At 37.9% G+C, this 144179-nt stretch overlaps 1 protein-coding gene across 3 annotated transcripts; it reads right to left on the reverse strand.

Annotated features, from left to right (window-relative positions):
* Positions 1-20331: 20331 nt before the first annotated feature.
* LOC149190192 (UDP-glucuronic acid decarboxylase 5-like) lies at positions 20332-86352 on the reverse strand. 3 transcript variants are annotated; one of them, XM_089412063.1, is made up of 14 exons: positions 85843-86352; positions 83430-83550; positions 73617-73703; positions 52038-52125; positions 51741-51832; positions 51038-51102; positions 50813-50901; positions 47608-47685; positions 47378-47471; positions 22429-22495; positions 22122-22185; positions 21910-21950; positions 20708-20818; positions 20332-20609 (listed from the first exon to the last, which is right to left on the reverse strand). In XM_089412063.1, the coding sequence occupies exons 2-14, from the start codon at positions 83529-83531 to the stop codon at positions 20538-20540; spliced, it is 1050 nt and encodes a 349-aa protein (XP_089268189.1). In that variant the 5' UTR covers positions 83532-83550; positions 85843-86352; the 3' UTR covers positions 20332-20537. The 3 variants fall into 3 exon arrangements, with proteins under 3 accessions (XP_089268189.1, XP_089268191.1, XP_089268190.1); XM_089412065.1 differs by lacking the exon at positions 85843-86352 and adding an exon at positions 85611-85736; XM_089412064.1 differs by lacking the exon at positions 85843-86352 and adding an exon at positions 85586-85713.
* Positions 86353-144179: the final 57827 nt, after the last annotated feature.

A 144179-nucleotide genomic window follows, 5' to 3' on the forward strand; every position in this document is an offset into this window, starting at 1 on the left:
GATGACTTATTTAGAGATATAGTGATCTTCGTCATGCCTTTTGTCAACCTTAGATCTAATACCATGTTGAGAAATCAATAGGGCTATAATTAGGGTCATTACTCTTCTACTTGATAATTGTTTGTGATGTATTTTTATTTTTTCTTAATTATTAGCTTCTTCACTTATTGTTATGTTTTTCTTTTCATCAAATGACTACCAAAACATGAAGATCAATAGTACACAAGAACAGAGGATGTAGGTTGCAAACCAGGGCTAAAACCTCTCCTCTTGAGAGGAAAACCCACAAATCTCTTCTCTTCCTATAGAATCTTCAAATGACGAATTCCAAGACCTCTAGACCAAGACCTTATTTGGTTCTTCTATCCAAGTCAAACCCAATCAAACCTCTTCCAGTTGCACAATTTCGACCCCCAACTACAAAATTCCAGCCTCCACTGCAGGTCTGAAATTTTAGGCCCATGTAACAGTTGTTGCTCCCTTATGTGTGAGGGAAACGGGAATTGATACAATTAGCCGTTTTTTTGAGGTAGCAAAAAAATCTTCTGATTTTGAAAAACATTGATTCAGAATACACCTTTTTTCGGGAGCATATTTTTGACACTTTAAATTTTCTTATGTATCAAATATAAATATTTGTTTTTAAATGTTAGTGATTCTCATGTTGGTTTTGAAACATGTTGATGCAGTGTCAACCCATTTTTTTAGAGGGTTTATTTTTTACACTTCAAAATTTCTAATGTATTAAGTGGATTTTTATTAAATGTTACATTTTTTGACACTTTAAAACTTTTTATGTCTAATTGTTTTTTAAATGTTGATTACTTAACAAATTTTCTATCTTATTTCTCCTTTTTTAAATGTTGATTACTTAATATATATATATATATAACAAAAAAAACCATAAAAAATGTAAATAAAAAAAAAAAAAAAAAGCAGTTATCTTGTAAACATTAAAAAATTTAAAGAACTATAGAAATACAGAATTTTTTAAAAAATATTAAAATATATATATATATATATATATATATATTAAACATTACAAAAAAAAACAAAACAAAAAAACATAATTAGTTAAAACTAACCACATTAAAATTAAAATTAAAAAAAAAAAAAAAAAATAGTAATTTATTAACAAAACATATATATATATATATATATATATTAAAAAAACACACACACAACAACAACAAAACAACAACTCCGCCCGCCTAGGGCTGCGCTGCCCACGCTACTTGGCGGGAGCTGCCATCCAAATTTATTTATTTTTTTGATAAGTTTTGATTATAATTTTTTTAAATGTTGTTATTTTTAATTAATTTTTTTTTTAATTTGATTTTTTTATGTTAAAAAAATAAAAATAAAAAATAAAAAATTATGTTTTTTTTATTTTTTTTGTTTGTTTTTTATTTTGTTTTTAAATTATTTAAAATGGTTTTAATTTTTGTTTTTGGTTAATTTTTTAGTTTTCTTCAATCAAGTTTGTTTTTAATTTATTTTTGTACGTTTTTAGTTTTTTTAATAATTTTTAAAACAAATTGTATTTTTATTTATTTATTTTTATAGTTTTTTTTTAATTTGTATTTTTTTCTTTCAATTTTTTATCATTTACAAGATAATAAAAAAAAATTAAAAAAATGCACATTAATATATTTTCAAAAAAATGTTTTTGTTGTTATTTATTTCTTTATATTTTTTTTATTTTTTTAACTCTGAATTTTTATGGGTTAATTTTGTTTTTATTTTTTATCATTTTTATGATTGATTTTTTTGTCTTTTTAGGTTAATTTTGTTTTTGTTTTTGTTTTTATTTTCATTTTTATTTTTATGTTTGATTTTTTTTTGTCCTTTTTTTTCAATTATATGTTTTTTTTGTAAATATATATTTTTATTTACTTTTTGTTATTTTATTTATTTTGTTTTTATTTTTATATTTATGTTTTCATTATTCTTTTGAAATTTTAATGTTTTCTGGAGTCGTGATAAAATCTTTCATTATTTCAAAATGTTGAAAATTTATTGTGAAAATAAAAAATAGACGTTATTCCAGCATCAACACTTTTCATTTTCTCATATTTTAAGGAATCTCAATTCTCAAGTTGATCTGGAAGCCAATCTTGGCTCCCTCTGTACTCGGAGATCCCTGGTGGTCAACTCGATTGAATCTTCTTGCCCCATCCCTTAATGTACCTGCTGATCGGTCCTCCCATCCTATTTGATCTAAGGGCTTCCTATCTTCTCCTCATTTCCTGTTCTAAGGGACCTCTTCTCAAATCAAACCAAGTAAATCGACGATCTCAGGCCTGATCTCAGTTTCCTTTTCATTAACCTCTGCTTCCTGTCGACTTCCTGCTTTTCAAGTGTCCACAAAGGATTCCCATGGGGGCAACTCAGTTTCAAATTTGATCTTCACTTTAATCTCAATCCTGAAGGTCGTGATCAGCATAAACAGAGCCTCTCATTCCCGGAAAGCAGCATCCTCTGAGCTATGCAAAATTGCGATGGAGTTCCCCGCCGCAGAAGCAATCTCTCTGAAGCGTGGTCAATCAGGTTCCTCCGCCAATCAACAGCATCAATGCTCTTAGGCACAGCAAGATCAGGATCCATCCAAGGAAGTCCTCTGGCACTGTGTGATGTTCCACCTTGTCCAACAGCCAGCACTGAGAGAAATAATGTCAAAGCCGACGAAGCTCAATTCTCTAACTCCGAACATCGGATGGACTGGCAAATCTCCAGTTTAGAAGCGAACAAATCCAATTCCAATCAGATTTTCTCAGAACTCTGTCTCTGAATTCGCAGCATTGTAAAAGCACGCGGTAGCTTGTTTGCCGCCCCAAATAAAAATTAACCGTTACTGTCGCAAAAACAAAAAAAAAAAACACTTTTCATTTTCGAGTTGATTTTTCATGTTTTTGGGGGATTTTTTGTCTAGAGTTCCTATTTTGAGTTTATAGTTCATGTTTCAAAGTTTACATTGTTTTTCCTTGCTCCTTCACTTGGGTTATTTCTCCTTCTGTGGCTAGTAGGTGACCTAAAAGTCCTTTTCTTCCATCAGTTTCGACCTTCTTTCTGCAACTTGGCAATTGCGACCTTATAGCTGCAAAACCCTAGCCTTATCTTTGCACGTGAGAAAGAGAGAAGATCAGCCCAAAACTGTCCTTCTTCCTTTTATCCTTCTTCAGTTTCCTTTCTTCTGCCTCTTCTTCACTTGGATGAGGAGGAATGAGTGAATGACCATAGGAGGTCAAGTTATGTCCTATATATAGGCTTCCAAGGAGGACGACATGCCATAATGAGGCTACCTCTTAGTTGTCAGGTCGACTTGGTCTTGGAGGGGTATTTTTACACTTTATACATAAAAATAATTCTTTTGACATGTTACAAAATTCCCAATGGGGTCTTCTTCATATGACAATGACTCTATTGACTTCTTGACTCTATGAAAAACCCTAGAAGCACTCAATGGGTGCTTGACCTTTAAATAAAATGACATTGAGCATGAAACCCATGCTACAAAAATAACAATAATATCTTTTCTTTCTTTTCACAATATATAAGAATCAAGAGTACATTTCATATTTATGAACACCAAACCTAGTTACCTATTTCAACAGCAACACCCTGAAGTGTTTTTCCTATCCACTATAGTGCCTACCCAATTTGCATTAGTATATCCCACCAACCCGATACCATCACCTCGAGCATATCTGATCCCATACTCGATTTTACCATGCAAATACTGCAAGACATTCTTTTCCATTGTCCAATGCATTCTCTTTAGTTCAGCCATGAATTGATTAAGAGAGTTTATTGCAAGGGTTTAGCCAGCCTCATGTTGACCAAATACATGAGAGAGTCAATAACCTATCTGTATAAGATGGGTGTAGACATGGCTCAACAATCCTCCATCCCAAACCTCCTCAGAAGCTCGATGCAGTATTTTCCTTGCCCAAGGAAAATCTCCTCGTTTGTCTGCCACACCTCCATGCCTAGAAGGTAGTGCATAAGCCCCAATTCTTTCATCTCAAACTCAGCTACAAGGTCCCTCTTGCACTTCTCTATGAGCCTGTTAGAAACAAGTCATCCACATATAGAAAAAGAATGAGAATCTCACCCTCAATCACCAAGCAATAGAGGTTTTCATCTGTGTCACTCTTCATGAAGCCCATTCCCTGCAAGTATATTCAATTGGCTCATACCACACCCTGGGAACCTGGTTGAGACTGTATAAAGCTTTCTTCAATCTGCACACATGGGTCTCTTTGTTGTGTGCTACAAATCCCTCTAGTTGTTCTATCAATACCTCCTATTCCAACTCACCATTAAGGAACATTGTCTTGACATCCATCTTATGGATTTGCCATCTCATATGTGTTGCAAGTGAGATCATGGATTGTATAGAAGTATACCTAGCCATAGGAGAAAATGTAACCTCATAGTCTATTCCCTCCTTCTAAGAGAACCCCTTAGGCACGAACCTTGCATTTTTTTATGTTTCCACCTGCACCATGTTATATCCTAAATATCCAACGTGATCCACCCACTTCCCTTTCTATCGATCTAGGAAAAACCTCCCACACGTCGTTATGCATGATAGAGATATACTCCTCAACCAACGCATCTCACCACACTTGTTTTTGTGCGGCCTCATAATAATTGGAAGGATCACTATCTACCCACTGATTGAGTAGTGTCATGTAACCATTGTACTTGTCTAATTGTTTTCGTTATCTACTACCCGTCTTAGGAGCTCCCACAAACTCCCGAGCATCCTGAAGTGTTTGTTCCACTTCTTGGTTCCTCTCGCCAATTGTAGAGGATGGAATATCAACCTCCATGTCCTTAGGCATCTCTCAGATTTGATGCATCTATTGGTCCATACTCTATGAACTCTTATGAACACCTACACCTAAGCATGTGCTCATACTAGTAATTGTACTCATGCTTTGTTGCCCCTATTCCTACTGCTCAATCCTTGGAGCTTTTGCTAGCTGCTCACTTTGATCATCTAGTAGTAAATCTCTCAACCCCCTATATGCCTTTTCGTCCATGAAATTGACATCACGCCTGACAATAGTCCTCCTAGTCTCTGGAATAAATATCTGATATGCCTTTGAGGTCTAGTTGTACCCCACAAAGTACCCCCTCTCTATAGTCTGATCCAACTTGGAATATTATCTCCTGGAATGTGACAATACACCAAACTCCCAAATATCTTGAAGTGACTAACATTTGTCTTCTTCCCTATGAAAGCCTCCTATAATTTCATTTTTCCCAATGCCTTATGTGGAAATTGTTTTGTATATAAACTATTGTATTGCATGCCTCTTCCCATAAGTATCGTGTCATATCCTAGTCATACAGCATAACCCTCGTTGCCTCCAATATAGAATGATTCTTCCTCTCAACAAGCTCATTCTATTGCAGGTTATAAGTAGGCTCCATTCACTCTCTTGATTCCTGCCCTGATATAGAACTCTTTCCCAGTGTACTCGCCTCCATTTGTTAACCAAAGAACCTTCAATTTCTTGCCTACTAAATTCTTGACAAGAGCTTTTAACTCTTGAAAGTGACTAAAGACCTCATCCTTGGTCTTCAAGATGTATATTCGGGCATCCTGGAGAAATCATCAATAAAAGTAACAAAGTAATTGTATCCACTAAGAGACTTTGTCGACATCGGTCCACATATATGTGAATGTACTAGATCAAGAACTCCCTTAGATATAGTGTCACTCCTCGGAAAATTTGCTTTCGTAAATTTCCGCAGCACATCCCCTACATACATCATCATGTTTTGTGCTCATCTATGGAACACTCGTCATTGTTTCATGAAGCAATTTGAGTGCTCCATGATGAATATGGCCCATACTCATTTGCCATAGCTCTCCCTAATCTCTAGGATCACTATTGCTCACTAGCACCTGAGGAGTATCAAACTGCAACCTGTAAATCCAGTCACTCCTAACTCCAATAGCTATGAGTTATTTCCAATCCTTGTGCTTGATCAACATGTGTGCCCCTCTAAAGAGTACGTTGTACCCTTTATCCTAAAGGATATATATGGAAATCATGTCCATGCCCAAGCTTGACACATGCAACACATCATGAATCAAAATCGACTCGCCAAACTCCCTCTGAAATAGAATAATCCCTCTCCCAACTAGATTGCACTTGGACTTGTTCCCCATCTGAATATGGAATCTGATGTCCGCGTCCTTGTAACAAGAGAAGTACTCCCTAAGTCCTATCATATGAAATGATGCCCCATTATCTATATACCAAGCACCTTGTGAGGTTGAGCTCGTCAGGAAAGTTATGAGTGCGCACTATTGTTCCATCCTGCTAGAGAGCTCATTTGTACTTATTGAAGTCGTCGTCTTCTTCTTTCTCTTATTTTTACTTTTCTTCCTTTGTGGGAAATTATTGACATAGTGGCCAAACTCATTACAGACATAACATTTAACCTTAGAAAGTTCCTTCTTCTTCTTCTCACCTTTTGGGTTAGGTCCTTTGCTAGACCACTTCTTCACTTTCCCTTTTCCTACTAGGGCCATGTTTTCTTGTTGCTCCTCACTTTTTCGTGCCTTATTGTTGTTCCCACTAACAAGACTAAGTATAATCTCCTCCTAAGTGAAATCGCTTCACAGTGGATCCCAACTCGATAATGTGTCTTGTCCATTGATGACTTGAACAAAGGCATCCCACTGCTTAGTAAACCTATTTAGGGCTATTCGCACTAGCTCTTCATCATTTGGTTTAACTCCAACAACTGCTAACTCGTCCTTAACCAGTCTGAGTCTAGTGAGGTAGCTAACATCTTCACCCTTATTCATTTAGGTGTTACTCAACTTCTCTCTAAAAATAGGCTTCATTTTAGTGGTAGCATTCTGGTACAAATTTAGGATGGCATCTTACATATTCTTTGTTGTATCTAGCTCTGTGATATGAGGAATAATGTGATCCTAAACATTAAGGATTATTCTCCTTAGTTTGGAATCCTCTTTATTAAATGTAAGAAGTTGTGTTGGATCTGTAGGTACTACTACAAAAATGGTCACATACTCCTTGAGACCATTTTCTTCCAGCAACAATAAATTTTGGCTTTCCAAACACCAAAATTAAACCCACCATCCAATCTATCTTGATCTCTCAATCCTACTAAAGCCATTTCAGAAAAACCATTAGAAAATAAAGCAAGGCCCAAATAAATCTGAAGAAGTCAAACTAGGTTTTATAAACCCTCAATTTTATCTTCTTGTGTCTGCGTAGAGCCTCTTTTGCCCTCAGATTTGTTGTGATACCATGTGAAATTTTTAATATTGCTGTAGTTAATCTGGTTTATATATTCACCTATCTTCAAAAAGATTATTTATCTTCTGTAAATTATATATGACAAATACTGAATAAAACAATACTACAACTTCATCAAAATTAAATCACATGAATTGAGAAAATATCACACACAAAAAAATAGACACTGATATTTTTGGACAAATTGTCCTTGGAAAAACCCCAAAGGGAAAACCAGTTCTGTAGATGAGGGACTTTTTATTATTTTTCAACAAATCAAGGGTTACGCAAACAACTTGCCTCTTACTAGAAAATCTCTAGGCAACATTTTTATTCACTTCTACTGGTCAAATCAAACTAGAAATCCATGATTTCCTTCTACAAACCAACTCGTCCCTCTATGTGCAACTTGCACTTCCTCCAACAACTCACACTGGACACTGGAAATGTGCATTGGCTCTTCCTGAAGCTCGCACTATCTCAGCAAATTTATGTGCCTCCAGCAACTCCAGAAACCCACTCGCACTGTCTACAAGAAATTGATTTGGAAACCGGAAATTAAATCAAGCCTCCAACAACTCGCATTGAATAAACTGGCAATTCGCATTTGCTGAATCGGCCTCCCTCTTGCAAAATGATTTGTCCTCCTTCCTTCTCTTGGAAAACTAACTAAAATCTCTTTGAAGAATCTCTCCAGAAATTCTCTCCTCAATTTCTCCTGCTGAAATCCCATTGTTGATGTCTCCCATGCTATCATTGTGCCCTTATTATCAGTGCAGATATGTCTCATGAATGTGTTCTCTAAATAACCATTGATCTCCTCTTATAGTCTCTCGTTGAGCAATAAACAACCATGATCTATTCCCAATCACGGCTAGAGCAGCTTCACTTCTAAAAATAACTTTTCTAGAAGTCACAAAAGAAAAATCGAATTTTCTCAATTAATTTTGATTAATTAACCACTTTTCCCAAGTTAACCTTCGAAAAATAATTAAACTCGCTAAATAAATCCAATTAACTCCATTTTCCTTGGAAAGTTTTATGGGTATTGGAGATAATTAATTCACAGTGTTCCTTAGTCTCATAGACACCGCTTGAGACTAGAACACCTATCTGAGCTACACAAACCAACAAGGTGAAGTATTTTCAAGGTACGACATGTTGCACCCAAACCTTGTTTTAGCACAATATATCACAAGCCTTGAAAACTCCATAGGTTTTCATAAAGGGGACTAAGGAAGAGAAGAAAAGGGGAAGGAAAGAGGATGAGGAAAGACAAAAGAGGGAGACATGGAAGAGGACAATCAAGAAGGATCGTCATGACTAGGAAAATTTTCAAAGAACGCAAGATATGACAAGAAAAAGGAGTTTCATGCAGTACGTTGTGAGAAAGGAAACTTTCTCAAGACATGACAAATAGAAAGGGAAACTCGTCGTGAGAAACTAAGTTTTCTTAGATGCAATAAAGAGGGGAAAAGATCCTTTCTCATGATAAAGAACACCTCAAATTTGACATGTCTCATGGCAAGATTCTTCTAGCGCAATATGTCACGCAAGTATTATTCAATATGCAACATGTCACATGATTCAAAATTTCAAGGTGCAATAAGGAAGCTTGAAAGAGGTGATATGGTGCAATGGAGAAGTTCATCGATGATGTGAAAAGTCAATGAGGAAGAAAATGACTCATTAATCCTAAAAACAAAGGTGTTATCTATACAAGGGGCAAGGTGATAGCATTTGATGCCACATAGGCTAGAGAGCCTCATCAATTGGCATGTATGATGCCACACAACCATGAGTATTCGAGAGATTGAAAGTTGCTATGAGATTTCAAAAGGCCATAATTTGGTGCTTGGGGCTCAAAATTAAGCAAGACTATGGTTATTGGAAATATTTCAACAAGTAGAATGTGTTAGTAAGCACAAGAATGGCTTTAGGAAGTGTTTAAAAGGAAGAAAATCCAATACTCCACCTTAATGACAGTTACGGGGTTGGGTATGTGAAAACAATCCAACCAACTCAAAGATCTTTTGAAGAATTATCCTATGAAGTTGTATACATGACCCCATAGCCCAAACAAAATAATGCATCGGTCTTCCCTTTCATCCACCACCAAAAATACAACATAACATTTTCAAAACTAATTGTGTTTTCTAAGCTGTCTTGCTCCCAAGTTAATTGTAGGGATTCCCCCTTAGAATAGAGTCCATGTAGCCTAATAAAGGTAAGATTACTAAGGTGATAATGAGTAGCGTAAATTTCCCTTGAGGTCTCACAACTTGTGCTTAGGGACTTTTACAAGTGAGGGCCTAGAATGTAATACATGGAAAATTAGACTAAAACAGGAGTAATAGGAAAACATTTAATTTCATAAATATGTCATCATGCATTATACAACAATGTTTGTATCTCTTTCAAAGGCAAAAGTTATATGGGATCCCTATGCAAAGTTTAAACCAAAATTTTATATCAATTATGCATATACATTTCTCCATTAGGCAAATACCAATATTTGGTTTTTATTTATAAAATCTAAGATTAATAAAGCAAGTTAATTCTTTCTATTGTGGAAGAAATGGTCACAGAGAAGTTAGCTCTGAAGGGCCTTCATCCAACATCCTTATTCATTTGTTACTTTATCATGTATGTTTGTTTTTTTAAGTCCAAAACCACAAACTTGAAATAGATGTTAATTCATAAGGCTTCTGCAATTAAGGCTTAGTGAGGCCCCATAAAAATTGTTTGAAGACATAGGTCATTATATTTATTTATTAATATTGATGAGTTGTTTAAATAGGTTATTAATGAGGGATTAATAACCAATTTATGATTAATATTTTTTAATTAAAACGAGAATTTCAAGAGAATCAATAATTTCGATATAATGATTGTCACTATTGCACCAAGTACACCTATTTCATTAATGCCACAAATGAGTCAATTACATGTCTTCAGAGACTTGATGACACACAACTAGTGAAACGAATTGTTCACCAAACCACTCGAACCAAGATCCTTTGACTAATTTGTGATTAATATTAAAAGTTGTATCTAGAATTTACAGTTTGTGTAATTGTTGTTTATGAAAGCAAATCAATGTATGTAATGAGTATGATAAAAGAAATTACATAATTGGCATTTTTTTAATTGAATTAGATAAGAATATTTATGATAAAATTGAATTAGTCTCTTGGAAAATTCACCAAAAAATTATTAAAAAACTATCTAATGACAACTATAAAAAGAGGCATTAAAACATCTCTCAACAATGATCATCATACAAAGAGTAGCATTAAGACATCTCTATACAATTAATTGTATCATATAAATCGTTACTAAATACACATAATAAATAAATATATAACGAATATTAAATTACTTATGTTATTTAAGTATTCAATAACTTTTTTAAAATGTCATTCAGTATATAATTAATGCCATTCTCTTAATGGTGATTGCATATATCACCCATGTAGTCCTCTATAAAACCCATCAACATTTTGCAAATATGCCATATAACCTTTGTTCATTTATATTAATTCCAAATTAATTGTTTTATATATATATATATATATATATTTTTATACCCCATGTATAAATACATCAAAAGTTAATTGGGTTTATATCTCGAGTGGTTAGAAGGAATCTTCACCCAAGTTCAATTATGACAAGTGACATGATAAACTTGTATTGAGTAATTTCAATTCAAAATCTTCAATTAATTTTTAATAATCAATAATTCATACTAAAAAAATTAGTTTTGAATTCTCATCTATATCGTATACAATCAAATTTTATTTTTCAATTATATAATAAAAATTAGATAAAGCAATCTAATTTCTATTCACTATTAACAACTCTCAATTTAATTCTTATTATTTTATTAAAAATTGGTTGGTCGTGTTGTTTAAAATTTATAATTGGTCAAATATAATCTATTTAGTTAAAATTTGACCGTTAATCCAACATTCAAAAATTTTCCTATAAAAAGGCTCTCCAGCACTTGTTTACTCTCAAGGCTCTATGTTGTCCCTGATGATGGATGGAGTCACCATCTGAAACATTGAACAGATCACACATATTACATGGTGTTATTCCAGAAATCTCTACAGTTGGATTAATCCATGCTACAGTACTTGGGCAGGAAAGAAGAAATAAAATATTTTAACGTCCAACGGGGTAAGATAGTCTATGGGACAGGTTGCTTCTTTATTTGTTTGATGTATGCGTCCTTTTTCTGTGAAGCTTCACAATAAATGCTCCCAACTTCTCGACAAACCCCTTGCTAAATAGATTGTCCCAAGAGCTAGATGCTAGCATATCTACATAACTTCCCCTGTTGTCTTTGAAGGGCTCACATTCTAAAATGAAATGCTTCTTTGTTTCCACTTTTCCAAAAGAACAAAAAATGCATACCCTTTTCTCCCACACTTCTTTTGGCATTTTCCAGCACCCTGTGTCACAACGAAGTTGATGAAAATTAGTCCCTAACTGAACAATAAGAATTTTGGCTCTCCAAGAGATATTGACCTCTATGCATGCTTTTGGTTGAGAATTTGAGTGGGATTAAACACTTCAATATAGTACTTTTTCTTTCTTCTTATCTCATTATCCCAAATACGTTTGTGGAACTTATCCATAACAAAAGCTTTTATCTCTTTGTTGTTTATGGGACACATATTGAAGAAAATACCCCATTTACTAAACCATTTGTTATTTTGTTACATCCAAGTTTTTTTTTGTTGCACAATCTATCATTAAAGACAACCTTAGGGCATCTACCCTCTTCCATTTGCTCAATTTTTTTAAATGCCTTATGACTTGCACCATAGCAATTGTTTCAATATGAGCAGTCCTTGTTTCACTTAATAATATAGCATAAGGAACTGCACTTTTAATCTTGAATTTGTTTGTAATCAAACGCTTTTGAATTTTCTCAATTTGTCTCCACTGCATGTCAAATGTATTGTTGGCCCATAGTTCACAACCATAGAGAATCATTGGAATCACTAGAAGCCCGAAAATAGTTTGAGTGGTTTTTCAGTCCCATAACTCTGCCTCTCTAAAGCCATTTTGAAAAGCATAAAATGCTTTCGAACCTCCCAAAGTTCTTTTCTTTCTACAACCATCCCAGCTTGGATTTTTGTTGAAGTCAATTCTAAGGTATTTGTAATCCGCAACTTCTTACAAAATGTTGCCTTCAAAGTAGAACTTATGCTGATTATGTTTTCTTTTTTTAGAGAAAAGCACTACTTTTGTTTTGTTGATATTGACTTGTATCCCCGCACTTCTACAAAAATGCTCAAGCGATAGTAAGTGCTATTGCAAACCAAGAGTCGATTTAGAAGTCAAAATAAGGTCATCTGCCTATAAAAGAAGCCTTATATAAAACTTGCCCAAATAGATACCATCACCCCCTTGCGACTTTAACCACTCCTCAAGCTTGTCGATGTATAAGCCAAAATGAGTAGGAGACAGTGGGCAACCTAGGAATCATGCATGTACCCGAATGAATCCAACGTGAATACTTACTTGGGGTATTCAGTTGAGGGTTGGTAGATAAAGTTAGTAAAAGAAAGTATATTGCGGACGAGCAGTAAATATTCAAGATTTTGATCGGTGTGGTACCCAAATTCGATAAAGCGAGTGGTTGTTTGATAATCTAAGTTAAGGTAAGCCGGTATTGAGTATATTTTTGTAATAGGTTTGAGCCTGTTGTTAAATAACCCTAAACCCTCAAAAATATCTCACTCTTCAAAAATAAAACACTTCGTTACATGGAAAATATAAATATATAATATTTTAAAAATTATAAACAAATGGTAATTAAGATATATATATCTATTGACAATGTCCACCATTAAATATATTGAATTTGAAAGTTAAAAAACAAAAAACTCTTCCATGATGCCTCTTCCCCTCCATCATTCCTCATAACTCACTCCTTCCTCACTCTTCAATTCTCATTAGAAACCTCTCTAGAATTCCTCACTATTTCCTCATTTCTCGAAAACCGCCAACATCGCACCAAAAGTGGGGATAAGTTGCACAATAAAGAGGAGATGCAAAATACAGAGATAAATATTCAATGGATGTGCCTCTGAAACCAACATCATCGCACCGAAAGTGAAAATGAGTTACACAAGAAAGAGTAGATATAAATCACGGAGAAAAATTATACTCTCCAACTAACAAAGAGTCCCTTTCTCTAAATTTGAACTTTAAATTCGACTAGGCACAAAGGGCCAAGGCTTGTGATAAAAAACAAAATATAACTTGAAAAATAAACCTACAATTGCAAACATTAAGATACGTATATCTTAATGTCGTTCTATCATTGGGATAATCTTAAGCAAACCTTGAGGATTTCCCTGTGTTGAGATAGAAGGGGATCCCAATCTTCTAATTGATATCTTGAACAAAAGGACTAGATATAGTGATTTGTTCATTAAAGGCAAGATACAATGAATCCTGCAATCAATAAAAAGAATGGAGGTTTATTTCTTTTACAAAAAGAGGTAAGGGAGTAGGTTGGATGATTGGTTGGCTAAAATCATCTATTAACCCTAATCATCTTAAGTCAGGGAATACGTTATCTAAAATCTTATAAAAAACAATGAGCAAGGTGAATGTTATTATTTCATTGTTAACTAGTTCACAAGAAGCCTAATGTTGTGGTAACACCTTTTAGAGACTAATTCTTTTTTTTCGTAATAAATGTTAGGAAACCCAAAACAATAATGGCAAGTCAATTTGACAACTTTGACATGTGACCATATTGCATTTAACACTTGCCAATCAAAGGGGTGTTGTGACCTCAAGGCTATGAGATATATCCAAATGTTACACTCTCATAATATTAGATTATGTAGAAAACGTTGGCCAATTGAACGACTTCTTGCCAATTAAGAATATCCTTCACCCCAATAAACTTGCTTTTGTTTACATCATGTAATAAGCAAGTCCTTAGAAGTGAAAACATCAAAGAGTCATTCATTTATCACTTAAAAGGAGCTCAACAAATAACACTCACAAGAACTTTTTTGCCTTCATGCTTTCTCAAAGCCACATCTACCACTAGTATTGTCTTGCATACCCACTGCTCTACAAAAATGCTCAAGGACATATATGTACATTTGCAATCCATGGGCCAATTTAAAAATCAATATAATATCATCAGCATATAAAATAAGCTTTATCACAAACTCCCCTAACCGAACACCATCTCCACCTTACAGATTTAGCCACTCTTCCAATTTATCAATATATAGATCAAAAAGAGTGGGGGATAGAGGGCAACCTTGCTTGACTCCAATGTCACTTCTAAAGCTTTCTGAATACCCGCTGAGGTTCTAATTTTGACTTTCACTTCTTCATAAAGTCTATCGACAGCAGCTCTATAATGCACAGGAATTTCAAGTTCTTCCATTCTATACCACAAATGCTTCTTTGTCTAAAATGGGGAATGAACGCTCTTGCACCATTTTAGATACTCTACTTGAAGTTCAACCAAGTCCTTTGCCTTTCCTGTTTTTAGCTTCTTAATTCCATTCTCCACCTCCTATAATGTGAAGAGCTTTGAATTTGTGTTGATCCTAGGGGGGACTCCGCCTCAGATTCTTTCTCATAGAGTTGCCTTGCATATTCAAACCATTGATTGGCTGTAATATTATTTTCAATTTGTTTCTTCCTTGGTTGCAGTTCCTGCCAGAAAAGTTTTGGATTATTCTTGCTTAAATATATTAACTCTTCTCTCCTTGTTTGCATGAACTCATCTTTTTTCCTTTTTAGTATATGTTTATATAACTTTACATTCATCTTCTCTTTTCCTACCTTTTTCAAGGTTCTTGCCATTTTGCATTCCTCATCAAACGAAGCATTTACAGTAAAGCATTTGATTCTGATTTCCTATTTTTTGCACTTCTCAAGTGCAATTTGGATTATATTTGTTAACTCATGGTTGTTAAAGCGTTTGAAACCAATTTTCTCCTTCTGAATTACTCTCTAACATTGTCTTAAAGATAGTACCATTTTCTTGTGTTGAGAAGAATCTTGCCCCTTGATAGTGATTGTCAAGAGCATTGGGTTTTCCTCCTATGTTGCCTTTCTTCTAACCATGATAACCTTATAAAAATTGGGTTATGGTCTGATTTTAAGTCCCAAATATGCTCTCCAATTCTAACTTCATCTATCTTTTCTATTAAGCTTTGTGAACATATCACATAGTCAACGACACTTGCCCCATTGTATGTGTTGCAAGTGAAGTTCCCAGACCTTTTCCATCTATCTAAACCATTGCAAATAATTAAGTTGAAAGCCCCACGCAGTGTAAGCAACTCATCTCCAAAATGATTGCTAACTTTGTCGTCTTCTGAACACCTCACCCATTGGGGATTTTCCTCTTCAGTGAGCCAAATAGGATTGTTATCCTCTTTGCAACAAAGGATGCTAGCTTGATTATTTTTTGTTCTAGCATTGAAATCTCCCACTAGAAGAACTTCTCCCTGCTGAGAGTAGGCAGCAATATCTTGTTTTAACACTGCATATGGATCCTTGTTGTCAAGCCCCTTATTCTTGTAAGTTTTTGAGACCTGAGGGGCAAAATATCATGCTGCAATTCTTATGTGATTCTCATTCTCTAATATTTACAACCATAGATATTGTTTATTTGCATCTTCTTTAATTTACTGAATGTGACGATCTTCTTTTTCTTTCACTAAAACTAGTATTCCCCCATACCCTTTGCCATTTTCTGCTACCTTATTCCAACCTGCCAACCTCAAATAACCATCAAACATAGGAGTTTTGCAACCATCATGTTCATGAGTTTCCGTGAGACAAATTATGTCTCTACCTTCTGTAATAGGCCCTAACCCAGGTCCCCTCCTCCAAGGGTAACCTCTACAATTCCAACAAACTAAACTTAGGTAGACCTGGGTAGGATTTGACTGCTACGCAGTTTGGTACATAAGACTCAAATTTGAGTCTTCACCCCTTTTTGTCCATGTTGCTCTTGTTGTTTTCATCTCTATTATTGAATTCTCTGTTTTTTCTTTATTGTCAGCTTGCTGCCCTGATTTGCCTAGAGGCCCAAGCATTGCAATAACGGCTTTCCCATTGTACAACCATGCCCTTTTCCCTTCACTTCTTGCTATTCTGATTTTCTCCACTTTATCCCTTCTCTCCTCTTGTTGTTTTTTTGGTTAAATCTTCATTGAGGAAGAAGTATGAGCCTTTCAAGAGTTTCTTTTTGTCCAAAAGTTGTCATTTTTCTTGTACGCTTGCCATGGTGACTTTTATGGGTCGCTTGCCATGGTGACTTTTATGGGTCGAGGCCTCTCTTCACATATCCTCCCAACCCTTCTTGCTTGGAAAATTTGCCCTTTCCAATGTAGTTTCTCTTTCAGAAAGTCTCTTGTCAAATTGAGAGTACTTTCATTCTTCCCATAAACTCTTATCCCCTGATAATAAAGTTTGTTTTTCTTTCATGTCTTTCTTTTTGTTCTATTTCATGTGCTCTGCGATCACTTGCATCTTCTTCTTCCTATGTCCTTAAGTAACCATTAGCGTCTTCAGCTCTAGCTTTGATTCTTTTGGACTATCTTTCCCACTGTTCATTTTTGCCTTATCTTTGGAAGTGTCTGTTTGCTGAGATACCTGTGTATCCACCTGAGTTTGTTTAGAACTTATCAGATCTCTATTTGTTGTTATTATTTCTTTCATGTTTTGCCATTCTTGTTTTCCTGTCTCTAGAGCCTCTTGTAACATTCTTACCTATTCTTTAAAATTCTATTACCTTCCATTAGACATTGGTTTGCAACTGTGATCTCTGAAATTTTGCGGTCTCTTTCCTGTTCCCTGGCTTCCAAAATCTCCAGCCTTGTTCTGACCTTCATCAGTGCTTGGACATATAGATCTAATGACCAAGTAAAAAGTGTAGATGTGGGACTGTAAATGATTAATTCTTCTTTATTTTTGTTTCTCTTATTTATTTTCATTTTCTTTTTCTTGATCTTGATCGGTTTTCTTCTCATTTGTCCCCATTTAAGGCGAGCAATCCTACGCCTTAAAATGCCCTCATATTGCTTTGCATTTACCCAAATCCACCTTCACGTTTTGTCTATTGAAGCAATTTTGACTTGACCCAAATGATTTGTTTCCACAAAATCTGAAATGTCCTTTCTCTTTACGCCTTGGCTCTTCTAAGCGTTTTCCATGTTCTGAATGTTTACTTATTTAGAAGTTAACTGCCTCTCTGCTCTGTGCTCACGAAACCCTGTTCACGTTTCCTCTCCACTCTGCTCACAAAACCCTATCCTTTGCTTGCCCACATGTTTACTCTCCCTGTTCGCACTGCCTGTTACCTGTTCACGCCTGCCTGAAATGTGATGCTTGGTCTCGATATCCCTGTTTCGGAGAGAAGAAATCTACATTGCAGCATTCTCGCAAATCATATCATATCCAGGATCAAATCCAATCCCGCCTTCAATGCTTTGCTCGCTTTCATACCTACAATCTGCGAGCGTTCATACCTCTGAACAATACTGAGACTCTGGGTGAGTTACCAATCAAAATTCACGTTGTTCTTATAAATTCCAATCAAATTATCTTAGGAGAAACCAAAAAAAAAAGAGTTTATCCGCTGGTTAACTCTTCTCAGTCCCAATCCGGCCATCATTTCCTTCATGCGTGGCTACAGCAGCACACTCTGTATGTCCTGGCTAAATCATGCATGCCTTCTCCTGGTGGTATTCACTGAGCACACAGGGAGAATTTTGTCATCAATTACTAAACACGCCATTAACAGGAGAGGGGAATGTCTGATGCCACTCACAAATATCCCAAGATAGGTGAGTATAAAAAAAGCAACACCAAATACTCTGAAAACAAACTCGGTAATCACCAAGAAGCCCCAAGAACCAACAGATTTTCGCATTCAAAATGCACTGTGAGGCCAGAAAATTACCATGACTTTTCACAAATTATTATTGCATTTATGTGAAGAATAAAGTGATAAGTGGATAAAAGTTTGGAGTGGATCAGTTTGGCAAGGTTTGGTGGGTCTTGATACTCTACAGGACAAGTGTCTTGTAGAGTTGGACACTAAAAATATCATAAGAATGCATGATCTTCTCGTACTCATGGGAAGAAATATCGCCCAACAAAAATCATTGCCGATCCGTATATGGTGTGGCACGTCCAAAGAAGTTCTCAAACTCTTGGTGCAATTGTTACATGTAAGTGCTTCAATCATTATAACCTTTGTTTCCGTGTAAACAACTTTCAATATTCTTTATTCAGTGAGTGTGTGGTGTACCATGTGATGAATCGTTATTGATTTTAAATAACTAACAGGAAACAATAGAAGTGCACGGAATTAGAATGGCCCCTGTGTCCATTCTTAGAGATACTTATGCTAAGTAATTTTCTGGTTAAAATTACAAGAGCTACTAATCAGTGGCAATGTGTTCCGAATCAAGAAGTTGCAAATTCTTGAAGGTGAAGGCGATTTTGTAGAAAGAATGTTGAAGCTGAAGTTGTTGTCAACCAACCACATATCGCTCCTTTGGGATGATTGTCGTTGCTCTCACATGCATTCATTTACAATGCAAGATTTAAGAGTTTTAGAAGTGAACGGGAGGGAATTGGGAAGATTGTGGGAAGACGAATATCAGGTACGTAGACGTAGATGCTGTAATTTGCAAATGAGAATCATTGTTATTTGATCAGTTTTTTAGTTATTGAAACATGAACATTGCAGGCACCTCAGCAGTTGCTGCAGTTGAATATTGATGCTCCACTATTAGAGTTTCCAAAATCATTAGGGAAGCTGCGGCATCTCGAAAAGATTATAATGAAAAATACTCATCTAACAAGGATGCCAGATTCATTGCAGGATTTGAAAAATCGCTAACACATCGCTTTGGTTGGGTGTGAAAATTTGGGGATGCTTCCAGATTCTTCGGTGAATTTGAAAAATATCAAACATGTGGACCTTAGTATGTGCAAAAGTTTGGAGATGCTTCCGGAACCTTTTGAGAATTTGAAAAATCTCCATAGCATCAATCTTAAGGGATGTAAAAATTTAAAGAGGCTTCCAGGTTCTTTGGGGAAGTCAACAGGTCTCGGATCTATCAATATTGAACAGTGCAAAAGTTTGGAGATGCTTCCAGACTCTCTTAAGAATTTGGAAAATCTCTATACCATCAATCTCATGGGATGTGAAAATTTAAAGAGGCTTCCAAGTTCTTTGGGGAAGCCAACAGGTCTCAAATCTATCAATCTAGTATTGTGCTAAAGTTTGGAGATGCTTCTGGAAACTTTTGAGAATTCAAAATTTCTCCATAACATCAATCTCAGGGGGTGTGAAAATTTAAACAGGCTCCCAAATTATTTGTGGAATTCAACAAGTCTCAAATATATCAATCTAGAACAATGCAAAAGTATGGAGATACTTTCAAACTCTTTGAGAATTTGAAATATTTACATACCATCAATCTCAGTGGATGTGAAAGTTTAAAGAGGCTTCCAGATTCTTTGGGGAAGTTAACATCTCTTGAATGTATCAATCTGAGATTGGGCAAAGGTTTGGACATGCTTCCTGAGGCTTTTGGGAATTTTACATCTCTCTATGCCATCAATCTCAGTTGATATGAAGGTTTGAATATCCTTCCACATTCATGGGGGAATCCACAACTTCGACATTTGCATTTGAAGGGTTGCTGCAGTTTGACCATCCAAATGCAACCCCACCCCCTTTAATAAGTTTACGTAACTACAATACAATACGGAAACGGGTTACTACTTTCAGACAGACACATACTCAGTGGCACACTCCCCACCCACACAAATCCTGCCTCCTCCATTTAAAAAAAAAACTATGAAAGTTGAATCCTGATCCTGATTACAAAACTTCCCCTCTAGACATCACTAGAAGCTTACACTATTTTCTGCCCAAATTTTCTTTTGAAAGGAATATAATTTTGCTGATTTATTTATTCATCAAATTATTGACTACCATAAGACAACACAAAAATGAAAGAAATGACTTTATTGTTTGTTCAAGAAATTTCAAAGCACGTGGCTAGGAACATACTACAGAAGACTAAAAAATGGAGCATTCAATTCAAGTCCAAAACTGCCATTAGCATGACCTCTTTGCTAGTTTTGAGAAACAATTTTGCTCTATGGGAACAAAAAATATTTCCTTTGTATCGGCTGTACTTTGGACTTCTAGAAAAGTCACTTTTTAGAAACTCCCAACCGCTCACGGAAGTCTTCTGCCATAAGTGGTAGCCCTTCCCGCAAAGTAACCTGTAAGCAGCAGAACTTGTTGAGATAAATTCCAGAAGCTATATTTCAAATATTCTTGTCTAAAAGAAAAATGTCAAAATTATCATGTAGGCATCAACCTTAGGCTCCCATCCAAGAAGTGTTGTTGCCTTTGTGATGTCTGGTTTCCTCTTGCGTGGATCATCTGGAGTGTTTTCAACCATCTCTACAGTTGTTGACGTTTCAATAAGCTGCACAATCAAATACAGAATCTGTTGTCATGCAGTAGCAAGAACAGGAATTGAACACATTTACCTCTTGGAATAAAACGAATAAGTTAAATACAGCAATTCATTACGAAAATTATACTACCATGTGAAAATTGGACAAAACATATAGCATAAAGTTTGTACATAGTATTCACTAATTATTTCTGCCAAACTACTGCGCCCTCCCATAAAGGTTGTCTTATGCTAGACTGAAAAAGGAATTTCCCTCATTCACAATTCAGGCATTTATATGAGGAGATTTCATAGAAGTTGAAGAGTCCAAATATTATACAATTTCCCTCTGAACAAAATTAGTCAAGGTTCAACCCCATCATTCATGAATCATTGCAGTCTACCATGGGATTAATGCCTTAAGGCTTTAACTATTTACATTATTTCTGTCTGTAAAGATTCAGAACTACATATCTATTATTTAATACCATATCCCCATTATATTCCTTTGAGTTTCAGCTTCCCACTTAGAGCATGTCCTTCCCTTTACATCAAACTCTAATTTCGATTTTCCTCTCCAGTCTGAGATTAGAATGACAGCATAGGTAATATGCTAAATGGCAACAGTTTTCCAGGGCGCTGAAATAGCTTGAAAAAAGTATAAACATATCAAGAAGAGATGCCAATAAACACTCAATAGGGTTGGCAAAGGAGCTAAAGTTACAACTTCCAAGTACAAACTATATCTATCAAGGCGTCTCAACTACCAGACCAGATAAACTTTAGCCTTTGTGAACGTTTTCTTTCTCTTCTGCTGTGAATCTCCTAACTGGGACCACAGGTTGCAAGTACATAGTAATGATTGACTGTTAATCAATTCAGGATTCAACAAGGAGCTATGGAGTGACATATATGCCAAAATGAGGTTTACATTGTACAATAAATTGCATGGGACCATGACTTGGTTTGGGAGGAATTCCATAGACGGTTTTGTAATGTAACTTCTATTTCTAATTTACTGCATTAGGTTCCATCATTTGCATTAATATAAAAAACATCAAAATATGGTTTCTAAGTTCCTAGGAATATCCAGAAGTATAGTCAGTAAAGCAAGTGTATACCTCCTTCACAGCTTCAGCAAGTTCCAGCATTGTAAACTCTCCTACATCATGCATTATACAAGATAAATCAGCAAAAGATTCAGAAACTGTAAGAGATGGCCCTCAATAAATTGAACTAATAAAGTAACCTGGATTTCCAAGATTGATAGGCCCAGTATTATCTCCTTAAACTGTAAGAGATGGCCCTCAATAAATTGAACTAATAAAGTAACCTGGATTTCCAAGATTGATAGGCCCAGTATTATCTCCTTCCATTAGCCGAATTAAACCATCAACCTGTATCGTCAAGAAGCACATGAGACAACTTCTAAAATTCAAACTTCTAAAACCGAAATTGATAAGAATATTTTAATAACTTCTTCATGAGAAGGAATACCGATTTGCTTGCAAAAAATATTATTACACATGAAATGAAAATATATAACTATCGGTTATCACTGACATAAAATATGTTGGCTATGTAAACCTTATATGTGTGTATGTGTGAGAATCAAAAAAAGAAGCATGAATCCATTTTACCATATCAGAAACATAGCAGAAGCTTCGGGTTTGTGTTCCTGGGGCTTGGACAGTCATTGGTTCACCTCTGCATGAACATAAAGACGTGAGCAATAATGCACAAGGATCTTGCTTATAATAGAAAGTTTTTCACACGGATTTATTAGTAAATTCTTCACAATATCCTATTTTTCAGTACATGGCTTACCACAGATTAGACTGTGTACTTAATACTAGGTTATGGGTTTGAATTAGTTTTTGATAGATCAGTCATTTCTCTTTCCTTTCTATTTATAGCTAACTGAAACAAGAACATATAGGATCTATTGACAATGACATAAAAATGAATTGTCTTCCTATATTTTAGGTGACCATATCTAGAATGACATAAAATTATTGATTCTCTACCAAATCTATATGAATCCATTTGTTTAATTCCAAGCATCAAAAGTTAAGGAATATAAACTGTGGGAAGAGATGGACAGGATGGATAGCAGCTGGAACCTAGGGGTTGATAGGTATGGTGAGCAGGTGGACTTCAAGAGGATGCTCTGACTGAGAATGACACATTTGTCAGGTACTCAGCCCACTATTCATTATCTATGGAGAAAGTTAGCTGAGAAAGGAGACTTTAATGGGTCTAGGCTAAAACATGCAGAGTTAGAGGTGTTTCAAACATTACCACCCTCGTTAGTAGGGGTGAATCAAGGATTGACAGCCCTTCCTTTTCTGCTATTAACCAAGGGTCACTTATTGGCGACGGAGGAATAGAGGTTAGGGCAAAATCAACCGGGGATTTGAATGGTACTCCTCAGAAGCCTAGAGTTATTGTGGGTTGTAAATTTGTAATGCAGGAGCAATTGATCCGGTGGTTGAAGTCATGGATAGCCATTTTGAACAGTGGATTGGGGACAATCTGTTTCTAGGGCTTATTGGCAATAACTTAAGTCTAGAAAATCTGAATGGTTGTGCTCGATACTAGTCCAAAGGTTGTTCTTGCAAGAAGATAAGGAAACTGCTTAAGGGAAGAAGTCACAATATTGAATTCACAATTGGCAAGGACATACACCTAGAAGAGGCAATGCAGTTTGACAGCAAAACGTGGGTCAGTAAATTTGTTGGGTAAAAGGTAGGACACTAGGGTGTGGGGCAATATACTTTGGAACATCGAACCCCGATTCTCCCATTCGCCAACTTTTCACCTTCTGAGCAAAGGATGGATAGGGTTTAGGTGGATATAGAATCCCAAAGAACCAATGGTTCTAGCACTCTTTGTTGATTTTATAGCATTGGATGCCCCATTTTATCTGTCTGAAGCTAGGGTTCAGTTAATCTAGGTGGTTCAAGTTACCCAATCTTCTACTCCAATGGTCTTCAAAGGGACTGAAAGCAATAGGAAACCATCGACGTGGAACCCTAGCAATTGACAACAATTACAAAGCCTTTTGTTGGAGAATAGTTGCTTGGGTGATGGCATACCTGTGGATAAAAGAGGGTTTGTTTGAATCTATTAACCTAGTAAGTCGGAATCAAAGGTTGTCTCAACCCCTAGATGATGTTAATGTTCCTTTTCAATGCACAACTGCAACGCAAGGTGTCACAAAATTGGCCATTTGTTGGAAGATTGTCCCTTAAAATCCTTTCTTCGTAAGTCAGTTCCGAATGGTTCAAATGAGGACTTATATTTAGGCAACAAAGGTTGGTGAAGGTGGTGGTCTTAAAAAAAGTAACTCCAATATGATTTTAGAGGACTCATTGCTCAAGTTGATAGCAGATTAGAGACAAAAGAGGGATGTCCTGATCCAAAAGGAAGAGGACCTAGGAGTAGCTAGGGATTTGAATGTGGTTAACAAACCATCAAAATCAACTCAAAGGTTCGATGCCCTTTATTCATAGGTATGTTTGTAGACACGTGTCAATCCTTTTCTTAAAATGATGTCAAGCAAAAATTCTTTGCTTGAATCTAAGGGACGTTCAATGGAAGGGATTCTTGTGAATCCACCCTTGGGAAATTCAACATCTTTGGAAGGGGGAGTGGTGATTTATGTGTTTCTATCGGTTCCCTTATCTCGATCGACCCTCCTTGGGTTGGTACACACCTTTCAACCAACTAATCCAATCTGGCTAGACAAAAATTAGTGCCTTTGCCTGTGGTATTTTGGAATCTCTAGTGCTAGGTTACATCACAGTGGTGCCACAATCCACCCATATCACACTCACCCTAAGCCATATGCTCACCTTCTCCTCAGCGCTCTAGAAGGTGCAAGCATGACAGATTTGAATCCAATCTAAATGAAAGCTACATGGAACAATAATAGGTCTGGTTTGACAATGTTTCCTAAATGACTTGATCACTTCCTTCTTCACAATCAAATTTTATTGGAGGTAGGCAAGATTCACACATGGGTGGATAAGGTTTGTCGATCGACCTTCAAAGGTTTATTGGAGGTAGGCAAGATTCGCACCTAGGTGGAATTTAAAATATCCTAGGCAGCCCTTCAAATTCAACTCAACCTGGATTTTGGAAGAGGAATTTGGAGAACAAATTTGGAAATCTAGTTAAGGATAGTTGGAAATCTTTCAATCATCAAACAAGGATCCTGGCAAGTAAACAATTTATGGACAAAGACTAGAAGAAAGAGGAGGCCTTAGCAAGTCTTTTCCTAGGAAATGAAGGAATGTTGGTTTCAGAGCAAGCTCAAAAAAAACCGAGTTAGAGATTTCCAAGGACTTCTCAAGGAGGAAATGGAATGGATAATGAAATGTAGGGAAGTTTGGGTGGTGAAGGGTGATAGGAACACTAAGTTTATCAATAATTTTGTGGCCCATCGAAAGCATAAAAAATACAATCTAGGAATTAAAATATGGAAAAAGGCAAGTTCAAAGTTGGAGGATTGGGTTGCCTTAGGAGTAGGGCATTTTAGAAGTTATTTAATTGTCGCACAGGGGTAATTTCACTGCAATAAAAATTGTGGTCAGAAAATTTTGTCAATTCATCAAAGAACAGCAGGATGAAGACTTATATAAGGAGATTTCGCAAGAGGAATTACTTTTAGGAAACATCAAAGCCTAAAGCCAGATGGATGGCCTATAGAATTCTTCTTAGCTTTCTGTGATCTCTTGGGTGAAGACTTCCTTCATGTTGCAAAAGATACCTAACGAGAAGGGAAGATGCTAGGGAATATGAACTCAACCTTCGTTGCACTCATTCCAAAAGAAGATCACATGGGAAATTTTGGGGATTTTGAACCAATATCCCTATATAACATGACCTACAAAATTGTTTCCAAAGTTATTGTTATGTGACTAAAACCTATCATTTCCAAAGGATCTCTGATGAGCAATTCAAGTTTTTGTAAAATAGGCATATTCATGAGGTAATTGGATCTGCCCATTTAGCTTTACACGGTATGAAAACTAGGAATCAATTGACCTTTGCTCTCAAGATAGACCATTAAAAGGCTTATGAAAAGACCTTGTGGAAATTTCTTTAGCTACTCCTTTTACATATTAGTTTTTCTTTCAAAGTGAAGTGGATTATGGGGTGCTTAACGAGTGCAAATTTCTCAATTTTTATAAATGGATCAACATCTAATTTCTGTAGTCCTACGAGAGGATTCAAACAAGGTTGTCCATAGTTGTTAGCTGTAGAAAGGTTGAGTAGAATGCTAAAAGAGGCCATTGAAGGTAATTGTCTAAGGAGTTTTGGTTGGAAATTCCTATCCATTTCCCATTTACTTTTTGCAGATGACGTATTAATTTTATGTTTTGGTGATGAGGGGGGCCTTTGGAGGATGCTATAAATTATTGACCGTATTTGTGCGGGTACAAGGATGGAGGTGAACTACCAAAAATCAGCCTCATATGCCCACAAAGTGGAGAGAAGCCTCATAAACATGTTGCACACTTTTGTCCTCTAGATAAAAGGAATTTACTAAAGGTTTTCAATATCTAGGATTTCGGTTAAACCAAATAGTTATGGGAAGTGGGATTTGCAATGGTTAATTGCAAAGGTAGATTCTAGAATCAACCTTTGGTGTAATTGGTGGGTATCCCAAGGAGGCAAGTTGCCTCTAGCCAAATCAATAATTGAAGTGTTAGTTTTTGAAGCATCATAGGTGTTTTAGTCTCGAAACTTTGTGGAGAGGCTAAAATACGAGAGTTCTCCATAAGCCAAAATTTGTTTATGGAAATTCCACCTAGAAGTGTCTCAATTAGATTATATGCCTATTTTTAAATATTTCCCAAGTCTAAGCTTAAGAAAAGGGGTTAATTCATCAAAATTAATTGAGAAAGGTGTGAATCATCTAGAAACTCACATGGATTGATCCATATATGATCTCAGCCATAGATTAAAGTTTAATCTTAGTTGATGGAGCTGAAGATTATAAGAATCGAACACACACTTGAGGTCGATTTGCTTAGGCAGTTCGAGCTAGGAAGCAACAAAGTTCAAGCCAAAGAAAGGAAACAGAGACAGAGAGGGGCAGGCACAATGATTCAGAGAAAGTTTTTCCAGTTCCAAGGAGGCAACAGCAAGAGGTCATGTTATTCCCAGTGAGGTTGCGCAGAGGATTGCGCAAGCAACTTTGGAGGGCAATTTGATTTAGCTATGGGGAAATCGATTCAGCATCCAGAGGCCGCAAAAGGCTTCTAGACGGTCGGAGAATCATTTCTAGCAGCAGAGGCAGGCAAAACGACTATATCAGAGGCAGTTTCGAGCTAGACATCAAAGGGTCTACGCAAGCACTGCGTAAAGGCCTACGTAAAGGGTTTAAGCGGATGAGTTTCTGAAGTCGAGTTGTGTCGGGGTTGCTTGTGGAGGGGAAAATCCCTCAGATAATTTTGGCCAAATTTTCTTGTTGTGGATAGCTAGTTTTTAGCATCCAGATTGTACTCAGATTATTTCGCTGCTGCTTAATAATGAAAACCCTCAGTTGTTGGTTTTCCCAAGTTGGGTTTTCTTGGGGACTTTTGTCCAAAAATAACTGTGTCAAATTTTTGTGTGTGTGCCAGTGTTTTCTCAGTGTCCAATTTATCTTCCATAATATTTTTATTTGTAAAGATTACAATATGATTAACTCGTTGTTGTCGTAGCAATAAATTGTTAATTTAATTTACAATTAGAAGAATTAATTCCAGTTGCTGCAATAGGATTTCAGTAGTGAAATTTTCACGAGGTATCAGAGAGATTTTGATCAAACGGGGAAGCCCAGAAGCGAAGGTAAAAATTCGTTGTTCAGAGGGAGCAACATGACAGAGTTTCGGGGGGGATGCGTAGAGTCTAAGCCAAGCAATTCTAATTGCTTAGCAGTTAGATTTTTCAGTGCAGGTTGGCAAAAATATTCGGCTTCCCAGTTCGAGTGATTCTAGCCAGTGTTGTGAAAATCGCGATCAAATTGCGATTTTTATTTTTTGGCGATCAAATCGCGATTTTTATACGAAAAAATCGCAGTAATTTTTTTTGCCGATTTTTCCTGAAAAAACACGATAAAAACGAAAAAAATTCGTGGGAGGTCGCGGCAGCGGGTTTTTATAACATATTTTTGGGTTTTCATGCGCTCATTTGCACAGTCGCGCGCGGAGGGAGGAGGAGTTGTTGGAGACCAAGCTGAATAGGATTTTCAGCCAAATCTAAGTGCTTAGAGGAGAAAATCAAGAGGAGAACACCGATTTCTCCATAGAAACGGAACGAGAATTAATTTTTTTTTGTTTTCATTGTTTAAAAACATTGTTTTTGTATGTTTTTCATTGTTTTTGGTTGGGAAACTTGGTATGGGCACCATTTTTCTTTTGTTTTCATTGTTTTTAAAGAATTTTTTGTATTTCTTCATTGTTTTGGGTTGGGTAACTTGGTATGACTATGAGAACCAATTTTTTTTTGTTTTCATTTTTTTTAAACATTGTTTATGTTTTTTAATTTTTCATTGTTTTTACCATTTGGTTGGGTAACTTGGGTTTGGAATGGTTGGGTAATTTGTGTTTGAAACTTTGAACTTTGGAATGGTTGTTTTAGGTTGGGTTATGGGTAACTTGAATTTTCATTCATTCATCAATGTAAAAATTAAAAATTAAAATACTAAATTGTAATTTGTAAATTTGTAACTTGTAATTTTGTAAATGCTAAATTGTAATCCTAATCCTTATTAAGTTATTTTCCCATAGGTTCACAACTGCACCAAAACACCATTGAACTTTGAAGTTTGCAACTTCAAAGTTCAAAAACAAACATGCCAAGGAAATTGGATCCTTTCTGGGAATATGCTATACCTCATGCTCCGAATGATAGACAAAACTTGAGTTGCAAGTTGTGTGGAAAGGAGATGTACGGAGGGGTGTATAGGTTGAAGTTTCACCTTGCACAAATCCCTGGACATGATGCGGAGCCTTGTATAAATACAAATGTTGAACTTATCCAAAAAGCCATGAGAGCATTGGAAGAATTAGAGCAGACTAGAGAGGCCAAAGAAGAACTCAAAAGGTAACTAAAAAGGTCAGGTGAAGGAAGTGGGCCAAGTGGCACTCGTTCTACTGCAGCATCAGTCAATCCGGTAGCTGCATCATCATTTTCTGTTCCTCGAACCACACCTGGCAAAATTTCTCCTCTGGAGTGATATTCCTTTCAGCATTGTAAGGAATAATCCATTTTTCCAACCTATTGTTGATGCTATTGCCAGTGTTGGCCCGGGGTACAAAATCCTTTCTTATCATGATTTCAGAGGCCGGATTCTTCAAAATGAAAAGCGTGACTGCACCCAAAGATTGGAGGATTTTAGGGTATCATGGGCACAAACAGGATGCACTGTTATGTCAAATGGTTGGACTGACCAAAAGGGGAGAACCCTTATAAACTTCTTGGTTAGTTGTCCCAAAGGGACTATGTTTATCAAATCTGTTGATGCATCTGCACAAATCAAAGATGCAAGAACTTTATGTGATTTGCTAGATGTGTTTATTTTGGAGGTGGGTGAACAACATGTTGTCCAAGTCATAACGGACAATGCTGCAAATTATGTTGTTGCTGGTAGAATGCTTATGGAGAGGCATCCTACTTCATTTTGGACACCTTGTGCTGCCCATTGTATTGATTTGTCAATGAGCCGCAAACCAGAAGGAGAGGTTGTATGCAGACTAGTTTCATACCAGGAAGACTTCTGGGTGGGAGTGCAGGAGGTGTGCGCCATTACTGAACCTTTGGTAAAGGTTCTTCGGTTGGTTGATGGTGAGAAGCCCGCAATGGGCTATTTGTATGAAGCCATGGACAGGGCCAAAGAAGCCATTCGGACCTACTATGATGATAAGGGAGATGATGGGTTTCAGAAACAACTCCTTCTATGGGGAGTGATTGATGAGCGATGGAACAACACACTCCATCGTCCCATTCATGCTGTTGGGCTTTTCCTGAACCCTGCATTTTCTTATGCATGTGGGTTTGATTTTGATGCTGAGATCATGGATGGATTCTTATCTTGTGTCCAGAAGATGGTGCGATCTCCAGAACAACGTATAGAGATCTCTAAACAAATTGAGACATATAAGATGGCAGGTGGCACATTTGGCTTTGAGATGGCTATCACTGATAGGATGATTAAAATGCCAGGTATTTTGTAGTTTGTAACTTTGTTTCAAATTTCATCGTCTCTTCAAATTCCATTTTTTTCTTATGTTTATTTAAAAATTTATTTGTAATTTTGTTGTAGATGCATGGTGGAAAATGTATGGTGGTAGGGTCCCTTCTGCAAAAGCTTGCCATTCGCATCCTCAGCCAAACATGCAGCTCCTCAGGATGTGAGCGCAACGGAGTGTATTTGAAAAAATACACAACAAGAAGCGCAACAGGTTAACACTTAAACATTTAAAATATTGCAAATTTCCAAATAAATTTTTGAATTCATTAAACAATATTTTTTTTATAATTATTAATTATTATTTCATGATCTTTGTACAGGTTGGAGTCCCAGCGACTTAATGACATGGTCTATGTCTACTACAATCTTCGATTGTGGGTGAGGCAACTTGAGAGGACACCTGATGTGGATGCCATCTCATTGGATGGGATTGACACCACTGCTGCATGGAGGGTTGAGGCTGAGAGGCCTCTCATGGATTCTGCTAATGATTGGTTAGTGCAGGATGTAGTGGAGGGGGAGGAGGAGGAGGAGCAGGTGGAGGAGGAACAGGAGGAGGAGGTGACACCGCCTACCCAGGCTACCACTGCCACCAGTAGAGGACGTGGTCTACCTCCTATATCTCCTACTTCTAGTTCTTCAGCTTCTAGAGCACATCAAACTCCACTGCCATTTCCCCAGCACGGGCACCAGCATCTACATCTAGAGGGAAAGGGAAAGTTGTGGCATTTTCTCGCAAGAGGGGCAGAGGAAATCAATAGGATTAGACTTTTATTTTATTGTATATGACATTATGACATGATGAGATACATTATCATATTTTTTGTTGATATTTTGAGACTGAGTTGGGACTCAGGAGTCAGGACTTACTATTCAAGACATGATTCAATGTTATGTGTGATTTTAGCGCTAGAAATGATATTAAACATCTTATATATTAGTTTTTTTATCATATTTATGTGTCAATGTATTTATTTTATGTTGTAGATGGTTTAGATATTAAAAAAATTGAAAAAAAAAAAGAAAAAAATGAATATTTTTGTATCAAACGATTTTTTCCCGATTTTTCCAATTTTTTCTGATTCGTTCCCCGCGCCGATTTAATCCCGATCGCGATTTTCACAACATTGATTCTAGCAGGCAGAGGGAGCAACAGTCCAATATTTTTGCTGAGCAAATTCCTTGTTTGAGCACAGAAGGGTTTTGCAACAACAAAATCAGCGTCAGGTGGAAGAGAAAGGCACACACAGAGAGAATTTCTCTTAGAGGGTTTCTAGCCTACAACTCTGATTTTCCCAGTTGCAGTGGGCAGTTGTTGCAGGCAGTTTTTCTCTCTAGAAGGAAGTGCGAATAGCAAATTCAGCAACCAAGCAGATATGGTTTGAAAACCTATGTAGATAATGTAGTGGCAGTTCCCCAGGATGTAGATCAGCTGAAGGAATACAAGAAAGAGATGGCGAAGGCGAAACAGTTGATCTTGGATGGTGTCTGAGACCATATAGTTTCACATATATCTGGCAAGAGTACTACTAAGGAGATGTGGCACGCTCTCGACCAGCTATATCTGAATACTTCCAAGTAGCAGAAGCATCAAGATGCAAAAGGGTGAAGGCATAGATCCCTTCCTCAACGGGATTCAGGAGGTCCGTGATCAGCTTGCAGTTGTTGGGGAGGCGCCTCAACCGACAAAGCTTGTACAATTGGCATTGAACAACGTCTCAAAGGAGTGGCAAGTCTTTGTCCAAAGTATCTTGGGCCAAAACAACTTGCCTAGATGGGACATGATGTGCTCAGACCTACAACAGGAGGAGTTGAGGCAAGCTCTATTAAAGAGCACCATTAGAAGAAGCAGCAACAAGGGTGTGAAGGGTGAGAAAGAAGAGGATAATGTGGCCCTAGCATCAAAGGGTCCCAATCAGGGACAAGGAGAGAAGAAGAAAAAGAACCCATCTAGGGTCAAGAGCTTCAAGTGTGGTGAGTATGGCCACTACAGTACCCAATGTCCTCTTAGGAAGAAGGACGCGCAGGAGAAGTAGGACCAAGCGGCAGCGTTTGCAAAGATAGACAAATTGTCCTCTAGGTTGGAGTTAGATTTTGCCATGTTTGTAGTTATACCTCCAGGAGTGAGGTGGGGCAATATGGAGCTATAATCCCAAAGTTGCAAATCTTGGGCATGGTCCATTGAGGCGTCCTCCTCATGGATCATTATTAATTACCTAGCTACAGGGGCCCACAGTATTCATTAGCAAGATGGATCAATGTCAATTGATGCAGTCAGATTCCCGAGTGACAATAGCAGACTAGTTGCAGTCAGGTGTTGAGGAGCACAGATGTGTTGAAATCAAAGCAGGTGGCTTAGCGCAGAGTCAGCAGCAACGCAGATTTTTTAGTGGACAATGCAGAGGCTAGTAGGATTCAGATACTCTGGAGACATATGTAGCATGAGATACAGTTGATTTAGTATTTAGGATGCTTCTCAGTTGTAGTTGTTGCAGTTGCAACAGCAATAGATGAGAGGGAGTTAGAGTAAAAATGTAGAGTTGGTAGCAATATAGCAGTGTCAGCAGTAGCACAGATGCAGCATCAGAGTTGCGCAGTGATTGGTGGGCAGTGGCAATCAATCACAATGGCCAGACACTAGCAGTGTGACAAAGGGTGATACAGAGACAGGGTATTCTAGTAGTAGTACAACACTAAAACACCATCATCGCTAAGAGAGAGTGTTAGTTTTTGTAGCATCAGAGGTGTTCTAGTCTCGAAAATTTGTGGAGAGGCTAAAACACAGGACTTCTCCTTTACACAGAAATCGTTTCTGGAAATTCCACCTAGAAGTCTCTCAATTAGATTATTACCTATTTTTAAATATTTCCCAAGTCTAAACTTAGGAAAAGGGTTTAATTAATCAGAATTAATTGAGAAACGTGTGAATCATCTAAAAACTCACACGGATCGATCCAGATATGACCTTAGTCATTGATTAAGGTTTAATATTGGTCATGGAGTCCCAACTGGAGATTGTAAGAGGTCGATGGGTAAATGGAGAACACACACTTGAGGTTGATTTCCTTGGGAAGTTCTAGCTAGCCAACAGTAGAGTTCGAGCAAGAGAAGCGAAGCAGAGACAAAGAGGGGCAAGGACAATGATCCAATTCCAGGAGGTAGCAGCAAGAAGCCAAATTATTCTCAGTGAGATTGCGCAGAGGACTATGCAGGCAACTTCAGAGGGCAATTTGATTTAACTGTGGGGAAATCGATTCAATGTCCATAGGTCGTGAAAGTCTTCCAGATGGCCAGAGAATAATTTCCAGCAATAGAGACAGGCAGAATGACTTGATCAGAGGTAGTTTTGGGCTAGAATTCAAAGGGTTTGTGCAAGCACTGCGCAGAGGCCTACGCACAAGGTCCATGAGGACGAGTTTCTAAAACCGACTTGTGCCGAGGTTGCTTATGGTGGAGGGGGAATTTTTTGAGATGATTTCGATCAAATTTTCCTTTTGTGGATAGCTAGTTTACGACATCCAGATTGTACTCAGATTATTTCACTGCAGCTTAATAATAAAAACCCTCACCGCTACGTCAATGTTCCCAAGTTGGGTTTTTCCAGGTACTTTTGTCCAAAAATAAATGTGTCAAATTTTTGTGTGTCAATATTCTCTCAGTTTCCATTTTATCTTCCACGTTATTTAAATTTGTGAAGATTGCAGTGTGATTAATTCGTTGTTGTCATAGCAATAATCTGTTAATTTAATTTACAGTTAGAAGAATTAATTCCAGTTGCTGCAATAGGACTTTAGTAGTGAAATTATCACAAGAAGCAATCCCAATTTCTTGGCACCTCCTAGCTTACATCCCAAAAGCAACCTTAGACAAATTTTGGAAGCTTTGTTACAATTATTTGAGCGCAGTCAGCTCTACAAAGGACTTCACCTTGTTAGTTGGACAAAATTAGCCTTACCAAAATTCCCTGGTCGTTGGGGACTAGCAAAACCCTTGCAGCCAAATCTCTGTGGCGTTGCATCACAAATAAAAATCTATGGAGTAGGCTTTTGGTTGATAAAGACATAGCTCCAGAGTCTTCCCTCGATTGGACAAGACACAGGAATGAAAGTATAACCAGCATAGATCCATCTTAAATACGGATCTAACATGAGCCGAGAGGGATCCAATTTCTTCACGTGCAAATTTTTTTATGAAATGACATTATTTAAATATTTTGTATAGTTATTTTTTTTTATTTGGGCCGACATGAGCAAAATTTCAACTTTGAATGGACTTGAAGGATTTCTTGTTTGAATTGTCTTACAATCACATAAGGTTGGTAGATAACAAAGATGAGTTGATTTGAGCTTTGAAAGACTCTAAGGGATCATATTTTAAAAAGCTTCGATATCAATGGTATCTCACTGGTGGCTCAGGCCCCCCCGAAAGGGGGCCTTCTTCGCCCTCTAAGCTAGTGAATAGACAAGAAGACCAATCTCAATTGACAAATTTCTGGAAAATTAGAGCCCCGTTTAAACGCATATTGTTGTTATGGTTGGCTCTACACAATAAATGATTAACATGGTATGGTTTGTTGAAAAGGGACTTCCAAGACCTAACTATGTGATAGTTTTGTTCGGCATTTATTTCTAAACTGTCCTAGTAACCGAGAAGTGTGGGCAACTTGCAAGCCAAGTTAACTTTGCAAGACATCTAGCATCGGGATATGCAAAGTGATTGTCTAAAGGCCTTCTTTAGACAGAAAGAACTAAAGATTTGGAGAAATATTCTTCCACTGGTTTGCCAAAGCATCTAGCTTCCCAACAATTCATCCATGTTTTAAGGTGAATATATTCATCCTTCAGTTACTATTGTTTTGTTGAACTTTCACAATTCACCTGCTTAAATTTTGTTCATAGCAATGCCAATGACTCAAGGCACTCTCCAACTCTCTTGTTGTAGAATAAATTCAATGTAAAAGGTATTTGACTTTGATACTGTAGTGGTCTAGGGTAATTTTGCCCTAGGCTTTCTAGGATACTAGGGTTTAGGAAGAATTTCTCTGTCCGAACAATAATTAAGTCAATACCAAATATTGAATTCTTCAACGAAGCAGTAACAGCTTCTCAATGATACAATCGACAGAACAGAGTAATGCAACATCCAATATATTCAAACTTCAATCAACAATTGCAATAAATCCCATAGTTCACTATATTGTTCATCAATTTCACCAACAATCTGGGATAGTATTAAAAATTTATTCACAACATGATTCACGTCCAGTGGTGATAGACAGAACCAGTTTGATAACAGAGATTTCCCAACAAGATCCAAAGTCTTGGGTCTGTGGATTGGGCCTCAGAAAATCTCTTTGATTTGCCACAGAGGTTGCAAATGGGATCATTCTACCCTTTGAGCAAGCCCGTGTACTGCAAGAACCCACAGAAATCATTTCCAAGAGGTCTTGCGTCAACTTCCGAACACTTTGTTTATCAACTCGAGTGGTATGGTTCCACAATTAGACTTGTATTCCAGTCAACTCACATCAAGAGCATGGAATCCCTTAAAAATTTCGTAATGTCACCAAAACTTTGAATTATACTAAATCTTCGCCTTGGCCATTGGGTCTTCAATCTAGCTCAAAATAGTACCAGCCACTTCAGAAATTTCGTAAGACCACTGGACCCACGAATTATGTTGGGATTGACATTCATTGGGGCTCAAAATCTTCAATCTGGCTCAAGATATTACAATTCACTTCGTAAAACCTCAAAATTTGCCCATAAAAAATATTTTGATCTGTCTAAGGAAAAAAACATGAATTTTCCTCCAACGTTAGCTTAATAATGACAATTTAGGCATTTGTTCATGCATCACAAGATTATTTGTCCATTGTTTGGCTTCCAAAAATTATAAAAAGGTTGACGTCATCTCCCAGAATTTGCTCCAACTTATTCCAGTTGAACTTCTCTTTGCTACAAGAAAGCTATACAAGGGCTTTCGATTTGAGCCAAGTCATTAACCTCAGCCAAAACTTCGCTTTGTCCTAAATTAGCTCAAAGAAAATTCATTAGCCTTAATGTGCTTTGAACTCTATGATTATCATTTGTTGTTGCGTGTATAGATAAATCCTTGCGCCAGAACAAGATAAAAGGACAAAGATAAAAATAAAATTTTAACAACTAGGATGGAATCTTTCACCACCAAAATAGATAGGAGAAAAGAGGTCTTAAAACCCTCACAGCCTCAGGCTCAAAAATACATAGAGATAATGATCCAGTCAATGATGCACAAATGAGTCCATCGCTCTTGTATTTATAGATTTCCCAAAGGGGTTTCTCCTCTTAATCAACTGAGTAAAATACCCTCCAAAGTTTCAGAAAAAACCACCGCCTATAAATAAATAGTATTTGATGTTTAATGCAGCTTCATATAGGGATAGATAAAGGCTTTTAAAAGTCTAAAAGGTATCACCACCTCCAAAGAATTTTTTAGCAAAACGATTTTTATTAATGACCTCATCCATTTTGCTTGTATCGTGCTAGAAATGTGGCATGAGTCCCATCACAACATTAACAAATATTGTCTTAGCTGAGTCCATTGCTTGTTTAACCTCATCTCTCTCAAATGAGACAGGGTCAACATCAACAACATACTTGTAAGTCTGGCCAGGAGCAAAGTCCTTGACATCAATCGCTCTAAATTTCCCTTCAAATCTACCATCCAGAGTATCAGTTTCAACCAGAACCTGCAACTCAAGAATTTTTTTGTGCACCTTATCCTGTTCTACCAGCTCTTTTGCAAGTTCAATATATGATTCCTCAACATCAGCAATTTTAACTACATATTTAGCACATAGATAAGTATTGTAAATGAGACCACCCAGAACCGAATTATCAACTTTCTTGTATATCTGTTTTAATGGACCAATCTTAGTATCATACTTTGCACCAACAACAATTGCAACAAATGGCTTGCTGGGATTCAAGACAGATTGCACATGATAAAGTTCACCCTGCATGCATAGTCCTGCATATGAGGGAAGGTATTTCACAATATGGTATGTGGAACCATGAGGCTGCCATGAGCCAAATGCATCATTAACATATACATCAGCTAGGGCAGAGAGCTGAATGACAAATTTGTTAAGCTTCTCTCCTTTGTCTTCCTTCCCTGCAAACCACCAAGTATTTGGCAGGTAGATTCTACCAATCTTCCAACTCCTAAGGTCATGGATCAACAAGTTGATGAAGGTGTCAATATCCAAAATTCCGTTTTTCTCCATTGTACTGAAGCGGGGAACTACAAATTTGATGGACAAAGGTGGCTTCACATCGCTGAGTAAATGTTCTTCTTCATAACATTGATTTACATAGTGTTGATTTGGGGTAGCATCGGATGTGCTCTAAGCCTCAAATTTTGCACGGAGGCTTGGGCACATGCATTCCAAAGAACCCAGAAGCCGTTTTGAGAAATTCCACCCAGAAACATTATATTAAAATAATTAATATTTTTAATGGGGTTCCTAAGTCTAAACTTAGGAAAATTAAAATATTAATGGGTATTAATCTAATTGTGGGTGAATCTTCTTGATAAAGACGGAGATCAAGTCAAAACGATTTGAGCCTTTGATTAGGAGTTAATCTAGGTCGTTGGTTGTCCAACAGAAAGATATAAGAAGGAGCTTGAGGGTCATTTGGAAAATACACCAAGAGAGATCAAGAAATCAATTTTCTGAAGTGAGAAGTTCTCAGGAGGAAAATTCAATTGAGGATATTTCTTGCAGTAGAGGGGCAGGGATAGCTTCCAGAGAGAGTGACTTTCTCAGCGAGAGAATCATCAGCAGAGAAAGGCTGAGAGTAATATAGCAGTGGTAGTGCTGAGCTAGAGGGGCTGACACAGAGCCACACAGAGGCAGCACAGAAGCCAATGAGGAATTTGAAATTTGCAGAGGGAATTCGAGTTTTAGAAGTTGAGATCCAGGGTGAGACCGGGAGGCAAAAATCGAATCTCCTGGGCAGCAAATCGACCAGCCAGAGGAGTGACGCAGTCCCCAAAGAGATTGAGGCTAGGCTGACGCAAATACTGCACAAAGGTAGCCAGAAAAGTCAGGGGTAATCAATCTAGGGCTAGAGCAGTCAAGATTTCCAATGATAGTGTGAGATAACCTCGCAATTCTTTCTGCCAGTATTTCTCTCTGTAACTGAATAAACCTGTGAGGTATTCGGAGGTGTATTCAAAATTTGGTACTTCTTAATAATAATAAACCCTCAAAGTTGTTGCACCAGTTTTCCCGAATTGGGTTTTTGCAGGGACATTTGTCCAAAAATAACAGTGGCCTATGTGTTTATATTTCCTTGCTCAGTTTCTATGTTTCAGAATCATATTTAATTTGGTGTAGGCTGCTTCAGTAATTTGCTTCAATATTTCAAGAAGAAATTTGAAATAAGTTTGTAATGTAATTTACGATCTAGGTGAAGTAGATTCAACTGGTTGCAGTATGATTCCCGAGATTGTTAGATCTAGGAATTTTCACATGGTATCAGACTCTCAGAGTGTTTGATGTGAAACAAAAAGAGCAGATCTAGCACTGAAGCAAGGGCCAACTTGTTGCAGCAAGCAACAGTTTGAATCCCCTGAGGGGTTGCACAGTTCTAGCCAAGAGGACTATATTTTCGAGGTTGTCTCTCTCTAAGTGAGTCGATAGAGAGGTAAGATTGCCAGATCGATAGTTTGCCAAGGCAGAGGGAGCCACACAGAGCCTCAGCGCGGAGCTAGAGGGACGCAGTTTTCTGCAAGTTGAGTGCTGGGAAGAAAAGTTGTTGGAAGAAGGAAGCAGATCGCATAGTGAGGGAATACTTCCTAAGTGGTTTCTTGTCGAGGAAATTAGTATTTCTCATTTGCTGGGCAACAAACGAGCAGCAAACTTACCAACTCCATCAGGGAGCATAAGCCAACCTAGAAGCTACGCTGTAGGGAGAAAGAGGGAGTTGTTCAACAATTTTCTAAGGATATGGCAACCAGTGGCTTGAGGGATCAGGACAAGTTGGACGGAGCATACAACTACGTCATCTGGAAGGCTAGAATGTCTTTCCTTCTAGATGAGCAAGCCCTCAAGACGTGCGTCGATAGTGTGGTAGCTGAACCTACGGATGCAGATCTGCTAAATAAGTACAAGGCTAAGATGGTGAAGGCCACAAGGATGATCATGGATGGAGTCAAGGATCATGTGGTGTGCCACGTTGCTAGCAGAGCAACTCCTAAGGAGATGTGGAATGCCTTGGCCATGTTATATCAAGGATCTTCCGAACAGCAGAAGATGTACTTGTAGCATGTTAATCTAGGTTGTCATTGATGTCAATATGGCAGTGGTCAAAATGGAAAATATTCTTGAAGATGCCAGAGGATGACTATAACTCTTGCTCAATCATGTATAAGACAAGAAGCGTCAATCATGCCCATGATGATCTAGAAGCCCTTGAAGACCTTGATGACATATGTGGACCACACTTGATGAACATGATTGGAAGACTACCTTGGAACCTATACATCACTATGACATACACTTGATAATGGAAGATTGTTCTAAGGTTATCACAAGTGGATAAATGGCTCAGGATTGCAGGCATACTTTTATGGTGTAAGCGTCGACTGTGGCCTATATTATGGTGGTCTGAGCTACGGTTTTCAAGTCTGGTACCTCTCCTAACATTGCAGACTGTATGGTGAAGTGGAGACCTTATACCTTGACTTCGATGACTCTCAAACAATGCAGTGACATCTAGTACAGTGAAGACAAGGAAGAGAAATAATGGGTGCCCTAAAGAAGATAAATTGTTGAGTTGGTACATTGAAGCAGTCTTGGAGAAATTTTAGAAGCGGTCATTGAGAAGTCTTCTTAAGCATTGCATGGAACATTTTGGCGAAGCATTGATTGAATACTTGTTCGAGCTTTCATTGGAGAATTGTTGAAGAACTATTGGAGCATTATTGAAGTTCTTGTTGAGCTTGTATAAGCCTCTTTGTTGAAGCAACCTTTCAAAGATTTGATTGAAGACCATGATGCATTGAAGACATCATGAGGTGATTTGGAGACTTTGCTTGGGTACAATGAAGTGCAATGGCAATACCTTCTAATTGACAAGGTTGTCATTGATGATGTAGCGTGGAGATTACAGTGAAGCTGAAGATTGACAGGGCTTGATGAAGAAGACTATGGGAGCCATGAAACCAAACATATCTTGACAAAGCGAAGCTATAGGATTGGTGTCCTTGGAGTTGGTGCTCCTAAACTCAAGGTTGGTGCCTTGGATAAGATAGGGTCGAAGCCCTAGAGGTCGGAGTCTCACTAAATTCCAAGTAGGTTCTTGGCACATCCTAGGTTGGAGCCTAGGTGTCTTCTTCTAGGGTTGGAACACTACCCATATTGTACTTAATTCATTGTAAAGATTATATTAGTAGAAGCATTTATTTCTATTGTTCATTTTGTGTTATAAATATAAGTGATCTAACTGGTAAAAGCAACAATCGAAAAGAAATATTGATTCACCCCCCTTCTCAGTATTTCCAACAGAGCAGAAGTTAAGATCTCCTCAAATGCAGAAGGGAGAACGTGTGGATCCATTCCTCATGAAGCTGAAGGAGACTGGCCCTCAATTTTGTCTCAGATGAGTGGCAAGTCTTTGTCCAGAGTATCCTGTTGGGCAGAGCGGCATTTCCTAATTAGGATGAGATGTGGGAAGCTCTAAAACAAAAGGAGCTGAGGAGAGCCCTGGTCAAGGTCAAACTTGAAAGAAGCAGCAGCAGCAGTGGGTTGAAGCCCAAGGAGGAGGAGGATCCAACACTTGTATTGAAGGGGCAACAGGGCAACAGAGACGAAAGAAGGATGTTTCCAAGGTGAAGTGTTTCAGATGTGGTGAGATGGGCCACTATGCATCCTAGTGTCCCTTGAAGAAAAAGGATAAGGATGAGAAGCATGATCCTAAGGTTGTAGCCGCAAAGATCAAACAAGCGGAGTTCACCATGACAACCAAGATACCTCCAAGAGGGAGGTGGGTTGATTTAGAACTGTAGTTCAATAGAGCTATAGATAGGCAAGATCCTTGAGAAGCCCACCTCTTGGATCATCACCTTGCTGCGAGAGCCCGTGATCAGTAGTAGCGGGATGGAGGATTTTTCAATTGGTGCCATGGAGTGGTCGATCGATAGATGCAATAGTTAACAGCAGCAGAACTTGAGCAGCGCAGAGCAGAGAGGCAGCAGTGCATGGAGGCACAGTGCAGAGCTTCAAAAGCGCAGTGGCTTCAGAAGACAGTGTGGGACTAGCAACAGTCAGGCTTTCAACACCAAGGTGTATCCACAGGATACTTATCCAATTTTGGGTGTTTTCAATTGCTTCTCTCAACAACTGAGTTGCAATACATATGCAATGTTCGCTATGGCAGTGCTAGCAACATAGCAAAAGCAGCATTTGAGAGGGAGTTGTAGTATAGATGTAGCATTGGCAGTGGCAGTGTCAAAGGCAGCATTACAGTAGCAACAAAAGCGCAGTAGTTGGTGAGCAGTATGTCAGACATCAGCAGCGCAATAGATGGTGCTTCAGAGTCAGAGCAGTATGCAGTAGCAGTATATTGCTAGAGCACATTCCTCGCTAAGAGGGATTGTTGATTTGGGGTAGCATCAGATGTGCTCTAAGCCTCAAATTTTGCAAGGAGGCTTGGGCACATGCATTCCAAAGAACCCAGACACCATTTTGGGAAATTCCACCCATAAACGATTATATTAAAATAACTAATATTTTTAATGGGGTTCCTAAGTCTAAACTTAGAAAAATTAAAATATTGATGGGTATTAATCTAATTGTGGGTGAATCTTCTAGATAAAGACAGAGATCAAGTCAAAACAATCTGAGCCTTTGATTAGGAGTTAATCTAGGTCATTGGTTGTCCAACAAAAAGATATAAGAAGGGGCTTGAGGGTCATTTGGAAAACACACCAAGAGAGATCAAGAAAACCGATTTTCGGAAGTGAGAAGTTCTCAAGAGTAAAATTCGATTGACGAGATTTCTTGCAGCAGAGGGGCAGGGATAGCTTTCGGAGAGAGAGTGATTTTCTTAGCTGGAGAATCATCAACAGAGAGAGGCAGAGAGTAATCCAGCAGTGGCAGTGTTGAGCTAGAGAGGTTGATGCAAAGCCACGCAGAGGCAACGCAAAATCCAATGAGTCGTCCGAAATTTACAAAGGGAATTCCAGTTTCAAAATCTGGGAGCCAAGGTGTGAGACGGGAGGCAAAAATCAAATCTCCTAGGTAGCAAATTGACCAGCCAAAGGAGTGACGCAGTCCCCGGAGAGCTTGATGCTGGGATGACGCAGATACTGCACAAAGGCAGGCAGAACAGTTAGGGGGTAATCTGTCTGGGGCTGGATCAATCATGATTTCCACTGATAGTGTGAGGTAACCTCACAATTCTTTCTGCTAGTATTTCTCTCTGTAATTGAACAACCCTGTGAGGTATTCAATGATGTATTCAAAATTTGTTATTGCTTAATAATAATAAACCCTCAAAGTTGCTGCAACGGTTTTCCCGCATTGGGTTTTTCCGAGGACATTTGTCCAAAAATAACGGTGTCCTACATTTTTCCAAAAATAACATTGTCCTATGTGTTTGTATTTCCTTGCTCAGTTTCTATGTTTCAAAATTGTGTTTAATTTGGTGTAGGATGCTTCATTAATTTGCTTCAAATTTCAAGAACAAAATATGAAATAAGTTTGTAATGTAATTTACGATCTAGGTGAAATAGATTCAACTGGTTGTAGTAAGATTCCCAAGATTGTTAGATCTAGGGAATTTCACATAGAGAACCAATTAAGGCAATGTCACATGGGTGCACAACCTTCATCCTTATGTATAACGCAACTTATCATACCAAAGCCTACAACTCAGAAGCTTGATCCCAGTTTTTCCTCCTTTTTGCCTTTGATTCATCATCTTCTTCATCTGCATTATCTGCCCTGCTGGCTTGATCATCATATTTAATTCCATCCACTTCATGATGACGAGAAGCATGAATAACATCAGCTAGACCTCTAGAGGCATCCTTCACTAGATCAACAAGCCATTGCATGTCATCATTTACTGTAACCCGCTTTTCAAGAGACAGTTGATTAGGACACAAATTCATTGCATTCTGTGGGAGAATGTTTGGCATTGAATTAATTTCATTGTGACTTATTTCTTGTATTGTAGATGTTAAAGCAATTCCAACAAGGAACCCGTAAATGGGAAAACATGCATCATTGCTTCATTGATTTTGCTTCTTGTAGCACTTTCAGTAATTTCAAATATTCCACCAAAGGAATTCTTTGAGAAGATTCACATTGGAATTCTTTGATGCATGTCTGGGATAGCTATCTATTCCATGACCCTCTACAGCAGCAACTGTTGTAGGAATTTCCAGCTCATCTAAACGATTTTTGTCCTTGGGACTTCAGTAACCCTCATGATTTGAATGCAAATCTACAAGTTGAGAATCATAATGTGAACTACATTGACATTCAGGAACCTTCAATGTGGCACTATCATCCCCTTTTTTAATATGCACACATAGTAGTACTTCACTTTCATCTTTTGACTTGTTATCTGATATCTTCACTCTCTGTTTCCATTCCTTCAATGCACCATCGTTACTGCGTAAAGGATTTGCATTCACTCTTTCTAATGATTGCAATTCTTCTTTAGTAGATGAAGAGGACAACTTAGGATCAGAAGTAGGATTAATTTCTATGCCATCATAAGCGACTCTCAGTGGCTCAGAAATACTTCCACACCCCTCTTTACAATCATCTCCAAGGATAATATCATTCTGCAGATCCGAAATAACACAATCTGCTAAGGCATGGTTCACTAGATTTAGATTTTCATAGCTTTTACCTGAATTTGGAGTATATTGAGGATTTAGTAGTGTATGATTAGTATCCACTTGTGAGGCAATATCATCAGATTCAATTGAGTGGTGATCTCCTCCACATGGATCTTCATCAATAGGTTCCTCTTGTTGTAGCTCTCCACCAGACTCTTGCTTGCCAGCATCCCTATCAAAATCTTCTAAAATTGAATGTTCCTTGTCCTTTCTGACAGTATCCTCAGTAGCCTTATCATTGCTTGTTCAGAGATTCTCGAACCCTCACCGACTTTTTCAGGTATCCCGATCAGAGATGTTTGGCCCTATTTATGCAGGAGGCTCTCAGGTTCCGAGCGCATATTCTTCAGCCTCCCATCAGACCAAACCCCACACAAAGGATCACGACGTTTTTCAGGGTACTACCTTCAGACGGGGGCACCAAGAGATCGATTGATACCAGTACATATCCAGACTCCAGGTCAGTGAGGATCTGTGGGACCTCACCCTGCCACATGAGATCTCAGCAGCAAGTCCTCCAGCATTCAACAGCGCACGAACCCCCACAGGAAATGATTTAGTGGACAGTCCGCACTTGCCACCAGCTCTTAATCGGGCCAACAGACTTTGTTGAGTTTCTTCAGTGTTATTCATTCAGCCTCGGATGTCAGGTGAGATGGGTCTGATCCTCAGACCTATTAGCTCCTAGATCTTCTCTGCTAGGGCCAGATGTTGATTTACTTCATGCATTGTATCTTTTATAGGAGATCGTTTGGTTCTCCCGCTTTGTATAGACATGATTGTTCTCAACAGTCACTTTGACCTACTTTGTGGTCATTAGTTGGACATAAATATAATTATCTTTATCTTTATCTTATCTTATCATCCATATTAGAGCCCAAGTTCAGAAATCCAACATCCAGATTTTCTTGATGTTTTTCTCCATTCAATGGTCCAGCCTCTGATCCAACAGAAGAGTCACTGTCAACTGTACCACTTTCACTGTCAAGATACTTTCCATTTTCACAATCAACGGGTGCACTAGCTGTGGCAGCTAAAGTTGGCATTCCAACTTCCAGTTGATGATTGGACAATCCATCACAACTACTATCTTCATTTATTTCAAATAATTCTGGTTGATCACTTACCTTCTCCTTAGGGGGATACAGCCATGTCCATGCTTTTGTCTTTGCTTCAACTTTTCTTACACTTTTTCTTTCATGCTTGGGCTTATGATCAGTATCGCTTGATTTGTTTTTCTTACCACTATTCCAAAAGACATTCCAATTTATTTTTCTTAGATGCTGCGCCATTTTGTTAAATTCTTGTAATCTTTTGTTCCATTCTTGCAGCCTGTTGATATTTTCTGCTTGCTGCTCTTCCATCTCCCTCCTCCAAAACTCTGCATAACCTTGCCAAAAATTTGCTTCTAGTGGTTTCATTTTCAAATACCATCCAGACTGGCAGGATTTCTGCTCTGATACCACTACAGCGGTCTAGGGTAATTTTGCCCTAGGGTTTCTACGATACTAGGATTTAGGAAGAATTTCTGTCCAAACAATAATTAACTCAATAACAAATACCACGTTCTCCAACAAAACAGTACAACTTCTCAATGATACAATCAATGGAACAGAGTAATGCAGCATCCAATAAATTCAAACTTCAATCAACAATTCCAATAAATCCCATAGTTCAGTATATTGTTCATCAATTTCACCAGCAATCTGGTACAATACTAAAAAATTATTCATTTAGTCATGGCAGATAGAACCAGTTTGATAAGAGAGGTTTCGCATCCAGATTCAGAGTCTCAGTCTGTGGATTGGGCCTCAGAAAATATCTTCCATTTGCCATAGAGGTTGCAAATGGGATCGTTCTACCCTTTGAGCAAGCCTGTCTATTGCAGGAAGCCATGGAAATCGTTTCCAGGAGGTCTTGCGTCAGCTTCTGAATACTTTGTTAATTGTTTATCAACCCGAGTGGTATTGTTCCACAATTAGACTTGTATTCCAATGGAACTCATCAAGAGCATGGAATCACTTCAAAATTTTGTGATGTCACCAAACCTTCGAATTATATTAAATTTGCACCCTTGCTTTGCCACTGGGTCTTCAGATCTAGCTCAAAACAGTACCAACCGCTTCAGAAATTTCATAAGACCACATGACCCACAAATTATGCTGGGAGGGATTGACCCTCGCTGGGGCTCAGAATCTTCGATCTGGCTCAGGAATCAGGATAATACAATTCACTTCAGAACTTTCGTAAAACCTCAGAATTTGCCCATAATTAGTGACGATTCAGGCTTTTGTTCATGCTCTGCGAGATTATTTGTCCATAGACTGGCTTCCAAAAATTATAAAAAGGTTGACTTCAACTCCCAGAATTTGCTCGGACCTATTGCGGTTGAACTTCACTCTGCTACAGGAAAGTTGTACAAGGGCTTTCAATCTGAACCAAGTGATTAACACCTCAGCCAAAACTTCGCTGTGTCCTAAATCAGCTCAGAGAAAATTTGTCAGCTTTAATATGCTTTGAACTATACAATTATCATTTGCTGCTCCTTGTATAGATAAATCCTTATGCCAGAACAAGATAAAAATGATGAAGATAAAAAGGGAATTTTATCAACTAGGGTGGAATCTTTCAACACCAAAATTGATAGGAGAAAAGGGATCTTAAAACCCTCAGAGCCTCATGCTCAAAGAAAACAGAGATAATGATCCAATCAATGATGCCCAAATGAGTCCAACCCTCTTGTATTTGTAGATTTTCTAGAAGGGTTTCTCCTCTTAATTGATTAAGTAAAATACACTCCAAACCCCAAGTTTGGGTTTCTCTGCCCAGCTGCCCCAAAACTTGCCCAGAAATTGGGACTTTTGGGGTTTTCACCTTTATCAACTATAGCCTCTATGGGGATTGATAGACTACTTAATCCCTTAGGCAATTAATTTCCCAGGAACATTACAGATATGCAAGATTTGCAGAGATGGAATGTTGGACATATCAAGTAGTGATATAGGATTTCATTTTGAAAATTTACTCTGACGAGAAAAGACATCTTTCCAGTTTACAATTTCCATAGATATTATTTAATCTATTGGAAATGGAAAAAGGAGGGCCTTGTTACTTTAAATTGAAATGAGTCAACGAGTCCAAATTCCTTTGGAGGATGTCCCCTGAACGAGAACCAATCTGTGCGCCAAATTAAGCAAATGAATCTAGTCGGTAGTAAAAGGAATAAAGCAGAAGATAAGATAATTATCTTAATGTCCAACAAATGACCAAAAGGTAGGACAGTTGCACTAGGAAGAACAATTAGTAGTACAAATCTCTAGGAGTTCCTTAGGCTGCCCCAAAAGCGTAAATCAAGACAATACTTGGAATACATAAACAAAGTACTACATCAGAGAAGGAGAAAGATGAAAGAGTCCGAAGATATCAACTAATGACAATACCTGAGGGCCTGAGCAATAAAATTGCTGACGACACGGCCATCGTCAATGTTCATTCGTGGCCCATAGGTATTAAATATTCGAGCAATACGGATTTCTGTAACAAGACAACAATGGTCAATAGTAATGAACTTAATGTTCTAGTAAGTTTCACAGACTAACAAAAGGTACAAGCTACAAGCAACTAGATGAAATTAGCAAAAGTATTGCCTGGTGACAGCCTTAAAAAATACCTAACCCATGCTGCCTATGGTAGTCAAACATTAGAGTCTCTGCAACACGCTTCCCCTCATCATAACAGCTTCTTACACCTGTATACAAAAAATAAAATGCAACGGTATAAGTAAAACAAAGAGGTCTACTTTGGTCACAATGATATAATTAACATTCCATGGACCCATTTGTCTAAAGCAATGCAATTAAAAGTGCTTTCCCTTCCTTTCCTGTCCCCTGTACTCAAGGCATAAAACCTTCAACAAAAGCATAGACAAAATAAGGACAACTGAAGTTAGTTGAACATCTATATAGATATCATTCTGTGCTCAGAATGAATATTGGAAATCAATTTTGAGCAAATCATGAGCCTGATTCCAGCTGTAGCTGAACAGAACCTAATCCACAAACTCTGGTTCCCTGGCTCTGAAACAGGGCATATCCTGCCAACCCTGCATGTCACATGTCCTAATGTCCAACACATGGACACACAAGACACACAATGCCAGAGATATTTACACATGTGACATATGTCACGTGCACGTGCATGTGTCCCATCATGTCAGACACTCAGGACACATGATGGGATACAAAAAATCAAAAAATGTACAGATGTGTCCCAACATGTCAATAAATGTGTCCTAGAATGTGATTGATGTAGTTCTATTCAATTTTGCTGACATCATGTCAGCGGAAATATCTGTCCACAAAAGCAAAATTAAAAAATATATAAAAATATTATTTTTTTTTTATAAATTCTTTCGGGTTAATCACATCATGAGCTTTTGGTCAACGTTTCGAACCATCTAATGTGGTTCATCCTCAAGACAAAGCTATATGATCATCATGAGTCATCTTCAATGAAATCAGGTAAATAAACTAGTGATTGCCTCTGCCCCTTTCACGAGCAAAGGTAATGACTCTAGAAATGGCTTTTCATCTAGAGGAAGAAGGCCCTGGGGCTGGCATTAGACTCTGTCATCCTCCAGAAGAAGAAGCAGGAGGTAGACTCTGACATCCTCTACTGGAGCTACTGCTAAGTCCAACTCACTCTGTAGGAGTCCCTGGTGGTGGTGCTGACTCACTCCCATTCTTAATAGTCACCTCCTCTCCCTCCTCCTCTACCTCTATCTCCCTTGCTACCTCCTCCAGTGCCTCCTCTAACAAATCAAAGATCAATTCCTTGACAGACCTCTCAGTCCCAATCCTCCATGCAGCCGTGGTGTCAATCCCATCCAACAAGATAGCATCCATGACAGATGGAAAACAATGGAAATTCATGCCCATACTTGCGAATTTATCCACAATTCAGGGAAATCGATCCCCACTCCAAAAAAACATGGTGAAGACAAAGGAAAATGGTGTCCTCCTCATCCTTTGCTCAAGCAAAACAGTCTCCTAATTTTCTCTCCAAATGCTTCTTTCTGTTTGCAACACTGGCTCTATTTTTTAACATTCAAAAAAATTGCATCTTTATGTTTAGTTTTAATATGTAACCCTAATATCTTTTAAAATTATGTATATATATCCCCAAGGGTTAGCTCAATTGATAGATGCTCTTGTGCAGAAGTTTACAAAAATCTTGAGATCAAATCTCATTGAGTCACTTGGGGTTGCTAGCTGGAATTTGAAGGGGGGATCTGCGGGATATTGGCATGGTACCACTGTCCTCACTTGGACTTCCTAATACACCAGTGTCTATGTGTCCATGTGTCATGTGACTTGGTTCCTTGGTTTTTCTGGCCTTATTTTAGGTATCGTATCATGGTTGAAATGTTGCTTGGGGTAGTCATAGGGTCCATTCTTGTTAACTAAGACAATTTAAAATAATGCAATATAAAACAAAATAACTAGTGCCATATAAGGTGACTCGATTTCCTTGAAGCAATTGTTGTCTTAAGGGCATCTAACCAAAAAGGAAGTTTGTCAAGTGGCTCAAAAAAATGAGGATATACCCTTGTTAAGAGGCATTGATATAATATATGATTATATCTAAGCATGAGTTCAAGCCTAAAGAATCTTAGATATGACATTAACAAGAAAATCCTTGTACACTTCTAAGTTATGAAAAATAATTGCATGTCGGTGAGATTCCAGAAGATTTCTAATCTTAAAGAGAGGATCTACTGTCTTTGAGAAGTCTTCATAAATATATCTAGGGATGAGATCAAGTCATGAGAATCTTGGACCCACCACTAAGTAAATTATAACTCCTTCTATACTTCTTGGTTATGAAAAAATCCCATTTCAGTGAGATTTCAGAAGGTTTCTAATATTAAAGAGAGGACCACCCTCCTTAAGGTGCCTTGATAAATATATCTAGAAATGAAATCAAATCTAAGGAATCTGAGAAAATACTTTGACACTTCTTGGTTATGAAACAAATTCCATGTTAGTGAGATTTCAGAAGCTTTCTCATCTTAACGAGGGCCCAACAATATTGGCTGACACCTTGAAAATTTTGTTTAAATTCCACAAATTTGTTTTACAAAAAAAATTTCGTTAAAAATCACATAGGAGAAAATCTTGTCGACGCGTTTCGAACCAACTAGTGTGGTTCATCTTCGGGACAAGATGAGGAACCCGATCTAGGCATTGAAATAAATAGATGAAGAAGAAAAACTAACTAGCCGTTAGATTATAACGGCTAGTTTGACTCAAGAACTGTTATTAATAAAACAAAATTAAAATTAAAAAGAAATAATATATTCAAAATAAATTAATTATATCTAATATTTAATATTTATTTATATTAAATATTGATCTACCAGTTTCACCAATATATGGAGTCCCACAAGAGCAAGGAATGATGTACATTGTAAACACTTTTCCCATCTTTGGGGTTCACAGGATCCTTAACCAATCTTAGGGAGTTCCAAATGGATCACAGACACTTGAATGCAAAAATTCCACAATTTTGTTATATGGAAAAAAACCTTTGACTCCACTACTATCAGGTAAACAGCAATATAAAACTATAAAACAGGTAAAAACCATCTCACATGACATTCACAATCCTTATAAAATACATAGAGACCAGTTTAAACGACATTCACTGTCCTTAAATGGAAGAATAGACACTTTGATCATCAATGGTATTAAGCACGTCTAGATTGTTATGGATGATAATAAATATGCATTTGCTTAAAAACGTGATGTTTTAAAATTCGCAAAAAAAAAAAACATTTCCAAAAAGAAATTGACATATAGTGACAATAAACTTACCAATTGGGTTGACATTGCCCCAGTATTCTTCCTTTTGAGGATGTTCCAGAGGATCACCATATACTTCAGATGTTGATGTTAGTAGAATCCTATAAAAATACTTCTCCCAGTTCATTTTATGCAATTCCCACCAATGAAACTACATGGCTAATTTTAAAGAATAAACAGCGAAAACAGACTCCCAACAAAACATTAAAGAAATATAAAGGCTCTACAAGAACTAACCTTGCTCCAACTCTCTTAGCAAGTCCTAACATGTTCAATGTACCTATAACGTTGGTCTTTATTGTCTGTTAAGGCAAAAGCAAACAACAGGATACAATAACTACCATTAGATTCACTTGTTGCAATGATACAAAAGACCAATCTCAACGAGTTCACCTCAAGCTAGATCAATATAGACATCTTTTATGCAGAACTATCTGAACCTACATATTTGTACTCCATCCTCATAGAAAAGAGATTCAATTGTTTTAATTTTGTGCTATAAAATGACTTCATGGTCAAGCGATAGATTACAGTGGAGTAGTTCTAGAGAAGTGACAGGTCAAACTCCACTGCACATTAAGCAATTGCCGATTGTGGTTTCCTAAAATATTGAGTCAAATCAAACAAGACACTCTAGCTGACCAGGAAAATGGCACAAGAAAACTTCATCGTCCATTAGCTAATGCAATGGTTAGGTTGCCAAATACTCTTATCTTGACATAATTCTACACTATGCAAGTTAAACATTCATAACCATAGTTAATCTAAAATTGCAGAGTAAGCCATAATAACTTATAAGCTTAGCTGGGTACATATTTTACAAATGCCAAGCCAAAAAAAAAATCTTATCCAATCATATATGGTAGTACATAATCAAGTTACTGTTCAGATGACTGAAATCAGGAAACAACCAAGTAGTATGGAAATGCAGAACGCAAACCTTGACAGGATTGTACTTGTAGAATATTGGAGATGCTGGGCACGCTAGATGATATATTTGATCAACTTCTATCAGTAAAGGCTCTGTCACATCTGTACAAAAATCATGCATCCAAAGCATCAACAGGCCTGTAATTAACCAAAATTGGCATATACATACATACATACATACTTACATATATGTATGTATGTATGTATATGAAGGCCTCAAAACATGTCAAAGACAAATCAGGGCACAAACTTTAAGAACTTGCACAAAGCATTTAAGAAGCAACCCATATCTAATAATAGAGCATACCATGTCTAATAAGCTCAAAATTTGGATGTCCGATCCATCTCCTAATATTATCCTTTGAACCAGTAAAGAAGTTATCAACTACAATTACCTGCACATCATATTAGATTCAAGTTTAAGTAGGAATCAAAACAATTAGAAATAAAAACAAGCAAAACATGAATAAGTATGCCGTCAAAATTTCTCTCAAAGCTTCACAAATACTGGGATTTGACTTCAAGATGTAAACATTCTGAGGCTAACTACAAAATAGACTACGAAGCATGTTATAGTATATACAGATGTCCAAGAATTAAGTTCCAAAAGGGACTGCTCATTTTAGGAAGTGCTGTGATTTCAAAATGGTCATTGGCATATATATTAGCATAAACACATCCCTGAAATAAGACCCAACGCTTTCCTTCCAGATATTCTGCATCTCTTCTTAAGGTATTCAACGCAAAGAGATGAAAAAACTCAAAGGACATAAAAACTGAAATCATTTAAGCAATTTCCTAATTTGATTTAAAAACTCATATTGCGGGAGTCTGGTTGTTTAGCTCCAGTGGTTGAGTGCTGTGAATTGAAATACGAGATCTCAGGGTCAAATCCCTGGTCCAACAATAGATGATATGTTAATGCTCGATGCCCCCACCAGGTCAGGCCTCCTATTGTCTAGGAAACAGCCCACCCTGGTCACCAGCTGTCAATGCATTAGTCTCATATGGTTTCCCATACACGGATTACAAGGTATTCAAAATAATTAAATTGAAATTATCAAGAAGAAAAAAATCATACCACATTTAGAGTTGACAGGAAACAACTCTTCCTAATGATTTTTTCAGAAAAATACTACCTGATAAGAGTATCGTTCCAGACTCACTTTCCTTCACCCCACCACATAATTGGGGAGATAAATGGAACAGCAAGTGCAAAAAATGTTTTGTAATCTGACCAAACAGTAAAGACAATAAATGGCTTGGACCAAAACCTTCCATGGATAATGGAGTTAATAAAACTCGGACACTCCATTCTAAGTTGTCCACCTGGTTATAAAACTCGAAACCATTTAGAAGTCCCCAGTTGAGCTCAAAAAGGACTTTACATATGGTCTTTGATTCAAGGTGGTTTAGCAGTTCGCAACTGCCTATTTTATTTGGAGTCACATTGCCTACCGTTGTCATCAGTGGAAGTCCAGAGATGTTGAAACAACTTTAAATTTTTGACAAAAATCCAAAGACACCTAGGACACAGCCATCTCTTTCTGAAGCCATTTTTCCTCTTCTTTGTCAATTACATGGATTCAAGATGCCTTAGCAATTGGCTAGTGCTTAATTTATCTAGGAGTGACATTGCCTAGCTATCCCTTCAGCAGAAGAACAGAGTTGTTGAAACAATTTCTCCAATTTTAACAAATACCCAAAGGAGCCTACGATGCAGCAACTTCTGTCTGCAGCCACTATTCCTCTAGCTCCATGAATTACATGGATAGTGAATTTGAATGTTTCTTACAGCAAATAGAATTGGAATTTTATTTCATATTTGGAAACATCCAAATGATATACCATTTCACAAGAATGATGCTACATAAGACTACAGATGGAATGACAATTTGGCAGTAGTGATAAATAAAATCTCTTTCCAAATGCAGGACCAAGTGGACAATGTAGTTATGGATCTTGAATTGGGGGGGCAGCTCCATGCAACACAAATCAGGTCTTATCTGGCTCTTCCCTGGCCAAATCCATGTCACCTTCTCAGTGACATAGGCAGAGCTCTAGCCAGCATTGTAGGAAAAGAGCAAGTAGAGCTGTCATGGCAACAACAAGCTGGCCACGTGGCTACAATGATGAACTCCTATGCCCTCCAGTTGATGATATGTTTCAAATTTCAATACATGCCACTAGAAGGGAGATCAACCTAAGAAAAATGTTGATGGATGTGACAGAACAAAACTTCCTCAGATTCATCCAATACTTACTGACGAATTGACTCAGCTCACTAAACTGACTCAGGAACACTTTTCAGCAAACTCAATCAAACCCAACTAACTTGGCAGACTAGCCCAAATTTGGCAAATTTACATGGTAGACTCGCCCACATCTTCTTGGGTGTTTTTAACCTTATCAACCCTAGAGTGCGTGATTTCTGTATCATTTTGACTCATTTCGATTGGATTGTGACTATGTCCTCACCTCTCCATCTCCCATACCTTCCACCACTACTTTCCTGGTTTCTGACCACCCTCCACTAGTCAATCATTCTTATTTAACTTTTATATTTGTTGCTTACTCTACCAGTCCCACATCACCTCATTCCTGCTCATCAAAATGTACCTATGTCCTTGATGACCAGCTTATCATACGACAAGAGGGCCTTCTGACGAGCCAACAGACTCAAATCTTTTCAAATTGATGTCTCTAAATCCCAAAAATACTCTTCCATCTTAACTTGCAAGCAAGGAACCACAGATGCTCAACAATACATTGACCCTAATGAATCCAAGTCCAAATTGGACGCCAAGACTATGAAAAATTCCACATGACCTGAGGGACAACAAACTTTCGAGCTTTCCACATCCAGGCTTTGAAAAGAAGAGAATACCTCACATAACCAAAGGATATGTTGAGCTTAATGAACCTTGTGCCAAGAATCAGAGCCATCAAACATCTATGACGCTTAGCACCCCTCCACCTTCAACACACTAAACACATCCCAAGGGACCATAGGTAGCCCTCTATCACAACATCTCCTATCCCCTGTCATGAATGCCCAATGAGCAACCTCAAAACTTGACAAGTGGATCCACAAGCTACAAAGTGTTCGGTCTCTTTGTCTCATTGACAAACGATGAGTCTTTGCTTGGCTCATTATTTATCAAGGGATACCATCTAGAGTCCATGTAGCTAAGAACAAGCTTACCAATGGTCCTTGCTTAATTTGCGGTCATCCATATACACTGAAACACACTCTTTGGAATTGCAAGTTTGCAATGACAAGTTGGAAACATATCCAAGATCATCACCTACTTTTGTTTCAAAGGAAGCTTCATTAATGAGCAGCATTAATGGGAGATTCATGTTACATAGTGTTCTCCACTTTCTCCAGGATCTTCTGTGATGAGGTCAGTTCGTTTCAATCTTTTTCTCATGTTTGCAAAGAAGAGTAATGTACACAATCTTGAATGTAAGGTTATCTTTTTATCAATGATGCTAAGGAATTAGAACCTACAACTTATTTTGATTTCACTTATGCCCTACCAACACTAAGGAACAAGATAAGAATCAGCTTTGTATTACTATATATCCTTCCATCTTTACATTCAGTTTTGTAAGTTTTTCTATTAATATAAAAATATATTTCTCAAAAAAACTGACTATTCTTTCATCCCCGCTCATAAGAATGAGCTTTGACAATTGCTTCCTCTTTAAAATCTGACTTCCACGCTCGCATTCTTTGGGAAGCACCCTAAGACTCCTCCACTCATAGCCTTCATTCATTGAGATTCACCTACCCTCCTAGTACTTGTTCATATACAACTTGGCCTTCTATTCTATTATAGCAAAGTCCCAAGCATCAAGGGGCTACCCAAGAAGGCTAACCACTGCCACCATAGTAACTCTTCCTCTCATTTTGGTTGGCTCTTCTCCAACTCAAATGCACCTTCCCTAAGGATAGGATTGCTAAGGCTATAGAGTGTAAACACTATTACCCCCCATGTCAACATGGGTACCAATAAAAATATTGCCACATATTTCAAAACCATTATAAACCCAAGGTCACAAGTCAAAAGCATTGTAACAACCATGAGAAGCTTTGTATGAAGCATCCTAGAAGGTGTCTTGTTTTTATTGCCTGTATGGTCGAACCATGGCCAATCTCTTTTAGTTCATCTTGGGTTCCTTTTGTTCTATATAGGATTGGAGGGCATTAGGTGGTCTAAAATTTAAATTGAGGACTCATGGTATGGTATCTTGCTTTTGTAGGTGTGAGCAGTGGTGTATGGGCCAATCCAACCCACGTCAAGGTGCACCTGTCGTACCGCATAGATGGAGTCTATAGAATCTATAAGTGATCGTAGCTTTGGAGTGGTATCTTTCAAACAGCTCTCATGCATGGCAGTCTCATATTGACAAATTTCACAATTCCCAATGCAAAGTGATATCAATGATCAAAAAGTCTCTCAATTTGTTTAGCTTGAAAAGAGGCTTCCATGCCACATTGAATTTTTTAATCAAAGAAGATAGTGACTAGTTACAGCTTGGTCAAGTTGGTCAAACAAGTCAAACAAGTTTCCATGTGGCAAAACAGGGTCAGCATTGGACAATATGGTACATGCATTACATCAAAAGTTGTCTAAGGTGTTAGAGATCCGGAGAGCAAGGGGCTAAGTTGACTTTATTAAAGGGAAATGTTCAATTGAATTTGACATTATAAAGTCAACTAGTTGTTGGAGAGGCCTAACTGGCCATTGGAGATTGTTAGAGAATCTAGGGCAAAGTAGTGTTGTGATAATTCTCCAAGACTTGATAACAATTAGTGAAGTCCTTTTACTTTTCGTGTTAGCTTATTCTTCTTCTTCTTATTATTAGTGCATATGTGTGTGCTTCATCAAATTGCTACCAAAATAAAAATAACAAGAACACAAAACTGAAGCTTCTTATTTGAACAACTGCCAAACCCTAGACCCTTGACTAGGATATCCTCCAAGCATAAGTCAAATCCTTCCTCTTTCTCCGATGTCACTTCTGACACATCTTCTGGCACTTTGTCTTCTAAGTTAGGAAACCCTGGAACATTAGGGCTCCTCTACTTCGCTATAAGGAGGACCTTCTTCGCTATTCTTGGAGACCTTGTTCTACATCCAAATGAGGTCTCTCAATATGATGCCTTCATCTACTGTCTAATCTGTAAGTGTTTCCTTGCTGCATGTGTGGACAAGAGCCTTAAGATAGTCCTCTTACCTTCGTTGATTCTTCCTTTCTTCCTCGCTAGAGAGAGAGAGACCTTGTAGGCCTAGTTCACACCCAAAAACAATGAGATATGATGACCTGTACCTTTCTGCTGTTATAGCCCCAGTCAAACCTTCCTTAACCTCGCACGTGTGGTTGTACCTACTTCAAAAATGACCTCCTTACCTTCGTTGTTCTGTCTCCTTATCTTCATTGTCCTCGTTATCCTTTTTCTACCTTGTCCTCGTCCTTTTTGGCCCTCCTCTTGTATGCGGATTTCAGAGTGAAGTTCCACGTTGAATGAGGAGTGGACAACCTCTATAAATAGAGGTTTGTCCCTCCTCTTTAGGCCGACTTGACTGTCTTTAAGGCCGACTTACAGTTTGCACTATAATTCAATTTTTACCCATCATTTTGCTGCTTGGAGACCACGTTGATGCTAGGAGAGGATTTGACCATGCTTGGAGGTGTTACCTTGACCTTGTCTGATGCCATGATGTAACATGCCCTCAAAGGGTCTTATCATAATTACATTTTGACTTTGACTCTCTAGAAGCACTTCAAAATGTGCTTGACCTATTTTCAATGAGCAAGAAACTCATTGACAAATAATACAAAAATAATTTCTCTTTTCTTGAATAAGTACAAATATCAAAATTACATTTATGAAGACCTAGCCTAGTTACATTTCCTTCAACACTCCCTCTTAACTAGGGAGGTATTCATACAATATTACAAGGTGTTTGGCAATTTTCAATCTTGAAGAATTCACATAAGAGAAACCAAATTTGCAATCCATCTGTTATAGCATCATATTCATCAGCATTGTCATAGTGCAAGGCCTTGACTAACAGCTCCATCTCTTTATGAGACCATGAGCTACAATGTTGGCGAGACCAATGATTTATAGACACCTTCATCATTGTCTCTCAAGGTACATACCCACCCGGGTGTTCTCCGAGTATGACCTTCTAGGACTATTCTTATCTAGGGAGTATGACCTCAAAGAATATCGGTCCTCTTGCCTACTCTTGTCTTGGATGCCCTACACATCCTCAAAGAGTATCGGATGCCAGATGATTACCTAATCCTCCCATTCTTTCTTCCCAAGTGAGGACAAGAATGTTGTGTTTATCTTGTGTCTACATTTCCATTCATGGCCTTCATCTAGACTTACAATTGTTAGTCCTGGTTTAGTGCATGACCAATGAAATGGAAAACACAATTGTCACTCCTTTGTAATCAAGGGTGATCCAAAAACTTCCTCTTGATCAAGGACCTATCAGAGCTCCCTCTTAACTGGGGACTCTTTCCTTCATCAGTAGCTTCTTCATGGGTCCTTCAGCTGCTCGATCTTCTTCCTTTCTTGATGTCATGAAGTCTTCAATCGAACTTCTTCTTGGTAGGGCACCATCCATCGATCACTTTCCTTCTTGGTTTGTCATGTTAATGCTTCGTGGAAAGTGACTATCAGGTTTGTCATCTTGGCTACTCTTTTGTCATTTTGTCCATGCTTCGGTATACTCTCCTCATGGATGCTTCATAGTACTTGCTAGGTTACATGTTTTGACCTAGTAGCCCATTATGACTTCATTCTAATATTGCTTCAACATTTCTTTTTCTTTTGTTAGATGACTTGTTCATCACGACATTTCTGTAGAGTAGAATCAGTTATCTGCACCTTTTGTATCTCCAAGGCCTTCAAAGGTGTCAAGGGTCCTTTCTTCTTTTATCAGAGTTGTCCTGCCTTCTTTCGGGAGATGTCTTATCAAGGCATTTTGTCAGATAGTGATCCTTGGTGATCATGGTGTTCTTCACATGCTTGATCTCTTTCTTCATTTGCTTCTCCTCAGATAGATAGGTCAACCATCTAATGCTTCTTGTGAGAGCATTCCTTCATTGCTTGCTTTTTGGACTTGTCAACATTTCTTCTTGCTTCTTAGTCAGCGATCTTATGCTCCTTATGTGAGCATATTCTTTTGTTGACCTTCATCGCATTGTAGTGCATGCCTTCGAGCATGTTCTTGGTGAAAGAGATTCTTTCATGTTTGATGATGTTATAGAACAATACCCATGTCTCAATAATACACAAATGATAAGATGACTTAAACTTTGATGCATACATACCTCATCTTGATTCTCCTTTGATCATCCTTGCTTCATTTGATTGACCTTGGTGTGTCCTTCTTGCTTCATCTTAGCTTCCTTGCATATCATTACTTTCCTTGAATCCCATGAATGGGATTCCCAATGAGACATCTGCCTTGGTTCATGAACCTTCTTTTGAAGATTCCATCATAGGATCTTAAAGATCCTTGTCTTGCAAATGTTTCCTTTCTTTTGATAAAGTAGGTCTTCTAAGATTCTTATCATGGTCAATTTTTCTTTCATCATGTATGAGGTCCTATACTACATATGTTTCTTCTACATGAATGTCTTGAGCTATATTTGCCATGCTCCTATATTCTAGAAGATATTTCTACTTATGCATTTTTGTTCTTCTCATGAATGCTACATCTTACATAAGCGTTTAGAAGTCATAATTACATTTTGACTTTGACTCTCTAAAAGCACTTCAAAATGTGTTTGACCTATTTTCAATGAGAAAGAAACTCATTAACAAATAATACAAAAATAATTTATCTTTTCTTGAATAAGTACAAATATCAAAATTACATTTATGAAGACCTAGGCTAGTTACATTTCCTTCAACAAAGATTTCTTGGACCAAGAAGTTAGGAGATGGACCAAATCGAATTGCCCAAGCAAGTCAAATTCATCTTGGACCAAGTTGAGCTACCAAGGAGGACCAAAGAGTGGAACATTAGGCAACTAAATGCTACTATTCTTCATCTTTGACCATTATGGGCCATTAGCAAAGGGAATTGGACCTACTTGTGCAATGTGAACCAAATTCACGGCTTAGTGGGCAAGTTATTCTTTGTAATGTAATATTTTATGAAAAATACTAACTCTCCAACTTGTGGTAAGTTACATAGCTCGACCCCTCATGAATACAATACAATACAGTAGCCATTTTAACATGGAGGAGAGAGATTTGAACTTTGTACTTCTCCCTTGCAAGAACAAAGCCTCTTCATAAATTGACCATAGGGCAATCCCCGAGGCACTCAAACTTCATGTCTCTACTATCATGTGGCTTTATGACACAATGTTGGGAAGTTTTTGCACATCTCACAACCTTTTCAAGAACATCACGTGTTATTTATGTCAAACAATGATGTCCTCTCGCCCCCACCATCCGTAGGGTCTACATTAATAAGTTACATATTAAATTTCCTCCAAATCTCCAACAAGATCATTATTGAGTGAAACTACCTTCAATTGCATTTGTTACATGAGCTCTAACCCTCTCAACCAACTTTAAGAAACCTCACACTAGTTCAAACTTTGCTTCCTAGAGCATTATGGATGTGCAAATTTTGCTCATTGCATGAGGGAAGTGAAGGGCCTAAAAATCACACACCACTCACCCGAGGGCATTATTCCACGAGCATTTTTAACATCTACACTAGTATCCCAAAGGGTTAGCTCAATGGGTTGTTGCCAATGTTGTTAGGCATTTAGCTAGCTCTATGCTAGAAGGTGCCCGATTTGAATCTCCCTAGGTTAGGCACATTAATCTACACCAACAGGTTTAATAGGGACGCCATCCACGAATGGGGGAAGCATCCCTTGGGTTCCCCCCAAAGCCCTCCTTCGAGGAAAAAAAACATTTGCACTATAACACTTTTGTATTTTGTAAAACCCTCTTGTATATTTATTATGTCAATATTTGTTGCATTTCAATACTCGTTTTTCCTCTTTAAGAGCTTTCTTATACACCCCCACTTCTACTTAACTACTTTTGCATTGTATTTCCTAGTCCCTTTTACCTATCCTAGTCTCTAATAGATATTTTTATATTTCTTTACAAGAGAAATGTAAAGGAGCTAGGCCACACAATAGTAGAGGCATTTAAATTTTAAAGATATTAGCCCATCATTTTCATCATTTTTCTATAATATCCCATTAAACACCTTAAAACCTCAAATTTAATATCCGAAGGAAAGATACTTTGATTGGGAATACTGCAAAGACTTTATGGGGGGAACTGTTAAATGCAATTTTTTCCAAAAATCAAATCATAGTGGAGTGAACTATATTAAGTGCCACATCGATCAAAAATCATTGGCCATGATGTAGCAACTATTTATAAGTAAACATGCATGTAACCATCAAATCCCCCTTTATCTAGATACCACAAAGGAAAGTAAAGCTAAGAAACAAAAATTGGCAAACATAAGGGGGCATTTTCTTTTTTTGTTTGCTAGGTTGTGTGAGTCCTAAGATGACTAGCATGCCTAACTTGTGGCCTGAGTAGCCACGACCCAAGGGCATCTAGACTGTCAAAATCACCAAAGGATCATACCTAGCTTGGGCCACACCAAACCTTAGCATGGCTAGATTTATGCCCACGGAGTTTCAAAACCGGTGACCTTTACACCCTTGAGTACCTTAATAGAACACCCTGTCACTATCTGCTCTACACCCTATGTTGAATTTTCCAGGGCACACAATCTAGAAAAATAATCTCCTTCAATAGGTAACTACTTCCAATGGTTAGTTAGCATTACTAACATTTGAATATCATTAAGCATTTACACAGAAGAAAATTTCAACCATAAAATATGAAATAGCAATAAAGTAATCATGAGATAATGAGAGAAAAGGACACAAAAATTTAGGCCTGAGGCCAGGGAAAAACCCATTGGGGAAAACCCAAAAAAAATCCTTATGAGAGAGAGAATTCCAAATTCATCAATACATCATAAATAACCATAGTAAGATAATAGCCAAACCAATAACCAAGAACAAGAGAGATCCCAACCAAATTTTCGAGTCTTCCTTCCTTCAGATTTCTACCTCCTTCTGCTCCCAACTTCACTAAATCAAAGCTCAATAAGAGATTGATTGATGTCACAAATGAGGATACCTCTCCTTTATATAGACTTCCAAGGGGGTTAAATCGGTGCCTCTTGGGGGCTTAGCTAACATAAAATAATAGGAGGTCGACTCAAATATATTTTGGAGGCAAAAATAAAAATTCAATTTTTCCAATTTTCTTCATGATGAAAATACCGACCATGGCTACCATATTTTCCAACACTCCCTCTTAGCCAAAGAGGTAATTTTCATTCTCTCTCTCAAGATTAATCTTTCCAACCAATCATAGGTCTCACAGAGCACAACCTAAGGAAGAGATCACAAATACAAATCAAGATCAATCTCCCCAACCAATCCATAGGTCTCACAGCCACAGCCTAAGGGAGAGATCACAAGTCTCATCAAAAGGAAAGATGCATAGCATCCAACTCATCTCAATGCATCTCCCCAACTACAAGGTCTCACAACACACAACCTAAGGGAGGAATCACCATCTCAATGCATATCCCCGACCACAAGCTCTCACAGCAGACAACCTAAGGGAGGAATCACTATCTCAATGCATCTCCCTGGCCATAAGGTCTCACAGCACACAACCTAAGGGAGGAATCATTATCTGAATGCATCTCCCCGACCACAAGGTCTCACAACACACAGCCTAAGGGAGGAATCATGATGCTACGTAATTAGTGCTCCCTCTCTAAGGAATTCTCATCCATTCCAGTTTCTTCACATAAACATCATCAACTTGCTCAACAACAAATGAGTAGCCATGGCAAATTTCAACACATTCTACCAACATCATTTAGTTATTCATTCAGCTTCAATCGGGGCTTCTCATAGAAGCAATGATCAGCAACAATGGTTAAATCCAACAAACAAGAAGCTTCTCACAAAAGCAAGAATCAGCAATAACTTCAGCAACAATGGTAAAATCCAATAGATGGCAAGTGGCTTCTCATAGGAACAAATATCAACAACTTGCTCATCAACAGAAAAGTGTGCCACAATAAACAATAAGTAACTTCTCACAGAAGAAAATATCATAAACCTGCACTCTAGTACAAGATCAAATAGATCAACAGCCAGCTTCACAAGTCAACTACATTTCCAGCTTCAATCAAGCTACATGCAACAAGACCATCCATGTTGTTCAGACCAATACAGCATCCAAAATACATTCAGTCCAGATAGAGTCAGCAATTTCATACATCAGGTGGTTCAACAAGCTAATCAAAGGGATTCATCTAATCAACAGCAATGTCTCGCAGCATTTTCAAATTTTCTTTAAGCAAGTGACCATGGACTCAGTCCATTACACCACAACCTCAACAAGGATTTCACCAAGTTCGTGCCATACTTTCTATCTTATAATCCTTCAATCAACTCCCTCTTAAACTGGATGAAGAGGACCTCAGTCCTTGTCAAAATGTCATTCCTTTTGGATGAGTATGGTCTAGAGGAGTATGCGGAAAATGTCATTGTCATACCAACAGATCCACAACAACTGGCTACCTATAAAAAGAAAAACAAAAAGATGATTCTCAAAGAGAGGTTGAGGACCATCAAGCAGAATAAGGGAGAAGACATGACTTCCTATCTCACCTGAGTTCAACTTGTCAAAGATGAGTTAGCTGCGATAAGAGATAAGCCTAGTGATGATGAGCTAGTGCATATAGCACTCAATGGGTTTTCTAAGGAATTGAGCATGTTCATCCAAGTGGTTTATGGGCTAGAAAAACTTCCAAATTGGGATCGGCTATGGAGTGATTTCACTCAGGAGAAGCCAAGGCTCAACTTACGCAATGGCACCAGTAGCAGCAACAAGAAATTGAAGGTTGAGAGGGAGCAGGAAAACAATGCCTTAGCATGGAAAGGAAAGGCGAAGAAGGGTTCTCGTAAGGGGCAATACTCAAAAGGAATGAAGGACTTATCAAAGGTTAAGTGCTATGGATGTCATGAATATGGCTCCTATGTCAGCAATTGCCCACAGAGGAAGAAGGGAAAGAAGAAAGTAGCAACTTTAACAGACATAAATGGACTCTCTAGCAAAATGGAGCAAGAGTTCCCATTAATAACATGTTTGTCTAGCTCGACTTCATAAGGTGTCTGGTACATAGACAGTGGAGGGTCATTTCATATGACAAGTTAGATAGTACTTATCCAATTACAAGGAGGAGGACATCAGGTTCCAGATTCAGATGGGGAACAAGTCCAAGTGCAACCCAGTTGCTAGAGGGACTGTTCTATTTTAGAGGGAGAATGGCAAGCATACCTATCCATGATGTGTTGCATGTGTCAAGCTTGGGGATAAACTTGATCTCTGTATCAATCCTTCAAGACAAAGGATCAGATGTTATCTTTAGAGGGGAAAAGGTGTTGCTGAAGCACAAGAATTGGAGGTCACTTATAGCAATTGGGGTGAGGAGTAGCAGGTTGTACAAACTACAAATGGACACTCTAAAGGCGTTAGTTAGCAATAGCAGTCTGAGGGACCAAGGGGAGCTATTGCATAGGAGGATGGGCCATATTCATCATGGAGCACTTAGACTACTTCGTGAGATGGTGGCAAGTGTTTTGAAGGTGAGCACAGAGCACGATGATGGTGCCACATCAACTAGCGGAAGCTCCTAAAGTAGAGCAATAAAATTAGAGGCAGCAGCAAAGCACGAGTACAATGACTAGTACGAGCACAAGCTCAGGTGTGAGTGCTCCTAAGGCTTTGCAAAGCATGGAACAGCAGATGCATAAAGAGTTTGTGGTTTAGATATTAAAAAAATTGAAAAAAAAAAATGAAAAAATGAATATTTTTGTACCAAACGATTTTTTCCGATTTTTTCCCGATAATTCCGATTTGTTCCCCACGCCGACTTAATCCCGATCACGATTTTCACAACATTCCTAGGTACACTTCTATACAAGTCCTGATCCCATTAGCAGCACATATGGAATGGCAAATCCATCAGATGGATGTCAAAACAACGTTCTTGAATGGTGAACTGGAGGAGGAGGTATGCATTGAACAACCAAAGGGCTTTCTGGCACATAGCAAAGAAACCCACATGTGCTGGTTGAAGAGAGCTTCATACAAGCTCAAGCAAGCTCCCAGGGCATGGTATGAGCGCATCGACACATGCTTGCAGGGCATGGGCTTTATGAAGAGTGAGGCAAATGCAAACCTATACTACTTGGTGGTTGGGGGTTATGTACTCATTCTTTTCCTATATGTGGACGACTTGTAGTTGACAACTTCAATGGGGCTCATCAAAGAATGTAAGAGGGATCTTGCAGCTGAGATTGAGATGAAGGATTTAGGGCTCATGCACTATTTTCTATGCATGGAGGTATGGCATACAGATGGTGAGATTTTCCTTGGTCAAGGAAAATACTACATCGAGATTCTAAGGAGATTCAGGATGGAAGACTACAAGGCCATGTCTACTCCCATGATCACCAATTAGAGGAAGATAAATGCATTAAGGAAAAAGGAGGTTGACCCCACCTTGTACAAGAATTTGATAGGCTTTTTCATGTATATGGTCAATGCCAAGCCAGACATATCTTATGCAGTAAACTCTCTCATTCAATTCATGGTGGAGTTGAAGAGAGTGCTTTGGATAGCGACAAAACATGTGTTGAGGTATTTTTGCATCATAGTTGAGCATGGGATCGGGTATGCTCGAGGTGATGGTGTTAGTGGGCTACACTGATGCAAATTGGATAGGTAACACAGGGGATCAGAAAAGCACTTCAAGGTGTTGCTTTAGCATGGGATCAAGAGTTGTTTCTTGGTGCAGCAAGAAGCAAAAGTCTGTGGCATTAAGTTCTGCAGAGGTAGAGTACATAGCAGCGAGCATGACTATATGCAAGGCCATATGGCTTTGAAAGTTGCCAGTAACCTTGTTTGGTCAAAGGATAGAGATGAAAGTGTTACACTGCGACAATTAGAGTTGCATCAGGTTGTCAGAGAATCTGATGTTTCACAATAATTCCAAGCATATAGACATCAAGTACCACTTCATTAGGGATTGTGTGTAGCACAAGGTTGTCCAGCCACAGCATATACTTACAGATGAGCAGGTAGCAGATATACTAACAAAGGCATTGGGCAAGGTGAGGTTCTTCTTCTTCAGAGACAAGTTGGGTGTTATGCAAAACACCTTCCTCGCTAAGAGGGAGTGTTAGTTTGTGGAGCTTAGATAAGTGTTCTAGTCTCAAATTGTGTCTATGAGGCTCAGGAACACATCTTCTCCAATACCTAGAAAAGGTTTCGTAAGAAAAGGCCTTGATTAGATTTAATTAAGCAGTTAATTAATTTTCCTAAGTCTAACTTAGGGAAATAGCTTACTAATAAAAATTAATTGGGATAAATCAATTTTCCACTAGAGACTTCCAAAAAAGTCACTTTGATGGGATCAAGATGATCTTAGCCATCTATTGTGATTAGATCATGGTAGTCGATTACTCAACGAAAGATTACAAGAGGAAATTGAAGGGCATTTGGAGAACATACAAGAGACATAGAGTTGCAGTGAGAGAAAGGGTTCAGAGGCAACGTAGGGACACCAACAACAAGGGTTTCAGCAATAAGAATTGAGGAGTGATTGCTAGAGGACTTCTTCACGAAATTTTAGCACTCTAAGTGAAAGGAATAAAAGTCAAATTTTTCTGCAAGGAGGCCGCACTAGCCAGTCTGCATTACTAAGTAGTAGTTCAATTTCCAGTAATCAAGGACATTTGCTGTAGGAGGTGCAAATAGCTTAGTCGAGTTGCAGGGAGACGAAGACGGTGCAGGAATGATTTTCCTGAGGCTGTGCAAAACAAGAAGGTTGTATGCATCTCCAAAATTTGCTAGTACGAGTTGCAGGAAGGAGTGCGAGTTGCAAGCAAGAGGCCATCAAGTTTTGCAAAAGGAAACTGTGTTTCTACATCGATTTTATTAGTGTCAGGCAAGCAATTTATGTACTCTTTGATTTGCTGAAGAATTAGTAATAAAACCTTCATCTACAAAACTAGTTTTCCCTTCAGGGCTTCCCTAGGGACATCTTTCTGGAAATATCAACGTTCATTATTTTTGTGTGTGTGTGTGCATAATTTTCTCAATTCCTGTGGTTATTTATTTTTCTGTGAAGTTGCAGTTGTGTTTCATTCAATATTTGCCGCAAGTATTTTGCAAAAGACAAATAATCTAAACATATAGGAGAATAATAACCAATAATTGCAACAAAATTAAAAATTTCACAAATTTCTAGAGGTGACAAGGATGTTATCTATTCCAGGGTTGATGGTACACATGTTCTTAGTATCAACCTTGGAGGATGTTGGATATAGAGTTTTGTTATAGGATGGGAAGGTGTTTCTATTGTTGAAGTTTCTAAGTTTACTTAGTTTAGAAACCCTTCATGCACTTTTCCTGATTTATTCCTACCTACTTGTTATTTTTTCTTTAACAAGTTATTTACAAAGTAAATACTAAACATAAACACCAGTGCATGCTCAACATATTACAAATCAGCAACTAAAAGAAACAAGAACAAACACACCACATGACACCATTATTTTTGGACCAATGTCCTCAAAAAAACCCAATGCGGGAAAATCGGTGCAGCTACTGAGGGTTTTCTTATTAAGCAATATTAGAGTACAATCTATGTGCCGAAACTGTCCTACCCAACAAAGGATTTCCTTAGCATCTATACCTCACAATTTGAGAGAAATCTCCTAGCTGAAACCCTGGAAAAACCTTCTGGCAATTCCTCAGCACAAAACTACTCTGCAACCCCTGTGTCAGCCCCTCTCTGTCTCACGTTGGCCTTGCGTCAGCCTTTCTCAGCCTACCTCAGCCCCAAGAGGCCCTACATCAACTCTAGGAGCCTCTACGTCGGCTACGTTGGCCCCTCTGGTGCTTTGCGTAACACTTGGTTGCCTCTGTGTGGCCCTGCGTGAGCCCTTCTTAGCTCTGCGTCACCCTCCTTGGCTTGTTGCGATGCTTTCCCGGCACAATCTTTGCCTTCTCTGTTTCTCTATACTCAATGCCCCTCAACTGCTCTCACGATCACTAATTCTATCTCTCTTAGCAAACCCTGCTCTAGAGAATAGAATGACTAATCATCTGGTGTATTCTCCAAGTGACCCTCAAGCCTCCTCTTATACTTTTCCTGTTGACATCTCAACGACCGAGATTAATTCCCTAATCAATGGCTAAGATTAGATCTGGCTTGATCCATGTCTTTTGGACCACTCTAATACAGATTCATATTAATACACAATATTTTATTTTCCCTAAGTTTAGACTTAGGGACTCCATTAAAAATATTAATTATTTTAATATCTCATGATCTGTTTAGAATCTCATGTGCCCCAACCTCTCCACCAAATTTCGTGGCTAAAGCACATCCGATGCTACCCCAAATCAACACTCCCTCTTAGTGAGGACTGTGCTCTAACAATACTCCTCACTAAGCATTACTCTGATCATCTAGCATCAGTACCTGTGCTGATGCTAGGCCTTCCTACCCAACATCCTCTGCATGGTTGCCTCCTGTACTGCTGCCCATGGTTCTGTCACTGCCACTGCTGCATCTATACGACAGCTCCCTCTGCATCGTGCTGCCCACTGCTGCACTACAACTCAGTTACTGAGAAGTAAGTAACTGACCTCCCTGTTGGGCTAGAAACACCCACTAATGCTGAAGCTCCCTTTGTCGCTAACAAGTGCTCCCTATCTCTGACCTCTGCGCTGCTGCAACAACTCCCTACATCTTGCACCGTTGCACACCTCATTGTGCCTTCCTGCATTGGTGCAACACTACAGTGCCTCTCGCACTACTGCACCCTGCTAGCTTTGCGATGTCTCGGGACTCTAGCACTATAGCTCTCTCTGCTACTCCATCCGCATCCGTCTCCACCCACCCAGCTAGTCCTGCTACTCCTCGTCAGGGCTCCCGTAGCAAGGTCTAATCCAAGAGGTTGGGTACCTTAAGGATCCTGCACCTCATTGCCTGTTGTCCTCTTGACTACAGCTCGATGTCTCCCCACTTCCACTCATGTGGTGCGTGTGCACTCGCGGCGCAATCATCGTCTGTCAAAACTTCCTTCTCTGCTCGTGTTGGCACTACCTTAGTCTCAGAAGACTCTCCCTTACTCTTCTTCCTTGGGCACTGGGTCACATAATGACCCATCTCCCCATAGTGGAAGCACTTGATCTTGGAGAGATCTTTCTTCTTCCGCTTCTCCTGCTTTCCCTCAAATGCTAGGGCCACATCCTCCTCCTCCTGCTGAACTTTGATCCCTTTGTTGCTGCTACTTGTCTTCGACTGCCGTCTGATCTCTTCTTAGCGAAGAGCTACCCACATCTACCCACATCTTGTCCCAAGGTAGGAGAGTCCCTCTGCCCAAGATACTCTGGACAAACACTTCCCAATCTTCCTGATCCAGTGTCGCTCCAATAACAGTCAACTAGTCTCATATCTCATTCAATCCTCCAAGGAAGGTGTCAATTGATTGAACCTTCTTCATCTCATACGACCTCATTTCATTCCCAAATCTTAACTGTCATTTCCTTCTCAGCTATATGTGGTACCACACGATCCTTGACCTAGTCAAGGATAATGCACTTGGCCCTCGCCATCGCCTCTTCGTACTTGTTGTTATCATTGGGGTCGACTGGGATAGCTATAACCTTCAAGGCAAAGTTCTTGACACGATTCCTGTCAAGCACTGATAAGATTCTGGCCTTCCAGACTGCGAAATTCGATGCTCCGTCCAATCTATCCTAGTCTCTTACCCCGTGTAGTGTCACGACGCTCCTCTACTTCCCTCCTAGAAGTTCTCTGTTCGACTCCTCTAAGTCTCTACTTCTCGTCTGGAAGTTCTCTTCTGGACTCCCTCTGAGTCCTGATTTCCCTCCTGGAAATCCTTCTGCTGCTTATCGAGATGCCCCCTACTCTAATCGTCTTGTGCAACTGCACTGTCAATCCAGGTTCCTCGACTAGAAACCCTCAGTAGCAACTCATTAGGCCCTAATCTGTCAGGTATTGTTCTGACTACAGTACCTCACCAACTCCACTCTACAGTATTCCTGCAGCCTTATAGACTCCAGCAACTGCCTCTTTGTGAACTGCGTCATCCCCTCTCTACCCCACACCAGCTCTGCATCACCCCAGATGGGTCTGCGTTAGCCCTAGGATGCCCTGCATCAGCCCCCTAGCCCTCTGCGTCAACAACGCTGGCCTCTCTGAGGCTCTGCGCAGTTCTCAGCTTCTTCTGCATAGCTCTAGCTGGCTCTGCGTCACACTTCCTTGGCTTCTATGTTGCTAAAAACAGCTTCTGTCACCTTGGGACAACTATTTTCTACTGTTATTGCTCTGCTTAGCTGATGTGTTTAATTCCTCCTGTGATCTGCAATCACGCTCTGATACCATGTTGATGTTTCTAAGTTTACTTAGTTTAGAAACCCTTCATGCACTTTTCCTGATTTATTCCTACCTACTTGTTATTTTTTTCTTTAATAAGCTATTTACAAAGTAAATACTAAAAATAAACACCAGTGCATGCTCAACATATTATAGATCAGCAACTAAAAAAAACAAGAACAAACACACCACATGACACCATTATTTTTGGACCAATGTCCCCTGAAAAACCTAATGCAGGAAAACCGGTGCAACTATCTGAGGGTTTTCTTATTAAGCAATATCAGAGTACAATCTGGGTGTCGAAACTAGCCTACTCAACAGAGGATTTCCTTAGCAGCTATACCTCACAGTTTGAGAGAAATCTCCTAGCTGAAACCCCATAAAAACCTTCCGACAGTTCCTCAGTACAAAATTGCTCTGCAACCCCAGCATCTGCCCAAACTGGACTGCGTCAACCCCTCTCTGTCTCATGCTAGCCCTTCGTCAGCTTTTCTTAGCTTGCCTCAACCCCAGGAGGCCCTGCGTCAGCTCTGGGAGCCTCTGCATCAGCTGCGCTGGCCCCTGTGGTGCTCTGCACAGCACTTGGCTACCTCTGTGTGGCCCTGCAGGAGCCCTTCTTGACTCTATATCACCCTCCTTAGCTGTTGTACTGCTCTCCCAACACAATCTCTGCCTTCTCTATTTCTCTGTACTCAATTCCCTTCAGCTACTCTCTCGATCACTAATTCTATCTCTCTTAACAAACCCCGCTCTAGAGAATAGAATGATTAATCATCTAGTGTATTCTCCAAGTGACCCTCAAGCCTCCTCTTATACATTTTCTATTGACATCTCAACAGCCAAGATTAAGTCCCTAATCAATGGCTAAGATTAGATCTGGCTTGATCCATGTCTTTTGGACCACTCTAACACATTCATATCAATACACATTAATATTTTATTTTCCCTATGTTTAGACTTAGGGACTCCATTAAAAATATTAATTATTTTAATATCTCCTGATCTGTTTAAAATCTGCCCAAACCCTTTCTAGGTATTAAAGATCTCATGTGCCCCAACCTCTCCACCAAATTTCGTGGCTAGAGCACATCCGATGCTACCCCAAATTAACATCTATATTCATTGGGAGCAACCTTGGATGCAATTGTAGTGCTTGGCATCAAACAAGGGCAATTATACAGGTTGTTGGGACAGCCTATGGGTATATCCGAGGGGATCTTGGATACAGGATCAACATTGGTTACTGAGAGGGAGCAGGTGGCGACGAAGAGTAGTTCTTTCGCTACTGCCAAAAGCCTCAACTAGTATGATATGACATTGATGGATGCTCAAGAGCAAGATCGTCAAAGATTGTTTGATGTAACAGGTTCTCAGCTCAAGTTTTAAATCAAGTGGCAAGACAGGCTTTAGTGTCAAAGGGAGCAGCTATAGACACTAAGATGGGCTTGGATACAAATTCAAGTGGGGGAGGTTTTTCCAAAAGTACCTCTCTCGCTAAGGGGGAGTGTTGAAGCTTGTAGCTCGGGCAAGTACTTTTGCACAAGCATTGTGTCTAGGCATTCAAAAATCACCCACATATCACCTTTGAATATTTGCTACCGTAACTTAGTCTAAGTTAAACTTAGGAAAAAGAAGATAATCTTAATTGTCGATCTCAGGTGAGGCGAGATCTAATCTCAGCTGTCCATCACTTTGAGATTAGGGTTAGGATTAGGATTAGGGTTTTGGCTCAATGTAAAGTTATGAAGGTGAGGCTAAGATTAGAAGAAAACACAGCAGCAGCACAAGATTGAGAGGCTTCTCAATGAGCATGTGTTGGGTCCAAGAGAGTGCAGTAAGACTGGTGATTAGTTTTGTATTTTCTCAAGTGGGCCATTATCCCTAGTACGGGAGCACAAGTAAGTTCTATGATTAATTTATTATTGAAGAACTATTGATTGGGCAGAAACCTGTTTATGTGTATGTGATTTAGATCAAGTAATTTTTGCTTCCACTATATTTTTTGTGTTAGGAATCTTTCTGTGTATTTGTCCCATTAATAATTGTTAGGAATCATCCTATTAATAATTGTTCTGCTAATAATTCTAACAAGATGTTCAAAAAGAGTTCCAGTAATTGTTATGGTAGTTTGATTCTTTCTGATCCTGTTGGAATTGGAAGAGGGAACTTGATTGTTTTATGTAATCACTACAGAATGGAAAACCATACACAGTCTATGAATATGTCCACTGTGCTAACCACTGATATCCACACAGTTTTAAGAAGACAAGAAAGTGTAACTGCTGACAACAGGACTTCAATTTTTTTATGACTGGAAGGTTGCATTCTCAGGAGGAAGTTAGAAGTAATTAATATGCTTTTATTAGGGAAACTTTGCATGGTTGGAAGAGACAAATTGAATCCCTTCAAAATAAGTGTGTTACTCAAAATGGATGTGAATTCGACTAGAACTACCAACTCTGCTGCCTCAAATGCCAGACTGTACATTGGATTATTTGTTGAGGAAATTAAAGAAGTGACTATCCAGAAGCAGCATGATGATGTGAGGATGATGATCATGGACCAGGACTTTCAGGCTATTCCAAAGAACCAGAAGCTAATTAAGGTTGCAATTTTTGTTTAATTTTGGGCACCTAATGTAGAACTTATACTTTCTTAAACTCCTCTGCTAAAGATTGCCATGCCTTTTCAGTATTTAAGTTCAAAGGTTTTTGGACAATTTCAGAACATCAAGTTTTGGGTCAGACCCTACATTTTTATATTATTATGCTGACCAGCAATGCTGCAGCAAATTTCCAATGCAAAATCTATGTTTCCATGAAAAACTAACACTGACAAGCTCAGTCAACAACTTAATTTCCAGAGCTCTATGCCCACCGAGGTTTGAACATAGATTATAAACATGGCAATGTCCCATCTCAAACACTAAACCATTCATAAGTTATTAGTTTATGGTACTCATTTCGAATCTCTACATTCAAAAATACAATCAAAGGTGCTTTATTGATACAATCACATGTACTCAGTCTAATCATATCCTTGGGGCTCATATTATTTACATTGAGCATCTTCCCAAAAGACAAACAGCGCACTACAAGAGACTTTTGCAGGGCTCCTTCCTTTATCAATGGGTGCCCCTGAGCTTACATTCTTTCTTATCTGTAATATTCTTCTTGACATCCACTAATTTCATTCAACAGAAGAAGATGAGATAAATTAAAAGACTAAGCTAAAGCAGCATATCTAGTGCTAATTTAATCCCAAATTAACAGAATTTCTAAATATACCTCATTTTTACCAGTTTCCATCAACCGGTCTACTAAATGAGATCCAATGAAGCCAGCACCTCCTGTCACCAATATTCGCAGCTTTGCCTGTCACAGACCGAAAAGAACAATAAAAACACTGCCTCCATATTACTAGGATTTAACAACATCCTTTACAGTCATACAGATATCATTAGTACTAAATTTTCCAGATTTGCTGTTATAGCTTATACTCTTATATTCTTTCAATTATATATATGGGCAAGCAATATTTAAAATTTTCCAGTACATGGAACAACTATAATGTCCATTAAGGGTATTCCCTGAAGTTGTTGACAGATACTGTTTTGGCTTGCATATTTCTATTTGATGTTCACAACTTCCTGCACTTTCCGCTTGAAATAGTTAAAGTTATCTTACTTCTATCAAGTTATGCAATTCTAGATCATTACAGTGATAGCTCATTTCAACTATATGGTATACCACTAATAATAGCATCCTGCTTAACATATGTTTTTCAACATCTTTATTGATTCAGCACCTCCTGGTATTTTTGGTGATGCCAATGTTGTCATTAATGGCAAAGGACCAGCAGCAAGCATGTATGCCTGTGATCAAGCCAAAAGAGCAGCAAAGCAACAATAGTAGCAGCAAGGTATGTTGCAGTGATGTTTGACAGCAAGAGGTTATGTTGCATGTTGTTGATGCTTGATGAGAATGCAATACAAACATGTGATGCAAAGAGTAATGGCAAAGGAACAACAGGATCAGCAAGGCAAACAAGTGATGGTTTGGAACAAAGGAGCAGCAAATATCTCGGCACAATTGGTGCATGCACAGTTGTGTAAAGAGGTGCATTGAGTTATGCTTGTTATAGCTTGCAAAGGCTGCTTGCATATATGTTGTGATGAGGTTGATGCTTGCATATGTTTTGTGTAAGGCTGATTTGAAGACTGGTTTGTTTCAGCAGATTGTTGTGATGTTAGGCAAAGGCAGAGGTATGAGCACTCTTGTGATGCAAGACTATGGCAAAGGCAAATGTGTGCAGAACGTTTGCATATGTTTTATGTATAAAGTCCATTAAAAGCTAATTATGTAATGTCCCCTCTACTTGAATTCACCTAGCAGCTACACCAACTTTGCACTTTTATCTAAGTTATATTAAGTTTGGCTCAACTTAGGATAAGTGGGTGGAAAAGGGAGAATTACTTCATTTTGTGGCAGAAAGCATAGTCAAAAATTAGAAAAGGGGAAGATTAAAATGCTAGTGGGAAGTGCGGCCCACCCAAAAGGGGAATACACACCCCTTAAGCTAGTATGCACTTGTGGGAGGAGAAGAAAAGGGAGGCAAAGCGAATTGAAGGAGAGAGAAGGAAGGTGGGGCCAGAAAGTATAAGTATGAGGAGAGAGCCTCCATTTGGGACTTTTTGATCATTTTACATTGTCTCTATTGTTCTCTTGAGTTGTTCAGCCAAGACTACACAATTTTGCTTAGCACACAAGGCTTTTACGTGAAAATTCAAAATTTCACCCTACCTTCGGTGGACTTCGAGTGCCAGCCCTAGGAGGTCATCTACACTACATTGGGGAGTTGTTAAGGGAGGTCTTTCAAGTGTTTTGGTAAAGTTTCCTCAGCAGACTGGTCACAGTAGGAGAATTCGCACTTCTTGGGGGAGCTAGTTGTGGAGGAGATCTTTGCTTCTAGGGAGAGAATTGGGTTATTATTTGTCAGATATTTGGGGTACTAGCCAGGCTTATTTCTGTGGGAATTTGGCAGTGATATTGGCACATTTCAAGGCCCTGCGCAAAGGCGTTTCTTGAGCAGTTCATGGGAGCTACAAGGATAGGCATTTGGGGCTGATTTGAGTTCAGATTTTGCAGTGGCAACCAGAGGAATGTTTGGTTGGCTTTGCTAGCATTTTGGAGGGATTAGTAGCATTATTCCATGCAATGCATGTAGCTAGTCGATCTGGGCAACTCACACCATTTTGTCGGTTTTCGGGAGTCCATTCAGGTGGCCAAATCCTTTCTGGGTTTGGTGGAGTAGGTTGAGATAGGGGGTTTGCTAGAGTTTCAGCTATTTTGGAGCAGTTTGGAGCATTGCACAACCATTTTTACCTAGCCAGCAGTAGCAAATTTATTGGGCCAGCACATGCATTCAGAGGGAGCTTGTACCTGCACTTGGGCAACCATACTACACCTGGGTTTTTGTCTAGCTTGCAGTAGCAAGCCCAGGTTCCTCATTTTATCAGTGTTGTGAAAAGCGCGATTAAATCGCGCTTTTTTCAAAAAAGTGCGCTTTTTTCCCTAAGACGATTTAATCGCGCGTTTTATGGGAAAAAAGCGGCTAAAAAAATTTTGCCGATTTTTTCGAAAAAATCGCGCTTTTTTCGGAAAAAAGCTCGGGGTGTCAGGGCAGCACAATTTTATAATTTTTTTTTGGTTTTTCATTTGGTCATTTGGGTTTTTTCATGCAATTTTTTTTTAAAGAAACAAATAATTTTTGAGTGGGGCAGCTTAATGATCAAGTCTAGGCCCTAGGATGGATATGCTATTCATGGTAATGTTAAATTCTTAAAGTAAAAGTGACATTCTCCTTAATCTTCATTTTCATCCTTTTACTTAAATTTTTAACATTACCATGAAATGACTCAGGATGTTTGAGAGTGGTTCCAGCCTCATTGGATTTCATATGGAGAAAGTAGAATTTTAGATTTCATTTAAAATCCAGCAGACTTATCAGTTTTTCAGGATTTCAGGATTGGGAGATTGTAATGTTTCCAGGTGACACCACCTGCTCGGGCTACCCCTGCCACCAGTAGAGGACGTGGTCTACCTCCTATAGCTCCTACTTCTAGTTCTTCAGCTTCTAGAGCACATCAGACTCCACTACCATCTCCACCAGCACAAGCACCAGCATCCTACATCTAGAGGGAAAGGGAAAGCTGTGGCATTTTCTCGCAAGAGGGGCAAAGGAAATCAATAGGATTAGACCTCATTGTATATGACATTATGACATGATGAGATACATTATCATATTTTTTGTTGATATTTTGAGGCTGAGTTGGGACTCAGGAGTTAGGACTTACTATTCAGGACATGATTCAATGTTATGTGTGATTTTAGCGCTACAAATGATATTAAACATCTTATATATTAGTTTTTTAATCATATTTATGTGTCAATGTATTTATTTTATGTTGTAGATGGTTTAGATATTAAAAAAATTGAAAAAAAATGAAAAAAATGAATATTTTTGTACCAAACGCTTTTTTCCCGCTTTTTTCGATTTTTTCCGCTTCATTCCCGGCACCGATTTAATCCCGCTCGCGCTTTTAACAACATTGCATTTTATCCATTGTACTCTCACATTTTGTTAATAAAAAGGCTTAGCTCATATTCTGCTATCTTTTGTACTTCAGTTTGGGTTTATTTTGAGTTGCATGGCATGTACGTTGTGGCTTATCAATATATTTTCATAGGCAGAATATTAGAGTTGTATCAGAGCCATAATATTGGCTCAGCCTGTGGGAAACCCTTCATTCTATGACACCAGAGGACAGGCAGAATATCACTTACAGGAGATAGAGTACAGAAGCAAGGAAAGAGAGCTACAGATTACCCCTGACCCAGAAACCCTTGAGCAAGAGGTTGAGAAACCAAACATGGAGGATAATCCTAATGACAGAGATAAGAGAGAGGAGGATTTTTCCCATAGCCTCTTGAAAGCTATCAATGATTTGGCCAAGGTTATGAGTTGAGACAGCAGAATAGCAGTAATAACAGGGGTAAGTTCAGCCAAGGAGACATCCATTTGGGAGAGGGTTCAAGCACCTCACACCACTAGGGACACTTGAACCATCAGGCCACAAACCCACACAATACGGCCCACATCTATAGCGCACCACCTAGGTCGACTATCCCTACATTTCTAACATCTGGTACTGGAGGGAAACAAGGGCAGGAGGATATGCCCATGGGAGACTACTTCTTGGAGTACCAATCATATGGGGCTGATTTTAGAGATGTCATCACCTTCAAAGATTTATGCCAGCTCAAGAATAACAACAAGAACAAGGGGCCGAGTGAGGGAGCTTATGCGCATGGCACTGCTTTGCAGTGCACAATGGGAAGGTTATTCCTTCCAACTTTTGATGGCTCTTCTAAGAGCTCAGCCAGGGTGTGGGTTGAGAAGTTGGATGTCTATTTCCAGCTTAATCAGATGATAGAGATGGAGGCAATCAAGATTGCCACTTTTCACTTGGAGGGAGAGGCTCATGATTGGTGGTTCCATGGATTGGCTACTTTGGGGCATGCAGGTATTACTGCCTATGAGGAGTTCACATGGAGGGTGTTGGAGCGTTTTGAGAGGAGAGACCCTAAGGAGCACTTCAGAGAGTTGACGCATATTGAGACACGTTACCCCTGCACTGAGTTTCTAAGGATATCAGTGATGGTGCCAAGTTTATCGGAGACCAAGAGAGTTTTCTTGTTTGTGGAGGGGTTAGCAGATCCACTAAGGGGTTTGGTGACATCCAACAAGCCCACCACTTTGTAGGATGCAGTAGGCAAAGCCTAGGATTTGCAGGATGCGCTTCCCAAAACCAAAGCATAAGTACCCACCAAACCCGTGTTCCAACAGAGGGGCAAAGACACTACACCTCCACCACAACATGAGGCACTAGCAAGTGGGAGCTTGGATGAGGAGACTAGGAGGGACCTCAAGAGGAGGAAGCTATGCTTCACCTGCTAGGAGCCTTGGGCCCCAGGACACAGATGCACCACGAGCAAGGCCCATTACATTGAGGTCTTCTCTGACAGCGACCATGAGGATGATGTAGAGTAGGAGACAGATAGAGGTGACAGTGAGCTGCATGCAACAAGAGGACCACCTCCACCACCACCACCCAGGGGAGCACCTTTCGCACTTGCTTGAGGAGTGATTTCTTCATTGCGATGGGTTCCCTGATATTTGACCTTGAGGATCAGACGAACAGTGCAGGGGTAACGTGTCTCAGTATTGGTGGATAGTGGGGCTACCCACAACTTTATTGATGCACAGATGGTACAGAGGAGGGGCGTTCCCATAGAGGCTTTTGGGGGCTTCTCAATACTTGTGCCAAGAGACAAGACCATGTAGTGCACCCGTATGTTTCATCTTTAACAGTGATCATGGGGAACTATTCAGTGACTAACCGCTTCTTTGTGGTTGATGTTCCAAACACCATTGTGGTGATGGGTGTCTAGTGGCTCTATTCTCTTGGTCGAGTTACCAAGGTTGGACGAGAAGTTAGTTGTGCTGAGGGGTATGCACTTGTAGCCACCACAGAGAGTTTCAACACACAGGATGGAGGCAAACCTGAGGCATGGAGACATTGCATAAGCAGTGGAGCTAAGGATTTCAAAGGCAAGGGGTCAACACTGACCACCACACCCAGATATTCAAGCCATCCTAGACAAGCATCCGACAGTATTTGGAGACATCCCACCAAGGCGGCCACCTGACAGGGGGTTTGAGCACACTATTGAGTTAGAGCCAAGGGTGCAGGCAATCATCACGACCCCATACAAATATGCCAAGACCTATCAAGATGAGATCAAGCGAGCTATTCAAGAGTTAATAACATTAGGGCACATTAGGCCCAACTCTAGTCCCTTCGCTTCATCAATTGGTCTAGTGAAAAAAAAAGGATGGTACATTGCAAATGTGCATTGATTATGGAGCACTTAATAAGAAGATTCTGAAGAACCGGTACCACATCCCCTGCAAAGATGAGCTTATGGATGAGCTTAGAGGAGCCAAGTACTTCTCTAAGATAGATTTACATTCACGGTACCATCAAACTCAGGTGAGTGATCAAGATATCCCTAAGACAACTTTTAGATGTCACTACCGCCACTTTGAGTTTCCAGTTATGCCCTTTGGGCTGACCAACATACTTGCTAATTTCCAGTCTTGCATGAACCATGTGTTCCACAAGCAATTGCACGAGTTCGTACTGGTGTTCTTTGCCTACATATTGATTTACAATAGGACATGAGAGGACCACCTGCAACATATAGAGGAGGTGCTCCGTATTTTGAAGGGGCAGCAATTTATACAAAGTTGTCCAAGTGTGAGTTTGGGTTGACTGAGATGCTCTACTTGGGACACATTATTGGAGAGGATGGAGTGCGGGTGCATGAGAAGAAGATTAGAGCCATCAAGGAGTGGCCAATTCCCCGAAATGTGACTGAGCTTAAGGGATTTGTGGGCATTTGCACATATTACAAGAAATTCATAAAGGAATTCTCATAGCTAGCGACACCCCTCATAGATTTGACTAAGAAGGGAGCATTCACATGGGGGGCAGTCGCTTCATGGGGGCATTTGGCAAGAGCTCTTTAGGTTGGTGGGCACAGAGCTCACTCCCAATACTAGCCACCACCTTCAGACAGATGGACAAACCAAGATAGTTAACAAGTGGCTAGAGAGATACTTGCAATATGTAACAGGGCAGCGACGAACTTGGATGAGATGGTTGCACCTGCGGGAGTACTGCTACAATACTACCTACCATATGTCTATTGGGATGTCACCTTTCCGTGCTTTATATGGATATGATGCTTTATCTTTTGTTGACCTTGTATTTGGAGAGAACAAGGCCCCAAGGGCCAAAGATTGGATACTAGAGAGCCAAGACATCCTTAAGGCTCTCAAAGACAATTTGCAAATTGCCCAAAATCAGCAAAAAATGTATGCAGACAGACACAAGGCTGAGAGAAATTTTGAGGTGGGAGACTTGATTTTCTTGCGTCTCCAGCCATACAGACAATCCAGGCTGAAACAGAAGGGGCCGAGAAGCTACAGCCACATTTCTATGGGCCCTACAAGGTGATCAAGAGGATTGGTGAGGTGGCATATGCACTGGAGCTTCAAGAAGGTATTGGAACAACATGTGACAACATGTTAATTTTAGGCGACAACAGTGTGTTCTATGCTTTAGAACAATTTTACTTCAATTTATTTATTAGCCCAGTATCAATATTCAGATTAGCAATCACATCAACATGATAGTAAATGCAAATAGAACATAAACAGTAGAAGACAAACCAAGACAAGAGGACACAAGATGTAGCACCAACCAAGGACAAGCCCCAATGTGGGCCCTGGGGAAACCCTTGATCAAATCTTCTTTAAGTCTTCGATAGTTCAACAGAGAAAGATATACAATTTACAAATCTGATAATTTATAACAGCAGCAAAAGAGCCCTAACCAAAAAAGTCAATGTTAGTCAATAAGGCATATTTGACCCTCAACAAATCGGTCAACTTCAGTCAACTTTAGCCTCCAAATAGCAAGATAAAATAGCCCTCAAAACAGTCAAATTCAACCCAATCAAAGTTTGGTCAAACAAACCACTTGCAGTGAACCCTAGCTGCAATCAATGTTGGGTCAAACTATCTAGAAACTCGGTCTCCTGAAATTTCGGCCTCCATACCCAATCAATGAGGAGAGAGAGAGAGAAGTGTGAAGATGAGTGTGTCCAAATGAGGCTATGTCACCTTCTATTTATATGCAGCGTTGAGGATGAATAGACGTGACTTGGGCTTCTGAGCCTACATAAGTTTGTTGGCCAACCTTGACAATTTGACCATAATCAAAATAAATTCATAGCTTCATTTGTACATGTCAAAATCGGATGATCTTTAGATCAATCCTACATCTCTCAAAGAGAAGAATCCAAGAAAAATATCAGTTGTCATAAATAAGATGACCCATGTGGAGTTTGGCCCTAGTTGCCAATTTTAACACTACTGCTACTAAGCTACCCCCGTTGGATGATGAGGGCATTTGGTTCTTGAGCCTGAGGCTATTTTGGAGACTAGAGAGAGGAGATTGAACAAGACTATTAGGAGTATTTGGTGTGGTGGAGGAATATGCTAGATAAGGATACCACATGGGAGGGTGAGCATATTCTACAGCATCCTGCATTACAATTGCTTGGGGACAAGCAACATTTGGAAAAGGGAGAATTACTTCATTTTGTGGGAGAAAGCATAGTCAAACATTAGAAAAAGGAAAGATTAAAATGCTAGTAGGAAGTGGGGCCCACCCAAAAAGGGAATATGCACCCCTTAAGCTAGTACGCACTTGTGGGAGGAGAAGAAAAGGGAGGCAAAGCAAATTGGAGGATAGAGAAGGAAGGTGGGGCCACCAAGTATAAGTACGAGGAGAGAGCCTCCATTTGGGACTTTTTTATCATTTTACATTGTCTTTATTGTTCTCTTATGTTGTTCAGCCAAGACTACATAGTGTTGCTTAACACATGAGGTTTTCATGTGAAAGCATGAAAACCTCACCCTACCTTCAATGGAATTCGAGTGCCAACCCTAGGAGGTCATCGACACTACATTGGGGAGTTGTTCAGGGAGGTTTTCCAGGTGTTTTCCTAAAGTTTCTTCAACAGACTGAGCGTAGTAAGAGAATTCGCACTTCTTGGGGGAGCTAGTTGTAGAGCAGATCTTTTGTCGGGCTTCCAAGGGGAGATTTGGGTTATTATTTGTTGGAGATTTGGGGTACTAGATGAGCTTATTTCTATGGGAATTTTGCAGTGATATTGGCACATTTCCAGGGTCTATGCAGGCCTATGCAAAGGCATTCCTTGAGCAATTCGTGGGAGCTCCATGTCTCAGCAGACAACATTCTACTGGCATGAAGAATGTAGCTGCATGTCATTTAGATGTGGTGAAATTCATTTTTGTATTCTAATATTCAAGAGTTGAAACAGTTTTAGAATTGAAGAGACACTATTGGAATGCAAAGAGACAAGTTTTTTCATTCCATAATTGTGTGTGGAATACTAAATAACCATCAAAGTCCATTTATAAAATGGTGTGAGGTTGGAAGGATGAATGGTTAGAGAGTTGGAGAGCATGAGAGCTGATTTGAGGAAAAGAAGAAAAGACAAAGATTGTGGTATGCATATTTATAGACCTGGTAACCAGCACATTGTTGTTTCTTGTTTGTAACAAGAGATTGTAGTCTCCTTTCAAGTTGCAGATTGATAAATAACAGGTTGAAGCCTGTCGAGGTAGGAGCCTTCTGTGGGTTTGTAGCCTGTAGAAAACTTATGGGAATTGAAGCTTTCTTGCATGTTGTAGCTTGCAGAAAAATTTTGGTAGTAGCCTCCTATAGGTTGGAGCCTACAAAAAAGCAGATGAAATAAGGGAGTAGAAGTTTGTCTTTGCATCACAATAATAACAAAGTTGTGGTTCATCCTTTATGGGATCCCACTTATATCTGGTGTCTATATTTGTTACTATGATGTGTTGATGTGATGTTTTGGTTTACATATTACTTGTTTGCATGTTAAATTTGTTGGTCATTATATGTTAATCTGCTCATTTAATATTTCAGTTAATCAGTTAAAAGAAAAGAATTTTAATGTACATGAATGTACTAAACTGATTCACCCCCTCCTCTCAGTTTAGTCAAATTTTCATCATTTACCACCATGGAATTGAGATAAAAAACTCTTCTAAATAAAGTAAGAAAACATTAGTCAGTAAAGGTTCCATGTTAATAAGATTTGCACTCACATTTAAGCCGTATGCATTCCCTTATTATTTCTTTGTTGAAGAACCTGATTCCTATATTATTAAAAAGGGATGCAGATGCAATATGCACTACAAATGTAAGAATAATTGCATAAGCAAAATGCAGTTTACAGTTCTGTGGAGACGGGAGTAATGATAATTTAAATTAATAATTCAAGGGAAAAAATACAGAAATCAATACAAGAAAGCTATATATTGGAACTGGCAACCTCTTTCATAAGATGAGCTCCTACCTGAGAGAACTTAGAGTAACGTAATGGAGAGGGAGTTGGAGGAGGCCTCGTGATTGTCTGGGAAGTGACAGTTCCACCACCATTAGAAGAAACCGAAGCCATTATTTCAATGCTTTTTGACCTGCATGGAAGAAGCAAATATGTAAATAGTTAGCTACTAATGCACCCAGGTCCCATACGCAATGTTGCTGACATTGACATCAGGATAAAATCAGTGAAAGTCCAGAAAAGCAAAAAAATCATAAAAATCAGCAACCATCAGCAAAAAATTTTAAAAAAATAATAATAATAAAAAATAAAAAAAAATCAATTTTTCAATTTTTTAGCCTCTAAAACACCACAGCATCAAATAAGTGCATTGCCATATAAACATGAAAACAAAATTAATATGTTTTCATGATGTTTGCAACACAGCCTATATGTAGTTCCATAATTGGAAGATGGCATTTATGGGAGAGTTTATTAACATATAAAATGTTTGCCGTCACTTGTGACTAAAACATTTTAAAATGAAATAAGACAAAATATGTTTGTTCTGTTAAAATTTAGCAATTAACCAGGAATGAAAACCAATATATAGTTTCATTGTCTTGTTAAAACTTAAAACCAAAAAGACGCGAGATAACGATGAATAAGAAACAGTTATAATGTAGTTATCCTGATAATTGAGCTTAAAGTGGCTTTCCTCTACCACATATAAAGAAAGTTTGGGTAATAGTACATTAAGGAAGAATCAGTTCAGAATCTTTTCACGCCCGTTACTAGGATCATTGCTAGAATTTAGCTTAACCCAGTCAGCAGTTAATCCTTTATAGCGAGTAGGAGTGGGATAAACCATTCAGATGTAAAAAAACTATTTGTGGTTTAAAAAACGTCAATGACAAGTTCCACAAGAACTGTATATCTGTCTGTGTTTTCAACAAGGGATTTTCCCTGTGCTAAATTTTTTAAGCAAATCCATAAAGTTCAAACGAGCAGATCAAATGACTCAGCAATTCCCCTTCAGCAACATTAGTCATAATTGCAAACTAATTCCAGGGATTTTTCAATAGCTATTAAGAGCAATGTAACTAACAACATCGATACATCATAGCAAACACAGGTCCAATTTCATTGGAAACAACCAGCTTGCATTTAAAGCAGATCAAACAAATCTTACAAGTTGTAAAGCTCTGCAGCTGGTCATGAAAACGAGTTTGCCAAAAATGAGCCTAAGTGAATTCGAACATGATTGGGCTTTACTTTCAATATACGCACAAGTTGAAATTCCACCCTAGGAAAGCAGGAAAATACAGCATGCATATAATCAAAAGATGTAAATGCAATCTTTGTATTTAGAAGTAAATTCTATGCCTCAAATTTACAAAGTATGACTAGTACTTAACACACTCCAGCACTACAGATCCACCTAAGAAATTGGCTCACGAATAATTTAGAACAAACTAGTATCAAGAAGTGTCTAGGAGCCAATGGGGTGTTGGTTCACTGGGGAGGCTGACAGAATGTTAAGCAGTACACCAGGATTCCATTCTCGATGTAGCGTGCCTCCCTACATGGGATGCGTTTCAAAGGAATGAGGGTGGAAATGACTCCCAAGCACTTTTGGGCGAATAGATACCCCAACCCTCAGTCCAAGAATGTCTGCTCTTAGAGGGGCAGCCCCTCGAGGCATGTTTCTTAAGCACTTACAAAACAAAGTATACACAAAAAGTAAACATAGAACTTTACATCGAAGCTGGAGAAAAAGCTAAACTAGAGAACCGAATTCATACTGTTACCATCATTTAACTTAGTCTGGGCAAATCTGTCATATGAAAACAGTCAAGTTAATCTTAAGTCAAGGAATGAAAAAAGGAATGATTAAAAATTAACAAACAATTTTTTAAGGCCGATCGTTTAAATCAGTAGAAACTGATCGAAGACACGACAATAGAATGAACTAGACGCATTATGATGAACAAATAAAATACCTTTGCAATTATGGGGGCAGAAACGTTAATTGAACAGTAATGAATCAACGAACATCAAGCACAGCAACACAGGACCGATAAACTTAAAGTAGTACAATACAACAGAATAAATTGCGACAAGCTCGATTTAAAATATATAACAGCGAATCAAAATTAATATATTTAACAGACGGGCATTAATCTTACTGAAACAAGTCAGAAATCTTCAGACCTTACATTCCAGTCGAGGCGAGTAGACAAATATGAAAAACAGAGTTTTCTTATAAAAAATAATGAATGAAGTTTAAAATCCTCGGATCAAAAGCCTTAATTTAGCTAAACGAAGCACAAAACTTCCAAAAAAGCGTCGCAGTGAAATCAAACTAACAAAAATAAAATTTCACTCGTATATAATCATTCCAGCTCTTACTGAACCAAAAAGCAGGTACTTCCGACAAAATTACCGGCAAATTTAGACGGCCGATCGAACGGTAAACGCGCGTGTTTCCTCTTCCGATGGCAAAGATGCACCTTAAAAGGTTATATTGCCTTAAATAGGCGAATCGAGATGCCTTTCTTTGCGATCCCAGTATTCGAACCAGGGCAAGCACAGATCGCGGATTCCAAACCTGCCAACTACCAATGACTTCCTTCTACGCAAACGACACTTTTGGGAATGCGGACGTATTACCTTACGAAAATCGACGATACTCCTGCTGGCATGCACCCCGACCTACCGTTACAGCGCGCAATTGAAAAAAAAATTATGCTCTAAGCTTGGTACCACTCGACGATGCCGTCATATGTAAGAAATTTATATGGGGGAGGCCAAATTGGCAATCTCTTTGTGGTGGCATTGTGGCGCTAAATATGGGAGGTACTTGGGCCATTCTTGCCATTGGAGCTTTGATTCGTGTGACAGTCCATTTGGTGCACGAGCATGGGCTTAGGAGGATGCCCTCGCTGGGCTGTAAGTCACATCTTGATGCTGAGCTGGTCACCAAATTTTGCTTTTATTCCTATTCTGGCGTGGTCGGGTTGGGAGTCCTATACCTAAAAGAGACAGGTTCTTGCTTTTTTATAATATTATTTTATTTTGTGTGGTGTGATGGTAAGTCACATGGGCGAAGCCCGGGCAGACCAAGTTCAAATCTCATGAGTACAATGACCTGCTGTGGTGGCAGCTAGGGGCGGATTCCCCTTTCCCGTGAGTCTGCTCTTGCTAAAATCATAGGAACTTAGTATACCCGACTTGCATTATGCTCTTGGTGTTATAGTGGCAGCTATGAGGTTTGATCCTTGGTTTCCCATAGATTAGGCCTGGCACTTACGGATTCACCATGTGGTTAAAATATATATATATATATATATATATTATTTTATTTTAATTTTAAGATGGTGGAATTTGGTCTCACTCCAAATTAGTGAAGTAATTGGATTATTTGTAAAGTATAAAATAATATTAAATTATGATAATTTTATTAAAATAAAGTATTTATAATTAATGGCTAATAAGATTTATTTAAGTGTCATAATTTTGTGTTATTTTAGTGGATATGGGAGATTTAATAGGTCGCTTTATTAAATTAGACAATGATAGATTGCTCTTGGGATCATCACATCTGTTTGAATATGCATAGAAGTGGATCTCAATGAAGGTTTATATAACAAAATTATCGTCACATGTGAGTGCAATGAATTTCATCAACCTCTAGATTATGAAACATTGCCTTTAGGTGTAGAACTTGTTAACAACCAGGGCACCTTCAGAATTTGTGTCCTTCTTCAAAAGGGATGATACACCAATTTGGTGTCTGGCTTGGTTGTGACCTTAAAAATGGATATTATTATTACGACACCCAAGAGCCAAAGAAACCTGAATGTGGATGGAAGGACTTGAAGGTTAGCTTCAAACTCCAAGAATTTTGTAGATCATAAGAAGGATTGTGCTCAACAGCGAAAGTTGTCCACTAACAACTCAGCTTCTCCGGATCTAGTTCAACACCCAATGGCTTTGTCTCATCCCTCTACAAAGGGTACCCTAGCAAAAAAAGTCAATGATCAGGATTCAATGATGATAATGTTGGAAATCAGTGGGCAAAAGTGCACCCATGAGTCTGACCACTTAGACAGCGAGAAAGAAATAATAGTTAGGGCAAATTCGTCAGCTATAGAGCTCCTTCAAAACATCAAGGATACGACTCCACCTTCAACTATGACTGATAACTTTGTAGGTTGGACTGATGTAAGAAAGAGAAAGGGTAAAAAGGAAAAACCCATGAATCAATTTGGTATGTAACACCATAAATGCAAAAGAGTTTTTGTTTATACTCTGGTAGACTGGTGTAAAATGTTTTTTGATATCAATACAATTAAATTTACCAACAAAAAAGTGTCATAATCTTGAGTGAGAAGTGAGAAATCTATCTTTTAAAAAGCATGGTTTTGTATGATTACACCTAATAGTGAAACTATGTAAGTTGCTTGAATTAATATTTCACAGGATTTTTAATTTTAGGTTGTGGATTTGAGAAAGGTGTTAGTAATGCATGGTGGAATGAAAGGCTATTGAGAGGTAACAAAAGCAAAGACCATGTAGAGCATGTTTTTACCTAGTATGTGACATAATGGTATTAGTAATATTATAACAATCACAATTTAGTGCTATGAAGCAAATGCAGAGTGGAGCAGGATATGATTGGAAAATGTTCGTAAGATGTTGGGGATTTGGAGGATCTTTGTTAACTATTTAGCAAAATGTATGAAAGCACTATGAGGAAGTGCACAATGTTTGAATAATGTCAATAAGAAAGGTTTATTTTTTACATGCATGCAGTTACCGATTCACCATGTGGTTAAAATATATATATATTATTTTATTTTAATTTTAAGATGGTGGAATTTGGTCTCACTCCAAATTAGTGAAGTAATTGGATTATGTGTAAAGTATAAAATAATATTAAATTATGATAATTTTATTAAAATAAAGTATTTATAATTAATGGCTAATAAGATTTATTTAAGTGTCATAATTTTGTGTTATTTTAGTGGATATGGGAGATTTAATAGGTCGCTTTATTAAATTAGACAATGATAGATTGCTCTTGGGATCATCACATCTGTTTGAATATGCATAGAAGTGGATCTCAATGAAGGTTTATATAACAAAATTATCGTCACATGTGAGTGCAATGAATTTCATCAACCTCTAGATTATGAAACATTGCCTTTAGGTGTAGAACTTGTTAACAACCAGGGCACCTTCAGAATTTGTGTCCTTCTTCAAAAGGGATGATACACCAATTTGGTGTCTGGCTTGGTTGTGACCTTAAAAATGGATATTATTATTATTATTATTACGACACCCAAGAGCCAAAGAAACCCGAATGTGGATGGAAGGACTTGAAGGTTAGCTTCAAACTCCAAGAATTTTGTAGATCATAAGAAGGATTGTGCTCAACAGCAAAAGTTGTCCACTAACAACTCAGCTTCTCCGGATCTAGTTCAACACCCAATGGCTTTGTCTCATCCCTCTACAAAGGGTACCCTAGCAAAAAAAGTTAATGATCCGGATTCAACGATGATAATGTTGGAAATCAGTGGGCAAAAGTGCACCCATGAGTCTGACCACTTAGACAGCGAGAAAGAAATAATAGTTAGGGCAAATTCGTCAGCTATAGAGCTCCTTCAAAACATCAAGGATACGACTCCACCTTCAACTATGACTGATAACTTTGTAGGTTGGACTGATGTAAGAAAGAGAAAGGGTAAAAAGGAAAAACCCATGAATCAATTTGGTATGTAACACCATAAATGCAAAAGAGTTTTTGTTTATACTCTGGTAGACTGGTGTAAAATGTTTTTTGATATCAATACAATTAAATTTACCAACAAAAAAGTGTCATAATCTTGAGTGAGAAGTGAGAAATCTATCTTTTAAAAAGCATGGTTTTGTATGATTACACCTAATAGTGAAACTATGTAAGTTGCCTGAATTAATATTTCACAGGATTTTTAATTTTAGGTTGTGGATTTGAGAAAGGTGTTAGTAATGCATGGTGGAATGAAAGTCTATTGAGAGGTAACAAAAGCAAAGACCATGTAGAGCATGTTTTTACCTAGTATGTGACATAATGGTATTAGTAATATTATAACAATCACAATTTAGTGCTATGAAGCAGATGCAGAGTGGAGCAGGATATGATTGGAAAATGTTCGTAAGATGTTGGGGATTTGGAGGATCTTTGTTAACTATTTAGCAAAATGTATGAAAGCACTATGAGGAAGTGCACAATGTTTGAATAATGTCAATAAGAAAGGTTTATTTTTTTACATGCATGGTGAATTTTCAAAGGTTGACGAAACCCTATTAGAAAAAACCATCACTGTGGAGGTGGAGAGCTCAAAGACTATTCACGATGTCAAGATCAAAATTAAGACCAAGGAGGAGCTCTTCCCTGATCAGTGGTAACAAATAATATATGCCACATTGTTGGAATGTTATGAAACCAGCTCACAAAAAGATAGAAAAGATAGATAAACGCCTTAGAATTCAACCTCTTCGAGGGGGCAACCTCCATTACATTACACAAATGAACAATTCTTGGATGATACAAATGAAAAGACCTCCTTTCTATATATAGGAGTCTAAGGGGCCATAATATAATCAGAGCCGACATAACAATAATAATGTAAGGGCACAATAATAACAATAGTGGGCGTCTATGGGGCACAATAGTAACAATATGGGGACTACATGGGTACAACAATATAATAAGGGGGTTGTACTAATAGCAATAAGGGGTTACACTAATAGTATAGGGGCCTAACATGCCCCTCTCCTTCAAAAATTGTTTTCCTCAACGCTTGAGTAGTTCTTGATGCTTCTGTATAAAATTCTTGTCCTCCCATGTGGAATCTTCAGTGGGTAATTTCTTCCACTTGATGAGATACTCTAAAATTGATCGATTTCGTAGCTGTCGGGTTCTTGTTTCTGTGACTGCTCCAGGTTCCAATATGATTTTCCTTCCTCTTCAAGTTCTGGCAATATTGTTTGAATTGGGATCTTCTGCAACTTTTGAATGAGTGGTCATACTTCTTTGTCCTTCTTCCATTCATCCCTTGCTTCGTTTATCAAAGCTGGTTGGATAATAGAAATAGCATAAAATAATGCTTCCACATCCTCATCCTTTCTTGAGAGCGCATCTGCAACAAAATTTTGCTTCCCTTTTCTATAGATGATGTCAAAGTCATAACCCAACATATTTGTGACCCATTTTTTTTGTTCTTCTAAAGATAATAGTTGTTCTAAAAAGTATTTAATACTATCATGATCCAGTTTTACCTTGAAGTGTCTTCCTATTCGATAAGGTTGTCATTTCTTAAGTGCATGTAGTATTGCCAACATTTCCTTCTCATAAATAACTTGCTTGAGATGTAGCAGTAAAAATACCCAATCACCTACATCAAAACATTTTTCACTACGATGTTGATCTACCTGTTGTTTCATTCGATTTTGCACCAAAGTGGCGTTATCCTTTAAAAGTTGGAGAACTTGTTGTTGATGCTTGATGTGATCTTTCATTGCTTGAACCTTTTTCTTCTTGATATGTCCTTCTATCTTAAGAGTTTGAGGAGTGGTAATTTCTTCCATTTCTTTACAAGATATGGTCGGATTCATTTCTTAATGCTCAATGTGATCTTTCACTTCTTGAACATTTTTTTTCTTGATGTGTCCTTCTATCAGGATAGTTTGAGGAGTGGTAATTCCGGCTAATGCATTGCAAGATATAGTTGGATTCATTTCTTCTTTCTTGATGTGATCTTTCACTTCTTGAACCCTTTTCTTCTTGATATGTCCTTCTATCTTGAGAGTTTGAGGAGTGGTAATTCTTTCCAATGCTTTACAAAATATGGTCGGATTCATTTCTTCTTTCTATAGGCTTGGGTCCTAGCGTATATCCTCTTCCTTTAATGTTTCTTGATCATTTTCTTCTTCCCCTTCACAATCTATGTAGAATAATTTCTTCTCGGCACACTTATGATCTTTAATGTATTTGCTATCACAATTGTAAAAAAACCCTTTTGCTCTTTTTCCTTCCAATTGTTGTGGTGTCAACCTTATAGGTTGTGGAAGGCTAGGGGCAACAACATTTCCATCTTTATAGTTGTGAGTGGTAGGCTTCCTGGTTGCCATAATTTTTCTTTCCATTTTTCTTGCTAACCTGAATGCCTTCTCCAATGAATCAGGTTCCCAAAGGCGAACCTCATGTTGGATATTATCCTTTAAAGTCCCTATGAACACATCAATCATATGCTCCTTTGGAATTTCTTTTACCCTTATGTTCAATTTTTGGAACTCCTCAATGTGCTCCATCATTGAACCCTTTTGTTTGAGACCTATCAATTGGCTAAAAAAAGTGTTGCTTTTTGTATCCTCATAATGTGCTGTCATTTCTTCCGTAAAAATTGCCCAAGTGACAATTTGTTTACGAGAGAAAAGCCATCGATACCATATAAACTGATTTGGTTCCAAATATAAAGTTGCAATACGTACCTTTTGTGTGTTTTGCACATTATGAAGATCAAAAAATTACTCCATCTGTAGTATCCATGTTGCGGGATCCTTTCCATCAAACTTCCTCATATCGATTTTTGGAATATCGTGGGTCTTCAATCCAACATTAGAGTCTATGAAATCATGATTAACATTTCGTTTGCTCTCATCATGAGTCTCTTTTACTACCCTTTCACCATTAGTGACCATTTCTTGTAGCAACTTATTCAAATTTATCTTCCAACCAAATGTTATGAAACCAACTCACAAAAATATAGAAAAGACAGTTGAATGCCTTAGAATTCAGCCTTTTCGAGGGGGCAACCTCCTTTACATTACACAAATGAACAATTCTTCCATCTTATCATCCATGCCATCCATCTTAATGTCCATGCCATTCATCTTAGCTTCCATGCCATCCATCTTAGCTTCCACACCATTCATCTTAGCTTCTACGCCTTTCTTTAAACCATCCATCTTAGATTCTGTTACTTTTTGTGCGAGTGATATTTGTTGCACTTGGTATCGTAATTTTGATATATCATGATGCATTTCTTCCTCTTATTCATGAGTCATGCTAGAGCTTTCAAGTTGCTTACTGGGTGTTTGCCTTTTCTTTCCTCAGGGCATCAATTACCGATAATAATGCTTTACTATGCCCTTTGAATTCCTTCACACTAATTTTTCAAACCAAGCTTATGCAAAATTAAAAAAAAAAAAAAAACTACACACCTTTTTTCACTTTGTAGGAGCTCGATATTGAATCTGATGTATCTTTGTAATTTCGGATCATCTAGTTCTGAAATTGCGACCTGCAGTAGCCCTCTGTGTCCTCTTTCCATTGCCACCAGTCTAAACGAATTTAGAATCTCCAAGGCAGAGTTATGCACAATCTCTGAAGATGACCTGATTATAGACCTTCCCAGAAGAGCGAACTTGTATGAAGTGCCACGTGTCACTATTTTGACCTTAGTATCTGAAAAATCTACACATGGAACTATAGTCCGTCCTCTTTCTGTAAATTCTTACGAAATTTCAATCTGATGCTCAAAACAAAATTTATGACGATTTTCCCTAGGTCACCTGTTTGGAATGAAATTTGGGAGTCTGCAAAAAGGCCAACTTACTCAGATCATATCTCCACAAATATAGCACGAAAATCTATGAAATTCGGACTCGAGGTTCATAACGATTTCTGCCCAAATGGGTTTTGTTTTTAGCGTCTGAAACGTCGCAGGAAAAAAGTTATAGCGCAAATGACACGATGTCCTGTTTGGAGCAGCGAAACCCTAGAATTCAAATCTCTGATACCAAATGTTATGAAACGAGCTCACAAAAAGATAGAAAAGATAGATAAACGCCTTAGAATTCAGCCTCTTCAAGGGGGCAACCTCCTTTACATTACACAAGTGAACAATTCTTGGATGATACAAATGAAAAGACCTCCTTTCTATATATAGGAGTCTAAGGGGCCATAATATAATCAGAGCCGACATAACAATAATAATGTAAAGGCACAATAATAACAATAGTGGGCTTTTATGGGGCACAATAGTAACAATATGGGGACTACATGGGTACAACAATATAATAATGGGGTTGTACTAATAACAATAAGGGGTTACACTAGTAGTATAGGGGCCTAATATGGAAAGTATTTGCACCTTGGAATAACATTTAGCAAGAATTAACCTTTTTTCTAATATTTTGTCTTCTTTGAGGGACTAATAGTGGAGGAATGACTTCTTTGAAGGCTTTGCATATTACCCCCACCCAAGGCGATGAAAATGGCAAACCTTCAAATTTGGGCCCTTTAAAGGGGTTGTTCAAAACAAAACCTCCTTCCTTTGGATTTCAAGACTCCTCAATTAGGGCCTTTCATTGTAAAGAGATTAGAAGACAACCCAATTTTAAATGTGCGCATGTTGAATATTAACAAGTACTTGTTACTAGAGGGTTTGAAAAAAAGATTGAATGGCATTGGGACTCATGGTTCTAAAGGCATTTTTTACTAGTTTCTTAGTGGTCTGATAGAATGGAGGAGTTAGAATTGACTGACTTCTTGGTTAGTCCTAGTCACATGAACATTTTTGTGTCTGATGTGGAACTTAGACGGTTTAGGGTGGCCACAAACGGACTAGGTGGTTACCCAGTAGAGGTTATGGTAACTTCAAGCGGGCATATAATGAAGGAGCTTCGTTTTGTTGGCCAGGTGCCTAGAGATCAGGGAGTAAATTTCATTAGTATTTCACATTTAGTAAGTCTAGGATTTACCACTCCCCGAGTCAATGGCAGAGTTTCAGTCGAGGCGAATTTGTTTGGTTTTAACCTATTAGAACCCTCTTTCTCTTATGGTTTTAGTTTTATTGCCCAGGGTGTGTCTTTAGTCAGATTTCAAGATCTAGAGTTTGAAAAAAAATTGATCTTTTTTGGCGGTGAAGGGGCTTTATCTTTTTCGTCCATGGAGGGGGTATTCACACCTTGGCTTCAGGTTAAGTTTTGGAGGTTGAACAAGTGGTGGAAGTTTTTCATCCAACATAAGTAGTTTTTTTAAATCATTATTGGAGGCAAGGGATGATGATGAGCACCTATTAGAGCCTCTATATGGTGGAGAACATGTCAAGAAAGTGGGTGGTGAAGAAGCCTCTCACTTGCTTGAGAATGGTTCGACGGGCTTTGGATTAGAGCAACAAAAAAAAATAAGGTTCTAAAAAGTGTAAAAAGCCATGTTGCATACAAGTTGAGTCTGGTGGATGACGTGGAAATGGAGCAAGCATGGTCCCTGGTGATGAAGTCTCTGGTTGGAAGGGCCAAAGGGCGTAAATTCAACTTAGGGACCTTGTAGGAGTGGCTCGTGGATAAAATTTTCCAAAACATATAAACCCCTCCTGAAATTTTTATTATGGCTAAGGGTTGAATTCAGATAACCTTCGACACTCACGAGGAGGCAAATTATATAGCAAATTATGTTTGGTCCATTGATTCAATGCTTGTTATTTTAAAATTTTGGAATCTGCTATTTGATGGAAGTCATGAGCGACTTGATGTTGTCCCCATTTAGGTTTGGTTGCTTTGCCTGTCATCCCATGTGTGGAACAACAAGACCCTTAAAGATCTTGGGAACAATGTTGGGACTCTTCTGAAAGTGTATTATTCAATTATGAAGACCAAGGATATATCTATGGCCTGAATCCTTGTGTCCTTGGATTTGCGCAACAAGTTGTATGAAATCATAAACATCGAAAGAGGGTTTGAGTGGCTCCAAGTGCTTGATTATGAGGAAGTTTTGTTTCAATGCATATGGTGTCACAAATATGGGCATATTGTTCGTCATTGTAACCTACCCTTCAAAAAAGGCTCGGTGTGGGGGGAGGTCAAGAAAAAATTGAAGGTGGATTCAAAATTAAATATGGGGATATGCTCGAAGGATGGGGTTGCAGGTCCTATGGAGGGGGAGGGCGGGGGGATGGTGGTGGATTCATTAGGGCCAAGTCAAATGGAAATCGAGACACACCATCTAGATCAACTTGATGGCGATGAGATTTCCCCTTGGGACACTAAAGAAAGGACAACCTTGGTCTCAATACATCCAGGTTCTCCTTCATCTCTCCCTTTTGTTGCTCTACTTGCAAATCCTTTCTCAAGTTTGGGAAATGATTGAGGCTTTGGTTATGGGGGTTTGGGGTTTGAATCTATGCATCATATTTATAGAGGTTTCTCTTCCCAAGTCAATTGTCATGTCCCATCCCCTTCGATGACCCTTTTCCTCTTTGAGAACCTTTACCTTTTATGGATGTTTTGGGTATCAAGACGTGGGAAAGATCATTTATAACCTAAGATCTAGACATACCTTTCCCACTGTTGAAGTCCAGTCTTTTATTTTATGTCAATTTTTCCTCTTCTCCTTGATTCCAAGTCCCTTGGGAGAAAATATACTCTATCCAAAGAAAAATATAATGCTAGAGAGTAGATGGTTGTTGGTAGAAAGTTACTGATTATTGGGGCACTTAGAGCTCTGAACGGTTTGGTTTCCTAATGAAAATTTTATCTTTCAATTATAGATGTTCAACAAGTTCCTCCAAAAAACCTGTGCTAAAGAGGTTAGTCAAGGTAGATAATTCAAATGTTATATTTCTCCAAGAAACCCTAGGAGCTAGTGAGGCAATGTCAAACCTGTTGGAATATTTGTTGGGAGGTTGGTGGTTCATTGCCTTAGATGCTTGTGGTCATTCAAGGGGTCTTTCCGTTGGGTGGGATTCCTATAAATTCTTTGTATAAAATGTTTGGAGCATCTCTTATGGGTTGGTGATTAAAGTTTTTTCTTTGTAGATGGGGGTTCCTTTTACTTATATTTATCTATATGGGACTTGTGAAGGCAGAGTAGACTTCTAGACCAATCTTTTTGGTTAAAGGAGATGGAAGTTAAAAATATGTATGTCAGGGGGGATCTAAATTTCTCCTTGGGTGTTGTCGAGCCTTGGGGGCCCAAGGCCAAAATTGACAACCTTTCAGATTTCTTTGTTAGTAAGCTAGAGGCAAAAAAAATGTTGTATATAGAGCATGTAAATCTTAAACCTACGTGGAGGAATCATTGCATTAGAGAGGATTGAATTGCAAAAAGAATTGATAGATTTTTGGTTACTGAAGTAATGGTGGATCTTTTCAATAACCTTCGACAATGGGTAGGATCCGAGGAGGAGTTAGATCATTCACCTATTTTGTTGGAACGTAAAGATCATGGCCCTGAGCCTGGAAATCCATTTACATTGACCTCTTCATGGAAAAAAGATGAAGAGTTTGTCAATTTGTTCAAAGATGGTTAGATCCCTTATCATCCATATATCGGATCTTTGGTCATTCAACAATTTGAAGAAAACCTAAAGCCGATTAAGAGTAAGGTTATGGATTGGGCTAAGATGAAACACAAAAAGGAGGAGGAAAATCTTGTGGACATTGATAAGGAGATTATTGTTGTATCTGATTCTAGAGAAGGGGGATTCCTAAATGTGAAACCGAGGGAATCTCTAGTTCGTTTGGAATCCCGCAGGAAGGTCATCCTAGAGGCACAAGAATCTTATTGGATATTGAAAAGCAGAATCATTTGTCTTGAAGAATGGGACGAGAACACCAAATTCGTACAAGCTTATGCTAAGGGAAGGAAGTTGTGCAATACAATATGGAATCTTCAAGATGGGGAAGGTAGGGAGGTCTCAAATTTTGATAGCCTTACTTCCTTAGGAAGATATCACTTTCAAAATCTATTTAAGGAGCTTGCAAGGGCTACTATTTCCAATGTCATTAGAGTGGCACAATTATTCCCTAGGTATGTCGACAATGATGACAATAAAGCCCTAGTGGAAGAGGTCTCAAAAGAGGAGTTGAAGATTGTATTGGCCAATTTTCAGAAAGATAAAAGTCTTGGGCCTAATGGGTGGGGGATTGAGTTTTTTGAGTTGTTTTTTGAGCTCTTTAGCAAGGTTATGATGCAAGTTGTAAATGAATCTAGAAGGGAATGTATAGTATTGAAGACCTTCAAATTTACCTTCATAGTTCTTATTCCCAAACTTGAGAATCCCTCCTCCTTTGAAGACTTTCGTCCTATTTGCCTATGCAACTGTATCTACAGGGTCATCTACAAGATCCTTGCTAGAAGTCTAAAGCCTATTCTATCAAGATTTATATGAAAGGAGAAATTTGGTTTTCTGGAAGGTGGACAGAATTGTGAAGCCATTGAGGTGGCCCAAGAAGAACTTCACAATATCAAAACCCTTAGATTAAAAGGAGTTGTAATAAAAGTTAATCTCTCAAAAGCATATGATCATGTGAGATAGATATATATTAGACTACTTTTGACTCATCAGGGGTTATGTATTGATTTTAATAATTAGGTTATGGGTTGCATTAGATCGGCCTCTTTTGTTTTGTTGATAAATGGGATTGCTTCCCCCTTTTTACATGCGTAGAGAGGCCTCAGACAAGGTTGTCACTTGTCCCCTTTTTTGTCCCTGCTAGTTGTTGAATGTCTAAGTAATTTGTTGGAAGATGGTAAACATAGAGGGGAATTCTAGAGTGAAATTATTGTCAATTCTCTTGCTATTACCCATTTATTGTTTGTTGAGGATATACCAATGTTTTATAATGGTTCTATACAAGATGTTGCAAGAATATCTGAGATAATTGACCTATTTGGAAAGCCACATGAATGGTTATAAATCTTCTGTCTCTACGCAAAATCTGGAAGGTTATGAAATTCAAAATCTCAGGAATGATTTTCCGTTTCAAATGTTAGAGATGGAAGCATGTTTAAAATACTCAAGCTTTCATTTGAAACCCAATTGCTATAAGAATAAGATTGGTTGTGGATAATTGTAAAACTCGAGGAAATATTAAAAGGATGGAGCTTAAGGTGGTTTTCAAGAGCAGGGAGGTTAGTTCTGGTGAAATTGGTGCTAGAAGCAATTATTGTGTTTTGGATGTCAGTGGCATGGATCCCATAAAGAATCCTAGAAAAACTCAGAAGATTTTATTTCAAATTTTTGTGGATTGGAACACAATATCATTTTTTCCTTCATTGGGTTAAATGGAACCATATTGTTATTGCCTAAATTACTTTGTATATGGGGCATCTCAAACATTTTTATGTTCTCCAAGGCTCTTGCAGTGAAATGTGGATGGAGACTTTTGTCCATTTACAACCTATGGACTATGGTACCATTTTAGAAGTATAATCACCCTTTCTCATTGGAAGACTAGATTAAGATGAGATATAAGCCACATTTCAATATCTTTGTCATACGGTGTGCAGTTCTCAACTCCTTTGATCTTATTCTTTAGGGTCTAGCGTGGAAGGTTGGAAATGATCTGAAGGTGAGACTAGGTCAGGAAACTTGGCTAGGTAGTGATCAAAGGCATCATCTGCCTCAAGATCTTATCGATCAACTCAGAGACAAAGGTGTCTCTTGGCTTTCCCACATTGATAACCCAACTTGCAATTATATTTGGTGTCAAGGATGACTATCAACAGAAGCCTTGCAAATTGATCAGGAATATCGTGAAATATGGAAGGGTTCTAAGATTCCCTTGTTGTAGGTTACACCAAACTCTCCCAAGATGAGGATGAGTTGGTTTGGGCTCATTTCCTGATGGGCATATATACTCCTAAGATGGGGTATCTTCATTTGAATGTGGTTGCTATTGAAAAAGAAGGGGAGTAATAGTGGAGAGGTGTATGGAAGATAAAGAGCTTGGCCAAATCTCGCCCTTTTATGCGGTGTTTACTTGCTAAGAAAGTTTATACTTGGGAAAACTTATAAAAGCATTATGTAAATTGAATGTTGAATCCATTAAGCATCTTTTTTGTCGAATACCCTTTCTTTGGCGAGGCTTGTCATATGTGTAGCTCTATTCTTGGATATGGTTGTGTGTGGCAAGGGTCTAATTTTGAGGAGATGTGGAGATTTTGGATATAAAATAGGAATACCAAACCATTTCGAGCTCTGCCCTTACTCACATGTTGGGGTGTCTGGTTGGCATGAAATAAATAAATATTTCAAAATAAGCCTTCTTTTTCTGGATTGAGTGGTTGTTGAAATATTAGCTATTTTGTCTTATTTTCCTCATCCCAAGTTTTCTTCGCATAATAGACTTGTGATTTCGAAAGAACCTGAAAAATCCCCACTGTGGGGTTACTTTGATGGGGTTGAACAGGGGGTGATAACTTGTGTGGAGGTGGTTTTATATTGCATCTAATTGAACAACAATGTTACAAAATCAACATGGGGTTCGAGAGGGGAACAAACAATTTGGCTGAGTCGTTATATTGTCATTCTTTATTGGCTTTTGATAGAGAGAAAGGATGTGATCAACTTCAAATGTTTAGTGATTATTTATTGGTTATTAATTGAGTTAATGAGATTCAACAATGTCGCAGTATACATCTAGCTCATATTTTGGAGGATTTGCAAAGGATCAAGCATACTTATGTTTCTTTTTCTTGCATTCACATCTATAAGGACTGAAACAGGGAAGCAAATAGGCTTTCTAAGGAATGACTTTAGCTGGGTCGAGGGATATGGCACTTTGAGGAAGTCATAAATGATGAGCACTTCAGAGTTTATCACAAACCTTACATGAATGAAAATAATTCTCAGTTTTAGTCATACGTTTTCTACAACTGTTTAATTTTCATATATAATGTTGTCAAACATATTATGATACTCTTTTCGGATCCTTTCAGGTTGTTTCTCTTGGATATTTTGATATAATGTGGGTAACTTTGTCCATTTTCTGGACTATTACAAACCCCCTGTGGTCAAATGGCGTACATTTGTTTATTTTTTTGGTCAATTTTGCTCTCTTTAGCCACAATGGATTTGGGTAGATCCTGCTGAATACATAATTGGTTGTGTATATGAAAAATGTAATTTTATTTACCATATAAATGAAATTATGATTTTTTCCCTCAAAAAGAATAAACAAACAAACAAGCAAGTACTTCTGACCAGTTATCAAGACCATATTTTTGGTTTGTTTAATCAATGGGTTTCAGTGTTCATCAATGCTTACTGAAAGGATTGATTCCACTAAGAACACAATACAATTATAATCTTTATGCTCCAAAGACTTCTTATGGTTTTTCCTATATTATTGAAGATTGCATGGAGCTCTTAGTAGAAGGAACAAGATTTTGGAGTGGATTTGGTCTCTTTGTCAAACCATGGTCTAATGATTTCAAACATGTTACCATGTCTATCACATCATGAGACTATTAAATCTCCTCATCCACGTGTGTATCTCGTGATTTTGTGAAATAATTAAAATACATGGACATATTTCTTAAGTCAAACATAAGCTATATCTAAAAGGAATCATTATTATGCCTAATTCTATATCGAGCTTGACATAACTCAAGTTTTAATAAATAAGATAATTCTAGAGTGGGATAACTCTCGATGGACTAAGAAACCAAATTATGAAAACATGGATTTTAAATGTAGACTCTATCTTGAGTGAGGACATCTAAAGGATGTTAACACCAAGGCTAATGCTTCGAGGAAAAGAGGGATTACCAACATACCCAATTTTTCAAATCAAAGGAATTTCTAAGGGCAAACTCTAAAAGCGGTTGTGATTCACTCCAAGTTGGAAACATTAACAAAAGTCACAATCCATTTAACGTAGGTGATGTGGACATGGGCTTTGATCATACCAAAAGAGCCAACTCCTAATATACAACATATTACAAATTACAACCCCTTATGGGTGATGAAAATACAACATGAATCAAACAACTCACAAAAAGTAGGAAGCAACACCTACATTCACATTAGAGGGAGCAAGATCATTCATTTTACCAAACCCTCCACCAATATCACAATGTAGGTTTTGACCCTATATAATTAATTGTTCCAAATAGATTCTTAATAAAAATAGGAAAGATGCAAAGGCACCTGCACACTCACATACATTAACACAAATATTCTTGAAACCCACGTTGGGAAAACTATAAATATTATTCAATATATTCTTTCTTTACAATGTTACAATTACAATATGCATATCTAATAACTTCCATAAAGTTTCAATGCATTTACCCTAAATCAGAATACAACCATAGCTCCTTAACTAAAATTACAAAACCATGGGTTGAACCAACATGTGCCACAAAACCACTAAAAGTGAAAACTGTGTGCCGAAGATTGCCAAAATTAGATGCAAATGACCACCACAATTTTTTTTTATGGTTTCTGCCTCTTACGAACCTCCAAGTAGCATCCCCTCTGGGTGACCCCCTGTTGCACCCGATGCAATATACAACAAATGGAAATAATCATGCAAAGAATATAACACAAATCAATATCCCAAATAAACTAAAATCATAAAAAGAAAGAGGAGGAAGAAAAACATGTCCATGTTTCAAAACTTGCACTTAAAGGAATAATAATGGAAAAAATATCTTTAGAAGTGATCACACAATAAAGGTTGTTGCCCTATAAACCTAATCGATCATAATTTGTAAATAAATATTTACCATGGATTAAGAGTAAAAGTTGAACATCTAACTTTGATTAAAAATCTATAAAGGTCAAAATTTGATTACCATACCCAAAATTCTCAAGTATATATGTAACTATCAACATGTACATTTCTCTTTCCAATCCATAAATATCTCCCACAAGTTTTAAGTGACAAATGAATATATGTTATGGCTCCCACAAGTTTTAAGTGACAAATGAATATATGTTATGGCTCCCACAAGTTTTAAGTGACAAATGAATATATGTTATGGTTGTAATAGGTTAATTTTAAAAAACAATTTCTAAAGGAAAACTAAAAACATGATAAATAATCATTTTATTTTTGTTGACTAGACTTACAAAAGATTTGAACTTTGAATCTCATGGTTTAGATAGTACTTCATAACAAGGCAATCATCAATTAAGCTACCTTCATGGGCATGAAAAATGCTAATTAAAAAAAAACAAGCATAATTCAATTATGTGTGTGAGAGAGATAATGATTATGATTATTTTTACTGATTAAAATTAATTTTGATAAATCAAAACTATATTATTAATAAGTTATTAAAATATATTTTTATTTTCAGTTATGATAATATTGATATTATTTTTATAGATAAAAGAATTAATTATGTAATGTGTGTGAGAGATAATGATGATAATTATTTTCACTCATTAAAATCAATTTTGATCAAATAAAACTAAATTACTAGCAATTGCCCCTAAGGTGCAAAGGTACACCGAAGGAATAGAATATTTGGGAGATCAACTTGCAAGGCTTAAACTTGCATGGAGAAGACCATTTTGCACAACCACCCAAGCTAAACTCCAAGTGTGTATATATATAGTATTGAATTTATAATATATATATATATATATATATATATATATATATATATATATATATATATATATATATAGCTTGAGTGCGCCTAATGGTTAAGAGCATGTGTTTCCTCCTAAGAGATCACAGGTCCAAAACCAGAGGGGGGTAGAGTATGTATGCCTTCATAGACTTAGCAGTAAAATCGTTGCACGGAGGTGGGTCCCTTGTCCCACAAACAAGGGGGTCTCATACACCAATTTGGCGTCTTGGTTGGTTGTGAACTTAAAATTGAATATATATATATATATATATAATGATGAAATAATTTATAATTATATTTCACTTTATATTTTTTGGAAGTACGATTATTGTTTAATTGAAAGAAGTTTGATTAATAATGAATTGTCAAAACACTCTAGTTCAAGATCATTTTCATTTTATGTAACAAATTATTTAAGCTAAAATTTAACAATGTAACATATCATACTCCTCTTGAATCACAATCCATAAAAGACCAAATACTTTAAAATAGTCAATGAACACACTCATGAAAAAGAGTCATATGTAGCTTGCAGCCACTAATTACTACTCTGGTCACTATTGCAAGTAATATTAATTTGGCCTCAAAGCTCTAATAAAATTAGATAAAATAGTTGCAAAACATCCTCCTCCTTACTTTCGAAGTGTGAACTAGAGTATTTAGTAATCTACAATCCGAAGAAATTAAAGTTTGAAGCCTTGGTAGAGTTTCTACTTGTATGTTATCACACACCCTCAAGTTTAAAGTTTTGAGCTTTGCAAGACCACAAAGCCCTCCTGTTTTCATCAATGTTGTTGGAAATGAGGTATCACTTCAACCATGTCATTACAGAAGGTGATGGATAGATGTTGAAGGTTTGGACAAACACCTTCAGGAAAGGATACCTCAAATATTTATGTGTCGTTCTGTTGCAAAAATTTAAAAAAAGCATTATTTTTTCTCCTTAAACCTTTCCAAATGGCAGTTCACCTAAAGGACACCTGTGTACTGCTAACGTTCTCAACTCGTTCATCTTCATGACACCTGGTGGTAAGCTTTGTATTCCACATTTCCGTATATTCAACTCTCTCAACTGAGTCAACAATTCAATTGAATCTGGCAAACATTGTAGTTTATCGCATCCATGGAGCCACAATTCCTCTAATTTCATCAGGTATCTAAGTGAAGCTAGGAACACTTTCAACAGAGGGCTTCCTAGTCTCAGGATTTTCAATTTTCAAATTTTTAAGGGATACAAGATCAAGATGCAACTCTTTTAAGATTGTATAGAACAATTTTAACTTTTCGAAGAACTGATTACGCCCAACTTCCGGATGCAATAATTTCATTTGGAGACAACTAGAGAGATCTAAGCATTTAATTCGAGTAAGTAGAGTTATCTGGCCACTTCTTTTTCCAACTCCACTAGATCCCGCACTCCCCACAACCTTGTCCTCGTCGTCCTTCCTCAACCCTTATAACATTGTTGCTTTAAACTTCTAGACCAATCTATATGGGACTTGTGAAGGCAGAGTAGACTTCTAGACCAATCTTTTTGGTTAAAGGAGATGGAAGTTAAAAACATGTATGTCAGGGGGGATCTAAATTTCTCCTTGGGTGTTGTCGAGCCTTGGGGGCCCAAGGCCAAAATTGACAACCTTTCAAATTTCTTTGTTAGTAAGCTAGAGGCAAAAAAAATGTTGTATATAGAGCATGTAAATCTTAAACCTACGTGGAGGAATCATTGCATTAGAGAGCATCGAATTGCAAAAAGAATTGATAGATTTTTGGTTACTGAAGTAATGGTGGATCTTTTCAATAACCTTCGACAATGGGTAGGATCCGAGGAGGAGTTAGATCTTTCACCTATTTTGTTGGAACGTAAAGATCATGGCCCTGAGCCTGGAAATCCATTTACATTAAACTCTTCATGGAAAAAAGATGAAGAGTTTTTCAATTTGTTCAAAGATGGTTAGATCCCTTATGATCCATATATCGGATCTTTGGTCGTTCAACAATTTGAAGAAAACCTAAAGCCGATTAAGAGTAAGGTTATGGATCGGGCTAAGATGAAACACAAAAAGGAGGAGGAAAATCTTGTGGACATTGATAAGGAGATTATTGTTGTATCTGATTCTAGAGAAGGGGGGTTCCTAAATGTGAAATCGAGGGAATCTCTAGTTTGTTTGGAATCCCGCAGGAAGGTCATCCTAGAGGCACAAGAATCTTATTGGATATTGAAAAGTAGAATCATTTGTCTTGAAGAATGGGACGAGAACACCAAATTCGTACAAGCTTATGCTAAGGGAAGGAAGTTGTGTAATACAATATGGAATCTTCAAGATGGGGAAGGTAGGGAGGTCTCAAATTTTGATAGCCTTACTTCCTTAGGAAGATATCACTTTCAAAATCTATTTAAGGAGCTTGCAAGGGCTACTATTTCCAATGTCATTAGAGTGGCACAATTATTCCCTAGGTATGTCGACGATGATGACAACAAAGCCCTAGTGGAAGAGATCTCAAAAGAGGAGTTGAAGATTGTATTGGCCAATTTTCAGAAAGATAAAAGTATTGGGCCTAATGGGTGGGGGATTGAGTTTTTTGAGTGGTTTTTTGAGCTCTTTAGCAAGGTTATGATGCAAGTTGTAAATGAATCTAGAAGGGCATGTATAGTATTGAAGACCTTCAACTTTACCTTCATAGTTCTTATTCCCAAACTTGAGAATCCCTCCTCCTTTGAAGACTTTCGTCCTATCTGTCTATGCAACTGTATCTACAGGGTCATCTACAAGATCCTTGCTAGAAGTCTAAAGCCTATTCTATCAAGATTTATATGAAAAGAGAAATTTGGTTTTCTGGAAGGTGGACAGATTTGTGAAGCCATTGAGGTGGCCCAAGAAGAACTTCACAATATCAAAACCCTTAGATTAAAAGGAGTTGTAATAAAAATTAATCTCTCAAAAGCATATGATCATGTGAGATAGATATATATTAGACTACTTTTGACTCATCAGGGGTTATGTATTGATTTTAATAATTAGGTTATGGGTTGCATTAGATCGGCCTCTTTTGTTTTGTTGATAAATGGGATTGCTTCCCCCTTTTTACATGCGTAGAGAGGCCTCAGACAAGGTTGTCCCTTGTCCCCTTTTTTGTCCCTGCTAGTTGTTGAATGTCTCAGTCACTTGTTGGAAGATGGTAAACATAGAGGGGAATTCTAGAGTGAAATTATTGTCAATTCTCTTGCTATTACCCATTTATTGTTTGTTGAGGATATACCAATGTTTTATAATGGTTCTATACAAGATGTTGCAAGAATATCTGAGATAATTGACCTATTTGGGAAAGCCACATGAATGGTTATAAATCTTCTGTCTCTACGCAAAATCTGGAAGGTTATGAAATTCAAAATCTCAGGAATGATTTTCCCGTTTCAAATGTTAGAGATGGAAGCATGTTTAAAATACTCAAGCTTTCATTTGAAACCCAATTGCTATAAGAATAAGATTGGTTGTGGATAATTGTAAAACTCGAGGAAATATTAAAAGGATGGAGCTTAAGGTGGTTTTCAAGAGCAGGGAGGTTAGTTCTGGTGAAATTGGTGCTAGAAGCAATTATTGTGTTTTGGATGTCAGTGGCATGGATCCCATAAAGAATCCTAGAAAAACTCAGAAGATTTTATTTCAAATTTTTGTGGATTGGAACACAATATCATTTTTTCCTTCATTGGGTTAAATGGAACCATATTGTTATTGCCTAAATTACTTTGTATATGGGGCATCTCAAACATTTTTATGTTCTCCAAGGCTCTTGCAGTGAAATGTGGATGGAGACTTTTGTCCATTTACAACCTATGGACTATGGTACCATTTTAGAAGTATAATCACCCTTTCTCATTGGAAGACTAGATTAAGATGAGATATAAGCCACATTTCAATATCTTTGTCATACGGTGTGCAGTTCTCAACTCCTTTGATCTTATTCTTTAGGGTCTAGCGTGGAAGGTTGGAAATGATCTGAATGTGAGACTTGGTCAGGAAACTTGGCTAGGTAGTGATCAAAGGCATCATCTGCCTCAAGATCTTATCGATCAAATCAGAGACAAAGGTGTCTCTTGGCTTTCCCACATTGATAACCCAACTTGCACTTATATTTGGTGTCAAGGATGACTATCAACAGAAGCCTTGCAAATTGATCAGGAATATCGTGAAATATGGAAGGGTTCTAAGATTCCCTTGTTGTAGGTTACACCAGACTCTCCCAAGATGAGGATGAGTTGGTTTGGGCTCATTTCCTGATGGGCATATATACTCCTAAGATGGGGTATCTTCATTTGAATGTGGTTGCTATTGAAAAAGAAGGGGAGCAATAATGGAGAGGTGTATGGAAGATAAAGAGCTTGGCCAAATCTCACCCTTTTATGCGGTGTTTACTTGCTAAGAAAGTTTATACTTGGGAAAACTTATAAAATCATTATGTAAATTGAATGTTGAATCCATTAAGCATCTTTTTTGTCGAATAACCTTTCTTTGGCGAGGCTTGTCATATGTGTAGCTCTATTCTTGGATATGGTTGTGTGTGGCAAGGGCCTAATTTTGAGGAGATGTGGAGATTTTGGATATAAAATAGGAATACCAAACCATTTCGAGCTCTGCCCTTACTCACATGTTGGGGTGTCTGGTTGGCATGAAATAAATAAATATTTCAAAATAAGCCTTCTTTTTCTGGATTGAGTGGTTGTTGAAGTATTAGCTATTTTGTCTTATTTTCCTCATCCCAAGTTTTCTTCGCATAATAGACTTGTGATTTCGAAAGAACCTGAAAAATCCCCACTTTGGGGTTACTTTGATGGGGCTGAACAGGGGGTGATAACTTGTGTGGAGGTGGTTTTATATTGCATCTAATTGAACAACAATGTTACAAAATCAACATGGGGTTCGAGAGGGGAACAAAAAATTTGGCTGAGTCGTTATATTGTCATTCTTTATTGGCTTTTGATAGAGAGAAAGGATGTGATCAACTTCAAATGTTTAGTGATTATTTATTGGTCATTAATTGAGTTAATGAGATTCAACAATGTCACAATATACATCTAGCTCATATTTTGGAGGATTTGCAAAGGATCAAGCCTACTTATGTTTCTTTTTCTTGCATTCACATCTACAAGGACTGAAACAGGGAAGCAGATAGGCTTTCTAAGGAATGACTTTAGCTGGGTTGAGGGATATGGCACTTTAAGGAAGTCATAAATGATGAGCGCTTCAGAGTTTATCACAAAACTTACATGAATGAAAATAATTCTCAGTTCTTTTTTTTTAACTATAACGGGTATGTTTTTTTATTATTATTTATGAGGGATAAAAGAGTGGGGCTTTGCCAAAGCAGCCCTGTTTACATCATGCTTGTACATCTGAAACAGCTGATCTATCTAAGCTTTTAGCATGGAATTTCTACAAATCTATCCTCATTTATAAACAGCCACCCTTTATCCAGAGCGCTCCCTTTGTTAGCCATCGAATCCGCTTCACTATTTGAGCTTCTAAGAATATGGTAGAATTTGTAGGAAGCAAAGGAAGAGAGCACTCTTTTCAGTCAATCCAGAGTTCTATTTAGACCCGCATTTCTGAATTGCTCTCCAGCATTCAACTTCTTTATGAGGATCTCCGAATCTCCAAAAACCTGTATATCTCTGATCCCTTTTTCTCTGGCAATTTGACATGCTTTAAGAAGGCTGAGCAGCTCTGCTTGATTGTTAGTCTTCAGGCCAAGACCCCAATAGAAAGTATCTCGGGAGAACCCTTCTGGGGAATAGATGATCCCACCGGCACCCGAGGGGCCGGGGTTTCCTTTGGAAGCCCCATCAAAGAAGATTGTGTGGGAGTTTTGAGCTCTCCACCATTGCTGGAATGTTTCATCCGTGTCTCTCTTTTTCCAGGTTGGGGGCTCAGTTTGAGGAGAAAGGAGGTTCTTTCTGTTTTGTAATTCAAGCGTTCCGAGCCACCTCTTCTCTACCGGCTGGAGTGATGTGTCCTCTTTATGGTTCTGCTGCTGTGCCGCTTCTAGGAGCAGAGATCTGGCTTTTGCTGCTACTTGCAAGGGAGTGAGTTGCAGGTCTTTAAAAATCTTCTGATTACGGGCTAACCAAATCTTCCAACAGACAAACTTGGGCAGGGCATTCCAAATTTTGCGCCAAATCGATTTATGAGGTATATGATGAGGGTAGAGATGGCTCCAATCTGCGAAGAGATCTGGGACTGATATCTGAGCGGGAGGGCTTATGTGAAAATCTTGGAGCGTTAGTTCCCATACTTCCTTTGCGAACTGGAAATCAATGAATAGATGTTGGGCTGTCTCGGCGTTACATCTGCAAAGAGCGCACCAGTGTGGGCCAGCGAATTTTCTTTTTGCCAGATTGTCACCGGTTAAGATCTTATTATGAATCAGTGTCCAGAAAAAAAAAATTGACTTTTGGGAGAGCTAAGGGTTCCCATACGTTTTTCCAGAACGCGGCACTGTGCTTATTGTTTCCCGTTGTCTGTAGCGCTTTGTAGCCTTCTGCTGTTGTATATTCTCCAGATTGGCCCCAGCCCCATCGATCTTGCATTGATCGGTGTATCGGAGCAACGTCTTCCATCAGTTCCAGAGATGTGTTCAATTGCATTTGCAGATGGGCAGGAGGATCGGGGATTGCCCAACCGGCCCAATCGTCTCTTTGATCCCATGAGGAAATATCAAATATACTTAACTTCCCAACAGAAATTAACCAGTCCCTTAATTCAGCGATCTCCTCATTTTCACTTAGAGGATTTCGCCCCATTATACGATCCTGCCAGAGGCGAGTATGCTTGCCATTCCCTGGAATTCTGTAAGCATTTCGTTTGAAGAAGTTGCTACTCTTATAACAGAGTTTCCACAACAGCGTACTGTTAGCTGTGTAACCCAGCTGGAGGTTTCTCAATTCAACTTTATTTGTATACTTTGACCGCAATATGGCACTTACAGGATGACTTGGATCTTTGATCATCTTCCACAGGATTTTACTGCCTAAGGCGAGGTTGACCAGAGAGGGATCGCGAATTTGCAATCCTCCTTCGTCGATGGGCTTCTTGACAGTTTCCCAGTTTACAAGATGTTGTTTCTTATCATTGCCCCTGCCTCCTTGCCAGAGGAAGTCTCTGAGGAAAGAGGAGATTTGATCCATGACATTTCTGGGGGCGAGCAGGAAGGCTGCTTGATAAATTATTAAGGAAGACAGCTGAGATTTTATTAAAATGACCTTACCTCCTTTTGTCAACCAGTATCCTCCCCATTTCGAAATCTTGGTTTTAAATTTGCAAATTATGTCGCTCCAAAGCGACCTCTTATTCACTCCTGAGATTATGGGAAGCCCAAGATATCTGATTCTATCCCATTGGGAATGCCCTTTGAATCCAAGAGTATTGGCTATATTTTTGAGCTCCTATTGGTCTGTATTCCAGCTGTAGATTTTGCTTTTTCTTTCATTTACCAAAGCTCTTGAGACTTTGCAATAGTTCCTGATGACCGTGTCAAAGGCCTTTGCTATTCTGGCTGAGGCGCCCCCCAAGAGAATCGAGTCATCTGCAAATAATGCGTGATTCAGGGGATTTACTCTGTTGGAGGGTTTGAGGCCCGGAATGGATCCTGACAGTCTTTCAGCTTCAAGTTTTCGACTTAATGTTTCAGCCAATATGTTATAAAGATAGGGGGAGAGCGGGCATCCCTGCCTGATGCCTCTCTTGGCTTTGAAGAAGTTAGCAGGCCTGCCATTTATGAGGGGAGCTATCCATGGGTTGTTCATGCAGGCTTTTATGAGGTTAACAAACTGAGTGGAAAAGCCAAAGGAGAGGAAAACTTTGCTGAGGAATGTTCTGTTCATTCTGTCAAACGCATTCGCCATATCTAACTTTATGAGCATACCTTTCTCTTTTCTCTGCTTGCTTGAGTGTATGGTCTCCTGCACTTGGATGACGTTGTCCAATATGTGTCTACCTTCCACAAAGCCTCCTTGGGAGTTAGAGATAATTCTAGGAAGCAAGGGCTTTATTCTGTTGGCCAACAGCTTTGCCAAGATCTTATAGGAGGCATTGCATAACGAAATTGGCCTGAATCTGGCAAAAGTTTCCGGGTTAGAGTCTTTGGGAATCAGAGCTAAGTAGGTTGAGTTGGTGCTGCCACCTACTTTAGCTTTTGTCATGAATCCCCTTATCATCTTTTGCAGATCATATTTTATGATATCCCAGCATACTTTGTAGAAATGAATGGTGAATCCGTCCGGCCCGGGGGCCTTGTCGGATTCCATAGACCAAATAACTTTGATTATTTCTTCCTCTGAAACAGGTTTGCATAGATCTGAGTTGTCCTCCGGAGAGATTAAGGAAGGGATGTGGTTGAGGAAATCTGTTTCATCCGCTTCTTCACCTTGAGCATCCGGGTTGTAGAGATTTTGGAAGTGTATTTCTGCTGCTTCTTTGACTTGTTGAGAGCCCTTGCAGATTTGGCCCGTCGAAGTCTTTATTTCTGCTATATAATTCCTTGACAGTCTGGCCCGGTACTGTCGGTGGAAGAAAGAGGTATTGCGATCCCCGGCTTTTAGCCACAGGCTTCTAGACTTTAATCTCCAGTATTCTTCCTCTTTTCTAAAAGATTGGTAGGCTGCTCTCTGCGCTTTTGTTTCCTTGTCCAGGAGATCTTCGTTAATATTTTTGCTTTCCATGTCGTTTTGTAGGGAGTGCAAAGCCTGGACTGCTGCGACTCTTAGGGAGATGGGATTGGGAGCTGGTTTCTTGATCCAATCCTTCAAAGCTTTTTTGGTGAGTTTCAGTTTTTGCTCCCATACGAAGCTTGGAGAACCTGAAATGGAGGTGGCCCAAGATGCTTTCACCGTCTCAAAAAAGCCCTCCCTTTCGATCCATTGAGGAGAAAAACGAAATGGAATGGGACCCAAATCCTCTTCATCTTCTATACAGAGCTGTATTGGCTTGTGGTCAGAGGACAACTTGGGCAAAATTTTTGTTGTTATGATTTTCTTATTCATGAGGAGAGAGGTTTGCACAAGAAATCGGTCCAATCGAGCTGAAATATGATCTGTTCCAGTTCTGTTGTTTGACCAGGTGAATAATCCTTGAATTGGGTTGAAATCTTGCAGATCCCAATGCTGAGCAAGCTCCTCCACTACTCCCACCATAGGGTCCTTGGAATTGGTACCTCCTCTTTTTTCTTTGGCTTTCAAAACAATGTTGAGATCCCCAGCGAGAATGATGTTGTTGGGGGTTTCCTGCTCAAGAAACTCTGCCAGAGAGTGCCAACAGTCTCTTTTTTCGGAGTAATTGACAGGTACATATAGATTGACAAGAGAGATAGATAACTTACTTGAAGTGTGGGTTATTTCTGTGTATATCCAATGCAGGGTCTCATGAGTGTTGATCAGCTGGAATTGATCTTCGTTCCAGAGAGTTGCCAGTCCTCCCGAGGAGCCCCGAGCGCTGACAGCTATGCCTGAGCTTTTCTTCCATTTTGACTTGCTGGTTTCTAGCAGGGCTTGTCCTGCTATCTTTGTCTCTTGGAGCAAGAGGATGTCTGCAGGTTCCGACTTTAAAAGGTCCTTTACTGCTTCTATTTTTGCGGGGTTCCCCAGTCCTCTGCAATTCCAAGAGACTAGCTTCATTATTTACCTATGAGCGGGGTGGAGCCACCCTTGGATGACCTGGGCCTGCTATTTCTTCCGATTGTCATTTCTATTGTGGACTGGCTCCCTTGAGTTTTGAGCCTTTCTGCTTCTTCTTCTCTTTTTTCCTTGCGGGATTTCCTTCCGGGTCTTTTTAGTGGTCGCTCAAAGAATTCTTCCTCTGAGAACTCAGAGCATTCAATTGTCTTTTTCTTTATGATTTCTGCATAGGTGGGGTTAGAGGGGCTGCCTTGGGTGGCTTCGGTCTGGATGTCGACCCCTCCCTCTTTGCTTGCAGGAGGGGTTTCCACGTGATTCTCTTTTTCCTGGTCTTTGTTCGGTGGATCGGTCTGTGCATCCTCAGTTCCTTTTGCATTTTCTCCCGCTTCCTGTGTTGGGATGGTGGTGTTCCTGGCTCCTGTTGCTGCGCTTTTTCCTGCATCTTTCTTTGCTTGGGCTGTTCTCTGGACTAGGGTCCATTGATCTCCAATCTGTTTTTCAGACTGCTCCTCTGCTTTCTTCTTACAATGCTTAGCAAAGTGACCGTAACCATGACAATGTCTGCATTTAAAGGGGAGTTGTTCATAGTCAAGCTCTTGGATGTGCGTCCACCCTGCCACCGATAGCTTGATCGCTTCAGGCAATCCTTCCTCAAGGTCCACTTCGACACAGATACGAGCACAAGAATATTGGTCTCTTCTTACAGCCTGATCTATATATTTGCCTAATGCGTTCCCGATGGTCTGGAACGATTTTTGATTCCAGCAATGAAGGGGCAGATGAGGGAGCCTTACCCACACCGGCACAACAGATGGGACGTCTTGAGAGGGATCAAAGTCTGGATTCCATTTATTTAAATACAGTCCCTGCGGCCCCATGAAGTAGGGGCCGTTTCTGAATATTAAGCTTCTGTCTTCCGTGTCTTCAAATACAAAAACGAAGTACCCTTTGCCCACAAAATAACTCTTCACTCCGTCTTTTATCAGAGGTTTCCAGTTTCTTTGAGTCCATTCCTCCACGGATTTGGGGGAGGGCCATAAGCCTGTGAACTGGCCTATGAGGCCACTTTCTGCCAAATTCAATGCCGCTTTGCAGGTGTCCTCCTCTGGCAGGGCAACAGAGGGAATCGTATCCATTCTTTTGATGAATTTCTGTTGAGTTGCAGAAGGAGGGCGATTTGTCCCGGTTGCAATCAACTTTCTGAAAGCAGTGACTTCAGGAGGCGGATCCGCAGGGGGGGCAGAGCTCTCGAGGGTCTCCATCTGGCTGCAGGGGGGGCGAGGCTGTGCGCAGGGGCGCAGCAGCCTGGGCAGCGCTGTAACTCCCAAAACCCTAGCTTGCAGAGCGAAGGAGCGGGCAGCGCACGGTAGCCGATCCAATCTAAAATAATTCTCAGTTTTAGTCATACGTTTTCTACAACTGTTTAATTTTCATATATAATGTTGTCAAACATATTATGATACTCTTTTCGGATCCTTTCAGGTTGTTTCTCTTGGATATTTTGATAGAATGTGGGTAACTTTGTCCATTTTCTGGACTATTACAAACCCCCTGTGGTCAAATGGCGTACATTTGTTTATTCTTTTGGTCAATTTTGCTCTCTTTAGCCGCAATGGATTTGGGTAGATCCTACTGAATACATAATTGGTTGTGTATATGAAAAATGTAATTTTGTTTACCATATAAATGAAATTATGATTTTTTCCCTCGAAAAGAATAAACAAACAAACAAACAGTACTTCTGACCAGTTATCAAGACCATATTTTTGGTTTGTTTAATCAATGGGTTTCAGTGTTCATCAATGCTTACTGAAAGGATTGATTCCACTAAGAACACAATACAATTATAATCTTTATGCTCCAAAGACTTCTTATGGTTTTTCCTATATTATTGAAGATTGCATGGAGCTCTTAGTAGAAGGAACAAGATTTTGGAGTGGATTTGGTCTCTTTGTCAAACCGTGGTCTAATGATTTCAAACATGTTACCATGTCTATCACATCATGAGACTATTAAATCTCCTCATCCACGTGTGTATCTCGTGATTTTGTGAAATAATTAAAATACATGGACATATTTCTTAAGTCCAACATAAGCTATATCTAAAAGGAATCATTATTATGCCTAACTCTATATCGAGCTTGACATAACTCAAGGTTTAATAAATAAGATAATTCTAGAGTGGGATAACTCTCGATGGACTAAGAAACCAAATTATGAAAACATGGATTTTAAATGTAGACTCTATCTTGAGTGAGTACATCTAAAGGATGTTAACACCAAGGCTAATGCTTCGAGGAAAAGAGGGATTACCAACATACCCGATTTTTCAAATCAAAGGAATTTCTAATGGCAAACTCTAAAAGCGGTTGTGATTCACTCCAAGTTGGAAACATTAACAAAAGTCACAATCCATCTAACGTAGGTGATGTGGACATGGGCTTTGATCATACCAAAAGAGCCAACTCCTAATATACAACATATTACAAATTACAACCCCTTATGGGTGATGAAAATACAACATGAATCAAACAACTCACAAAAATTAGGAAGCAACACCTACATTCACATTAGAGGGAGCAAGATCATTCATTTTACCAAACCCTCCACCTATATCACAGTGTAGGTTTTGACCCTATATAATTAATTGTTCCAAATAGATTCTTAATAAAAATAGGAAAGATGCAAAGGCACCTGCACACACACATACATTAACACAAATATTCTTGAAACCCACGTTGGGAAAACTATAAATATTATTCAATATATTCTTTCTATAAATATTATTCAATATTCTTTCTTTACAATGTTACAATTACATTATGCATATCTAATAACTTCCATAAAGTTTCAATGCATTTACCCTGAATCAGAATACAACCTTAGCTCCTTAACTGAAATTACAAAACCATGGGTTGAACCAACATGTGCCACAAAACCACTAAAAGTGAAAACTGTGTGCCGAAGATTGCCAAAATTAGATGCAAATGACCACCACAAATTTTTTTATGGTTTCTGCCTCTTACGAACCTCCAAGTAGCATCCCCTCCGGGTGACCCCCTGTTGCACCCAATGTAATATACAACAAATGGAAATAATCATGCAAAGAATATAACACAAATCAATATCCCAAATAAACTAAAATCATAAAAAGAAAGAGGAGGAAGAAAAACATGTTCATGTTTCAAAACTTGCACTTAAAGGAATAATAATGGAAAAAATGTCTTTAGAAGTGATCACACAATAAAGGTTGTTGCCCTATAAACCTAATCGATCATAATTTGTAAATAAATATTTACCATGGATTAAGAGTAAAAGTTGAACATCTAACTTTGATTAAAAATCTATAAAGGTCAAAATTTGATTACCATACCCAAAATTCTCAAGTATATATGTAACTATCAACATGTACATTTCTCTTTCCAATCCATAAATATCTCCCACAAGTTTTAAGTGACAAATGAATATATGTTATGGCTCCCACAAGTTTTAAGTGACAAATGAATATATGTTATGGCTCCCACAAGTTTTAAGTGACAAATGAATATATTTTATGGTTGTAATAGGTTAATTTTAAAAAACAATTTCTAAAGGAAAACTAAAAACATGATAAATAATCATTTTATTTTTGTTGACTAGACTTACAAAAGATTTGAACTTTGAATCTCATGGTTTAGATAGTACTTCATAACAAGGCAATCATCAATTAAGCTACCTTCATGGGCATGAAAAATGCTAATTAAAAAAAAAACAAGCATAATTCAATTATGTGTGAGAGAGAGATAATGATTATGATTATTTTTACTGATTAAAATTAATTTTGATAAATCAAAACTATATTATTAATAAGTTATTAAAATATATTTTTATTTTCAGTTATGATAATATTGATATTATCTTTGTAGATAAAAGAATTAATTATGTAATGTGTGTGAGAGATAATGATGATAATTATTTTCACTCATTAAAATCAATTTTGATCAAATAAAACTAAATTACTAGCAATTGCCCCTAAGGTGCAAAGGTACACCGAAGGAATAGAATATTTGGGAGATCAACTTGCAAGGCTTAAACTTGCATGGAGAAGACCATTTTGCACAACCACCCAAGCTAAACTCCAAGTGTGTATATATATAGTAATGAATTTATAATTTTTATATATATATATATATATATCTATATATATAGCTTGAGTGCGCCTAATGGTTAAGAGCACGTGTTTCCTCCTAAGAGGTCACAGGTCCAAAACCAGAGGGGGGTAGAGTATGTATGCCTTCATAGACTTAGCAGTAAAATCGTTGCACGGAGGTGGGTCCCTTGTCCCACAAACAAGGGGGTCTCATACACCAATTTGGTGTCTTGTTTGGTTGTGACCTTAAAATTGAATATATATATATATATATATATAGATAATGATGAAATAATTATATATATATATATAATGATGAAATAATTATATATATATATAATGATGAAATAATTTATAAGTATATTTCACTTTATATTTTTTGGAAGTACGATTATTGTTTAATTGAAAGAAGTTTGATTAATAATGAATTGTCAAAACACTCTAGTTCAAGATCATTTTCATTTTATGTAACAAATTATTTAAGCTAAAATTTAACAATGTAACATATCATACTCCTCTTGAATCACAATCCATAAAAGACCAAATACTTTAAAATAGTCAATGAACACACTCATGAAAAGGAGTCATATGTAGCTTGCAGCCACTAATTACTACTCTGGTCACTATTGCAAGTAATATTAATTTGGCCTCAAAGCTCTAATAAAATTAGATAAAATAGTTGCTATACATCCTCCTCCTTACTGTCGAAGTGTCAACTAGAGTATTTAGTAATCTACAATCCGAAGAAATTAAAGTTTGAAGCCTTGGTAGAGTTTCTACTTGTATGTTATCACACCCCCTCAAGTTCAAAGTTTTGATCTTTGCAAGACCACAAAGCCCTCCTGTTTTCATCAATGTTGTTGGAAATGAGGTATCACTTCAACCATGTCATTACAGAAGGTGATGGATAGATGTTGAAGGTTTGGAAAAACACCTTCAAGAAAGGATACCTCAAATATTTATGTGTCGTTCAGTTGCAAAAATTTAAGCAAAGCATTATTTTTTCTCCTTAAACCTTTCCAAATGGTAGTTCATCTAAAGGACACATGTGTAATGCTAACATTCTCAACTCGTTCATCTTCATGACACCTGGTGGTCAGCGTTGTATTTAACATTTCCATATATTCAACTATCTCAACTAAGTCAACAACTCAATTGAATCTAGTAAACATTGTAGTTTATCGCACCCATGGAGCCACAATTCCTCTAATTTCATTAGGTATCTAAGTGAAGCTGGGAACACTTTCAACAGAGGGCTTCCTAGTCTCAGGATTTTCAATTTTAAAATTTTTAAGGGATACAAGATCAAGATGCAACTCTTTTAAGATTGTATAGAACAATTTTAACTTTTCGAAGAACTGATTACACCCAACTTCCGGATGCAATAATTTCATTTGGAGACAACTAGAGAGATCTAAGCATTTAATTCGAGTAAGTAGAGTTATCTGGCCACTTCTTTTTCCAACTCCACTAGATCCCGCACTCCCCACAACCTTGTCCTCGTCGTCCTTCCTCAACCCTTAAAACATTGTCCCTTTAAACTTCTAGACCAATCTATATGGGACTTGTGAAGGCAGAGTAGACTTCTAGACCAATCTTTTTGGTTAAAGGAGATGGAAGTTAAAAATATGTATGTCAGGGGGGATCTAAATTTCTCCTTGGGTGTTGTCGAGCCTTGGGGGCCCAAGGCCAAAATTGACAACCTTTCAGATTTCTTTGTTAGTAAGCTAGAGGTAAAAAAAAGTTGTATATAGAGCATGTAAATCTTAAACCTACGTGGAGGAATCATTGCATTAGAGAGGATCGAATTTCAAAAAGAATTGATAGATTTTTGGTTACTGAAGTAATGGTGGATCTTTTTAATAACCTTCGACAATGGGTAGGATCCGAGGAGGAGTTAGATCATTCACCTATTTTGTTGGAACGTAAAGATCATGGCCCTGAGCCTGGAAATCCATTTACATTAAACTCTTCATGGAAAAAAGATGAAGAGTTTTTCAATTTGTTCAAAGATGGTTAGATCCCTTATGATCCATATATCGGATCTTTGGTCGTTCAACAATTTGAAGAAAACCTAAAGCCGATTAAGAGTAAGGTTAGGGATCGGGCTAAGATGAAACACAAAAAGGAGGAGGAAAATCTTGTGGACATTGATAAGGAGATTATTGTTGTATCTGATTCTAGAGAAGGGGGATTCCTAAATGTGAAATCGAGGGAATCTCTAGTTTGTTTGGAATCCCGCAGGAAGGTCATCCTAGAGGCACAAGAATCTTATTGGATATTGAAAAGTAGAAACATTTGTCTTGAAGAATGGGACGAGAACACCAAATTCGTACAAGCTTATGCTAAGGGAAGGAAGTTGTGTAATACAATATGGAATCTTCAAGATGGGGAAGGTAGGGAGGTCTCAAATTTTGATAGCCTTACTTCCTTAGGAAGATATCACTTTCAAAATCTATTTAAGGAGCTTGCAAGGGCTACTATTTCCAATGTCATTAGAGTGGCAAAATTATTCCCTAGGTATGTCGACGATGATGACAACAAAGCCCTAGTGGAAGAGGTCTCAAAAGAGGAGTTGAAGATTGTATTGGCCAATTTTTAGAAAGATAAAAGTATTGGGCCTAATGGGTGGGGGATTGAGTTTTTTGAGTGGTTTTTTGAGCTCTTTAGCAAGGTTATGATGCAAGTTGTAAATGAATCTAGAAGGGAATGTATAGTATTGAAGACCTTCAACTTTACCTTCATAGTTCTTATTCCCAAACTTGAGAATCCCTCCTCCTTTGAATACTTTCGTCCTATTTGTCTATGCAACTGTATCTACAGGGTCATCTACAAGATCCTTGCTAGAAGTCTAAAACCTATTCTATCAAGATTTATATGAAAAGAGAAATTTGGTTTTCTGGAAGGTGGACAGATTTGTGAAGCCATTGAGGTGGCCCAAGAAGAACTTCACAATATCAAAACCCTTAGATTAAAAGGAGTTGTAATAAAAATTAATCTCTCAAAAGCATATGATCATGTGAGATAGATATATATTAGACTACTTTTGACTCATCAGGGGTTATGTATTGATTTTAATAATTAGGTTATGGGTTGCATTAGATCGGCCTCTTTTGTTTTGTTGATAAATGGGATTGCTTCCCCCTTTTTACATGCGTAGAGAGGCCTCAGACAAGGTTGTCCCTTGTCTCCTTTTTTGTCCCTGCTAGTTGTTGAATGTCTCAGTCACTTGTTGGAAGATGGTAAACATAGAGGGGAATTCTAGAGTGAAATTATTGTCAATTCTCTTGCTATTACCCATTTATTGTTTGTTGAGGATATACCAATGTTTTATAATGGTTCTATACAAGATGTTGCAAGAATATCTGAGATAATTGACCTATTTGGGAAAGCCACATGAATGGTTATAAATCTTCTGTCTCTACGCAAAATCTGGAAGGTTATGAAATTCAAAATCTCAGGAATGATTTTCCCGTTTCAAATGTTAGAGATGGAAGCATGTTTAAAATACTCAAGCTTTCATTTGAAACCCAATTGCTATAAGAATAAGATTGGTTCTGGATAATTGTAAAACTCGAGGAAATATTAAAAGGATGGAGCTTAAGGTGGTTTTCAAGAGCAGGGAGGTTAGTTCTGGTGAAATTGGTGCTAGAAGCAATTATTGTGTTTTGGATGTCAGTGGCTGGATCCCATAAAGAATCCTAGAAAAACTCAGAAGATTTTATTTCAAATTTTTGTGGATTGGAACACAATATCATTTTTTCCTTCATTGGGTTAAATGGAACCATATTGTTATTGCCTAAATTACTTTGTATATGGGGCATCTCAAACATTTTTATGTTATCCAAGGCTCTTGCAGTGAAATGTGGATGGAGACTTTTGTCCATTTACAACCTATGGACTATGGTACCATTTTAGAAGTATAATCACCCTTTCTCATTGGAAGACTAGATTAAGATGAGATATAAGCCACATTTCAATATCTTTGTCATACGGTGTGCAGTTCTCAACTCCTTTGATCTTATTCTTTAGGGTCTAGCGTGGAAGGTTGGAAATGATCTGAATGGGAGACTTGGTCAGGAAACTTGGCTAGGTAGTGATCAAAGGCATCATCTGCCTCAAGAGCTTATCGATCAAATCAGAGACAAAGGTGTCTCTTGGCTTTCCCACATTGATAACCCAACTTGCACTTATATTTGGTGTCAAGGATGACTATCAACAGAAGCCTTGCAAATTGATCAGGAATATCGTGAAATATGGAAGGGTTCTAAGATTCCCTTGTTGTAGGTTACACCAGACTCTCCCAAGATGAGGATGAGTTGGTTTGGGCTCATTTCCTGATGGGCATATATACTCCTAAGATGGGGTATCTTCATTTGAATGTGGTTGCTATTGAAAAAGAAGGGGAGCAATAGTGGAGAGGTGTATGGAATATAAAGAGCTTGGCCAAATCTCGCCCTTTTATGCGGTGTTTACTTGCTAAGAAAGTTTATACTTGGGAAAACTTATAAAATCATTATGTAAATTGAATGTTGAATCCATTAAGCATCTTTTTTGTCGAATAACCTTTCTTTGGCGAGGCTTGTCATATGTGTAGCTCTATTCTTGGATATGGTTGTGTGTGGCAAGGGCCTAATTTTGAGGAGATGTGGAGATTTTGGATATAAAATAGGAATACCAAACCATTTCGAGCTCTGCCCTTACTCACATGTTGGGGTGTCTGGTTGGCATGAAATAAATAAATATTTCAAAATAAGCCTTCTTTTTCTGGATTGAGTGGTTGTTGAAGTATTAGCTATTTTGTCTTATTTTCCTCATCCCAAGTTTTCTTCGCATAATAGACTTGTGATTTCGAAAGAACCTGAAAAATCCCCACTTTGGGGTTACTTTGATGGGGCTGAACAGGGGGTGATAACTTGTGTGGAGGTGGTTTTATATTGCATCTAATTGAACAACAATGTTACAAAATCAACATGGGGTTCGAGAGGGGAACAAAAAATTTGGCTGAGTCGTTATATTGTCATTCTTTATTGGCTTTTGATAGAGAGAAAGGATGTGATCAACTTCAAATGTTTAGTGATTATTTATTGGTCATTAATTGAGTTAATGAGATTCAACAATGTCACAATATACATCTAGCTCATATTTTGGAGGATTTGCAAAGGATCAAGCATACTTATGTTTCTTTTTCTTGCATTCACATATACAAGGACTGAAACAGGGAAGCAGATATGCTTTCTAAGGAATGACTTTAGCTGGGTCGAGGGATATGGCACTTTGAGGAAGTCATAAATGATGAGCACTTCAGAGTTTATCACAAACCTTACATGAATGAAAATAATTCTCAATTTTAGTCATACGTTTTCTACAACTGTTTAATTTTCATATATAATGTTGTCAAACATATTCTGATACTCTTTTCGGATCCTTTCAGGTTGTTTCTCTTGGATATTTTGATAGAATGTGGGTAACTTTGTCCATTTTCTGGACTATTACAAACCCCCTGTGGTCAAATGGCGTACATTTGTTTATTCTTTTGGTCAATTTTGCTCTCTTTAGCCGCAATGGATTTGGGTAGATCCTACTGAATACATAATTGGTTGTGTATATGAAAAATGTAATTTTGTTTACCATATAAATGAAATTATGATTTTTTCCCTCGAAAAGAATAAACAAACAAACAAACAAGTACTTCTGACCAGTTATCAAGACCATATTTTTGGTTTGTTTAATCAATGGGTTTCAGTGTTCATCAATGCTTACTGAAAGGATTGATTCCACTAAGAACACAATACAATTATAATCTTTATGCTCCAAAGACTTCTTATGGTTTTTCCTATATTATTGAAGATTGCATGGAGCTCTTAGTAGAAGGAACAAGATTTTGGAGTGGATTTGGTCTCTTTGTCAAACCGTGGTCTAATGATTTCAAACATGTTACCATGTCTATCACATCATGAGACTATTAAATCTCCTCATCCACGTGTGTATCTCGTGATTTTGTGAAATAATTAAAAATACATGGACATATTTCTTAAGTCCAACATAAGCTATATCTAAAAGGAATCATTATTATGCCTAACTCTATATCGAGCTTGACATAACTCAAGGTTTAATAAATAAGATAATTCTAGAGTGGGATAACTCTCGATGGACTAAGAAACCAAATTATGAAAACATGGATTTTAAATGTAGACTCTATCTTGAGTGAGTACATCTAAAGGATGTTAACACCAAGGCTAATGCTTCGAGGAAAAGAGGGATTACCAACATACCCGATTTTTCAAATCAAAGGAATTTCTAAGGGCAAACTCTAAAAGCGGTTGTGATTCACTCCAAGTTGGAAACATTAACAAACGTCACAATCCATCTAACGTAGGTGATGTGGACATGGGCTTTGATCATACCAAAAGAGCCAACTCCTAATATACAACATATTACAAATTACAACCCCTTATGGGTGATGAAAATACAACATGAATCAAACAACTCACAAAAATTAGGAAGCAACACCTACATTCACATTAGAGGGAGCAAGATCATTCATTTTACCAAACCCTCCACCAATATCACAATGTAGGTTTTGACCCTATATAATTAATTGTTCCAAATAGATTCTTAATAAAAATAGGAAAGATGCAAAGGCAGCTGCACACACACATACATTAACACAAATATTCTTGAAACCCACTTTGGGAAAACTATAAATATTATTCAATATATTCTTTCTTTACAATGTTACAATTACAATATGCATATCTAATAACTTCCATAAAGTTTCATTGCATTTACCCTGAATCAAAATACAACCTTAGCTCCTTAACTGAAATTACAAAACCATGGGTTGAACCAACATGTGCCACAAAACCACTAAAAGTGAAAACTGTGTGCCGAAGATTGCCAAAATTAGATGCAAATGACCACCACAAATTTTTTTATGGTTTCTGCCTCTTACGAACCTCCAAGTAGCATCCCCTCCGGGTGACCCCCTGTTGCACCCGATGTAATATACAACAAATGGAAATAATCATGCAAAGAATATAACACAAATCAATATCCCAAATAAACTAAAATCATAAAAAGAAAGAGGAGGAAGAAAAACATGTTCATGTTTCAAAACTTGCACTTAAAGGAATAATAATGGAAAAAATGTCTTTAGAAGTGATCACACAATAAAGGTTGTTGCCCTATAAACCTAATCGACCATAATTTGTAAATAAATATTTACCATGGATTAAGAGTAAAAGTTGAACATCTAACTTTGATTAAAAATCTATAAAGGTCAAAATTTGATTACCATACCCAAAATTCTCAAGTATATATGTAACTATCAACATGTACATTTCTCTTTCCAATCCATAAATATCTCCCACAAGTTTTAAGTGACAAATGAATATATGTTATGGCTCCCACAAGTTTTAAGTGACAAATGAATATATGTTATGGCTCCCACAAGTTTTAAGTGACAAATGAATATATTTTATGGTTGTAATAGGTTAATTTTAAAAAACAATTTCTAAAGGAAAACTAAAAACATGATAAATAATCATTTTATTTTTGTTGACTAGACTTACAAAAGATTTGAACTTTGAATCTCATGGTTTAGATAGTACTTCATAACAAGGCAATCATCAATTAAGCTACCTTCATGGGCATGAAAAATGCTAATTAAAAAAAAACAAGCATAATTCAATTATGTGTGTGTGAGAGATAATGATTATGATTATTTTTACTGATTAAAATTAATTTTGATAAATCAAAACTATATTATTAATAAGTTATTAAAATATATTTTATTTTCAGTTATGATAATATTGATATTATCTTTATAGATAAAAGAATTAATTATGTAATGTGTGTGAGAGATAATGACGATAATTATTTTCACTCATTAAAATCAATTTTGATCAAATAAAACTAAATTACTAGCAATTGCCCCTAAGGTGCAAAGGTACACCGAAGGAATAGAATATTTGGGAGATCAACTTGCAAGGCTTAAACTTGCATGGAGAAGACCATTTTGCACAACCACCCAAGCTAAACTCCAAGTGTGTATATATATAGTAATGAATTTATAATTTTTTAATATATATATATATATATATATAGCTTGAGTGCGCCTAATGGTTAAGAGCACGTGTTTCCTCCTAAGAGGTCACAGGTCCAAAACCAGAGGGGGGTAGAGTATGTATGCCTTCATAGACTTAGCAGTAAAATCGTTGGACGGAGGTGGGTCCCTTGTCCCACAAACAAGGGGGTCTCATACACCAATTTGGTGTCTTGTTTGGTTGTGACCTTAAAATTGAATATATATATATATATATATATATATATATATATATATATATAATGATGAAATAATTTATAAGTATATTTCACTTTATATTTTTTGGAAGTACGATTATTGTTTAATTGAAAGAAGTTTGATTAATAATGAATTGTCAAAACACTCTAGTTCAAGATCATTTTCATTTTATGTAACAAAGTATTTAAGCTAAAATTTAACAATGTAACATATCATACTCCTCTTGAATCACAATCCATAAAAGACCAAATACTTTAAAATAGTCAATGAACACACTCATGAAAAGGAGTCATATGTAGCTTGCAGCCACTAATTACTACTCTGGTCACTATTGCAAGTAATATTAATTTGGCCTCAAAGCTCTAATAAAATTAGATAAAATAGTTGCAAAACATCCTCCTCCTTACTGTCGAAGTGTCAACTAGAGTATTTAGTAATCTACAATCCGAAGAAATTAAAGTTTGAAGCCTTGGTAGAGTTTCTACTTGTATGTTATCACACCCCCTCAAGTTCAAAGTTTTGAGCTTTGCAAGACCACAAAGCCCTCCCGTTTTCATCAATGTTGTTGGAAATGTGGTATCACTTCAACCATGTCATTACTGAAGGTGATGGATAGATGTTGAAGGTTTGGAAAAACACCTTTAAGAAAGGATACCTCAAATATTTATGTGTCGTTCAGTTGCAAAAATTTAAGCAAAGCATTATTTTTTCTCCTTAAGCCTTTCCAAATGGTAGTTCATCTAAAGGACACATGTGTACTGCTAACATTCTCAACTCGTTCATCTTCATGACACCTGGTGGTCAGCGTTGTATTTCACATTTCCATATATTCAACTATCTCAACTAAGTCAACAACTCAATTGAATCTAGTAAACATTGTAGTTTATCGCACCCATGGAGCCACAATTCCTCTAATTTCATTAGGTATCTAAGTGAAGCTCGGAACACTTTCAACATAGGGCTTCCTAGTCTCAGGATTTTCAATTTTCAAATTTTTAAGGTATACAAGATCAAGATGCAACTCTTTTAAGATTGTATAGAACAATTTTAACTTTTCGAAGAACTGATTACGCCCAACTTCCAGATGCAATAATTTCATTTGGAGACAACTAGAGAGATCTAAGCATTTAATTCGAGTAAGTAGAGTTATCTGGCCACTGCTTTTTCCAACTCCACCTGATCCCGCACTCCCCACAACCTTGTCCTCGTCGTCCTTCCTCAACCCTTATAACATTGTCCCTTTAAACTCTTCTACTTTTTGTTGGAGACCGGTTGGATGTTTTGCCACAAACAAGGGTGGTTTTGGAACCTTTTTCACAACGCTTTGCACAACCTCATGCAAGAGCTCGAGTTCGCCCCTGGAAATTCATTGAGAGAGGTGAAATAATGAGTGATAAAAGCACTGAAGCTATATCATATATCTACCTAAATCAATAAAGTACTCGAGAGATTAAAAACCAACCAAGTAAAAACTTATAAGACAAATTGGGACAATGACAGGTCCTCACCCTTTAAACGTCGCTAGGTCCAAGGCAGTTATATCTACAACATGAAAAATAGCATTTCTCCAAATCTGAAATTTTTTGGCTATCATATCATTGTTTCTCTTTGATTTTTCGCAGAGCTACAACATACACTCCAAATTTATCCTTTTTGTTCCACTGGAGATCAAAAGACTTGACGTTCTTAAATACATGAACCAGTGTAGCCCGACCCATCTTGACGGAGTGCACCACGAGGAGGAGATCGTGGAGGCATAGTTCAGAGTGAAAATCACCACATGAGCAATGGTAGCTCGAATAATGTCTTCTAATTATGAGGTAATGTTATGTCAACCTGCGTTTTTGCCTTGTAAGATACAACCAAGCTGTGAAATCCCTGAGTATCGCGTGGTAAAAAATGATTCGATGGAAGATCACAAAAATCAAACTATCTGATTGGCTGGATCTGCTAATGTCTCCATGGAGGAACACCTTCAACGTAATTAAAACGATTTTTAGTTTTTAATTATAATAATATTAATATTTTAAATAAATATAAAAAAGGAAAAAGTTAATTAATGGATTTGACAATTGTATATAAATATAGTGCTCATCATCCTGAATCTGGTGTAACTCATTTCACGTGAAACGTACTCCGTATGCTCCCATAAACATGTTATGTTCGTTTTCCAAACGAATTTAAAAGAAAATCCAGGCAACCTAGTCAATAGTCCGTGTTGTTGACGTGGCACTGACTGGGCATGCCTACGTGGCAGGGTGACTGTGCATTGACTGTTTTCCTCTGGTGAATTAGGTGGTGCCAGGTGGCACGATTTCATTAGCACTGATTTGGGCGATATTCATTAGTGGGTTGGTGGCAAACCACAGGCTGCCACATGGCCCAACCGGAGGCTGCCATGTGGCAGCATGGGGGCGAACGAAAATCTTGTAAAGGGCCGAATGGACCGGGCAAGGGTTGAACACCATTCCTCCATCAAACAAACATTTCCAACTACCGACACGCCACTTTATTTCTTATTATATATTGTCATGCCAACTATATTTAAAGTTGAAGTTTTGTGCCATTCGGAAAGGGGCCATCCCACGGGGGCCAACCCCTGGGCGCGTGCAACCCAACGGAACCGCAGACGGAGTGGAGTGGGGGGTCGGACAGTGGGGGTGGGTTGCTTGCCTTAGTCTCGGGCACATGCCCCCCCATGTGGCCTGGATTTTCGGAAATAAGGCCGCATTAAGCATTTAATCGCTTCGACAAATTCACCCAAAATTTGGTGGAATCGGCGCCCAATTAGCGGAAATTGGGGAAAATTTGAAGGATGGTGCCAATTTTTAGGGAAATTGTAGAGCGAATAGTGCAAGAGCTAGTGAAAGCCATAACTTCTTTAGTTTTTGACCAATTCAGGAGCATGAAGAGGCTAGACAGGCATTTTTGGGCATTCTAGAGCCATTGGAGCAGGTTTCAGAGCTATTTGAGCATTGTAAACTGATGTATTCACACTTTTGAGCATAATAGATAGGGCCAAGCCATTAGAAGTTGGACCAAGGAAACGTAGCCCAAGAGGGGTGAACTCCTTCATCATGTGCTGTTGTGATACTATTTTGGTGATGCTCTTGTCTGTTGTCTACTACTATTTTGTCGGTTGTCAATGTTAATTTGTACATGGAATTTACATAAAAACACTCAAAAACTCATGATAAAACTTGCAATTAACCTCATGAATCCTTAAGCACTTTTACATATTCTAAAGAGGAATTTAGCACAACAAAACTAATTTTCTCATTCAGATCAAGTTTGGTATCAGAGCTCTTGGTTTTCTTTGTGCAAGGAGGATTTAATTGTTTTCAAGTGAATGTGATGCTTACAAGGTTGAAGCTCAAGAGAGGAGAAGGAAAGTTGGTTGAAGGTTCTAAAGTTGGGTCAAGGAGAAGGAGAACAAGTTTTCTACAATCTCCACCACCAGTTCTACCTAAAATTGCAGTTGAAGCTTCAACAAGCATGTCACATGAAGGAGAGCTTGCAAATATGTCAGAGGATGAGAAGGTTTTTAGGAAGGCTTTCTTTGACATGACAGAGATGGTGAAAGTCCTCTATGAAGAGAGGAATACAAGACTGCAGGGTGAAAGCTCCAAGCCTCCAAAAGGAGGTTCTTCAGGAGGAGGAGGTAATGGAAATGGAGGTAAACCTCCACCATCTTCACCATCATCTTCATCTTCATCTTCATCTTCACAGGCATATTCATCCTCTTCCACTAATACAACCCTTACTCATACTCATCAACATACCTCAAAAGGAATTGGTAAAACATCCTTGTTAAAACTTGATATTAAATTTGAGCTGCCTATGTATAATGGTGAAGTGAATGTAGAGAAGCTTGACAATTGGGTTCATCAATTGGAGGTCTATTGTAGTATTCAAAACCTTCAAGACGATGACATAAAGATTCAGCTAGCTTCCTTGAGACTAAAGGGTGAAACCCTAATATGGCGGGAAGCCAAGACACTAGAAGAGATAAAAAAACATGGTAAGATCTCAATTTCTTGGTCTGATTTAATTGTTGCAATTAAAAGACGGTTTTACCATCTAGCATATATGCAGAAAGGCATCATGAATTGGCAGAACTTTAGACAACTTAAAGGTCAAAATGTGCAAGATTACACCCAAAAATTTAGAAGAAGGTCTCTAATGTTAGGTGTAGATTTGCAATCACAAGACACGTTGTTGAAGTATATAAGGGGTTTGCATAGCTACCTAAGGCATACTATCCTTATGCTTAATCCCACTAGTTTAGATGAGGTTTGTGTGCAAGCCACCCATCTCTTTCGGAAGAGGGTAGCAAAAAGCCATTTAAGGGTAAAGGAAAAGGAAAGGGTTTCAAAGGGAAAGGAAAGAAAAATGCATCCATTAAGAAGGAAGGAGAGAAAATAGCATGCAAACATTGTTCCAAAGAGGGTCACAATAAAGCTTATTGTTGGAAGCTTCATCTTGAGACGAAACCAAAGAAATTCAACAACAAGGGAAAGCAAAAGACAATTACAACCATTTAACAGGATTTGGGATCCGATTCAGGTGATGAAACTAAAATCACAGCCATGGGGATAAAATGTAGGGACTGCATTTCTAGCACTAGTACTTCAAATTTACACAATGAAACTCCAAATGAAAAGAATAGGATAGAACTTTTCCACATAATGGTAATCTCAAAACATAGCACAATTGATACTCTTTTGATAGTGGCTGTCAAACCAATCTCATCTCTGAAAACATTGTCAAAAGTTTAAACTTGGAAACCATTCCACATCATAATCCATATCCATTAGGATGGGTGTGTGACAATGCACAATTACAAGTAACTAGAAATTGTAGACTGGAATTTGCCATTACTGCAAATTTCATAGATGAAGTGGAACTTGATGTTGTACCATTAGACATATGTGGTATAGTTTTGGGCATTCCATATCTCTATGACATAAAAGTTATTAATGTTGTGCCATTAGACATATGTGGTATAGTTTTGGGCAACCCATATCTCTATGACAGAAAAGCTAGCTTCCATAGACATGAAAAAAAATACCATTTTTCAAAGATGGAGTAGAATACATTGTAAGAGCCCATAGAAAGAAACTAAATATTTCACTTGTAAATGCGGGGCAAATGAAAAGACTAGTAAATTCTAACAAGAATTTTGTGCTTCTAATGATCGAACTGAGGAATGATATTGATAATGCAGCTTTTCAAGGTTGTGACTCAAGATTGAAATCTGAATTGGTCAATATTGTTAACCAATATGATGAGATGTTTCAGGAATCGGAAGGAATGCCTCCTAAGAGAGGAATCCAACATGAAATATAGTTGCAGCAAGATTGTCCTCTTCCTAACATTGGCATGCACAGGATGCCAGTGATGGAAAGTGTAGAAATTAAAAAGAAAAATCAAGAGTTGTTGGATAAAGGTCATCAGGCCAAGTCCTTTGCCATGTGGGTCACCTATTGTTTTGGTGCCAAAGAAGGATGGAACATGGAACATGTGTGTGGATTTTCGTGCATTAAACAAGATTACAGTAAAGAACCATTACCCACTCCCTAGAATAGATGATTTACTTGATCAATTGAGAGATGCAAAGTATTTTACTAAGTTGGATTTAAGGAGTGGCTACCATCAAATTAGAATTGATGAAGGAGACATTTGGAAGACAACATTCAAGATAAAACAAGGTTTGTTTGAATGGCTAGTTATGCCTTTTGGTTTATGTAATGCTCCTGCTACCTTCATGCATGTGATGATTGATGTGTTAAGGCCATTTATTGATGAGTTTTTTATAGTCTACTTAGATGACATCTTAATTTTTAGTAAATCTCGTGATGAACATGTCATGCATGTGAGAAAAGTACTAGATGTCTTAAAGAAAGAACAATTATTTAAAGATGTCAAATTGTTAGTTTGGAAAAACGTCTTTAGTTTACTTGGGTCATATTGTTGGAGGAGGTGAGTTTAAAATAGGTCCCTCCAAGGTTGATGTTATTTTGAATTGGCCAAGGCCCAAGACAGTTACTGAGGTAAGGTTTTTTTTTGGGGAACAACCAAATATTGGAGGAAATTCATTGCTAACTTTTCTTCTATAGAAACTCCTTTGCATGCATTGATTAGTGTGAAAAAGGTTTTTCAGTGGGGAGGCAAACAGTAAAAGGCCTTTGATGCATTGAAGGAAAATATTACTTCAGCCTAGTACTTGCACTTCTAGAATTGAGACAGTCATTTGAGATCTAGACTGATGCTAGTGACTATGCCATGGGTTCAGTCCTCATGCAACATGGTAAGCCTATCTGTTTTCATTCGGAAACTTTCAGTGGTGTAGTGATTAATTATCATACATATGACAAGGAATTGTACGCATTGGCACAAAGTGTGAAAAAGTGGAAACACTACTTGATGGGTAAGGAAACAATGATTCACACTGATCATCAGCTAATGCAATACTTGCAATCTCAATCTAAGTTGCAGTAATCAAGGCACTTTCGATGGATGGGATTTCTTCAACAATTCCACTTGGTGATAAGGTATAAGAAAGGTATCTACAATAAAGTTGGTGATATGCTTTCTAGGCCTATTATTAGTGTAGCTACTTTATTCAAGCATAATTTTGTTTTGCATGAAAGTTATAGTGAACAATATGCATTAGACAATGAATTTCAAGATGTTTATGTAAGCTTGAGTCAAGGTAACCAAGTAGAGGAATTAGATTATCATTTGCATGATAACTTGTTGTACTATCTTGGTGAACTTTGTATTCCACAAGGCGAAGTAGTCAACATCATAAGAGAGGCACATACTTCTCTTATTGCTGGTCATTTCGGTGTAAGTAAGATGGTGGCACATCTACAGAGATATTGTTATTGGCCTCGCTTGCTTGAAAGTGCGTCATGTTTTATTAGAGGATGTTCATTATATGCAGTTAGTAAGCCTAGCAATAGGAAGTTAGGATTGTACACACCACTTCCAATACCTTCTCGTCCATGGGAGAGTGTTTCTATGGATTTTGTTGGAGGTCTTCCTATGTAAAAAGGAATCATGATTATTTGTATGTAGTTGTGGATAGGTTCAAAAAATGTGTATTTTGATGCCATGCAAAAAGCAAATCACAATTGAACAAACTACTCAGTTACTTTTTCAGAATGTACGGTTCATTTTGGATTGCCCACATTCATTGTTAGTGATAGATATTATCAATTTGTTGGGAACTTTTGGTCAAGTTTGTGGGGATTCATGGACACCAAATTGAAAAAGAGTACAACATTTCATTCGCAAACAGATGGTCAAATAGAGGTGGTGAATAGGATTGTGCTACATCTTCTTCGTGGGTATTGCAACAAGCATCCTAAGTTGTGGGATCAACATTTGCACTACATTCAACATGCTTACAATCAGGCCAAGCACTCTTCAACTCAAACATCACCATTTGAAGCATGTTTGGGATACTTGCCTGAGTCTCTTTTGGATTTCATTTTTGTAAAATATGTTTCTATTGATGGTCATAGTAACATAGACAAAGCAACAAGGTTCATTGAACAAATCCAATTGGTACACCAAAGAGTTCAAGAACAACTGGAAAAGAGCCAAGGCAAGTACAAGTCAAGGCACGACAAGCATCGGCTAAATCACAAGTTCCAAGTTGGTGATGAAGTTTGGCTTCACATTAGCAAAGAGAGGCTCCAAGGAGAATGTAAAAGCTGAAACCAATTCGATATGGTCCATTCAGAATTTTGGAAAAGATTGGTGACAATGCCTTCAAGTTGGATTTGCCTTCATATATGCAAATTTATGTTGTTGTTAATGTTGAAAACTTAAGGTTGTATGAGCCTCCTTTGATTGAATATCAAGGAGAGAATGTTAAAGTTGCTTCCATTGAGGATTTTTCTCTTGGATACCTTGAAGAACTACAACAAGACACCATTCTTGATAGAAGAACAAGGTCTTCAAAATGAGGGTGTGTGGACTTCCTCCGAGTGGGGCTCAATGGAACAAATCCTTCTAAGGCCAAATGGATCGAGATTGGAAAGGTGAGGGAACTGTACCCTCACCTGATGAACAACTAAAAGTGATCTTTTGGGGTCCAAAAGCTTCCAGTGGGGAGGAATGATCAGGTGCTCAAAATTCAAAGTTGTTAGATCGGTGTGGAACCTGAACGACCACATAGTGCTCATTGTCCTGAATCCGGTGCAACTTGTTTTGCACAAAATAGACTCCATATGCTCCCAGAAACATGTTCTGTTCGTTTTCCAAAACAGACGAATTAAAAAAAAAAATGCAGGTCGTCCAGTCAGCAGTTCATAATGTTGATGTGGTGTTGAATGGGCATGCCTACATGGCAGGTGACTCTGCATTGACTGTTTTCCTTCGACGAATTAGGTGGTGCCTAGTGGCATGTTTTCATTGGCACTAATTTGGGCGATTTTCATTGCTGGGTTGGTGGCTAACCATAGGCTGCCATGTGGCCCAATCGGAGGCCACCATGTTGCAGCATGGGGGCCACCAAAAATCTTGTTAAGGGCCAAATGGAATGGGCAGAGGTCAAAAACCATACCTTCGTCCAAAAAACATTGCCAATTACCGATGCGCCACTTTGTGTCTTATTATACATTGTCACACCAACTATATTTAAAGTTGAAGTTTTGCGCCGTTCAGAAAGGGAACAGCCCCTAGGCGCATGCAATCCAACGGAACCGCGGGCGGAGCGGAGTGGGGGCGCGACTGGCGAGGGCGGGTCGTTGGCCTTAGCCCCAAGCACATGGCCCCCCATGTGGCCTGAATTTTCGGAAATAAGTCCCCCAGTTAGTGGAAATTAGGGAAAATTTGTAGGATGGTGCCAAATTTTGGGGAAATTGTAGAGCGAATAGTGCAAGAGCTATGGAAAACCATAACTTCTTCAGTTTTTGACTAATTCAGGAGCAGGAAGAGGTTAGACATGCATTTTTGGGCATTCTAGAGCCATTGGAGTAGGTTCTAGAGCTATTTGATCATTGTAAACCGATGTATTCACATTTTTTAGCATAATGGAGAGGGCCAAGCCATTGGAAGCTGGACCAAGGAGACATAACCCAGGAGGGGTGAACTCTTTCATCATGTGTTGTTGTTCAGTCATTTGTTTATGTTAATTTGTACATGAAATTTACATAAAAACACTAAAAAACTTATGATAAAACTTGCAATTAACCTCATGAATCCTTAAGCACTTTTACATATTCTAAAGAGGAATTTAGCACAACAAAACTATTTTTTCCATTCAGATCAGATATTCACCCCCACTTTACCGTGGATATTATACCTTGAAAATAGACTTTGTTATGATACCATGGGACAATACCATGGCCTATAAATACCACATGCCCACGAAAACATAGCTTATTTCACAATCACAATATTTTATAACAATATGACCAGATTTTTAACCATGAATATTCATCCCCACTTTACAATGGACATTATTAACTTGTAAATAGACTTTGTTACAATACCATGGGGCAATATCATGCCTTATTAATAGCACATGCCCAAAAAATGTAAATTATTTCACAATCAAAATATTTCATAATAAAAGGACAAGATTTTTAACCATGGATATTCACCCCCAAGTTGTCATTGGTATTATGAACTTGTGAATAGGCTTTGTTACAATACCATGAGCTAATACCATGGATTATCAATACCACATGCTAAAAAACCATAACTTATTTCACAATGAAATCATTTTATGACAATATGACAAGATTCTTAACCATGGATATTATTAACTTGTAAATAAGGCCTTTTACTCTACCCAAAAACCATAGATTATTTCACAATCAAAATATTTTATAAATATTTTATTTTAATTTAATTTTATAACATTTTTTTAATTAAATATAAAAGGAAATGGTTATAATTAATATTGAGATATATCCAAACCCTCTATCCTCATGACTACTACAAATATTCCCATAGAAATTAAATAAAGGTTTTAATAAAATTAAGAATGATAACTTTTACAAAGATATGAAATTTATATAATATAAATAATATTATTAAGAACCGACATATATCTATCTCAACTAAGGATCCAAGCAATGAGAGAAGAAAACTGAATAACAATAATAGAGGAAATATAATGCATGATTCTTTTAAGTTTTTCATTATTTTTTCAACGACATGATTGATCCAAAATATAGGTTTAATATTTTGCAACCAATTGAGTTTGAGTTTTTTTTTTAGATAGTTTCCTAAACACAATACAATGAGATCAAATTTAAGAGAGAGAGGGAGGGAGGGAGATAGTGACCCAGGAGAGAGAGAGAGAGAGAGAGGTGGGGGGGAGTGAAAAGGAGAGATGGAGAGAGAGTGAGGGAGAGAGGAGAGGAGGGAAGAGAGAGATAGGGAGATAAGGAGAAGAGAGAGAGAGTGATGGGGGGGGGGGACAGAGGGAGGTGGGAGAGAATGGGAGAGAGAGGAAGAAAGAGAGAGAAGAATAATAGGTAGAAGGAAATAGAGATAGAGAGAGAGATGGAGTTAGAGGGGGGGGGATAGAGGGACAAAAGAAGAATGATAGAGGAAGAGAGGTGGAGAGAGAGCGGTAGTGACAAGGGAGAGAGAGATAGAACATGTTTGGAAGGTGAGATAGAGAGAGAGAATAAGAAAGAGACACATTGATACAAAGATAGATATTATATAACCGGCATAGATCCATCTTAACCCCACTATCAAGGGTCGAGAGGGATCAAATATCTCGAGGTGCAAACCTTAAGTTTTTACACTCAAAAAAGAGGTTTGCGCCTATAGAGATTTTATCCCTCTCATAGCTTGATAGATCTGAGGTTAAGATTAATCTAGGTTGGTTTTAATAAAATTACTCATTTTTTAGTGGGCTGAGAGGTGCTCTTCATCTCAGGATGCAAAAGATGTCTAACGTTAATGTAAACATTTTGACTCAGCAAAAATAAAATATGGTAGAGATGTGTAACTTAATGTAATAATGTAAACAAAAAAATAAAATTGTTACGTGGTATTAAGAATCTGTGGTATTGACCCATGGTATTCATGTGGAATATAACCTATTTAAGGGGGAAATTAAACTAGCCTAGATCCATATTTGTTTGATGTTATATTTAGATACATATGTAGAAAATGATGGTGTTGAACCCATGTAGCCTGTAAAGGTAAAAAAAATTATGGATATGTTCGCAATTGACACTTGTATGGATCTGTTTAGTGACCCTGTATCTTATTGTATGTTATGTTTCTATAGTTGAATGGATAAATACATAATGTACCCTATGTCTTATTGTATGTTATGTTTCTATAGTTGAATGGATAAATACATAATGTACCCTATGTCTTATTGTATGTTATGTTTCTATAGTTGAATGGATAAATACATAATGTGTATATATGAGTAGAAGCTTTGGAGCTTCGTGGAAGCTATTGAGTGATTCAAGAAGGCATTTTTAAGAAGTGCAAGGCTAACCAGGGTCGCACAAAGTACAAAACAATAGTTGCTTCTTTATTCTAATGAATTTTTTGATAATCACTTTAATATACTATATGTAATATATTCTCTTAATTGATGTGATAACACGTTATAGAAATAGAGCTCTCATAGATCTAAGATGGTAAGCTTAGAAATGAATAAGTTAACTATGAAATTGAGTTGGGGTGAGGGGAGGAGGTGGGAGAAATATTAGGTAAAATGTAATTATTACATTTTATCTAATATTTAAGCATACCTTCATCTACTTTTTACTAGCTTGTGAGAAATATTGGGTAAAATATAATACTTTAATATTATATTTTACTAAACATTTCCCCTCAATTGGTTCACTTGTTTATTGTGTTTTTATTTTATTTTATTTGAACTTTAAAAATAAACCAACTCAATTATAAAATTAGCAGGGGTAAGGGGAAACATTGAGTAAAATGTAATTTTAGGTTGGGGGTTTATGGGAAATATGAGGTAAAATGTAATAATATTACATTTTAATTAGTAATTCCCCCACCCTGGCCACTTTTTACTAGGTGGGAGTAGTAAAAAATATGAGGTAAAATATAATACTATATTATTATATTTTATGATTTCCTCTCACCCAATCCACTTTTATTTAAAAAAAATCTTTATATTTGAGGTTCATAAGTAAACTTATTTCCTATGTAAATATTTGATCTTAGAATAGTAAAGTTGTTGTAATATTTAACATTTAGACACAGTCAAAAATAATAATAATAATAATAATAATTATAATTATAATTAATTGAGTCGAGGGGCTCATTTTGCCCCTCAATTCTCAAAAACTTACAAAAATAAGGGGCTAGACAACAAGGATTTGTATGCACCTTTAAAGTTGTATGCAACTTTAAAGCAAGATATTGCCACGTACTCTCAACACGAAGAGGTTATTTTAATGGGAGATTTCAATGCTAGAACAACAAATCATCAAGCTAGTGTTCTTTGTTGCAAAGAGGATCACAATCCTATTTGGCTCACCGAAGAGGAGAATCCCCAATGGGTGAGGTGTTCAGAAAATGACAAAATTAGCAATAATTTTGGAGAGGAGTTGCTTACATTGCGTGGGGTATTCAACTTAATTATTTGCAATGGTCTAGATAGATGGAAAAGATCTTGGAACTTCACTTGCAACACATACAATGGGGCAAGTGTCGTTGACTATGTGATATGTTCATGAAGCTTGATAGAAAAGATAGATGAAGTTAAGATTGGAGAGGGACTTAAAATCAAACCATAACCCAATTTATAGAAAGATATCATGGTTAGAAGAAAGGCAACATACGAGGAAAATCCAATGCTCTCGACAATCACTATCTAGGGACAAAATTCTTCTAACACAAGAAAATTGTACTATCTTCGAGACAATGTTAGAGAAATTAATTCAGAAGGCGAAAACTGGTTTCAAAAGCTTCAACAGTCACAAGTTAACAAATATAATTAAAAGTTCACTTGAGAAGTGCAAAAGAGAAAAAATAGGAAATCAGAATCAAATTGTTTGCATGCAAATGTTTGGTTTGATGAGAAATGTGAAATGGCAAGGAGAACCTTGAAAAAGGAAGGCAAGGAGAAGATGAATGTAAAGTTATATAAGTAGATACTAAAAAGGAAAAAAGATGAGTTCATGCAAACAAGGCGAGAAGAGTTAATATATCTAGGCAAGAATAACCCAAAGATTTTCTGGAAGGAACTTCAACCAAGGAAGAAGCAAATCGAAAATAATATTACAACCAATCAATGGTTTGAATATGCAAGACAACTCTATGAGAAAGAATCAGAGGTGGAGCCTCCCCCTAGAATCAACACAACTACAAAGCTCTTCACGTTACAGGAGGTGGAGATTGGAATTAAGAAGTTGAAAACAAGAAAGGCAAAGGACTTGGTTGAACTTCAAGCAGAGTATCTAAAATGGGGAATGAACACTCTTGCACTGCACATCATGGAAATATTCAACAACATCATTCAACAAGGATTCCCAAGAGACTGGACAACTAGCCTAACAATACCCATTTTTAAAAGTGGAGACATTAATAATCCTTCAAACTATAGAAACATTATGATCAATCCTTTGTTTGCAAAGATTTTCGGCAACATGGTAGAAAATAGAATCAATAAGTGGGCAGAAGTAAAAGAAAAGAGGGCAAGAGGACAAGCGGGTTTTAGGCCAAAGCATTCTAAAGTGGATCATGGTATCACATTGAGGCACATTGTTGAAAAGGTTTGGGAGGACAAAGAAGTAGTATTTTGCTGCTTTGTTGACTTCAAAAAGGCATTTGAAACAGTCCCTAGAGATAAGTTTGGCGTAGAATGGAAGAACTTGAAATTCCTTTGCATTATAGAGTCGTTGTCCATAAACTTTAAGAAGAGGTGAAAGTAAAAATAAGAAACTCAACAGGTATTTCATAAAAATTTAGAAGTGACATTGGAGTCAAGCGAGGTTCCCTTCTATCCCCTACTCTTTTTGGTTTGATAAATTGGAAGAGTGGCTAAATCTGCAAGGTGGAGATGGTGTTCGGTTGGGGGAGTTTGTGATAAAGCTTCTTTTATATGCTGATGATCCTGTATTGATTTTTAAATTGGCCCATGGATTGAAAATGCACCTATATTCCCTTGAGCATTTTTGTAGAGTAGTAGGGATGCAAGTCAATACCAACAAGACCAAAATAATGATTTTCTCTAATAAAAGGAAGCAGAGCCAATACACATTCTTCTTTGAAGGTAACATTCTTGAAGAAGTAAATGAGTACAAGTACCTCGGGATTACAGAAAGAAGAGAAACTTAGGAGGGTGGAAAGCATTATATGCTCTTCAAAACAAATGTAGAGAGATAGAGTTATGGGATTGGAAAACGATTAGAGTGCTTTTTGGAATCCTAGTTTGTTTAGTGATGCTATATGGGTGTGAATTGTTGGCTAGCAACACCCTCGTATCAAAATGGAAACAAATTGAGAAATTCCCAAAATGCTTGATCATCAGCAAGTTCAAAATAAAAAGTTCGGTACCTTATGAGATAATGTTGAGTGAAACAAGAGCAACTCCCATTGAAGCAATTTCTATGGGGCAATTCATAATATATCTAAAAAGAATTGAGCAAATGGGAGTAGGTAGATGGCATAATGTTATCTTTAATGAAGACATGAGTGAAAGAAAGAAAACATGGATGAAACAAAACTACACATGGATGCAAAAATGGAATATCTACCTCAATGCCTGTCCCACAAATAGCAAGGAGCTAAATAATTTTGTTATGGATAAGTTTCGTAAACGGGTATGGGGAAAAGAGTTGGGTAGAAGGAAGAAGTACTACATGGAGGAATTCAACCCTATGTGTGATCTACAACAAAAAGAGTTCATTGGAGCTAGCATTCCGTGGAGGGATAGGTTCTTATTGCTTAATTAAGAACCAACTCGCATGGCCTTCGGTGTGAAACAGGACGGTGGAAAAGGCCTAAGGAAGCTTGAGAAGAATGAGTGTGTACATTTTGCACGTCTAGGGTAGTGGAATCGGAAAATCATTTCATTTTGATCCATTCAAAGACACCAGAGAAAGTTATGGGAATATGTTAGCATATGTTTCTTGGCATTTTATTTTCAGTGAGGGAATTGTTGGAAGGTTAGGCAAGCTCATCGTCAATTGAATAAGAAAAGGATTGAATTGCAAAAGGTGAAAAGTAGGGAACTAATGGTCTCATAGGCTATTTTCTCGCGGATGTTAAAATATCATTTTATTTCATTCCCAATGTGAAGGTGATGTGTAAGTCCGTCCTCAACTTGGAGTTGACATGTGTCCCTCTTAAAATAAAAATAAAATATTCTCTAAATAAAAAAAGTGATCCCTGCTATGATTAAAAAAAATGTTATTCATGTTTAACTAGTTGTCGATATGACCTAATATAATTTCATGTCAAGTAATTAGAAGTAAAAAAATATGTGAGTAAGATGTTTAAACCTTATACTTTTCAAAAATATTTTAACAAGTGACCTCAATTTCATATATATCTATATATAATAAAAAAATGTTAAAAGAAAATATTGTATGTTGTATAGAACGAAATATCCAATGTGGGTTATTAATAAAATATTTTAATATGAATTAATATTCACTTATACTTCCCCGGATGCGGGTGGCGGGACGGAAGAGATGGGCACGCCACATGCCACGCATGGGCTGCCCCGTGTAAACAATACGGCCACCAGGGGAAGGCCGTCAACCTTAACATGAACCCCCCAGCTGCGTTAATGCAGTTAATGGCAAGGGTGGTAGGTTTATGGATCTGCAGAGAGCACTTAATGCGCGCCTGGTTCGAGGGCATAAGGCAGAGTTTATCAGGCGCGATGGAGTGCGCAAGGAATTATTGTCTGAAGAATTTTGGAAGAGGGGAAATTACAGAGAGCCGAGGCGGTGGCAGCTTCGTTCACCTCGACGCCTGGTTTCTCGTGGTCACTGTCACTGCCATTGCCACTCTGGTTGCTGGTCATGTAGACGGCGGCAATTGGCTCAATTGCAGGGTAAGAACTGGAATTGGTCCACCTTGCTACCAAGGGACGGGTCTCAGAAAGGAAATTGGGCACCAGAGAGAGATCTGGGAAACAATTGGCTCTGTCTTCGACTCCAAGCTCACCTGCAAACACACAAGAAAATATTCAGAATCACCATGGTTAAACTCCGACAACGACAGCCATGTAGGAGAGGTCCAGCAAGAGGTTCCTCCTCGCGAGCCCCAGCAGTGGATGAGCATCACCACTGCTGCTGCTGCTATTGCCATAGGAGAGCCAGAGCTACCCCACTCCCCATCAGTCAGTTCTTGGAGGTTGGGAGCGCTAATGAAGAAAAATCCGAGCTTCCCTCCTTTGGCTCAGTGGTTTTCACATTGCAAAGTTCTGAGAGCAACCCAGGGCTCAATGCCCACATCTCAGTCGTGTTCACAAAGCTTCGGGAAGGAAATGGGGAGAACACCCCTCAGAACTTGCAGGAGAAGCAAGCGGAAGGCAAAGGCAAAGAAATTGACAAAGGAGAACATGAAGCAGGGAAACAGAGCTCAGCTATGGAGCCACCAGCGTCTGAGGCTGGACCGCACGATACCTCTCCTCCGGTGGGGCCAGCTCCTTCAGATATTGATGAAGAGACATGGAGAAAGATGTGGGAGGGACGACCAGAGGGGGATGGCTGGGCGTATGTTGTGGAGGACAAAAGCCTCGCTGAAGAAGCTGATGCCTATTTCGCGACCCTTCCTTCATCTTCAACTCATCACAAGGATTAACGCAGACGCAGATGCGGGTACTTCTCTCTTGCATTTTCGTTTTTCTTGCTGGCAGCTGATGCTTGCATCGTCGCCATATGTAATTAAGCCTTGTCTCTGGCCTGATCTTAATTTCAATTGGTCCACGTCGAGCGCTTCTGTCTTGCTCACTTCTATCTGGTTGTTGAGTCAGTCCCTTTGGCAGTTAGCCCCTGCATGGGCAGTAATGTGTTGGGTCCTCTTTCTGTGGCTCCACTGGGAGTCCGTTGATTTCTAGAACTGTTTTTGCAAATTTGATCCGGTGCTGCCCCTGCGTGGGAGCTTTTAGTGTCGAGCATGGTCTGAATGGTTTTGATAAGGCTTTCCCTGCGTGGGAGCCTTCAGAATTTTGGTCAAGGTTCCCAGGGTGCTACCAGAGGCCCTGGAAAACTCGTCTTACAGTCTGTAATTTTTACTTGTACAGTTAATATATGACTTAGCTAGTTTTTACGGAGAAAAAAAAATATTCACTTATACTTAAAAATATATTAATAAAAAAACAATTTTAATGTGGGTTGATAATTAAAGCAGCCTGGATCCATCTTAACTCTGGATCTACCAAGCCTCGAGAGGGATCAAATTTCTTGAGATGCAAACCGCTTTTAAACTGAAAAGAGATTTGATGTCTCGTAGATCATGAGTTAAGATGGATCTAAAATGATATAATACATATGTAGTCGACATTGAAATAATTTATTTATAATTCATTGAAATATTTTATTTATAATATCAAATCCATATTAAGCACCAAAAGAATTACAAATATCCCTCATACATTAAATTAGAAAGTAACTATTAATGGAATAAGAATTCTCTCAAATTTTCTCTCTATATATATGTTTCATGTTAAAATCTTTTACTCAACGTGGGTATTGAAATATTTTATTTATAACCTATGTTAAATTTTTCTTTGTTATTAATATTTTTAAAATCTTATATATCAATTTTATACTAGAAATAAAATAAATTACACATCTCTTTAATTATCGAAAATGAAAATATAAGAAATTTTTTAATGTGAATCACTGTATTTTTCTTATATAAAATAGATATAAAATTATGTTATTTAATATGGACATTTAAATATTTTTTAAAATATAAATAATATATTCATGAATTCATCGACAAACATAACTCAATTATGCACATGTGAAAAATAATGATTATGATTATTTTCATTCATTTTTAATCAATCAAAACCAAATCATTAATAAATTATTAAAATTATAATAATATTAATATTTTAAATAAAGATAAAATATGTAAAAGTTAAATAGTAAATTTAAAAAGTACCTATACTAATTATTTATAAAATAAACAATGATTTCGTTTATTAATATTTTTTTATTAATTCCTAAAGGGTTATGCACTCAAGTTTACATTAACAATATACTTTACTTTACTAAAATAAATATTTAAGTCTTACACCACTTTTAATTATAAATATTATATTTATCAATTTACTATAGAATAATTTCTATAATTTATCTTGAAATGCTTATTCCATAATTTACCTTGAATCAAGTGATGGGGACATGTCATAATTCCTCGCGGAAGACTATCTTTGCTCACCTTCCTTCCGTTTTTAGATAAGATCTTGGTAATAAGTTTATAGCTTAATTCCTCAAGAAGACCATCTTTGCTCACCTCCCTGCCATCTTTAGATAGGATCATGACAATAAGTTTATAGCTCCGAATGAACATTCGAAGGTTTGTCAATCCATTATCGCTTTTATAATTATGGTCCTTTGCTCACATTTAACTAGCTTTTAGCCCATTCATTTTCCATGCCTTGCCATGAATGACAAGGAATTCAATGAGCCTTTCGCATGGCAATCTCACACCTCCATCTTGTTTCTATTTCCACTTCAATATGTTGTCAACTCTGCACATAATTGGCATATTCAATCCCTTTTCCTAGATTAATTTGTTCTAATTCTTAAAAAGGATTTCCATTAGAAATCATTCGCAAGTCTATGGCATGAAGGTTCTCTGACCAAGTTGGCTTTCCCTAACCAACATGTTTCGAGGGAAGAAAGGAAACAAGAAATGGGTCTACATTGAAGACCTCTCACTCATGCTTAGCATGAAGTGGAGTCCCATGAGGAAATTTATCATCCACTCCTCAAGCCATCCAGAAGACTACGAAATCAGCCAAAGAAAAAGTGTGGTTGGAAAGGAGTTTTCTGCAAGACAATGCCATTTGTGAGGAGATAGAGTCGTCGGTACCTGATATAAGCACTTCCAAAACTTGTGACGCCAAGTATTTCAAAGCCTTAAACTTGTATTAGTAGGTAAAGACTTGGGCAACAAGCACCTCTAAAACTTGTGGCACCAAGTATTTCAAAGCCTTAGACTTGTATTAGTAGGTAAAGACTTGGGCAAGCTCTCAATCGAGAGAAGTGAGAAGTAACAAGGCATATTGTTCTAGATGGATGATTCCACTTATAAATTAAGAA

This window comes from Pinus tabuliformis, chromosome 3_1, assembly GCF_031772625.1.
Source record: "Pinus tabuliformis cultivar Carrire ecotype Pingquan chromosome 3_1, CPIR1, whole genome shotgun sequence".
Classification (NCBI taxonomy): Eukaryota; Viridiplantae; Streptophyta; class Pinopsida; order Pinales; family Pinaceae; genus Pinus; species Pinus tabuliformis.

Bases quoted from the DNA above. Each gene is read 5' to 3' on its own strand.
- LOC149190192 (XM_089412063.1), bottom strand. From the start codon at position 83,531: ATGGCTTCGGTTTCTTCTAATGGTGGTGGAACTGTCACTTCCCAGACA. The intron at 51,103-51,740 runs GTTTGCGTTCTG...TTGCCTTAACAG, and splicing joins ACAAGTACAATCCTGTCAAG to ACAATAAAGACCAACGTTAT. The intron at 50,902-51,037 runs GTTAGTTCTTGT...GTATTTTTATAG, and splicing joins GCTAAGAGAGTTGGAGCAAG to GATTCTACTAACATCAACAT.